Raw genomic sequence first — 144,179 nt, forward strand, 5'->3', positions numbered from 1 at the left:
TAAGCACTTAACACAAACGCACAAACTGTTTAAAGTTATTATTTCAACCTCGACACATTAAACGTCATTACATAAAGTCCCAGTTTTCAAGTCACACAGGTTTTAAGGCTTTATTTATGAAAATGAAAGTAAAGACGCGGGCGCACGCTACAATGCGCAAACGCAATGACAAGAAGGCTGTTATCACGAGAATCAAGTGGAATTAGGGTCGCCAAGGGGTTTGAAATTTTTTGGGACAGTCCTAGGCATATTCTATGAAATACTAAAATGTGACGTCACATCATAATGACGTACTCTTTTTAGTTAAATCGATAATTTAAAATGGCTATTACACTTAAAACTAACAAAGGACGTGGATTTTTAACCGACTTCAAAAAAAGGAGGAGGTTCTCAATTCGTCAGTTTTTTTTTAATGTATGTTACCGGATTACTCGAAGACGCCTGGACCGATTTTGAAAATTCTTTATTTGTTTGAAAGGGTATACTTCAAAGTTGGTCCCGTTTAAATTTGGTGAAGATCTGATGAACATCTTCGAAGATAGATAATGGATCTCCTCAACGGATAAAAGTACATTGCTCGCGACCAGTGTAATAGCTTAGTAAACAGTAGATTTTTAACCAGACATATGCATATTTTAATACCATGGGGCCACTAAAAATTGTGAAATTATTATTTTTTACAAAAAAAATAAAAACCGACTTCGATACACAAACACTAAAAATTGAAAAATAATTTAATTTATTACCGAATATATTTTATATACAAGAGTTAATATAGTTCCATTATAATATTTTTTGGGGTCGGTGCCAATGAGGTGCCATTGTGGAGTCTCATAAAAATATGAAGTCTAGACGATTCGCGCAGCTAAAGCTAATAAATTGGCACCGGCACCAAAAAGTATTATAATGTAACTATATTAACTCTTGTATACATAATATATTCGGTAATAAATTTAAGTATTTTTCAATTTTTTGTGTTTGTGTATCGAAGTCGGTTTTTATTTTATTTGTAATTTTTTTTACGTATTTTGGAAGATCCTCTATTTAATAATCAGTGAGAAATAATTTATTTTTGATGTAGTCAAATACCCAATTAAATTCTACGTGGTCGCCTTAGCGCAAGATGAGATGAATGAAAGCATGCAAGTGCTCATTCGACTTGCACGGCGGCGCGGCGGCGGAACCGCGTTTATAAATTAAACCTGTTGTCGGAACAGAACAAGACAACACATGATTTATGAAAGGTGTAATTGCTGGCCAAGGAAACCTCTCGGCATACGTGACCTCGGTATTACCATACATCATCATCATCATCATCAACCAATAGACGTCCACTGCTAGATATAGGTCTCTTGTAGGGACTTCCACACGCCACAGTCTTGCGCCGCCTGGATCCAGCGCGCAGCGGCTCCCTGCGACTCGTCTGATGTCGTCCGTCCACCTAGTGGTTTACCATACATACATAGCAGATCATAAGATCCCTAGATTCCCTAGGCTGTGGTAGTAGAAAATCTGAGTGATTCTGAGCATTCATATGAGGCTAATAGTAAGCGACCATGTTTCAGATCCATTTGTCATCACTCATCACTGGCAACATGCACTATTCGAAGAATGTCTTCAGCAACTGGAGAATTTTGGACAATCTAGAAGCTTTAGGGGATAAAGTGTTTTGACAAATTGCAGTTAAAAAGTTCATAACATACCCACCTGTATTGATTTGCGATTGTGGCTTAAAATCAACGAACATTATTGGTAGGGTGCCATGCTATCCAAATGGATTGGCAGTAGCTACAAATCTAGTACATAAGCTAGCTACGTGCTCTATTACAATTTACAAACAAACACAATTTTACATAAAACCAATGCGGTTATGTTAAGACGGAAATTATCTGGAAAACCATTGACTTATTTTTACGACCGAATAACTTTGTGTGAAAACCACAAATGGTGATGTTGAACATTAGTAATATACGGTGAAGTCACGAGATGTGATAAAATATAACATAGACTTTACATATTATACAGTCATAATACTACCTAAACACAATATCGTAAACATATTTCTATGTGTGTGGTCTATCATGTTATCAAAGTAAAGGAAATACTGAATTGAAAACTGGATATATCAAAGAAAAAGTTTTCCAAATCAGCTATACGTATTGCCAACTTCAAACCTTGTAATTAAAAGTAGGTGTAGGTACTTAAATAATACAGAGTTAACATTATTTTGAAGGCAAATCCTACGTAATAAGTATATACTCGTGAGATATTTATAAGTGTAGCCGAATATTCTTGCTTGGTTGAATTTGAATGAGATAAATCAAGAAATAAATTTAGTTAAATGTGTAGTACTTACGCCACAAAAAGACAGCCATAATAATAATGATAAATATATATATTTTAGAGGACAGTGTTAATTATTTGCTCCATGATTTAAAGTTTATTTTTGCTTATTTACAAACGATCACGTTTCTGTTAGTGGCTACATAAATCTTTTGTGCAAATAATTATGTTTTACAATAGGTACCTATATAAGGTACCTTAGTGACATGATAGATAATATGTTTTTTGCTATCGAAATAATATAATGATTGTAAGTAGAAAACAACAAAGCAACTCAAGTAAGTAGTTGGATTAACGAGTTTTAGTCTCCAAATACGATTTTCCCCTGAAAATAAAATTAAACAGCAATTCGTAAGATTAAAATAATCCAACATAGAAAAGCTGATAAAGGAAGATTGAACTGATTGAAGAAATGAACTTGACATTGATATCGCTTGAGATTTTGCTAAAAATTGACCAAAATAACTTTGATGAAAAGGTGTGATACACATAGATAACTTTATCTGTGGTGGTACACATTATCCTAAGCCTGCAAAACGTGGTGGGCATACTAGTTATATGCTACTACATGATGGTCCGCGACTTCGTTTGCGTGGATTTAGATTTAAAAAAAAACCCCATAGGAACTTTTTCATTTTCCACGACCTTAAAGTAGCCCTTCCAAGGGATGCCCGCCATCTCTGTACCTCGGTTAAATAGATTGGCCATGAAAAGCTAGCAGATAGACAGATAGACAGACACACTTTCGTATTTTATAATAAGTATTAGTGTCATGAAAAATCAAAGTGTTCCCACGCAATTTTTAAAAACCAAAATAACTAACTGATTTGACTAATATAAGAAATACCAAGTATTTCCAATATGTACTCACAACAACTTGGATTAAGTAACCAAGGTAATCATTTGGAAAAAAGATTAGGGTTTTAACAGTCTCTTTGCAAAACCCTTAGCGATTTTTTTTAAATTCGAAAGTTCTTATTATATAATATTTGACTGTTATCCAAGAAGTACAAAAGTAAAATAAAACAACATTAAATCAAAACTAAAATAAATTAAATTATAATAATATTAGTTGGATGATGTTATAGAACTTATAGATTTATCATTTAACCAATGCCGGGTCGACTGATTTGAATCTTTCTAGAGAACGGAAATGGGTCAGCTGAACGGGATTTCCGTAAACAACGTCCGCTATGATAAATTGGATTTAGATTACAAACACCTATGAACAAACACAAACAGATAAATTTAGTGTAAGCTTCGATTCTAGAGGAAATAAAATTGATCTTAATTTATCAGCGCTCTAATTTTTTTCAACTATTAATTAATTTTGATATAGTTACAGGGTGTAACTAGAACCACAGAATATGTAATCTAGAACGCTAGCAAAAACTTAGCGTTATTGTTATACTACCTAAACACAATCCAATACCAATAACCATTTGTCTAGTTTTGTACTTTTAGTGATTTAGTATTTTTCAAACCCGCAATGTATGGCAATATGAAACTGACAGCTTTTATAAAATAACCAAGGTCTGGCACGCGCTGTCTCTTTCTCTATTATGCGAACAAAGGATTCACTTTACATTATTGAAAATATTCTGCTTAGAGATGAATATGTGAGGGCAATAAACTTGTGTACAACTAGATTGCGTTGCTGATTTATATTTAATAAGTATTCAGTCTTATTCACGACCATTGTTAATTAAAACTCCTCCAAAATATAAATCTCGAAGTCACTCGTGTTCTTTATGGGTTCATTATTATTCTGCTAACAAAACAATGTTTAAAATATTATATTACAAAGAACATACCTACCTACTTACTTAGTATTTTTGTGAGTATTGATAGGTATATACCACCTATCAAAGTATTACAACTAAAACAATTGGATACCTATTATATTTTATCTAATTTATCTTAACTTGTTGCGTAAGTCAAACGCTTAATTATAATCATATGCAATTATAATCATTATAATAATATTATCGGGCTATGAAGAGAGAAATAAAGTATATTATTTAATCGCTTTGGAAGATGCAAATGCATTTGTTGACGCCTGTTGCAGGCGCTTCAGTTCATAGGTAGGTAGGTAGGAATATACCTATAATAATATCTGGTAAAATATCAATTCACCATCAGAAATTCCCAAATCCCCACGGCTTAGGAGTTCAGCAGCATCAGGATTGAGGAGTTGGTATCCGAAATTCAATGGTGTAGTCTATACTTGGCCCAAAAAAAAAATTGCATCATCCACAGTTCCTGAATCACTATAGTTTAAGAATGCTGTACCCTGTATCATCAGGGTTGAGAAGTTGGCACTTGAAGTCCAAGCATCGTCCAAGTCGTTCCTTGATACCTACAACATTAATTCACTATGAACACTTCCTGAATAATATAACCTAAGCGAGCAGTAACCCTGCAGCATCAGGATCGAGGAGTTGGATTCAGAAATTTTTATGGGACCACCACGGAAACATCTGTTGATTAGAAAAAAAATGCAAATCGGTCTAGACACCTAGAATAAATCGGTGTACATACATTAAAAAGGGCCGAATTGAGAACCACTTCCTTTTTGGAAGTCGGTTAAAAATGCGATCACCATAATTATTATTGTTTTGTACCTAAGTTTTTAAGGAAATACTTGAAAGTGAAATTAAACAGTTCACTTTAACGGAAGCATGTCTAAGTAATCCTGACGGCTGACCTAATTCCCTCGCTCTTCGCTTCGCGTCGCTTCTTCGTCCAATCCATTTCACCCAGATCCAATGCCCAGTCAATATGAACACTCCGGGTAAGTAGTTCCGAGCTAAATCCTTCTACAAATTTCCGTTGGAAAGCGACCGTCCATCAAATAAAAAACTTCACTCACTGAAAGTAAAAAGTAAAAGTTAGTGAAAAAGAAAAGGCAGTAGGTAAGTACGACACGTTTTTTTATTATTGAATGCGTCAATTTAAAAAATGCTGAAATAACTTTATTCGAGTCTCCATTAGACTAAATATGCCCGCGACTTCGTCCGCGAGGATTATGAATGCAAATTACATCTTTAAAGCAAAATTCATAAAAATCGGTGGAACGGATGTGCTTTTAAGAATCCCTGGGAAATCTTTTCCGCCACAAAAAGTAGGTAGCCTATGTCCGTCCCCGCGATGTAAGCTAACTCTGTACCTTTCATCAAAATCGGTTTTTTTTTAAAATTAATTTTACAGAGTTTCCTACATATCTATCTCGCCAATCTGGTAGGCCAGTTTGTTGGCGAGGTGGCGCTCTTAACACTATGTACATAACTTACTACTATATTTCCTTAACGCTATTCATACACCTATATCTATTCTTATAATAAAACTGTACTACATACTAATTTAAACCTACCTACTTCACTAAAAGATAAACTAACACAATTGAGTATACTAACAATTTTCTAATAAATAACCAAAGAAAACACAAAAACAAATTAATAATAAAGAAGAAGAAGGTTGAATGGATGGGCCGTGAAAAGGTAGCAGAGCAGCATTAATATGAATGAATGAAGCCACAAAGTGACCAGAGCCGGGGTAAATAAGTTAGTGTGAGTTAGTATAAGGTTAGTAATTAGTATAAAATATAAATAAATAACATATAAATGAGATAAGTACTGGGTTCAATTAATTTTGCAACGCCATGCTTGGCAGGATATGTGACTGATTACCTAATTTTTAAGACCCCCATGTAAATAATAAAGGTACATGTAATATTATTATATTACATTTATTTATTTAAAATAAAATATAAATGATTAAATAACCGGGAAAAAAGAGCTAAAATGCTTCTCATGGACACTGCTATAAAAATAAAGCAGGCGTTTTAGTCTTTTAGGATACACACAGGAAGTGCGTGCCCGGGATTGCGCCCAGGAATCCGTACATAGGAGGCCGAAGCCACTAGGTAAAAATACTACTAATATTTACTAACCTACCTATTAGCCGATTGAAAATAAATTCAAGACCCTTTGCAATTAAAAAGTGTTCACATCCAGGTCACCCCATAAACACCGGTGTGACCTTGACCTAACCTTTACCAATATTTATTTTGTGCAGTACTATTTACCTACCTATACTTAATAGGTAATTAGTTTATAGATTTTTTTATCACTTGTAAGATCTAAACTTATAGGTTTATATTATAGCTAGTGAGCTACTACACAATCTACACAACTGTGTCCAGTTTGTGTGATTTTGATTGGTTACCTACTAGCCTCGGCCGAAGCCTCTCATCAGGCTAGAACCAGCTGGCTAGTCAAGTAGGTATGACACAATGATAATGACAATAAAATGGGTAAGTAACAACCAGTGCAATAGTGCCTTCTTTTCTCTTATGATTAGAGATACTTACATAATGAGGTAACTAGTGGGTATACCTAGGCAGTAAAATTGACTAATATAAATAAAATAAATATACCATACCATATAAGAAGGTACCTACCAAGGTAATATTTATTTTATGACCAAAATTCTCATGTCAGGACTAATCCTGACACATTCCTTTTCGTATGGTACCCCCACTGATAATAATAACTTTCTAAGAACACAAACCTTTTCGAGGCTAACATACATAAATAATGTAAAAGCCTGTTAATAAAAGATATTAAAAAAGACCCTTTTCAAATTTCGCGAACCTGATAAAAAATAAAAAAACCGGCCAAGTGTGTGTCGGGCCACGCGCAGTGTAGGGTTCCGTAGCCACAATTATTTTAACCTCGTACCATGATAGTTTTCCATTAAAATTGATCATATATACCTACTACTGCTGAATTTTACCACTTGACTGATAAGGGGGGGGGGGGGACTCTAATAAAAATTAACACTTTAAAAAATGTAGGGGAGCTACCCTAAAACATATTTATCACAATTTTATTTCACCACTTTGTCGGCGTGATTAATATTTATACCCATGCCAAATTACAGATTTCTAGCACTAATAGTCTCTGAGATTAACCGAGGACGGACGGACGGACATGCCGAAACTATAAGGGTTCCTTGTTTACTACGGAACCCTAAAAAGCGGACAAACTATGACAAGCATCAAACAAGATTCGCGCATGCGTTCTTTGTCATTTCGAAACGTGCTGTCATCCGCGCAACCAGACATAACCTCAAAACTTAGTCAAATACAAAACAATACAGCATTTCCATGATTTATTTTCCAAGTTCATGACTGTAAAATCGAATCTCATCTACCTATTGGCCGACAATCGATTCCTAAATTGGTTCTACTTAAAACCATTTGAACCAATCAATAAAACATCGACTTCAGTGCGGTGTTGACATGTTTTATGTGTAAATAGTAGTGTAATTTTTATTGTAACTTACAGTTTATCGTGTAAAACGCGTGTTGTGGGCGTAAAGTTGTGTAAAATTGTGTATTTTTCGTGATTATGTGGTGCCGGAAAAATAACAGCTGTAGTTTGCAAATGTGCGTCGTGTAACAGGTTTTGTGAAAAGGAATCTTGTTGTCTCTTTCTTGTTTAACAAATTGTTGTGCGTTAGAGGAAGACGGAGAGAGGTTAGGGTGAGAAAATATTATGAAATTCACATAATTTTTAAATAAATTTTTAAAATTCTGCAATTATTAAAATTTACTTATAGGCAGTTAGGTAGGTATCTATCTATTAGTCATTTGAATAAAGATGATAAATTTTAAGCCCTTTAATATTTTTTTAGGGTTCCGTACCTCAAAATGAAAAACGGAACCCTAATAGGATCACTTTGTTGTTTGTCTGTTTGTCAAAAAAACCTACTGGGCACTTCCCGTTGACCTAGAATCATGAAATTTGGCAGGTATGTAGGTAGTTTTTTATAGCAGACATAAGGCGAAAAATCTGAAAACCGTGAATTTGTGGTTACATTACACAAAAAAATTGTGGTCATGAACTAATAATTAGTATTTTCAATTTTCAAAGTAAGATAACTATATCAAATGGGGTATCATATGAACGGGCTTCACCTGTGCATTCCAAAACAGATTTTTATTTATTTTTATGCGTCATAGTTTTCGATTTATCGTACAAAATGCAGAAAAAATACGACTGTAGCACGGAACCCTCGGTGCGCGGGCCTGACTCGCACTTGGCCGGATTTTATTTATTTATAAGTAGATATTTATTATAGTTCGCGGCAGGTCCTCTCGAGATGGCAAGCGGGGTTGGGACGCCCCGCACACCTGCACAGGGCTCGCGCTATCCCGCATCGGGTTAGCGTGGGGACTGTGCGGGTATGCGGCGCCTCCCCTACCCGCTTGCCATCCTGTCGCGTATGTAATAGGTAGGTACTAATTTGACGTGTTTTAAACCTTTTTAACTGACTTCAAAAAAAGGAGGAGGTTCTCAATTCGTGGGAATCTTTGTTTTTTTTTTTTTTTTTTATGTATGTTCCCCGATTACTCGAAGACGCCTGGACCGATTTTGAAAATTCTTTTTTTGTCTGAAAGGGTATACTTCAAAGTTGGTCCCATTTAAATTTGGTGAAGATCTGATGAACATCTTCGAAGATAGATACTGGAACTCCTCAACGGATAAGAGTAAATTGCTCGCGATCAGTGTAATAGCTTAGTAAACAGTAGATTTTTAACCAGTCATAGCATAATTCCATGGGGCCACTAAAAATTGTGAAATAAAATTTTTTTACAAAAAAAATAAAAACCGACTTCGATACAGAAACACTAAAAATTGAAAAATAATTTAATTTATTACCGAATATATTATGTATACAAGAGTTAATGTAGTTCCATAATAGTATTTTTTGGGGTCGGTGCCAATGAGGTGCCATTGTGGAGTCTCATAAAAATATGAAGTCTAGACGATTCGCGCAGCTAAAGCTAATTGGCACCGGCACCAAAAAGTATTATTATGGAACTAAATTAACTCTTGTATACATATATTCGGTAATAAATTAAATTATTTTTCAATTTTTAGTGTTTGTGTATCGAAGTCGGTTTTTATTTTTTTTGTAATTAGACCGCTAACAAGGCAAAGCTACTGAAAACCAAAACTACCACCCCTTTCTAGTAAGTGTATCCCTTTGTTGGTAGCACCCTTTGCGGGTTGAATGTGGCCCTTTGATGCCCTTGACCCCTCGCGTGCATTATATTCTTACCCTCCTAAATAATATATCATATGACGTGTGACATTAGACTTTGTCTCTTACCTACTTACTGACTATTCCCGCGACTTCGTCTGCGTGGACTACACAAACATACCCCTATTTTATCCCCTCGGTTGAATTTTCATAAATCGTTTCTTAGCGGATGTCTATGCCGATTTTTTATTAATTCCTTAATAGGCAAACGCTTGATTCTCGACCGCAATCACACCTGATGGAAAGTGATGATGGCCTAAGATAGGACGCGTTTACCTAGATGCCTATTATATTCACTCATGTTCTCTTGTTCGACTCGCACTTGAACGATTTTTTATTTAAGTTGGTCGGTCAAAGAACTCGCCACTGTAAGAGGTAGGTAGGTATTTATAGCAAGGCATTCACCTTAGATTTTTTCTCGACTCTTTTTATACTACTTCTTGCTGCTTGCTTAAATACCTACCCAATAAAGAAAACTTTTAAAATCGGTGTCAGAACACGTATAGGTAAGCTATAGGATCCATAGCCATGCCAGTCGCTAAAACTCAGGCGGTGTTCCCATTAGATTACAACATGGGGTTATTCAAGGGGCGGACCAACAAATTCCTAAAATGCCGGCATCGTATTGATGATTCCTCTGATACTGCAAATGTAATCGGCGGCGGTAATCACTTAACTTTAGGTGACCCCCCCGTCTCGTTTGCTTGCCATTTTTATTTAAAAAAAAAACTTTGGCGGTCATTATTTCTTACACGGTTTTTTTGATCGTGTAAGTCCAGTCCAGTAGTTTGAGCTGTGCGTTGATAGATCAGTCGGTCAGTCAGTCAGTCAGTCAGCTTTTCGTTTTATACATATATAATAGTAATTTTTGCTTAGAATAGATTATGTAGGTATACATCCTTCTTTCCTTCCAAGATAAACATAAGGCTCAGATGACTGTTATTCCATAACTCCTAAATAACTCCAAATCTAATTAAGTTCACAATACCTAGTACTTACCTAGTTGAAAAGAAAAGATGATTGAGACCTTTCGTATCATTACATTTTATGAACTTGCTAATGGCCCATCGAAGTCATTTTCAGATTCGTGTAGCGTTGGCATAAAAATATTTTCGAGAAAACTAATTATCAAACTACTTAATTTATGTTTTGAAAATGGTAGTGACGAGGGATTTAAGAATAATTCCCAAGCGTAACGGGAGGTAACAGAATATCTTCCGAGCGTAGCGAGGGTACTGCATCTAGAATCCTGAGTGAAGCCCTGGGTTTTTAGGGGCTTCCAAGATGAAGACAGCATTACACCTTGGTTGAATACTCTACTTCTCATACAGTGTCTATAATATTATTATAAATGCGTTAGTGTGTTGATTTGTCCTTCAATCACGCCACAACGTAGTAACGAATTAAGTGATTTTTTGCGTGGATATAGGCAATTAGTTTTTTTTTTTTTTTAAAGAATATTAGCCATGTTAAATGACTAATATTCCCCTTTCCCCTCCAACTAAGCGTAAAGCTTGTGCTAGGAGTAGGTACGACAATAGTGCAACGGGCGGGGTTTGAACCGTCGACCTTTCGGTTTTCAGTCCACTCCTTTACCTGTTGAGCTATTGAGGCTCAAGTTAAAGACCTGAGTGACTTAAACTACTTTTTATCCCAGAAAATCGGGGTTTGACGGGGGTTTTAAAGACTAATTTTTTTTTGAGTAATCAAATACGTAAGTAATTTAAAAAAGCTGATTGACACCTATTTGATTCTCGCTTTAAATTTCGAAGTGTTAATAAAAATATAAAACTTTATTTATATTGAGAAAAGAAAATTTTTCAACCACTGTGACTTGGCTTTCGACTCTGTAGGTAGGTACACTTTATTCGAACATTATTTTCAAGGAGCTAACGGTACTTGAAAATAGGTACCATGTTCGCTGTTCAGTGAATTCACGATCGAACTTGATAATTTATCTTCCACGGTTAGACTCCGCTCGCTTCAGAGTGGTTTTTGTAAAACGGCTCGCTGTGGTCTTATATCTCCACCATTTTAAAATTTATTCCGCACTCAGCTGGAACTGTGAATTTTATATTTTTTCAGTCTCTTTACAAGCCATTTTGATAAAAGCGTTGACTTTTACATCTATTTATGGTTTCGTATCTCCAGAGAAAAAAAGAAGGGGGAAAATCCGAAAACCGTAAATTTGTGGTTCCATCACAAAAAAAAAATGTGGTCATTAACTAATAATTAGTGTTTTCAATTTTCAAAGTGAGATGAAGTGACTATATCAAGTGGGATATCTGCATATGAAAGCGCTTAACTTGTGCATTCTAAAACAGATTTTTAGTTATTTTTATTCATCATAGTTTTTGATTTATCATGCAAAATGTCGAAAAAATACGACTGTAGTACGGAACCCTCGCTGGGTGAGTCTGACTCGCACTTGGCCGGTTTTTTTTTAAATTTCTCACTAATAATTGTTTAGTTACCTTAATCCCACTTCTGACACCAAAGCTAAGTAAGTAAATGTGTTAAAACTTAAAATGCTAATCCTTCAAAAACTAACAGTTAACATGCCTTGAAAAATATTACAGGGTTATTTTAATGGAAGTTATCTAATGGGACACAGACATTGACACTAACATAACATTAACGATACTTTAACAGAACAATTGAAAATTAATCCTATAAGTAATTAAAATCATATGTAGCGAACTGTCCCAATGTTAAATTTTACCGCATTCAAATTTTAATTTTACCTTATTTTCTTATCAAGTCTGTATACTGACGTAGCACGACCTACTTTTAGCTAGTTAGCCGAGTCATCCGTTAATTGTTCGCTAATTAAAAATCTATATGTAATGAATATTCCACGTGCTCTTGTAGGTGACTCGTCAGATTTTTCCGTGTATTAATTTATACAAGGTTCTCTATAATCAATCAATCAGCCATAGGCATTCCTGAGAATCGAGCGCGCCACCACACACGGGTCTCCGCCTATCTTATCTAACCATTCTACCTTCTTAATTCGTCAGTCCAGTAGGGTAAAGGTCGTCCTATCCTGCGCTTGCTGGTACGCGGACTCCAGAACATGTCTGCCTCAGCGGCCATCGCTTTTGCGACAGACATGCCCAGCCCATTGCCATTTCACTTTCTAATTCATTGAGATATGTTGATTTGGTTCTCCTACAGATTTTCTCGTTACGGATTTTGTCCCTACAGTATGTCATACAATTTTAGTTCCAGCTATACAGCGAGCTATGTTGGGTATCACTCTCAGGGATAAAACCTGGTAGGAGGAAATTCGCAGAAGAACAAAAGCGACCGACATAGCTCAAAGAATTGGCAAGCTGAACTGGCAATGGGCAGGTCATGTTTGTCGCAGAACCGACGGCCGATGGGGCAGACGTGTTCTGGAGTGGACGACCTCCAGCCCGCTGGACCGATGACCTGAAAAGGTGGTCGGAAGCGGATGGATGAAGGAAGGCGGAGGACCGTGTTTGGTGACGCGCTCTTGGAAAGGCCTATGTCTAGCAGTGTACGCAAACAAGCTGATGGATTGGATTGGATGTTAATTGTTGCAAGAAAGAGACAAATTGATTCCGTTATTTGATCCATTAATTTTCAATACCATAGAGGTTGATGTGCGTGTGACCGTGAACTTGGTGATTTAATCGAGACGTGCTGATTTATTTAATGTGCCTTGTACAAAGGACCAAGTGTACAAATTAGAAATTAACTACGTTTATATCTTATCGACTCAATGTGTCTGTGAATATCTCGGTACTATAAAAGTAAAAGACTGATAAAGCAATCGTGTAGCTACAACAATAATCAGGTATTAGAAAACAATGTATTGGTGACCAATAGTGATATAAAAAAGATTAGAATAGATATACGAGTGGCTTATTGTAAGGAGAAGTCTTCTGTGATACGGTTGTACATGATAATACCAACACTGTTGAAGTATTTAAGGTTATTAACATGTTGTCGAAGACAGATAACGTTGCAAACGGTGTATTGAATCCAGCTGAGCCTATTAATACTAAACTGTTATTATCAGATGAAGAAGTGTTTAAAAATGATGTGTCGGGAAGTGTTATGGATGCGCCGATCATTTCAGAAACGAACAGTGAAGGGTATACAGTGTACAAAGAACGTTGGTTGATGCTAGCATTCTTCGTGGTGTACTCGGCGTCGAACTCGTTACAATGGACGCAGTATACGATAATATCGGATGTTATAGTGAGGTATTATGGTGTGACCAGCAACGCTGTGTCTTGGACTTCGATGGTGTACATGGTGACTTATGTGCCTCTCATATTTCCGGCGAGCTGGCTGCTGGATAAAACTGTGAGTAGTATTTACACTTTTTTATTGCAAGATAGGGTCGTGTTTGACGACACTCATGCTTATTGAGAACCCAATGATGAGGTCAAGTTAGGAGCGCGCTTGCCTAGAAGATTCACCTTTGTCTATTAGGTATACTTAACTTATAAGTCAAGTTGTAATGGAAATACTTAGAGAACAGTGAGTAACCGGACGTATTTCCGGACCGTCTTAATAGATAGATATGACAGTCGATTTTTCTAATACATTTGTTTAGAGAATCTGCATGGATAACGCCCATGGCGAATTTTCTTATTGATTCAGAATTGCGGGCAAAGGTACGAGGTCCAGCGAAACAATTTGCTTCTGTATTAAGACCTTTTTGCGGCTGTGTCGCTACTATGTCCCTTTGTAGGTATTGTAAACTTGCCTTCATCTAAGTTTAGATTCTAAAGTAGGTTCATAATGTCAATGGGCTTATTTGTTCAAACAAAAATACATCAGAATTTTACTAACGGCTCTAGATATGAAAATTAAAAGCTCGTGGGTGTAACCCCCCGTTCCTACTTGTCGTTTGTCGAGCCCGGATTTAAATCGGGTGTTCCTATGGCAGGACATTTTATATGAAGCTATTCAAACATGTCGGAGACCGATTTTGTGTCAAAATGTACTGCCACTGAAACATCAAGCGACAAACGACAAACGACAAGTGGGAACGGGGGGTAACAGTTTCATAAATTTCAGATTAGAGCTGGTTTAAGGGGAAAGTACCAATTATTTCATCATTATTTATTATGATATCAACTAAGTTTCAGTAAAGATAATTCCAACGAATGTAATAATTATTTAGTAGGTATACTTGTAGATTGTCTATTATGATTAGAAGAATTTTTATTTTTACAGCTTTAGAGGTAGTTGGTATCATAAAAAAAGTCTAAATCTGGCTGACTTTCAATTGTGGCCTGCGACCCGGGATTTGGAAAGAAAGAAAGAAAAGAAGTTTATTCAGCAAACTCTGCCACTGTGATAACTATTTGGGGGAGTAGATAGTTTGCCAATGTGCGCTTTCCGGAGATTACCTTTCCAGCATCAAGGTGCTTTTGTTAGTTCTTTAAACTATAGTTCGCCCCATTTATTTTCACATTACAGATCAAATCGCTCATGATATATCAATAGATCAGTATCGTACATATCGACGACGGAATCGCTTGTAGTATTACTAATCTTAACACTATGACAGTATAAATTACTATCCTTATTCTGTGACACTATCTAATATACTCTATTTTTATCTAACCAGAATATCTAGTAACTATGCAAAAAAAAGTATCTATTCAAATAACACATTGTGTAGGTCCAATAGACTTTTTTTTATTCATTACTAGAGGATGCCCGCGACTTCGACCGCGTGAATTTAGGATTTTAAAAATTCCGTGGGAACTCTGATTTTCCGGGATAAAAAGTAGCCTATGTCCTTCCTCGGGATGCAAGCTATCTCTGTACCAAATTTTATCAATACGGTTGAATGGATGGGCCGTGAAAAGCTAGCAAACAGACAGACAGATAGACTGACAGACAAACACACTTTCGAATTTATAATATAAGTATGAATAGGCAAACGCTTGACCACAATCAAACTTGATGGAAAGTGATGATGTGGCCGATGGGACGTTTAGCGGATTTAGCGTTCCGGTACGATACCGTGTATAGAAAGCAAAGAGGTTAACTCGCTTCCTTCTTAGACTGCATCGTCACTTACCACCAAGTGAGATTGCCACCAGACCAGACCAGAAATTTAGAAATTATAAAATTCTAAACCCCTGCTGAGAATCAAACCCGGGACTTCCCACTAACAAGACCACAGCGCTTACCACTGCGCCAGGGAGGTAGTCAAAACTGTCGTGAACTGTGCCCATACTCAGGAACAAGAAGGCGATGGGTCGATCGTGATGATGAACTAATCTTTGGACCCTCCAACAGGTGTTACTAGACCAGAGATAAGGGATCATTCGATGATCGGACCAGCCGACGTTATCAGTTAAACCACTTTATCGGTGAGCATCATTTGATTTCTTATCTGCGTCAATTACAAGTTTACAACTTGATTGTCTGGTCTCCGAGAGGTATTGGTTACTAGTTTATCTTTTGTGTGGTCATGTGTGATCTTAGGCCCGGTATCCACCAAAGTGCACATGAGCGGAGACGCGTATAACAGACTAATCCCACTGTGTAAAAAGAAACTAGAGGCCTAGTTGCATTGTACATAACTAGCTGATGCCTGCGACTTCGTCCGCGTGGAATTAGGTTTTTTAAAAACTCCGCGGGAACTCTTTGATTTTCCGGGATAAAAAGTAGCCTATGTCCTTCCCTGGGATGCAAGCTATCGCTGTACCAAATTTCTTCAAAATCGGTGGAACGGATGGGCTATGAAAGGCTAGCAGACAGACAGACAGACAGACACACTTTTGTGTTGATAATATCAAGTATGGATGGTTTATAGGTACCTACCTATATTTGGTCACACGTTAGGTAATCTATATATATATATATATATATATATATATATATAAAAGGAAAAGGTGGCTGACTGACTGACTGACTGACTGATCTATCAACGCACAGCTCAAACTACTGGACAGATCGGGCTGAAATTCGGCATGCAGATAGCTATTATAACGTAGGCATCCGCTAAGAAAGGATTTTTGAAAATTCAACTCCTAAGGGGGTGAAATAGGGTAAGTCGCGAGCATAAGCTAGTGTAGTATATTTTTATTGTTATTTTTTTTACTTATCAGTTTAATTAGATATGTAGATTGATTTACTTGGCTTTTAGGTTTATTGTAGTGTCGAATAAAAGTTTTCTTTCTTTCTTTCTTTCTTTCTTATCCAAGAAAATAAAAATAAATCGTATCATACTTTCGGTTCCAAGTAGGTAGTTTACTCTCTTTCAAATAAAATTTCATTCAGCAAACATTTGATTGCCTAGATCGGAAATAGGATTCACAATAATGTTCCTATGTATGAAAGCACACCATCTTACTTTAAATTGGAAAATATGAAGACGGGAAATGTATTTCAACTTATTTGTAGTAAAAGGTTTGCCCAACGGAATTGTACCTAATAATAAACTGGATATTGGGTACTGCGATTTCGCCTGTAACTTCACAAAATAAATCTATTTTTAACCGACTTTCAAAAATGAGGAGGTTCTCAATTCGGTCCGTTTTTAGGGTTCCGTAGCCAAATGGCCGAAAAACGGAACCTTTATGGATTCGTCATGTCTATCTGTCTCTCCATCCGTATGTCACAGCCACTTTTTTCCGAAACTACAAGAACTATAGTGTTGAAACTTGGTAAATAGATGTATTCTGTGAACCGCATTCACACACAAAAATAGAAAAAAAACCATAAATCTTGGCGGTTCCCCATACTTAGAACTGAAACTCAAATTTTTTTTTCATCAAACCCATACGTGTGATCTATGGATAGGTCTTCAAAACTGATATTGAGGTTTCTAATATAATTTTTTTCTAAACTGAATAGTTTGCGCGAGAGATACTTTCAAAGTGGTAAAATGTGTGTTGTCCCCCCCCCCCCCCTTCTAAACTAACGTAACTTCTAAAATAAGAGAATGATAAAACTAAAAAAATATAATTTGATGTACATATCATAACCATGCAAACTTCCCCCGAAAATTGGTTTAAAAGAGATCTAATAAGTAGTTTTTAGGGTTTCGTAGCTAAAGGGCAAAAAACGGAAACTTTTATATTATGATGTTACTTGCTGCTACGGAACCTTTCATGGGCGAGTCTGACTCGTACTTGGCCGTTTATTTTTGTATGTACACCGATTTTTTCGAGGTTTCTGGACCGATTTGCAATTTTTTTTATCGACGGGTTATTTCTATATATAAATCGCACAACTATAATTCGGATAGTTATCTTCTTAGACTAATCACATTCACAGTTATGAAATTCGCACCTCTCTGGTTCCCAACGACTGAATCGTCAAGACGGCAATAAATCCTAATCAAATGCAAAGTGGTGGAAGCCGACAGATGTCGCCTGCCAGTTGTCAGTTGTCACCCTCTAAATCACGGAGAAATGGCGGAACATTTATTACCTATCGAGCTCAGAGTCACTCAGCGGGCGATGGAGAGAGCTATGCTTGGAGTTTCTCTACGTGATCAAGTCAGAAGTGAGGAGATCCGTAGGAGAACTAGAGTAACCGACATTGCTCAACGGGTTGCGAAGCTGAAGTGGCAATGGGCAGGGCACATAGTTCGTACAACCGATAGACGTTGAGGTCCCAAGGTGCTGGAATGGCGACCTCGCACCGGAAGACGCAGCGTTGGAAGACCCCCCACTGGGTGGACCACCCTGCGACTCGATTCAGGCAGCGTAAGACCGTGTCGTGTGGAAGTCCGACAAGAGACCTATGTCCAGCAGTGGACGTCTATCGGTTGATGATGATGATGATACCTAGAAATACAATAATTCAACGTCTCCTCACACTTGATAGGTAATTAACGTCTTGCAAGTGTCTACCGTATGCCCAAGAAACGCAATTAAACTTGCGAGAAGTGGGAACCAGCGTTTTCATAAATTATGAGGTCGTTAGCTGAAAGCTTGCCTGAACTTACGTCCCACTGAAATTACGTAATATTTATTATGTTGAATGTAATATGGGAGGGTAGGTACTTACAGGTAAAATGAGTGAGCCTATTAAGTAACTAATTAATAAGTGTTTGTATAGGATTAAAACTAATTTGCTAAAGATAGAAAATTATAATTAGTCCTTAAATTATTGGTGCAATATAAACTCTGGCGTGTGTTCAGTGTTCACACAAAAAGCTCGGGTGTGAACAATAAATCTAAATATTAAATATAAAAGGAAAAAGTGACTGACTGACTGACCTACTGACTGATCTACCAACACACAGCTGAAACTATTAGACGGATTGGACTGAAATTTGGCATGCAGATAGCTATTATAACGTAGGCATCCGCTAAGAAAGGATTTTTGAAAATTCAACCCCTAAGGGGGTGAAATAGGGGGTTGAAATTTGTGAAGTCTACGCGGGTGAAGTTGCGAGCATAAGTTAGTCTGTAAATATAAATTCACATACCTACTTATTTATTAACCAACAGATAAAAAATATACTGCCCGAATTTTTTTTTAAAGCTTTAAAGAGCGGCAACCTTGCAACATCCGCTAACAAACGATTTCTAAAAATTTAACCCCTCAGATAGGTGTTTTTTTACCCGTTGAGCTATTGAAAGTGTAATCCACGTGATGTCGCGGACATAAGCTATGGTAAAAAAAAACCCTTTATCCTCTCCAAACAAATCAGTGTCAATGGCAAGATCCCTTTTCCCGTTTGAAAAGCGGATTGGATCCAACAACGGCACTGTCCACCTGAATGTGATTAACGTCCGTATATTTTGGGGATTTCGGGATTCAAAGCGGGGAAATGTTTTTTAGGGTTCCGTACCTCAAAAGGAAAAATGGAACCCTTATCACGTTCTTGTCTGTCTGTCTATCTGTCAAGAAACCTAGAGGGTACTTCCCGTTGACCTAGAATCATGAAATTTGGCAGGTAAGTAGGTCTTATAGCACACTTTAGTGGAAAAATCCGAAAACCGTGAATTGGTGCCTACATCCTGAAAATAAAATTAAAATGCAGAGACAGAAAATCATGCCTGAGAAATAGAGAATGATGAGGTCTAGGTTGGAGCGCGTTTGCCTAAGATGCCTATTTACTCTTGCCTTGAAGGTATTTAAGTTACCTACATTTGGCAGTTGCGTACCTATTTGTTGGTGTGTGCGTTTGTTACCCGATTTGTCCTGAGTCCTGACACAACCGAAGGAGGTTAAAAACCTTCACTAAAACGGGTAGTTATTATAATGGCCCCACTGGGTGGCTGTGGCCACCGGGCGCCTAGAGCTGCCACGGTAGGCCATTTTATGTAATCACTAAGCACTAACATTACTAACATAACTATAAGGAAATATTGTTACTAACACACTAACTCTAGTAAATATATTATAGTTGTAAATTTAAATTTAAATATGGACTAAAACTGGTCTGAAATAAATGATTATTTATTTATTTTTATTTATTTGCAACTGTTGGAATAAAATGTAAAACCTGTTTACTGTTTAAGTACTTAACTAGACATATCAGCGCCTACGCAATTCAAATACCTGCATCCGCGGTAGACAAAATAATGTACAGAAGCCGGCAGGAAATATTGTACATCGACCTTTAGAAAGAGATTCCGGCTTCGTAGAGCGTTATCTCTGTCACTCTGTAACAAGATGTGAAAAAATTATGGGTAAAATAATTTTTGTGGAGATTAAAATATTTCCTAAAAATATGTTTTGGACAAATCCTGGTATTTTATATATGTATTGGGGAATTCGCGATTAAGTATACTTTTAAATTCATCCGCGTGGATTTAGGTTTTTTAAAAATCCCGTGGGAACTTTAATTTACATTTCTGTACCAAAATTCTTCAAAATTGGTTAAACTGTTGAGCCGTGAAAAGCTAGCATAGAGACAGACACGTTTCCCATTAGGAATATTAAGTATGGATATGGATTAGGCATAGATAGATAGATTATTGGGCACTAGAAGATGTCCGCGATTTCGTCCGTGTGGACTTAGGTGCTTAAAAATCCTGTAGGGACTCTGCAATTTTTCGGGATAAAAAGTAGCCTATGTCTTTCCCCGGGATGCAAGCTATCCCTGTACCAAAATTCGTCAAAATAGGTTGAACGGTTAATATGTGCTATATGTGCTATGTATATAAGCTAGCATACTAATATTATGGACTAGCGACCCGCCCCGGCTTCGCATGGGTGCCAATGTACTTATGTGGTGTCACTTCCATACTAATATTATAAATGCGACTAGGTACCCGCGCCGTCCGTCTCGTTTTTTGCGCGTAAAATTTGTTAATTTTCGATGGAAGCTTGATTTCTTCCGACATTTTGTTCAAATATCGTCATATTTCAACAAATTAAAACAAACCAATATTAAATTATACCTATCAACCTTTCTCTTGAATTACTCTATCTATTGGTGAAAACCGCATTAAAAAAGATCTACGCGTTCATACATAAAGACAGCGGGAAGCGACTTTATTTTATACTATGTAGAGATTATAATAGTAGGTACGGTCTAGTAGGATGGAATAGTATGAATTGTAATTTGTAATAGACATGCTGGTCTTCTGGGAACACGCGTAGGATCCTATGGAAATTATGGTAAGTGGCACGAAACAGGGACGCCGGAAGGGCGTCCAGCATCCCGCACGTGCGGTACATAAAAGAGATAATATATTTAAGTGTTTAACGACCCGTTAGTGTAATCATGATAAACGTCTGCCTTTTCCCGTGTTATTTTACACTAGCTGATGCCCGCTGGATTTAGATTTTTAAAATCCCGTGGGAACTTTTGATTTTCCAGGACAAAAAGTAGCCTATCCGTGGCAGCCCGTCCCCGAGATGCAATATATCTCAGTACAAAATTTCGTAAAATCATTTAAACGCACGATTCTTTAAAAATCCCGTGCCATCACCGTGACTTAAGAATGCGATTCCTTACAGCATCAGGAATGAGGAGTTGGGTCCTCGGGTTCAACGATAGTTTTCATTTGGTAAGTACCTCCAATATCAATTTAAAACCGACAGTTTCTAAATTCCATCAGCTTAGGCGATCAAGTCCCCTGTAGCATCAGGAATGAGGAGTTGGAATCCAATTTTTTTTTATGGAACAACTAGCTTATGCTCCCGACTTCGTCCGCGTGGACTACACAAATTTTAAACCCCTATTTCACCCCCTTAGGGGATGAATTTTCAAAAATCCTTTCTTAGCGGATGCCTACGTCATAATAACTATCTGCATGCCAAATTTCAGCCCGATCCGTCTAGTAGTTTGAGCTGTGCGTTGATAGATCAGTCAGTCAGTCAGTCAGTCACCTTTTCCTTTTATATATTAAGATGTTGCAAAGTTTCTCTATTCTTTATGTCAGTAATCTCCGAGATTTTGGTGTGCATAGGTAGAAAAATACAATTCCTCCTTTTTTGAAATAAAAGTCGGTTATAAAAGTTGCCTATGTTACTCCCTGGTTAATCCTCCACTTGTCTGTGAAAGTCCCGTCAAAATAGGTTCAGCCGTTTCGAAGATTAGCCCGTACACAGACAGACAGACAGACAAAAATTTTGAAAACGTGTGGTTCAGTTAAGGTACAGTTCAAACCATGCGAGCTTAATATGAGGTAGCTATTTCGAAATTACAGACAGACACATAAATTTTATTTATTAGTTTAATAAAATAATAAAATAACATTTTATTTGGGACCATAGCGCACAGTACAAAACAGAACAACACCAGACAAACGTACATAAACAAAACAAAAAAAAAACACAACAAAAAACAGAGCATGAAGACAAAAAGATCACAAATACTTAACTAATACGTACGGCTTTTTAGTTTAGATAGATTTTTGTCGGCAGAACCTTGCTGAAACCTTGTCACTCTCAGGCGACCTTTTAGCTAATCTTCAATTTCGTATTCTAATGTTATTGAGTAAGTAAGGATAGTATGCTAATATTGTAATACTGAGCCGTGCTAGCTAAGTGGTTAAGATGTCCGCCTCCTATTCGGCAGGTCGGTGGTTTCTGGGTCGGGCACGCAGCTCTAACTTTTTGGAGTTATGCGTGTTTTAATAAGCTATTAAATATCACATGCTTTAACATTGAAGGAAAAAAATGTGAGAAAACCTGTAGGTCGATTTCGTAAAACCTGCATCAATCATTATTGCCTACAATCTCAATTGTTCTGATTGGCTGAATTTGTGCGTTTCTTGTTGCAACAATGCATTGTAGCTAATAGTGAGCGAGCGTCAACCAATCAGAGGTAATTGCGATCGTGACATTGTAGCTGTCATTGTACCGCAATCGAACAGCAGCATGTTCTCAAGGATGTGTGAAGTCTGCCAAGCCACTTGGTCAGCGTGGTGGACTACTCATCAAGAGAAGACTCGTGCTCAGTAGTGAGACGGACATAGGCTATTTTTTAGGGTACCGTATCCCGTAAAGCAGCCAGAGGCTCTCTCCCACCAACCTCGCAAGTGAAAAAGTGTAATTAATTTTATTTGTATCTGACACTTAAATAATTTTATTGTTTGTTCAACTGGTGTTATTGATTTACATAATATTTATGAATTGAAGTAATTATGTGCGTACATTCAGAAGTTATGAGGCTCATCAGACAAATAACTAAATTAAAATAAATATTCCTAACGAGTCACACCCAGAGTAACATGTGACTCGTTGGGAATTACAATGGAAAAAACCGGCCAATTGCGAGTCAGGCTCGCGCAATGAGGGTTCCGTACTACAGTCGTATTTTTTCGACATTTTGCACGATAATTCAAAAACTATGATACATAAAAATAAATAAAAATGAGTTTTAGAATGTACAGATGAAGCCCTTTCATATGAAACCCCACTTGATATAGTTATCTTACTTCGAAAATTTATGACCACAATTTAATATTTTTTGTTTGATGTGACCACGAATTCACAATTTTCAGATTTTTCCCCTAATGCCAGCTATAAGACCTACCTTTCTGCCAAATTTCATGATTCTAGATCAACGGGAAGTACCCTGTAGGTTTCTTGACAGACCGACAAACAGACAGACAGACAGATAGACAGACAGACAGACAGAAAGACAACAAAGTGATCCTATAACGGTTCCGTTTTTCCTTTTGAGGTACGGAACCCTAAAAAAGTTGCCAAAAGTAACAGTGTGACTCGATGGGAGAAAAATTTCGATGAGCTCCCAACGAGTAACACTGTGACACGATTCAGTGTGACTCGTTGCAAACCCGTCCTCTGAGATGGAGACAGACGAATGGACGGACATACAGAGTACAGACAAACACAAATTCGCCGAAGTAAACTTGAAGGCCTCGCTTCGCTCGTTCAATTAATTAGCCTACTTACTCCCATTATTGGTAGTCAATTGAAACGCTACGTAATTATATTGTATTTATTAGTAATTAATGATTGACTAATTGGATACCTAATAATATTATGTTGACGTCAGAATATTATATCAAACTAGCTTATGCTCGCGACTTCGTCCGCGTGGACTAATCAAATTTCAAACCTCTGATATTCCGGGATAAAAGTAGCCTTTGTCCTTCCCTAGGATGCAAGCTATCTCTGTACCTTTCGTCAAAATCGGTTGAACGGACTTGCCGTGAAAGGCTAGCAGACGGACAGACAGACAAACTTTCGCATTTGTAATATTAGTATGGATAATTAATGGAAATGACACTCAGCAATAAAGAATCCGACGCACGACGCAGAGAGAGAGCGAGTTACTTAACATCTTTAAAAGGTAATGAAGATATTAATTAGTCTACTAGCTTAAGCATATTAGCAACTAGTTAATGACCGCGACTTCGTACGCGTGGATTTAGGTTTTTAACCATCCCGTGGGAACTCTAGGGTAGCCTATGTCACTCTCCAGGTCTTTAACTTTACCCATGCAAAAAATCACGTCAATCCGTTGCTCCGTTGCGACGTGGTTGAAGGACAAACCAACTATTCAACAAACAAACACACTTTCGCATTTGTAATAGGGTTAGTGACTAGATGATACCCGCGACTTTGACCGCATGCATTTAAATTTTTTTTAATCCCTTGGGAGTTCTTTGATTTCCCGTGATAAAAAGTGGACTATGTGCTTCAACGGGATACAAGCTATCTCTATACCAAATTTCATCAGAATCTGTTTAGCAGATGGGTATAGTCAAACCCATGCAAAAAATCACGTCAATCCGTTGCTCTGTTGCGACGTGATTGAAGGACAAACCAATAAACCAACAAACAAACACACTTTCGCATTAATAATAAGGGTACTGATGTTCTAGGAAGGGTGTATAGGGAAAATTCGCGCCTGAGCGTGGGCCGTGGAAACCGGAAAATAGATCAGATCAACTGTCCGCTGGAAAACAGACAACAGTCGTGAGCGGGAGGCCGCGCGTCTCGCTTGCCTTTGCCTGTTAAATCTAGCTCCGTGAAAAAAAAAAAAAAAGTTGAGCGCGCGGGAAAATTGACAATAACATTCGTAGCTTTACCACAGACAATAAACACAGAAAAAAAACTTTTAAATATAAATGATTTATTAATGAAAAAAAGATATATTTATTGTAGATTTTAATCGGAATTTATGTGCCATATAATAGGATAAACGTAGAGAAAATTTATTCTTCCGAACGACAATAATATTGTAGAGACTAGAGAGGTTATACGAACATTTTTACATTATGACGGATTCGAAAAATTTGGAGGCTGTGAGCGGGAGCGTGATGGATGGTATTGCTGAAAAGGGAGGGGTAGAATCCCCTACTAAAAAATGCCCGGTGGAATACAAAGTTTTTCCGATTAGATGGCTGGTTTTGGGCATATTCGTGCTGTACTCGGCCTCGAATTCGATGCAATGGATACAGTACACTATAATTCAGGACGCGATTGTCAAATACTATGGGGTTAGCAGCATCACTGTGTACTGGACGTCGATGATTTACATGATCTCGTACATCCCGCTGATCTTCCCTGGGAGTTACCTGTTGGATAAAACTGTAAGTTGACTTTGATCGTTGAGTTGGGTACTTGACTACTTTTGAATTTGATAAATATTATTACTTTATTATAAACTAGGATAAAAATAATGACGTACGCTGAAGTAAATATTAAAATCCAACAAAGATTTACAAAGTAACAGGCATTTTAATTTTGGAGTGGGAGCGGAGAGGGTTCTTCTATCCCTTTCTCGCAAAAAAAAAATTTGTATGAAACCGCACGAAGCTACTATGGCATTATAGAAAGGTGTGACGTCAAAATGCTATATCGCTATCTCTGGCTAATCAGAAATATTTGAATGCTTATAACTTTTTTGTTATTTGATCGATTTAAATAGTTTTTTTCAGTTTACGTCATTATTTTTATCCTAGTTTATAATAAAGTAATAAAAGAAATTAAGTCAAATACCCAATTAAAGTATAGAACGACTATTCCGAACAAAAATCGTTTAACTCAAAGCTGTCGAAGTAAACATAAACTACGGCCACACCTGCGTGTCACTAACTCAGGATGCGGGAGCGTCCACAAGGCGAATCTATACTTTATATTAAATAAAATTGACAGACAGACAAAAATTTCAAAAATGTGTGATTCAGTTATGGTACAGTTTCAATAACCAGCTTAATTTGAGGTAGTTATTTCGAAATTACAGACAGACACTTCAATTTTATTTATTAGCATAGAAATATAGATGTGCACTGTGCAGTATAGTGGTCGCGTGCACAGGTGTGCACAGCGCTATTAAATATCGTGGGACGCGAACGCCGCGCGGCTGACGTTCGTTTTTTTTTTTTTTTAGAATAGAATAGAATAATGTTTATTCGAGGTATATAGGTGGTACATGGTGTAGGCAATATCGTCCTGTACAGCAGTGCTTTCCGCTTCGTAATCGTTTTGGTCGCGCTGGTTTGGATGATGCTTTACACTGACCAGCCACAACTGGTTTTTTCGCAAAAACTTGCTTTGCATTAAGAATTCTAGGTCATCAGTACCCACATTATTATAAATGCGAAAGTGTGTTTGTTTGTTGGTTTGTCCTTCAATCACGTCGCTACGGTGCAACCGATTGACGTGATTTTTGGCATAGGTATACTTAAAGACCTGGAGAGTGACATAGGCTACTTTTATCCCGGAAAATCAAAGAGTTCCCACGGGATTTTTAAAAACCTAATTCCACGCGGACGAAGTCGCGGACAACAGCAGTCTTCGATAAAATTTTACATTTGTTTCGATTAAATCAGCCTAGTGCTAATTTTCAGTTGATTTGAGATACCTAGGATGAGATACATAGGAATTTGGTTTTTTTTAAATTCAGTGGGAACTCTTTGATTTTCTGGGATAAAAAGTAGCCTATGTCACTCTCCAGGTCTTAAACTATACCCTTGCAAAAAATCACGTCGACCCGTTGCTCCGTTGCGACGTGATTGAAAGACAAACCAATAAACCAACAAACAAACACACTTTCAAATTTATAATAGGGATAGTGATATTATAATAGGGGTGGTGATCGTTTGACTCTTCGTGAAAGACTAAAATAAAAATGTCTGTAACACCCGTATTTATGTGCTAGGTACCTATACGAATTGTTTAAAGATGGCGCTTCCTCGAAACACCGATCGAGCTGATTATCATAATAATATGTAATTATGTTAATGATAAATTAAAATGCATAAAATGTAACAATCAATTTAATTAAACTTACTTCATTACCGAAATAAGTATAATAAAGATGTAGGTAGGCATAAAAATTTAATATCTATATAATACTATAGCTGCCCCGGCGAACTTCGTACCGCCTAACAGTCGATTCCTTATCAGGATTTTTAAAAAAAAATTCTCTCCGTAAGAACCATCCTCGTACTTCAAGGAATATTATGAAAAAAGAATTAGCGAAATCGGTTCAGCTGTTCTCGAGATTTGCGATCCGCAACACATTTAGCGATTCATTTTTATACATAGTTTTATTTATTTTTAGGCATAATAGTTTTTGATTTATCGTGCAAAATGTCGATAAAATACGATTGTACTACGGAATCCTCAGTGCGCGAGTCTGATTCGCACTTGGCCGGTTTTTTATATATTTAGATTAACACGGACACAGTTGCACGATTCGAGAATTATTATGTCACACATAAAAACGATAACGGAGTGTATTTACCTTTGTACTTACCTTCATGTAAGTTGAAAAATAATTTCCGTAAAACAGTCGTCAATGGGCGGCCGCGCGCTCATCTTGCCTTTGCCTAGAACCAAAACATAGATCTGTAAAAAAGTTACAATAAAAAATTGTGAAAAAAAAAACAATAATATACCTACTGTACTTAAACGTCAAAATTTTGTTACAAATGACTTAAGAGCTGTTGAGACTACAAAAAAATGCAAAAATAAAAAAATTATAATAATAAAAAGTTGAGCTCGCTGGAAAATTGACTGTAGGTACAGTTTTTTTTTCGTGGTGAGCTCCGAACAAACATTTTTTTAAAACTTTTTTTAAATTTTATTTTATTTATTAACAATACGAGTAGAAGTAGGCTCTCATTTGCACAATAACCAATCAAATTCTATAATAATACCTAATCCTGGTTTTTTTTTGTTGGTCCTGTTATTTTATTTTATGCTGTTCCTGTTATTTTAATTTCTGTTGTTTCTGTTAGTTTAATTTTTTTTGTTGTCTCTGTTATTCTATCGTTTTTTGTTTCTGTTGTTTATTTTATTTTTTGTTGTTCCTGTTATTTTATTTTCTGTTGTTCCTGTTATTTTATTGTTTGTTTTTTTTTAAATATGCTAAAGATGAGAGAAATAAATAAATGAAAGATTCTGGAAAATAAAATTTGATTATTCTGGAAAACCACGTCTGTTGTTTTTCAGATTTCCGTTAAAATATTCAGTTCCTAAGTTACACGTCTCAATTTAATACAAATCTTTAAACCCGTGTAATTTTAAAACTAGTTGTTTTTACGGAAAATTGGAAAACCACAGACATCTAGGGTATTAGTTTATAGAAAGTGCCGACAAAATTACATCGAGTTTGATTGGTTAATATTCGAATGGCGCAAATGTCGGAGAGTCCCTTGTCTTTATTATAATCAATTTACTATCGCAGATTAATTAAAAAAAAATACTTACCTACTTTAAAATAATTATTTTTTTACGGAAAAAATACGTTGTGAAGAGATTATACCTACGGGTTACATTTTAAGAGGATGACGAATTTGAAAGTTTTTGAAGCGGTATACGGGAGCGCAATGGATGGCATTCCTGAAAAAGGAGGGATGGAATCTGTTACAAAGAAATGTCCTGTTGAATACAAAGTGTTTCGCATTAGATGGCTGGTTCTGTTCGTGTTTGTGTTCAGTTCAGCCTCGAGTTCCGTTCATTGGATGCAATACACTATAATTCAGGACGTGATAGTCAAATACTACGGTGTTAGCAGCATCACTGTGTACTGGACGTCTATGGCTTTCATGCTCGGGTACCTTCCGCTGATCTTCCTTGGGAGCTACCTGTTGGAAAAGACTGTAAGTTTCACCTGGCAATAGTTCTTTCTAGTGATTTCATCTTAAAGCATTTATGATTTTGTAAAGTGGTGATAATAAAAAGAATACCCGGCTGAGTTTGTTGTGGGCTCTTCTCAGACTTGAGCGCGTATGGAGCTTTAGTTTTAAGTTTGCGAAATAATTATCACCACTATATCTTACAAATGCAACAACTGACAATCGAAAAGAGTAATTCATTACCTATTTTGAATAAATCATTTGACTTTGACTTTGACTTTGCATCGGCACTGCCATCAGATGAGATCGTAGTTTAGCGCTGACTTTTCATTAAATAAACATCGGCGGTGTTCCCACTAGATTATAACCTGGGGTTATTCAAGGGGCGGACCAAAAAATTCCTAAAAGGCCGGCAATGCATCGGCGGCTCCTCTGGTGCTGCAAATGTTCATGGGCGGCGGTAATCACTTAACATCAGGTTAGGCCTGCTGGTTTGCTCGCTATGTCTATTAAAAAAAAAAAAAAAAAAAACCTGCAAGGTGACTTTCGCGATTTTAACAGTATGTAACTGCACCTATACCGAGTCCGCGACAGCTTAACATGGCAATCAGGGTGGCGACGCTCCGCACACTCGCACAGCCCCCGCGTTAACCCGGTGCGAGATAGCGCGGGTGACGTGCGGGTGTGCTGGGCGTCTCTCCGCCTCAAACCCCGATCACCATCTCGACCTGTCGCGTACTATACCACTATACATGCCGTGAGAGTAAATTAAAGTGAGGAAACTCTCGGTTTGATCCTGAATCGACGATACTATGTCAAATATTACGCTTTGGTGACCTGAAATCAAAAAGAAATAGGGCTACCTAGGGTGCCTGCCAGTGACGTCGAAGCCTCAACGTTTTTTAAGGATAGATTGGAGAACGCTCTTAAAAAGAGTCGCAGTTATAATAATACATAATACTGCACATTGTAGTTGGTACATCACAATCTAACGAGGAAAAAGGCTGACTTTCCTGCTTTCATAGCATTCGGTTTTGAAAAATTATTCTAACCGCGTAAGTAGGCCATCGATGTACTGACCTCATCGATACAAGGTTCTCCTATAGGCACTACTCGTATTGTACATCTTAGGCACTGCGGTCCGATTTTCCGGGACAAAAAGAAAAGTAGCCTATGTCAGTTTCCTGGTCTCACAGACCACCACCTGTAGACGCCTAATAGCCGGACACCCCCGATCGCCATCGCCCGTTTGAGTCCACCAATCACAACAAAGCATTCTCCCCTGTCGTCGCCCAAGCCAACATTTTCACGATTTTGTTTTCATGCTAAACCTTGTACATGCGAACTCTTGAGGTTGATTTATTTACCTGTGCCAGGTCTTTAACTATTCCTATACAAAAAATCACGTCAACCCGTTGCTCCGTTGCAACGTGAAACCAAAAAAAAAAACGACTTCAATAACCACCAACACTAAAAAGTAAAAAGTAATTTAATTTATTACCCAATATATTATGTATACAAGAGTTATTGTAGTTCTATAGTAATATTTTTTGGAGCCGGTGCCAATTAGCCGCACGAACCGTCTATCTACTCTTCATAGTGTTTTGCGACTCCACATTGCCACCGACTCCAAAAAATATTACTATAGAACTACAATAACTCTTGTATACATAATAATATATTGGGTAATAAATTAAATTATTTTTTACTTTTTAGTGTTGGTGGTTATTGAAGTCGATTTTTTTTTTTTAAATTATTTTTTTTCACAATTTTTAGTGGCCCCATCGTACTAAAATATGATATGCCTGGTTAAAAAACCTACTGTTTCAAAGAATCATTATAAATTGGTTCATATTTGGCAAAGAAATCGCGTAACAAACATACAAAAAGACATACATTCGAATTGAGAACCTCTTCCTTTTTTCACGTTGGTTAAAAATATGCTATGCCTTTTTAAAACCCTACTGTTTACATAGCTATTATACTGATCGCGAGCAATTTACTCTTATTAATTGAGGAGTTCCGTTCTCCATCTCCGAAGATATTCATCAGATCTTTACCAAATTAAAATGGGACCACCTCGGAAGTATGTCCTACAAAACAAAAAAAGAATCATCAAAATCGGTTCATAATTGACGGAGTAATTGCGTAACAAACATCCAAAAAAAAAAAAAAATTACATACAGTTGAATTGATAACCTCTTCCTTTTTTTGAGGTCGGTTTACAAACAAACACACTTTCGCATATGTATATATGGGTAATTTAAAATCCATGTAAACCACGAGCTTAATAGCAGAATAGGAACTTATGTAATTAGCGTAAAAACCTGACTTAATTAGTGCAGAAATGCGAAAAAGCTTCCAGCACATGGATAATTTTGACTTTAATTACTTAGTAGTAGGCTTAAAGTTATTTTTTTATTAAGCAATTTCTATTTTAACACGTTTTTATTAACTCGCTTTTTTGTCGGTCTGTTTGTTTTTGTCTTTCCGGAACAAATCTTGTAAGCGATTTTAAACTAACGGTGAGCTAGGAGGCATGAAATTTTAAACATAGGTGCAATGGATTGACGTGATTAAAGGACAAACCAACAAATAAACACAGTTTCGCATTTTAAATAATAAGGGTACTTAAGACACACACAATATGGCCGTAGCGCAGCCAGGAATTGATTTCGGGGAGGAGGGGGGTTTTATCTTTTCGAGTTTGTTTGTTGGTTTATTTATTTGTTGGTTTGTCATTCAATCACGCTGCAACGGAGCAGCGGATTGACCTGATTTATTGCATGGTTATAGTTGAAGACCTGGAGAGTGACATCATCATCATCATCATCATCATCAACCAATAGACGTCCACTGCTGGACATAGGTCTCTTGTAGGGACTTCCACACGCCACGGTCTTGCGCCGCGCGCGCCGCCATCCAGCGGCTCCCTGCGACTCGTCTGATGTCGTCCGTCCACCTAGTGGGGGGTCTTCCAACGCTGCGCAACGTCTTCCGGTGCGAGGTGGAGAGGGACATAGGCTACTTTTATCCCGGAAAATCAAAGAGTTCCCACGGTTTTTTTTTAAACCTGAATCCACGCGAAGTCGCGGGCATCACCTATTACCTTACATCTTTTTGTAGTCTTTATGCAAATGAATTAGCTGAAGCGTTGAAAATCACCAACTGTTGCCTTTTGTGTAGTGACATTGATCTGTACGTACCTACGCTTAGTATGAGATTTTATGTCTCACCAATAAATGACAAGATATGGTCAAGCGAACAAAATTTTTCACGGTATTGGAACCAAATAAATCAGCGCCACCTCTTAGATACTAATGAACTACCCGTTTGAAATCCAGACGTCACTGAGGTTGCATTGGTAAATTTTTCACGGTATTGGAACCAAATAAATCAGCGCCACCTCTTAGATACTAATGAACTACCCGTTTGAAATCCAGACGTCACTGAGGTTGCATTGGTGCTAAAGCACCACTGAGTCGGTGCCATTTTGTTCGTTCAATAGCCCTGTCCATACGTATGTATGAAGCGGTAGTAAGTCAATGGAAGTTTTCAGAAATATTTAGATGCCTGGCGCCTTTTTTAATTTTTTTTGTCTTAAAATTTTGTAACTATTTTGTAAGTAATTTTGAATTTTCGATAAAATTTTACTCGTGCTCCATAATAAATATAAGTAAATTGTAATTTTTTAGGCATATCTAATTAAGTTCATGGTTACCTTCTAATTAGCACAAAAAATTACATTGACTAAGTAATATTAATAGGTCTATAATTTCTATAAACGTAAATCCTGGTGAGATCATACTATGATCATCATAGTCAAGCGTGGATCTGTTTTCCACAAAAAGACGTCTGACCATTTATAGTGAGTACCTACATATACATTATGGTTGAAGGCTATGATAACAAAAAACTAAAGATTGTTGCAAAAATTGTGAAAATTATGCAAAAACATGTAAATGAAGATTGCCATTTTCCTGCTTTAGCTAAAGAATAAAGTTTTTAAACGCATTCAGCGTTTCATCAAACTCGAAATACAGATTTTTAGTTATTTTATTAGGTTACTTAGTTCGAATGTTGTCAATCCGTCGAATTTTTAATGCACCTACCATCCATATAAATGACAAGATATGGTCAAGCGAACAAAATTTTTCACGGTTTTGGAACCAAATAAATCAGCGCCACCTCTTAGATACTAATGAACGACCCGTTTGAAATCCAGACGTCATTGAGGTTGTATTGGTGCTAAAGCACCGCTGAGTCGGTGCCATTTTGTTTGTTCAATAGCCCTGTCCATACGTAATAATATTATAAGTCAATGGTACCTACCTAAGAAGTTCAGATTTGTCAGTTTTTTCTATAGATAGGTAGTTAGGTAGGTACTTACTCATACATAACTCAGACTCAATTCAATTATCAACTTTGTATTTAAATTCTCTTCAAACAAACATTCATTGCCTAGGTACTTGACATAGCAATAAGTAGGTACATCGATTTTAAAACGATAGATAAAAAACCATTTTTATCTATTCTATGATCATTTACCAGTGTATCTACCTACTTTACTATTCAATGAAAGATCTTGCTTGCAATTTTATATAGGACTATAGATTAAAGTAGGTACTTAGTACTTAGTATAGATACACAGTCTGTATCTATTTAATGATTAGGTAAGTACTAAGTACCTACTTTAATCTATAGTCCTGTAGAAAATTGCAAGCAAGATCTTTCATTGAATAGTAAAGTAGGTAGGTACACTGGTAAATGAGCATACTAGAATAGATAACACAATATCTAAGTTAGAATTATTAGTCTAATAAACTTAGCGATAGATTGTTACTTTGTAACTGTTTGTCTTTCATAATGATTCACTGTTTTGTACCTATCCTACCTATTCTAAATGCGTGTGTTTGGTTGTTCGTTAGTCGTTGTTCGACATGATTTTTAGGGTTCCGTACCTCTAAAGTAAAAAACGAACCTTTATAGGATCACTTCGTTGTCTGTCTGTCTGTGTGTCAAGAAACCTATGTATCATGAAATTTGGTAGATAGGTAGTTCTTATAGCACAAGTAAACGAAAAATCCGAAAACCGGAAATTTGTAGTTACATCACAAAACAAATAAAATTGACGACGACAGGGTCTTCTCCGGTTGGCCGAAAGCCAAGCGGGGGTACGGGCCTCGAGGCGTAGCCTCCTTACCCGGGCAAGGCGCGGGGTATTCAATTACTCCGGTGTTGGTCTTCTAGCCGGAATTTCACCGGCTAGGGCCCGCCATCATTGGCTTGGGGCCTCGTGGCTGGTTGTGTTCCCCGCGCTGAGGGCGATAGAGTCGCCGTCGCGCGCGGGGGTGGTGTCTGGTCCGGTGGAGATCTCCGCGTTGCGGAAGATAGGCGCGGAGATAGTGTCAAATCCGGTGGGTCTCGCGTCGTCATCATCATCGCTAGGATCGCCTGCGTGCCACGCTAGTGGTGGCGATCGTAGGAGTTCCCGAGGCAGAGGACGCCCGGTCGGTGGTCGAATGGTCAGCGGAGCGATGCCGTGAAGGTGTGTGTAAGGTCCGTAATCCGCGCGCGCAAACATGCGCCGCGCAAGTGTACGGACGTACTCCTCCACGGTGGGCGTCTTGAGGTCGCGATGAATGACATCATTCCTCACGTACCTCGGCGCTCCTACGATCATGCGTAGGCACTTGTTCTGCTGGATTTGTAAGCGGCTCTTCTGGTGTTCTGAACAGAGAGCATACCAGGCAGGAGCCGCGTACGTCAGACGTGAGCGGACATAGGCTCCGTAAATCCGGAGCTTGGTCTTCAGTGAGAGGCTTGAGGTGAGGATCTGGTACAGCATCGACGTGGCAGCCTTGGCATGATCCACGGCGTGGTTCACAGTGGGGATCATGCTCAGGTTATTGTCGATGCGACACCCCAAGTAGCACACCGAAGTCTGCCACTCTATGCCCTGCCCTCGCAGTTGGAGCTGACGTAAAGGCTTCCGGATGCCGAACAGGATCGCGGCAGTCTTCCCCACGTTGACTGCCATTTTCCACTTATCCAGCCAATCCGGAAGCAAATCCAGCAGACGTTGCATGCGATTGGTAGCGATGATCTGATGGTATGACGACGCGAGATACGCGCTGTCGTCAGCATAAAGCGACAACAGCACGTCTTCCTCCCCCTCGCGCAAATGTTCGGCGAGGGTAGGGATGTCGTCTGTGTACACCGCGTACAGACACGGGGACAAGCAGCTGCCTTGTGGTACTCCTGCTCGTATCGGGCGCGGCTGGGAGTCCGCACCTTCTACGGATACGTAGAAGGACCTGCCTTCCAGGAATGAGGCTACCAGCCGCACAATCGCGGGTGCTAGATTGGTGGAGAGGAGCTTCGCCAGGAGTCCAGCGTGCCACACTCGGTCGAAGGCCTTCTCTATGTCGAGAAAGACCCCGACAGTGCAGTAGCCTCTGTTTTTCTCACTGGCGATAAAGTTGAGTCCTCTCACCAGCTGGAGCGTCGTTGAGTGATTACTGCGAAAGCCAAACTGCTCGGCCCGTGGTTGTAAGTGCGGGGCGAGCCTTCGCAGTAATAGACGCTCGAACAGCTTGGCGATGTGCGGCAGAAGGGTTATAGGTCGGTAGCTTCCTGGAAGACGGCGGTCCTTTCCCGGTTTGGGGATGGTTATAACTTTCCCCAATTTCCAGGACTCCGGGAAGTGAGAAGTACGGAGTACCCCATTAAAAAGCCTCGTCAGTGCCACGAGAACTCTTTTAGGCAGTTGCTGTAGTGCGGCGATCTGGATCCCGTCGTCACCTGGCGCCTTCCTTTTAGGGAGTCGGAAGACGACCTTCCTCAGCTCAGACGGGGAGATGAATTGGTCTCCCCGGAGAGAAGGTATCTGGGCCGACAGGAAATCCTCAAGTTGTTGGTTGATCGCCGCATAGTGTCTGGTCGCGGTGTCGTTATTGGCCGGTGGGTTGGGGGTAAATTGTCTCTCCATGTATTCCGCCATAATCTCCGCTCGGTCTATGGGGGAGTATTTTCGTCTACCCTGACTGTCTAGAAGAGGGTAAACGGGCGAGTCTGATCCGGTTAGTGTCTTGCACAGGTGGTACAGCGTTGTTTCAGACTCAGACGCAGCGTCGATGGTTTTCTCCCATTCTTCATCTTCGCGTGCGACGAGCGCTTGCGACACTTCCTGTGCAAGACGGTTGAGGTCACGCTTGACTCTCGGACAGCGAGTACGCGCCCATAGTTTGCGTAGGGCACGCTTCTTCTCGAGCTTGTCCCGGAGCGAGCTCGGTAGCAGGTCCCGTCGCCCTGTATGAGGCATGATGGTGGTGGCCTCGTTTTTGGCCTGTTGAATGGCTGCCGTGATGGTGCAGGCGGCGCGGTCAACATCAGCTGGGTTGGAGATGGGTCCTGCGAGCTCGAACTTTGACAGCGCAACGGCGTATTTCTCCCAGTTTGTTTTAATTCTGGGAGGACGCGGTATGGTGAAGTCGCGCTGGAGATTGAGAGTGACCAGTATTGGTAGGTGCTCAGTGTCGAGCTCGTACATGGGCTCGACACTGATGGGGTGATCAAGCTGGTAGTGCAGCACGATGTCCAGGACGTCCGGCTGCTGGCGGTGGTCTGAGGGTATATTGGTCGGCGCTCCTGGACCCAATACACCGTAGTGGTGGCGTTCGCTGTCCTCGAGTAGCATCCTTCCAGCCGTGGTGTTGAGACGCGAGCCCCATGCTTGGTGCTTCGCGTTTAAGTCGCCCACGACAAGTGTGGGGATTTGCGACTCGAGGATTGTGTGGACATCGGTGCTGCAGAATGCCTCGTTTGGTGGTCTGTAGGCGGCATATAGATTGAGCTCCTTATCTCCAGCGTGAACACGCACTCCCTGCGTGCGTAGAGATCTATATGGTGCGTGTTCTAATTCTTCGTGTACTAAGTCTCTGCGGACCAGGGCTGCCGTTCCTCTATAGGCGTAGCCCCGGGGAGAGACTTCATCGCGCCAATACCCAATAAAATAAAAACCAATAAAATTGGTTTCACGAAAAAAATAATTTACTAAATCACATGTAGATGGCGCAGTCCGTCGTTAACTTGCAGTGCTATGGTTTGTTATTCAATCACGATGTAATACAGCAACAGATTGATGTCATTTTTGCGTGGATATACTTAAAAACCTGGAGAGCGTCTTGGGCTGCCTTTTGTCTCTGAAAATTAATAGTTCTTACGGGATTTCTATAAAACCTTAATCGTCTAGAATGAAGTCGCGGGCATCATCTAGTCCACAATATCTTCATCTCTCCTAGTGACTCGAACGTGATAACTCAATGAATGTAAGTAGGTGTCTAAGAGATTATTATAATCAGAAGTAATCGTTCTTATGGAGATTCACAGTGTTATTATATTTCACTGCTTGACCTACCCACTAGTGTCACTTCGATTATATATAAATTATTTATATTTATTGAAGTGATATTTGACGTCAAAGGCAATGTTTATAATAATTATGTACTTTACTAATAAACTTAGCATGTTATAAATTTATTACTGGCCGCTTGGATCCTATCCCGCTAGTGGTAGTGGGATCCATTTTGACATATTTTTAATTTTAATGGCTTTTTTTGTTTCTGTTACTTTATGTTTCTGTTGTTTCTGTTATTTTATATTTCTGTTGTTTATTTTATTTTATTTTTTGTTGTTCCTGTTACTTTAATTTTTTTGTTGTTTCCGTAATTTTGTTGTTTGTTATTTTTTTAAATAATATGATAAAAATGAGAGAAATAAATTTACTTTGTAGTGCTTTTGGAAATCTGTTTTTTAAATATTTTTTTTAACTTTTTAAATCATAGGCATACCTCTCTTCTTCATCCGCTCACAGGCTAGCTAGGTAGACGAGGTAGGTACTCTATTCAAAATTGATAATTTACCTCTAAAGATTTTTACTTTGCTTGAAATTTTGAAAAATAATGCATAAAACGGAACAGAAATATACCTTATCTATTTCTAACCCTCATAGGTAACTTTAGGTGTTTTCTTTAAAGACTGGTAAGTATTTTTTTAAAACCAAGAAATGAAAAATAAAATCTTTTCTTCTATTTTTTTGTTCGAGTCTTGAATTTAAATAAACTCATCTCTGGAGACGGTAGCAGGGGCCGAGTTAAGGTCTTCGCACATTACACAGACTCGACACCAATCCAACACCGTTCCAACTCCAACTTTCGGTTCATAATCAACAAGTTGTCGACTAGTCGATACCACAACGACAATACACAATACAATATTTTAAAAAGTATGTAGCTATAGAAGCAGTTGTTGCTTTGCAAAAATCCATGATATACCTACAATACATAATCATTTAAGTTTAATTTGCTATAAGAATAATACTCCGCCAATGCAGACGGGCAAAATGCCATTTTGCATTCGGTCTAATCTAAGGCTGAAATCTATAGAGCGCACTTTTACTTTGCTCAGACTTAAGATTGAGTTAAAACGAGACAGACTTATGTGAGAGAGCTAGCCTAAATCTCCTTAGTATGCTCTGTGTAATAAAACGTGAGTTATCACTGGGACGGTTAAGCTGCCATCCACTCGTTAACGTGTTACCGACGCGGGGCCGCGCTGATACGTAGACAGTACAGGTTTAACAAACGGCAAACGAGTCTGTATAATTAGTATAAGATTTTACGTCTCACCAGCGTCGCTAGAATTCGAGAGTCGAGATTTATTTCTAGATTGCGGGTTATTTTGCGCATTCCTTCCTCAGCCATTTTAAATGTCTCTTCCCATGTTGAACCATGAAAAAGGATGGCTGTGTCATCAGCAAAAGCAAATAAGTGACCGTTAGTAATTTCTAGTTTACATATATTATTTAGGTACGCTAATATGGGTTGGACCTAGAGTACTGCCCTGAGGGATTCCATGCTTTATGTTGTTATTTTTGCTGCTAACATCCCCAATTTTTACTGTTTGACTTATGTCCTTTAAGTAATCAGAGAACCAGTCTAGTGGAGTTCCTCGAATCCCTAACTCTTCCAGCTTAAAAAGTAGCAGTGGTATTGAAATTGTGTCCGAATGCCTTTTTTAGGTCCAAAAATACTCCAACACATTTCTTTCCCTGATCCATATAGGTTGTACATTACTTCAGATTTCATGCTTTGAGTTGAGTTGGAATAGATCGGTGTCGATTCTGCATAGTGTGCGAGGATCTTTAGCGGTAGAGATATACAAGGAATAACGCATATTCATTACTTCACATTTTCATGCTCGGAGTCGAGTCGGAGTGGATCCGGCGTCGAGTCTATGTAATGTGCGAAGACCTTTAGTGGCAGATATATGCAAGGTCAATAACGCGTATTCATTACTTCCACGCGAGTGTAAAGGGGGCAGCACTTGACATGGTGAAACGGAATCTTCTCTCACGAGATTCAAGAAGTAGGTATACCTACGAGATGAAGGCTATTTTAAATTCAATTTGTAGAAAGAATGAGATCTTTTTTAGGGTTCCGTACCCAAAGGGTAAAACGGGACCCTATTACTTAGACTCCGCTGTCCGTCCATCTATGTTGCGTCTTTGGCGACCTTTTAGTCAAATCAGCCTCAAATATTAATTTATGAAATGATAAACTAACAAAAGTAAACCTTATTAAATCAGTTTAAATTGTGAAGAATTTTGTATTTCTGACCGTAATAAAATTTTATTGCAGTCATTAGTCTAGATTAAGAACTGTGGAATTGTCTCGCAAGTGAGACATTAACTTTATGAACTTATATGATAAATGGCACTTGATTGTTGAAAATCTTGACGGTTTATTGTATTTGTTTTGGGCGTAACCTTATTCCTTGTATCAAATCAAATGTTTGCACATTTTCGGAAATAGATTGAGACGAAAATACCACCTTGAAGAACACTCTGACTTTGAATAGCGTTATATTCTCACGACCGAAATTAATTAAACAATTATTTATCTGTACCTATATAATATAAGTTAATAAGTATTAATATAAGTCCCGCAAATTGCTAATGCGTGTGGCCGCCACTTTAGTTACGTCAGCACAAGACTAAAGTTTCGAGCTGATGGTAGGTATAGTTTTACTTAAATATACGTCAAATGACGTCAAAATGATGTAATTTCGATGTTAATGAGACATGGTTCCAGCGCAATATCTATTTGCGATACTTATAGCAATGATTTACTTGTAAAAATTAGTTTTTACGCACAATAGTTTTTGATTTATCGTGCAAAATATCGAAAAAATATATTGTGATCTATCCACTCTATCGAAAGCTAGAGTAAAGTATTTCGTAGATAATTCAATTACAAACGAAATCATTTGCATCGCATTGTAAACATGTTTTTATCTTGAACGCAAAGGAAACGAGGAAGTTTGTAAAAACGCGACAATCAGGCCGCTCGAAACGATTTCATTATGTGTTTTGATTATACACAGTGGAGTGGAAGAAAAAAATTTAAGGAAGCGAAATATTAATTAAATTGTTGAAAAAAGATTAACTAATACGCTTGGTAGGGAAATACGTAGGGTTTTTAAGTCGGTAGTAGTAACTTTATGCTAAGCTACATCGATATAAATGACAAGATATGCCTATACTATTTGCAAACATTATTCTTAAAGTTTTTATTAGAGCCAAGGTAAGGTTTATGAATAGGGTTGTCACTTGTCAGGCGTTTAATTTCAAAAGCTGGACTCGGCGCTATAATAGGCCCTACAAATAGAAAGAGCCTCAATAGCTCAACCGGTAAAGGAGTGGACTGAAAACCGAAAGGTCGACGGTTCAAACCCCGCCCGTTGCACTATTTGTCGAACCTACTCCTAGCACAAGCCTGACGCTTAGTTGGAGAGGAAAGGAGAATATTAGTCATTTAACATAGCTAATAGTCTTTAAAAAAATCTCTTTTTCAATACCCAAATCTAAATGTATAAAAGGAAAAAGTGACTGACTGATTGACTGATTGATCTAGCAACGTACAGCTCAAACTACTGGACGGATCGGGCTGAAATTTGGCATGCATGCGACGCCTTTACATTACATATTTTCCAAAGCTGTGTTCGATAGCACAAAAAAAGTTTAAAAAGTATTATTATAGTATTATATATATAGTATTTATATATAGTTAAAAAGTATCACTAACGAGCCATATTATAAATGCGAAAAAGTGTTTGCTTGCTGCTTTGCCCTTCAATCACGTCGGAACTTAGCACGAATCGATGTGGTTTTTTGTACTGATATATTTAAAGATTTTTTGTTTTGTATAATAACTATCACAGTAACATGTAAGTACTTTATTTAATGTTCGATTTTTAACAAATTTTTAGTTCTATTTTCTTTCATTATAGTATAGGTATTGTTTAATAGTGAGTAGGGACACGTCCGTTACTTATATTATAACTGCTTTTGTACACACTTTTTTGGAGAGTGACTAGTTTTATAAGTCATGGCTTGTATTACTCAGTTATTATTATTGTCATAATCTGTTTTGTGTGTCCAATAAATAAAAATAAAAATAAGATGGTGTACAGTAAAACTCGACCGAGTTTATATTTACACCATAATCGTAATACCACTTGTAAGTATCTTTTTGTAAACAAATAAATAAATAAGAATAATAAAAAAAAGTTCTGGAGAGTGATACAGGCATTTTTATTCCGAAAAGGTCCCACAGGATTTTAAAAAACTTTAATCCGCGCGGACAAAGTTACTAGAATTAGCTAGTACTGATTAAAACTCAACTAAAACTGGTAAATATTTAGCCGGTTACGACTTTAAAAGGACCGTTGGAATTTCAAGGTGCTAGCATAACGACTTCGCATTGGAAAGCGTCGGCAGACCCCCAAAAGGAATAGACAACATCAAACAAGTTGCAACCCACAGACAGCCTCTGGATTGGGGTGGTGCAAGGTCGTGTCCTGGCGTGTAGTAGTCCCTACAAGAGACTTATGGCCAGCAGTGAACGCCTATCGGTTGACAATGATAAAGATGATGATGACCGTCAAAAATTAAGCATGTCCGTGGCCCTACCGCGGTTGTTTGACAGCTACAATGTCACGATCGCAATCATCTCTGATTGGTTAATGCTCGCTCTCTATTGGCCACAATTCATTGTTGCAACAAGAATCGCAGAAATTCAGCCAATCAGAACAATTGAGATTGTAATAATGATTGATGCAGGTTTTAGACAATCGCCCAACTGTGGCTCTACTGCGGTTGTTTGACAGGTACAATGTCACGATCGCAATCATCTCTGATTGGTTAATGCTCGCTCACTATTGGCCACAATGCATTGTTGCTCATTGTTGCAACAAGAATCGCACAAATTCAGCCAATCAGAACAATTGAGATTGTAATAATGATTGATGCAGGTTTTAGACAATCGCCCAAGGTTCAAGTCAGAAATCTGACAACCCTATTGTACCTACGAGAGACATTGGTAAATACTGTACGTACATGCGTTACGGAATTACCTTTCATCCTGATAATCTTTATTCTTTAGTATGTGTGTCAGTAATTCACTTAATTTCGTGGTATCTACGTCTTAATTTTTATTGGTGGATACAAGACAACGCAAAAACAAACATACGAATGGCTAAACGAGTTGCGAACTTGTGAAACTGAAGTGAATATGGGCGGAGCATCGCCTCGGAGAAAGCGAAGTGTCGTTGGTATATCCCCACAAGATAGACAGGCGATATCAAACGCAGTGGCGTGCAGCTGATAGAGGCATAAACGCACTGCTTACCCTGTTGTAATAAATCAATGCTTATTTTTCATTAAAACCTGCCGGAAAATAAGTGCATACCCAAATGCATACCCTGGCTTAAAATCCTGTGCACGCCACTGATCAAACGACTAGCGTCGGAAGCAAATCGCTTCGTACGTATTCTTGCAACTTTGATTAAGTACGGGTGCAGCTTGACGATGTTTTGCAGCTGGGATGTTACGGAAGTGATTATATCGGAACAAACATTGTTAAACGTGGTTATATAGAAACAACTTCGACAAGGAAGCTGACAGAAGAATTCAGCTGGGCTGGGCAGCATTTTCAAAGCTACGACAGGTCTTCGAATCGTCGATACCGCAAAGCCTTAAGACTAAGGTCTTCAATGAATGTGTCCTACCTGTGATGACGTATGGAGCGGAAACGTGAACACTGACAGTTGGCCTCGTCCACAAACTAAAAGTCGCTCAACGCGCTATGGAGCGAGTTATGTTGGGTAATCACTGTCAGGGATAAAATCCGGAACGAGGAATTTCGTAGAAAAACAAAAGCGACCGACATAGCTCAAAAGATTAGCGGGCTGAAGTGGCAATGGGCAGGTCATGTCTGTCGCAGAACCGACGGCCGATGGGGCAGACGTGTGAGTGGAGACCGCGTACCGGTAAGCGCAGTGTGGGACGATCTGCAACACGCTGGACTGATGACCTGAAGAAGGTGGTGGGGAGCGGATGGATGAGGAAGGCGGAGGACGGTGTTTGGTGGCGCACACTCGAAAAGGCCTATGTCCAGCAGTGGACGCAAACAGGCTGATGGATTGAATTCGATTGGTGAACACAAAAATAATTCATGTACTTACCGAATTCAAAAAGTAAACAAAAACAGTCAACTGAAAAAATATTTGTCAGTAAATTGTTAGAACAGAAGACAATGTAGGACAGAGTAAATTAATGAGTACACAGGTACCAACAGTCTACTGAAAAATCCATTGTCAGTAAATTGTTAGAACAGAAGGCAAAATGGAAAAGAGGAGAATAAATTGAGGAATATTGCATGAATATAAACACAAAAATAATTCATGTACCAAATTCAAAAAAGTTAAAACAGTCAACTGAAAAATCCTTTGTCAGTAAATTGTTAGAACCGAAGACAAAGTGGAAAAGAGGATAACATATTTTATGAAAAAGACTGCATGAGTGTGATACAAAAACATTCATGTGCGAAATTCGAAAAAGTAAAAACAGTCAACTGAAAAATCCTTTGTCAATAAAATTGTTAGAACAGAGAACAAAGTGGAACAGAGGACGGTAAATTGACGAGTACACAGGTAACTAGTAAATCCAAGTAACTTTGAACTGAAAGCAAAGTTAGTGAACAACAAATTGATGGCTAGTGCTTTCAGAGTAACTATGTATAACATAGGTGCTCCATATCTGAAGTTAGGTAACATGTAGTAGGTGAAGTTAGTTTGTCTTTCGTCATTGAAATTTCAGCTACATTTCTATGTAAATTGTACAATGTACATTGTATCGTATAGTGACAGGTATTCCAAGTTTAGTCGTTGTCTGTTTAGTATAAATATCATCCTCATTGGTTAAGTGGTTAGCATTGGTTTAACTGCGGATGACTAGTTTCTAGATTCGATTCTCGAGTCGGTTAGGTAATGGATTTTTCTGTCAAGAAATTCGTAGTACTGGGCTAGAGTTAGTTGGCGGTATTTCAACCATGTGCCTTGGAAAAAACGTATAATTCTTGAATAGCTACGACTGATATCTTGCCGGTGTACATTGTCTACGTTGGGATAACTTACTAGGCTGTAGATCATGAGATCCCGGTGTCACGGGTCGGCCCAAAAAGTTATTGGGTTTTTCTATCAAGAAACTTAGCACTTAAACGTTTCCGTCTGTTGTCGTATTATTATTAGAATTTCATTATCATCATCTTCATCATCATCTACCGACAGACGTCCAATGAGTTCTTCGAGGATAATATTAATACTATGGTATACTTTCTGATTTTGGTCGATATACTAACTTTTTTTATTTTTTTTGATAAATGAAATTTGACATTATAAAATTGTACCTAACTATTATTATGTATTTTGCTTGTAATTGTGTTTGACTATTAATTCAATTTTTTTTTTGTTCACTGACTATTAATTATTTTAAAAATTGTCACTCAAAAATATTTGCACACTATTAATTTAGTAGAATGTTATGGCCTCTGATTATAGTGTAATTTCCATCTTTCTTGTACAAACATTCTTGCAAATAAATGATTATTTATTTATTTATTTATTGCTGGATACCTATATGTTTCTTGTAGGGACTTCCACACGCTACGGTCTTGCGTCGCCTGAATCTAGCGGCTCATCATCATCATCATCATCAGCCTGTGGACGTCCACTGTTGGACATAGGCCTTCCCTAAAGAGCGCCACCACACCCGGTCCTCAGCCTTCCTCATCCAGCCACTTCCCGCCAGCCTCTTTATATCGTCGGTCCATCGTGCTGGAGGGCGTCCCACACTACGCTTGCTTAAACGCGGTCTCCACTCAAGCACTTTCCGGCTCCAACGGCCATCGCCTCTACGACAGGCATGACCTGCCCACTGCCACTTCAGCTTGCTAATAGTTTGGGCTATGTCAGTGACCTTGGTTCTGCTGCGGATCTCCTCATTTCGGATCTTGTCCCTCAAGGAAACTCCTAACATAGCCCTCTCCATAGCTCGCTGAGCGACTTTGAGTTTGTGGACAAGGCCGTTTGTTAGTGTCCACGTTTCAGCACCATAGGTGAGGACGGGAAGAACATACTGGTTAAAGACTTTCGTCTTGAGGCACTGAGGAATTATATAATCTAGCGGCTACCTATTATTTATTTTAATAAAATTTATAGCCCTATTATACCATTTGGTTTGAAAGGCTACAAGTTTTTATACATCGGAAACATAAAGCTCTACGTAGCAAAAAATATCACGTGCAGGATTTCCAGCAGAATTTTTGCAGGTAAAAAATTGTTAATTCATTTTATAGGTGCGGAGTCAGCCATGCAAACTAGAACACCAGTTAGGTAATCTTATCGTACTCGTGTACGCACGGGCATTCTCGGGATTACAGCTGAGCTGTTTCTCCCGCTACAACTTGCATTCGTAATCCTCTAAGGTATTGAGCCACGTTTAGGGCTAGCATTTTTTTTTTTATTCAGATACAAGTTAGCCCTTGACTGCAATCTCACCTGGTGGTAAGTGATGACGCAGTCTAAGATGATAGCGGGCTAACCTGGAAGGGGTATGGCAGTTTTTATTAAACCCATACCCCTTTGGTTTCTACACGGCATCGTACCGGAACGCTAAATCGCTTGCATATTAATATTATGTATGTTACGTAATTATGTAATGTAAAAAATTGTTTTTGATTATTTTTAAAACGCTATTATTTGATTTTTGATTCCGTGGTTGATAACATTGGTTTTTGCTGTCTCTTTCTCTGTACTCGACAGTGAATAAATCTATCCTCCTCATATTAATTTTTTCATATTAGCTGTAAGTTTTCCTGTTAAATAAAATAAAATAAAAATAAAATAAAATATTTTTTGCTTGATTCTGGCCTTTTAAAGCTAGCCAATTATTTTGTCTTACGAATTATAAATTTTCTCGTGTATTTGATTAAAAGAAAATCTTTCGACCGTATCCGAGACTATAGAGTGCTATAGTATAATATATTCTGTGATTATATACGTATATAACAATAATAATAACTAGGTAAAAATTTATCTTAATCGAATCTCGTACCTGCAGTCAAGTGTACATAATAATATCTACTACTAGCTTCTGCCCGCGGCTTCGCCCGCGTAGCCTACAGGAAACAAATGGCATTTTCTCATAGTAGTTTTTTAACTGACACCTCAAGAAAAAACCTACTTTCCAAATTTCGAGTTAATAATATCAATAATTAAAACTTTCCCATACAAACTTTCATCCCCTATTTTACCACCCTTATGGGCGAATTTTCCAAAAATCCTGAAACACGTATTTCTTTATTTGTGACAGAAAACCCAAATACCAATTTTCATGCAAATAACTTGAAAAATGACGGACTTTCATACAAACTTCCATCCCCCATTTAACCCACTTAGGGGTTGAATTTCGAAAAATCCTTTCTTAGTGGATACCTACTCTTTACAAAGAATAGACCCTCCATATTTCATGTCTTTAGGACAAGCGGTTTAGGCTGTACGTTGATATATATGTCAGTCAGTCAGTCAGTCAGGACTTTGAATTTTATATAGGTATATAGATACGCACGTGTAGGCACGGAGTTTCAAGGATTTTTTATCACTTTAGAATGTCTATTATACACTTTACTCCTGTTTTACGAAACCTGTTATCAATTTATCATATTGCAATTTGTTGTTATTACTAATTGAATTCATGGTAGAACTAGCTGATGCCTGCGGCTTCGTACGCGTGGATTTAGGTTTTGAAAAATCCCGTGGGAACTCTTTGATTTTCCGGGATAAAAAGCAGCCTATGTCACTCTCCAGGTCTTAAACTATACTCATGCAAAAAAACAGGTCGATCCGTTGCTCTAGTTGCGACGTGATTGAAGGACAAATCAACATACCAATACACCAATAAAATAACAAAAATACACACTTTCATATTTATAATATGGGTAGTGATCCAACTTTTGTTAAAGTTGCGCTTTTAAATTTGGAAAATCTACCGCACATACACCGAATATAAAAGTAATGACTGTGAAATTTTAATCTAACAATAAGCTATAAAATTATATAGTACCTAAATCAGAGGATAAGCGCAGCGAGCGCAAATGTTTTATTTTATTAAAAAATATATTTAAAGCCATAAACAAACGTTTGGAGCCCCTAAACTCCCCCTGGCTACTCAAAACTCTTTTATAATTAACTAGCTGATGCCCGCGACTTCGTCCGCGTGGAATTTGGTTTTTAAAAACACCGTGGGAACTCTTCGATTTTCCGGGATAAAAAGTAGCCTATGTCCTTCCCCGGGATGTAAGCTAACTCTGTACATTTTATCAATATCATAATAAAGCTAGCAGACAGACAGACAGACAGACAGACAGACAGACACACTTTCGCAATTATAATATTAAGTATGGATATAAAGACTGCTAGTCTCTAATGTTTCTCGGAACTACGGTACAGCATGGTAGAGCCCTTGCCACAGGGTAGATAACTAGTATTACCAGCAAAATAAAAATGTAAGTAAACTGTAAGGTTCAATAAAGCCTTATTGACAGTCGATGAGCATCCATTGACCGTCTATCAGGACCGTGCCGAATGTCGGTGATAACAAAAGGTACAATGTAAACTTACGACTACGTTTGAGTGACCATCTACGATGTTTTTCTCGGGAAATTAAGTTTATTTTAAATTGGTTCCATACCTCAAAAGGAGAAAAGGAACCCTTATAGGATCACTTCGTTGTCTGACTGTCTGTCTGTCAAGAAATCTATAGGGTAATTCCCGTTGTTAAAACCATAAAATTTGGCAGGTAGGTAGGTCTTACAGCACACGTAAGGGGAAAAATTAAAATATTTTCATGGTCAAATACTTAGTATTTTCAACTTTCAAAGATTAACATTTTAAAACAGATTTTTTATGCTAATAGCTTTTTGTTTTTGATTTATCGTGCAAAATGTCGAATAACTACAACTGTAGTATGGAACCCTCGGTGCTCTAGTCTGACTCGCACTTGGCCGGTTTTTCTAAAATGGTACGAACATGACCTTAATGGCCGCCATTAAAGACACCAAGATATTTTCTCCCATTTGATTAGAAATGACTTCATTATTAAAAAAACGTCAGTCCGCCCGCCAGCAATTTCCAACGCGACTAAAAATTGCTGGACAGTTCCATATTGGTTATGAAGTTCTTTAATCGCACACTAACATAATTTACTTAGGTATAACGCGTAAAATTTAACTCCTCACACGCCATTTTAACTTTTTGTGTCAAAATTCATGTCGAAAGTACGATTTCCGTCCTTATTTTAAAGATGAACCTTACTTTTGACATGACAGTTGACCATTCTGTGCAGACTATACTTTTTTTAAGGTTCACGATTTTATTATTTTAAATTCAGAATGCGAATGAAAATGAAAGTCAAGCGCGATTTAGGATTCTACTAGCGCCATCTAATAATAAATAAAGAATGTCCTTTTGTGTCCTGTTTTTTATTTTATTTGGCACAGCCTAACTCGTTTGCATGCTTGAGATAACTTATTGTTAACATGATATTTAACAACATTTTTATTGTCATGTAAATCTCGAGTGGCTGCAACGATTACGTTGCTCTAAACATTCTCATGTTATATTGTGTTGAGTGGTTATAAACTTTGTCAACAATGTACTAACTTGTAATTAATTGCTCTTACGGTAATAATACCCGTTTTTTTTTTTTTTTTTTTTTTTTTTTTTCTTTATTAAAGGGTTTGTTCAATCAGAACATGTCACCCTTGTAACAAATCACAATAGGTATGTATAATAATTATCTTCGTTTTAAAGTTAAATTAAATAGTTTATATAGCATTCTGGCCTCTCGCGATAATGGAGAGGCCAAAATGCTATTACAAACGCCAATATTCCTAATTTCTAAATTAAACATTATAAAAAAATTAAACCTTTCGACTTCATTGCGGGTACATTCCAAAAATATGTGATTTATATCTTCTCTCACTCCACATTCCGAGCAATTCGGGCTAGATGTCTTTTTCATTAGATAACCAAAAGTGTTTAGCGGAAGGTGTCCAGCACGAAGTCTTAAGGCAGTGACAATGTCACCCCTGCTCATATCAGCAGATTCAATCCACGAAACCCGTCCTATCGTTGGTTGGATAGTCCTGTACCATATCCCCTTACTCAAAGATATCTCATCGAAATGTTCCCTCCAAATGCCAAGGCAATGCCTTTTTACCACATGTAAAACATCCGACCAGTAAGGTGTACAATTAAAAGAAATACCCTCTTCTACAGCTTCTTTGGCCAACTTATCTACAATTTCATTTCCAATCAAGCCACGGAGTAACGGGTAAGTTGCTCTTACGGTAATAATACCCGTGATAGCCTAGTGGTTAGGACATCCACCTTCTATTCGGGAGATAGGGGACTCGATCCCGGGCAGGTGCTTCTAACTTTTCAGAGTTGTGCGTTTTAAGAAATTAAATATCACTCGTTTTAACGGTGAAGGAAAATATCGTTAGGAAACTCATCTGCACTTGGCCAGCGTGGTGGACTATGGCCGACCCTACTCATACAGAGAAAAGACTCGTGCTCTGTAGGGAGCCTGCCATGGGTTGATCATGATGATGATGCATAATAGCATCATTGAAAGTAAGAGTTTTGAATGTGTGAAAATGTGTTGACGAATTATTATCCATACTAATATAATAAATGCGAAAGTGTGTCTGTCTGTCTGTCTGCTAGCTTTTCACGGCCCAACAGTTTAACCGATTTGGATGAAATTTGGGAGTTAGCTTACATCACGGAAATTGACATAGTTTACTTTTAATCCCAGAAAAGCAAAGAGTTCCCATGGGATTTTTAAATAACCTAAATCGACGCGGATGAAGTCACGGGCATCATCTAGTTTTCTTCATAATTTTATGTAGTTATTACATCAATATGGTTTTTGCAAATATTAATCTTGACGCACATAAATTAACTGAAGTATGACGAATATTAATATTTACAGTTTTAATTTACTTAACTCACAAAAATAGAAACGATGTATACCTTTATACCTTTTTTTGTGAATTGAATAAAAGTTAAAGCAAAAATAGATATACCTACATATAGGTATGTATATATCACACACCGGCTTTACTGAGTGTTTATTCGACGCGACGACGTTAGCCCGACTAGTTTCGAACCCATCCGGGGTCCTTTTTCACAGGGACTCAGATCGCGTGAAAAAGGACCCCGGATGGGTTCGATACCAGTCGGGCTAACGTCGACTATACACGTGAGTAAAGCCGGTGTGTGATATTTGTATAATGAAAATCACTCACGATAGTTTAAACGCCAAAAATAGTTATTTTAGTAGGTAGGGTATATCAAAAATATAATATGAAGAATACATTAAAAATTAAAATTACTTAAATTTTAGAAACGCCGTATAACGATTCGAATGTTTTTTTGAGATTTAATTAAGTAGTAAAATACTTAATTATATTACACGATATAATAATTTGCGGTGAAGTATAATATAATAACTAATAACAAATCACAAGTAGTCAGGTGATTAAATCTGATGGATACAGGTTCTTGTAATGGCAGAGGGGTTTTACCGGCAACTTTATGTTATCAGCAATATTAGTGGTTTACTTCCATGAACCGTTTTATAAAACGCTTCAAGGAACCTAACCTAACGCTTAGGTATACCTAACTCATAAAAAATTAAAGATTAATTTATCATATTATCATCATCATGATCAATCTATCGCCTGTTCACTACTGAGCACGGGTCTCTCCTCAGAACGAGAACCACAGTTCAGGGTTTGGCCACACGAGTAGGTTTGGCCATAGTCTACCACGCTGACTAAATGCGGATTGGCGCTCATAAGACGTCGGCTTCCTGTTACAGCAGTACGGACGTAGACCCCGGGAGCGCACCTCTAGCTTTTCAGAGTTATGTGCGTTTTATACAAAAGAAGAATAATGGACTCTCATTCTGAAAGAAGACCCATTCTCAGTACTTGGCCGGTGATGCGTTTTGTTGATGATGATGGACGGTTGTACAATAGCCGACAAGAAATATTGTACATCGACCTTTAGAATGAGATTCCGGCTTTGTGGAGTCTCTGTCACTCATACCTGTGTGACGTTCACAACGACAGAGACAACGCTCTTCAAAACCGCTGTCTCTTTCTAAAGGCCGATGCACAATATTTTCTGCCGCGTACATTATGCTCGTCGTAAACTATTATTATGATTGATTTTGCTAAGATTAAGTAAGTCTTAAAATCGTATGTAATTAAATATCACTTGCTTTAACGGTGAAGGAAAACATCGTGAGGAAACCTGCATACTTGAGAGTTCTCCATAATGTTCTCAAAGGTGTGAAGTCTACCAATCCGCACATGGCCAGCGTGGTAGACTATGGTCAAAACCCTTCTCTCTGAGAGGAGACCCGTGTTCTGTAGTGAGCCAGCTATGGGTTGATCATGATGATGATGAAGTAAGTCTATATTTGGTTTCCAGGGACTCCGAGTGACAACTATCATCGGCTCGTTTGGGACATGCGCGGGCGCATGGCTGAAGGTGTTCTCCGTGCCCCAGGACATGTTCTGGCTGGGCTTCACCGGCCAGACCGTGGTGGCCATCTCTCAGGTCTTCATCCTGAACCTGCCACCACGCCTGGCTGCTGTCTGGTTCGGAGCTGACCAGGTCTCGTCTGCTTGCAGCATTGGCGTGTTTGGTAACCAGGTAAGCATATTTTAGCGTTTGAACTATCGTGAGTGATTTCCATATTATACATATCTTACACCCGGCTGTACTCACGTGTTTAGTCGACGTTAGCCCGACTAGTTTCGAACCCATCCGGGGTCCTTTTGAGTCTCAACCGCGACGCGTGCGCGACTCACTCGAAAAAGGACCCCGAATGGCTTCGAAATTAGTCGGGCTAACTTCGACTAAACACGTGACTACAGCCGGGTGTAAGATATGTATAACAGCTAAGCATAAATTCTACTTCTTCCTTTCTTCTTCTTCTGAGTCAATGACTCGTGGCTAATGATTTCTCTTTCACTCCTGCTTGTGCGATCCAGCGACTTCTGTTGGTGGCGTTACGTGCAATTGGTCTTATTAAAGAAATGAGAAATGTGTAAAATACAGCATGCTATCCCGCGGGGACTGTATATTTTTTCGGGACAAAAACTAGCTTCTGTCACTTTCCAGTTGTTGATATTATAAAACTTTTTTCTACATTTCGTAATAAGAAACATACATGTGTATATGTGCAAACCAGGCCACTTGAGCGATGTGAATTCGATTGTAAGCCCTCGTCTATATCTCGTATATATCCTAGTATTTAGTAGTATCATTGACTATTATAAGTCAATCAAAGTATCATTGACTATTGTAAGTCAATCAAAGTATCATTGACTATTATAAGTCAATAAAAGTATCATTGACTATTATAAGTCAATCAAAGTATCATTGACTATTATAAGTCAATCAAAGTATCATTGACTATTATAAGTCAATCAAAGTATCATTGAATATTATAAATCAATCAAAGTATCATTGACTATTATAAGTCTATCAAAGTATCATTGACTATAATAAGTCAATCAAAGTATCATTGACTATTATAAGTCAATCAAAGTATCATTGACTATTATAAGTCAATCAAAGTATCATTGACTATTATAAGTCAATCAAAGTATCATTGACTATTATAAGTCAATCAAAGTATCATTGAATATTATAAATCAATCAAAGTATCATTGACTATTATAAGTCTATCAAAGTATCATTGACTATAATAAGTCAATCAAAGTATCATTGACTATTATAAGTCAATCAAAGTATCATTGAATATTATAAGTCAATCAAAGTATCATTGAATATTATAAGCTAATCAAATCACTTGATTCCTCAGTAGGATAATTATTATGTCAGGCCCTAGTTGTTAGCATATTGTATATATTATATAATTTAACTTAGTATTGATTTAATTATAATATTCATTCTGTATTTTATAGCTTAGGTATTATTTTTCATGTTTAGGTTAGGTTATTTTAATGTACGACTTGTTCTATTTAATGCTCGTTGTAACGGTCCGTAATTAGAGTTACACGGGACCTGTAAAACTCGATAACATTTTGTATAATTTTGAGTGTGTAATTCTGTAGTGTTCTTGGACAAATAAAATAAAAATAAATACTAGGATATTCCGTCAAGTGGACATTATTATGACGAGTGAATCACAGCAATGTTTCAATAGTAACTGGGATCACATTGCACGATTGCAGCTAGGAAACGTTTATCCAATTGACTGTAGCACTCCGCCAGGGGTCTGGAGGGGTAAGTACCAATGTGACACGCTAATGGGCTGAGTTAGGTGTCGTGGTTTGTTCAAATGCATCGAAATATATACTACTAGACTAGACGATTATTAGGTTTATAGAAATCCTGTGGGAACTCTTTGATTTCTTCGTTTCCAGTGTGCAAGCTATCTGTGTGCCTACCAAGTAAACGATGCTCGCAACTTTGTCCATGCATTTAGGTTTTTAAACATCAAGTGGTGAATGATGATGATGATGACGATTCTTAGATAATCAGAACGACGCAAGGGATATAACATTGTATATTACAACCCTTTACTTCCTAACATAAACCAAATCAACAGTGACAATCTCAGGGATCAATTTTCGTTCATCCAAGGCTCGTTCAGTAATAACGAGACCTCAACCCTGTAGACTGAAACGAAACCAAGCAGCAAGAAGCTGCTTGATAGGACATGTCCAGGCAAGGAAGCTGAACCTCAAAGATCGTATGGTTAGTACAGTACGCGGCAAAAAATAATGTACACCTTTAAAAGGATATAGCGGATTTGTAGAAATGAAAATGAATGTAAGTAGAAAAACTTCTGTGAACTGCTGAATAGCAGAGGCAACGAAAAAATCTATTTGGTACTATATACCTCATTTGTCATGTTACATAATTTACCTAACACGCTGTATATAGTTTAAGACGTCTGTTGAGACAGACGGTTGAGCCCATGAGCCTAGTCTCAATGGCCACGTACCCTTAATTTTTTTTTTAAATGTCTACGGTTACGATTTAGACGTATCGTATTTTGTTGACAGCTAGGCGTGGCACTGGGTTTCTTCCTGCCCCCGATGCTGGTGCGAGCGCAGGGCACCATGGAAGAGATCGGCGCTGACCTGCAGGTTATGTTCTACCTGGTAGCCGGCCTCACCAGCGTGCTGTTCGTGTTCATTGTACTCTGTAAGTAATGAAATTAATATAATATGTTTCAGGAAGCTTCGAGATGTCTTCTTGTCCCAAATTCCTCAGTGCGTGAAGACCAAAGTCTTCGAACAGTGCCTGTTGCCAGTGATGACATATGGATCCGAGACATGGTCACTAACTGTCGGCCTCATAAGAAAACTCCGAGCATAGCTCTCTCCATCGCCCGCTGAGTGACTCTGAGCTTTCTTATGAAGCCCATAGTTAGCGACCATATTGTCTCGGATCCATATGTCATCACTGGCAACACGCACTGTTCGAAGACTTCGGTGTTCAAGCACTGAGGAGTTTTGGACAAGAAGACATCTCGAAGCTTCCTGAACGCTGCCCAACCGAGTTGGAAGAAACATCATGTGGAATAAACATGTTTCGATTTCTTCCAGTCTTCAAAGCAGCACCGCCAAGCCCTCCGTCTGCCGCGGCGGACATGGGCGCGGCCCTCGACTCCAACTTCCTGCTGTCCATCAAGAAGCTGCTCACCAACCGCAACTACATCCTGCTGCTCATCTCGTACGGCCTCAACGTGGGCGTGTTCTACGCCATCTCCACGCTGCTCAACGAACTCGTGCTTACTTATTACCCGGTATGATATACGAGTAACTCACCACACTATCTATCTGACCTTACATCTGCCTTTGTAAAACCTGCATCAATCATTATTACAATCTCAATTGTTCTGATTGGCTGAATTCGTGCGATTCTTGTTGCAACAATGCATTGTAGCCAACTACTTTCCGCAACGCCACAAGTTATTGACTTTGACCCGTACACTTCACTAGATTTAAGAAGAAGAAGCAGAAAGAAGAAGAAAAATGTTTATTTAAAGCTGTACCACACATTAGCATCTTTTATCATCATCTTTACCAAGTAGGTTATCCCGGCGCCTCTAATACTGTACGATTACGATTTAAAACTTAACCTGAGAAATTTGAGGGACAGAATCAATTTTCCCCATTAGTAAGATCAATAAAACTAAGCGGTTAGATTCGATTGTAAAAATTACGCTTGAGAGGGATTTGCATTTTGACTTTGACTTTGACATTTCATCATACCTCTCCGCTCAATCGAGCGATTAAAGAAAGTGGATTTAGTCTTCTGAAGCAATCACAATTTTCTTGTAGGACTCGTAGATTTCACAACAAAAGATTTGGATACTTAATACTTATAAAATGACTACATGATGTCCTAAACTTCGTCCACGTGGATTTATAATATTATGTCCATGTACCTACAGTAATTTATACCCTTGGACCTAGAAGCTTGTGGTTCTGCATGTAGATTATAACGCAGCCCCCTCTTTCGCCCCCCTCCCACACTGAAAAGTATTTTGAGTAATAAATTACCTATCTCACACAGTAAAAAGTTCCTGTCAGTCGGTGATTGACTCATCAATACTTTAATTGTGTTGATTCCAGGGTGCCAACGAAGACGCTGGTCGTATCGGCCTGGTGATAGTCGTGGCTGGTATGATCGGCTCAGTGGTGTGCGGCTTCATTCTGGACAAGACGCATCGCTTCAAGGAGACCACGCTGGCGGTGTACGCTGCCACGGTCGTGGGCATGATCATCTTCACCTTCACTTTGGACTGCGGATACATCGCTGTTGTCTACTTCAGCAGTATTTTCCTTGGGTATGTGTCTAACTTCACCTCAACCCATTGCTGGCCTACTCTCATGACGTTGTTCTTTCTTTTTATCATGCTTGGAGTTTCTGTACGTGATGAAATCAATCCTTATCCTTATCCTTAGGAGAACTAGAGTAACCGACATAGCTCAACGGGTTGCGAAGCTGAACTGGCAATGGGCAGGACACATAATATTTCGTAAAACCGATAGACGTTGGACGTCCCAAGGTGCTAGAATGGCGACCTCGCACCGGAAGACGCAGTGTTGGAAGACCCTCACTAGGTGGACGGACGACATCAGACGAGTCGTGGGGATCCGCTGGATTCAGGAGGCGCAAGACCTTGGTGCGGGGAAGTCCCTACAAGATACCTATGATTCTTGAACACCTCTAGTAACCGACTTCATAATATATTTTGTGGTTGTTTAAACAAAAAAAATTTTTTTTCAGTTTCTTCATGGCCGGCTATTTGCCCGTCGGGTTTGAGTTCGCGTCAGAAGTCACTTATCCTGAACCAGAAGGAACTACGTCTGGGCTTCTCAACGCTTGTGCACAGGTAATTTATATTTGAACTTATTGTATTATTTCATCATCATCATCATGATCAACCCATCGCCGGCTCACTACAGAGCACGTTTCTCCTTTCAGAGAGAAGGGTTTTTGGCCATAGTCCACCACGCTGGCCATTTGCGGATTGGTAGACTTCACACGTTCGGGCACGTCTCCCGGCGTGAGAGTGACTCCATTGAGCGTCTTGTCGTGCAGGGCAGGGTGGAGGGCACCAGAGGGCGAGGAAGGTCACCCATGCGATGGACCGACCAAATTAAGTCTGCTGTGGGCGGTCCTTTGCACGAGTGTACCAGGCTGTCAGCCAGCAGGGAGAAATGGCGAATGCTCGTGAGGCATATAACATCTGCCCTCAAAGACGTTGCCTCGTGATGACCACGACCGCTCTGCCAAGAGCGATACGACAAAGAAGAAGAAGACTTCACACACCTTTGAGAACATTATGTAGAACTCTCAGGCATGCAAGTTTCCTCACGATGTTTTTCCTTCGTTAAAGCAAGTGATATTTAATTACTTAAAACGCACATAACTCCGAAGTGCTTGCCCGGGACCATTTTTGGCAGAAGTGACGTACAAAAATTACTTCCGTCCGAAGATCCGAGGTTACTCTCAAGCACCTCAAGTCAAACTTAAAGTCGCTTGTTATACTTAAAAAAAGTACATACTATTGTAAGGTGTGGTAGCAGTGAAACTCGAGGGTTGACTTCAAAATCTGTATTCTCCACTTATACAGTATTACACAATACACGTAACCAAATAAACTTGGTGCATAATGACCTAATCTGGAGGCGGAAGAACGGACTGCTGGCGCTACCGCGTTCGTGGCCTCGACTGGGCTGCAGGGAGCTACCGCACTCCTTAACCCTACCAGTCTTAGAGGACTGCGTGGCTATCGCTCTAAGACCGGCCGCTAGGCTAAGTAATTTTCGGACTTTTTTTTGTGTGTTGTTTCGGATTGACTATGCTGCGTAGGCCCTATTGGCCGCTACAGCGTCACCGGGGGGGTTGGCGAGCGCGAAGCTCCGCCTGGGGGTGAGCCCTAGGGCTCGAAGAAATAATTCGAGAGGTCGGGGGGCAACGTCCTCCTAAGGGCGCCTCCTGTGAGGCTCGGACCACGGCTTAGGATGACGTTGGGATGGGTGGAGTTGTCGGTTTTGTTGGTTAGTCCGTACGCCCCCGAGGCCGTGGCGTGAGCCCACGTCCGGGTGACGTTAGAAATCGGGGACCTCGTCTTCGCCGGCGAAGACGCTGTGATGAGGTTGAATTGTGTATCCCTACGAGATAGGGTGCATTGTCGGTCATGATTTGATCGTCGGGGTCGTTAAGGACGTGCTTAGGGCGTCTTTTATCTGGGGGGTCGTTTCGGTCAGGGGTATACGTCGCTGCCTCAACTATTAGGGGGTTGGGGTGTCTAATGGCTTTCTCAAAATAATTTTTGGAAAGCTGTTTAAAGTAATGAGCTATTGTCGGGAGTTGGAGGTCTCTGTGGAGGTCCACGTTGCGCATGTACCACGGGGAGCCAGTGGCCGTACGCATAAACTTATTCTGTAGGACTTGGAGAGGTTTGAGAGAGGAGGGCGGCAGGTGTGCAAATGCAACACAGGCATAAGACATTATTGGGCGGATGCACGTTTTGTATAGCGTGACTTTATGTCGAAGTGACATTTTGCTCTTTGCGCAAATCATGGGGTAAAGACGGGAGAGCACATACGCTGCGTTCTTGCGGACTCTACGAATGTGCGCGGCGAAGCTCATCTTGTCATCAAAGGTTACACCCAAGTACTTGGTATTAGTTTGCCAGGGAATGGGGCGGTCGTAAAGAGTTATTTCAGTCTGTCGAAGTTTGTATTGTGATTTCCTTTTGGACTTTTGAAAGAGCACTGCTGCGCTTTTCTCCGGGTTAACCTCTATTCTCCAAAGGCGGAACCAGTGGCCTAGGCTACTGACTGCCTTTTGGAGTCGAGCTTTAACGTTCCGGTAGTTTAAGTCGGAGCTGTATAGAGCGGTGTCATCCGCGAACTGGGCTATATGATATTTTCGGACTGGCGGGCGCGCTCTTTTATACTCGCGGATCCCCGCTTCTTGCGTAGGCGGCTACTCGATGACGTGTTTGTAGAACAGTGCAGTTAGTAGTGTGCGAGTGGGAAAGCATTCGGCGGCCGCGCGGACGGATGGTTTGTTACACTATTTATATTCTTTCCTCTTTTGCAGATATTCGGAACAATTCTAACCCTGTTGTTCGAATGGATGCTGGGTACGGTAGGCGACAGATGGGCTGATCTCGCCATGTGCGGGGTGCTGGCGCTCGGCACTGCAGTCACCGCCGCCATCCGCTCCGACCTGCGGCGACAGGCCGCGCAAAACAAGGCCTAAACGCAATATACCTACGGCTTAAAATGCCATGCATGTAGGACTACCCATCGCACAGAGAAGTTCATCAAAAACGTAAGAATAGCGTTGCAACACTCAAATACGGTATTTGACAACTAGTCAAATCAGTACCTTTTTATCAAACGTCAAAACGCGCGCTTAGTATGCATAATTTTAGTCTATGAAATACTAAAATGTGACGTCACAATAATTTGACGTGCTTTTTTTAGTTTAATCGATAATTTAAAATGGTTATTACACTTAAAACTGACAATGGACGTGGATTTTACGTATTTTGGAAGACCCTTTATTTAATAATCTATGAGAAATAATTTATTTTTGATTTAGGTAGTCAAATACCCAATTTAGACTCTGTGTTGTTACTTTACGCAAAACAATGCCTAAATGCGATAAACCTACGGCTTAAAATGCCATGCATGTAAGACTACCCATCGCACAGAGGAGTTCATCAAAAACGTAAGAATAGCGTTGTAAGATAGCTCAAACATTCAAATTTAGACTCTGTGTTGTTATTTTAAGGTGATATTTCAATTGTATATTCTTTGATATTTTTTATTAGTGGTTCGCCCCAAAATAAAGACCTCCTTTCCTATATTAATTTAAGTTCGAAGTAGGTACTGCTAGTTATTATTATTGCATCCCGACGTATTAGCGCCATCTATCAACACAATTGCAAAGTTTTTGTGAAAAGATTTTGCAGCAAAAAATCAGACAGGCGTTCTTATTAGTGAATTTGATCTTTTGAAGTAGGTAGGTACCTAACGATGTGCAGTGACTCGGAAATTATGAGGCTCTGATGACAGACGGACGGACGTGAAGACGGATGGAAATTTACCCAAGTAGACTCGGAGACCTCGCGTCGCTTGATCAAATATGGCTATAGTACGCGACAGGTCGAGATGGCAATCGGGATATGAAGCGGGGGGACGCCCCGCACACCCGCACGTCACCCGCGCTCGCCCGCAACAGGTTTGCGCGAGGGCTGTGCGGGTGTGGAGGGCGTCCCCATCCCGATTGCCATCTCAATCTGTCGCGTACCTACTATAGGTAATGTGACTATGGAAGGAATAATAATTTAAAACATAATTTATTCTTATTTTTATTCAGATACGAGTTATCCCTTGACTGCAATCTCACCTGATGGTAAGTGATGATGCAGTCTAAGATAGAAGCGGGCTAACCTGGAAGGTGTATGACAGTTTTTTTTATTAAACCCATGCCCCTTTGGTTTCTACGTGGCATCGTACCGGTAGGGTGGTAACTAGCCACGGCCGAAGCCTCCCAGAACAAGGCTCGCAGCAGCAACGAAAGTTCTCGAAACTTGTTTCGACTTAAACCACTTTTTATTATCCTGCGTCTGACATCGAAAAAAGACATTAGCAAAAGAATTTTTAGGAATTTTACTAAGTAAATAAGAGGCCTAGAAAATTTTAAACGTACTATTATATTTGTTTAGTTTTAATAATAATAATAATAATATAATTAAGGACATATTTAAATATAAAATTTTAATATAACATGTGTTTTATAAACGTGACAATAAATGCGTGTCTGCGAAAATATAACGAAAAGAAAATATTTTACCTGATATTATATTATTATACCAAGGTATAGCCTTTAGGACTCGAAAAAAAATATATTTTGATGTCGTAGACTAGAAGTTTTTCATATAATGTTATACCCTAATACCAGTGTAGAATTTAGACAGAAGTTAAATATTGAAAAATTTACAAAAATGTTTTAGAGATAACCTTAAAAAAAATTAAAAGTGTACTAAAATAACTTACCTATATAAATCGTCGTCGATAAAGTTACAATACGGGCGATCTGAGTTGATCGGCCAGAAATTAGTTACGTGTAGCTGCATCTCTATCGACGCCACATACTTGCTGTCTCTATCTCAGTCACTCCTAGACACTCGTATTTTGTCCGGGGCGCAAGATTGCACGAGTTGTATACTAAACTGAAATTCAGAATATTATAATCCCTGTCAACTTTAGTAAGTAATTATAATTTTTTGTTGTCTACTGCTGCAGCGTATGACTATTTAGCAAATACTTAGTAGACTTCTATCTACTAGTTCGTCATAATTTTAATTTATTCGTTTTATTCAAGTTAAAATTAATTCGGTCCACAAAACCCATTTGCACCTATTTCCAAAAGCCAAGTGATTAATAGAGTTAAGCATTTATTAAATGTAAGAGGCATGAAATATAATATTAATTTTTATTTCTGTGATTTTGTGACGATTCGGGCTGAAACTAAATTATTCTATGTACAGGAAGATTTTTTTGGTTTTGCACAATTTTTTCTTGGTGGTTCTATATCGTTTATAGAACACATTTCCATTCATAATTTTGTACCTTTTTGAAAAAATTTTTTACCTTAAAATAAGCAAATCATGGTCATACTGTTCGTAAACAAAGCACGCTAGCTGACTCTGACGTTTTCCCTTTAAAAAAGTACCAAGTTCGCATCTTAGACGATATTAAAGCGCGCAGAGGTCAACGGCCGCGGCGCGCGTCATCGGGTGTGAGTGCGTGTATTTTAATCGACGACTGTAGTACGGACTCTTGGTGCGCGAATCTGACTCGCACTTGGCCGGTTTTTTACGCTCGAATCGAAGTGCTTAGAATAAAGTAATGACAATATTATATTGTATTGAAAGTGATAAATTATAATATAGCTTAATAAAATATGGCGTGCTCTTTCAATAAAGCTACTAGGTAGGTATTTACATAATCCTAATAAGAATGTACTAAGTAATCTTTTATATATATAAAAGGAAAAGGTGACTGACTGGTGAATGACTGATCTATCAACGCACAGGTCAAACTACTGGACGCATCGGGCTGAAATTCGGCATGCAGATAGCTATTATGACGTAGGCATCCGCTAAGAAAGGATTTTTGAAAATTCAACTCCTAAGGGGGTGAAATAGGGGTTTGAAATTTTGTAGTCCACGCGCACGAAGTCGCGAGCATAAGCTAGTATTATTATATTTTAACGTGTATCTTTAATGATCTAGCCAGATGTTAGAATAGAAATAGATACAGATCATAATAGATACAGGTATTATTTTTCATCTTTAGTGGTGGGGTTATTCAGCGCCATCTATGAAAATTTTATCGAACGTTGCCCTGAAACTTCCTCATTCCGATTATCATTTATTTATCTGTGATTCCGTTAATTATTAAACTTTTCATTTATCCGTAAAGAAAGGCTTGTGATTTAATGTTAAAATACCTAATATTATGATTTTGCAAGGACCCAGTATTATTCTATTTTAAGATATTGTTATAAATAATTAATACAGTACACGGCCAAAAGTAATGTACATCGACCGTTAGAAGGAGATAGCAATTTTTTTTAGTATAAGAATATTAGCCATTTTAAAGCCAACTAAGCGTCAGGCTTGTGCTAGGAGTAGGTACGACAATAGTGCAACGGGCGGGATTTGAACCGTCGACCTTTCGGTTTTCAGTCCACTCCTTTACCGGTTGAGCTAGATGAGGCTCTGTTTGTAGAGCACTGTCTCTGTCTTTGAGACCGACAAAACGTCATATAAGTATGAGTGACAGAAACGCTCTACAAAGCTGAAATGTCATTCTAAAGTAAAGGCTGATGTACATTACTTTCGGGCGCGTACTGTACCTTCTTAATAAGTTAATTTTTGAATACGTAGGCCTATTTTACGTGTTTTATTGGTTGTGTATGCTTTGATATTTTTCTGGTAGAACAATAATAATACTGTAATTAGGGACTTGATCATGTTTATAATAGTTTAAGTGGTATTTATAATTATTTATAAGGTTTTCTTAAAGATTTTTTTTTTAATTTTTCTTTTTTCACAATCATAAATAATCACTTCTTTATTGTTTAGAACTACCCACAATAATATGTTAACAAGAATCTAATATTCTGCATTTTATCGTACTTTTCTATGCAATCTTATATTTTTATTATTATAGTTTTCAATTAGTGACTTAGTCTAAGAATTAAAAAACTTGGTGTTAAAATATTGTTCAATAAAAGTTGTTGATGTGTAATTACATTTCTTTTATTTAAATACTAGACTTAGACTCGGGACGAATTCGAAAGGTAGGTCACCTTTCGAATTCGTCCTAAGTCCGGAATATTTTCAGGATAAAAAACAGCTTAGATTCTTCTCCAATATATAAGTTATATAGGTATATCTAACCAATTTTATCAAAATCGGTTTAGCCGACTGACTGGGAAAAATTAACAGACAGAAAGTATAATATTATATACCTACTCGCTGCCGACTTTTTTAATGCCCGTACGAATTTAAGTACGCGACAGGTCGAGGTGGAGATTGGGGTATCAGGCGAGGGGGGTAAGGGTGGGGGCGCACACTCGCACGCCACCTGTGCGGGTGTGCGAGGCAATCTCACCCCGATAGCCATCTCGACCTATCGCGTAGTACCTACTAATGTATTTTACTAAAGCTAAGTATGAGGATTTCATGTTTTACTACGAAACCCTAAAACTTGCAAAACCTCACTATATAAAATAACGAAGTTCTGGCCCTCACCGGCCCTCAGTCTGTTAGCATAGACATTGAACTTTATTGTCTCTGGTATTAAAGTAATCTTATCTTATTAAGAAGAAGACATGTTGTGCCGACCCCACGTAGCGTGGGATAAGGTAAGGAAGAAGAAGATCTATGTGTCGCCGTATAATTACCAATGCACTCTGTGGTCGCCGTTGCTATGGCAACAGTGTTTGTATATTTGTTAAAAATTCAATAATAATATTTGTGATTCATAACTGAAAAAGTTATGCGAAGAATATATTGTTGTGTCGTAAGTCCAAAAGCCTTGTTATGACATAGAAATAGAACCTAAGTAGGTTTAAAAGGCGATGACATATTTTTTTGGTAACCGAAAGTTCAAGTGCAACTGCAAATGATTAGGTACAATTTCAATGAATCTATCACAATTTGGCTGTTACCATGACGAATGATGGGAAGGAGAACATCAGGCATGTTACCTGCACCACCCATATTACTAGATCTGATAGGGGTAAGTCATCGTTAGACGTTCACTGCTAGACATGGGATATGACATGGCCATGCGCCGCCTGAATCCAGCGGCTCCCGGCAGCTCGTTTGATGTCCAAAACCATCGTCAAACTCATCGATTCTTAATAGATAGTTTCGAGAAATTTATTTTCCAAGTTCCAAGGGCGGGGGAGAAAGGGGAGAGTTATGGGACCCCTGGTTTCCACACAGATCTCCTTTCTCCTCCCTTCTCTTACCGTTGTCAGGTACAAAAGTACATATAAAAATGGACTCCCCCCCAAAAGCCAATAAAATTATTCTATGATCTTTATTTTGATTGAAATCTAAAATATCTATCTACAGATTTGTTCAGAGTATGCCCCTCTAAACTGAGCAAGCGTGACTTAGAAGACCTCTATTTTTCCTTGCTGGAGAGCAACAAGCAGCTCAAGAAGACAGTCAACGGGCAGCGGGACCAGATCAAGTTGCTAACGACGAAGGTCAATAGAATGACTGTCCAGAAGAGTGCGTTGGGTAATATGAACCAAAACTGCTGTGCCAGTACCAAGGCAGTTATTAACGAACAGAAAGAATCGTAAGTACTTAGAACTAAAATTTGGTATGAATTTTATATCACACTAGCTGATCCGCCCCGGCTTCGCTCAGGTGGAGTTTAGAAGATTGAGGGGGAGGTTGAATTAATTTTATCTCTTCGTAAGACCCATCCTCGTACTTCAAGGAATATTATAAATAAAGAATTAGCGAAATCGGTTCAGCTGTTCTCGAGATTTGCGATGAGCAACACATTTAGTGATTCATTTTTATATTATAGACTAGCTCATGTCCGCGACTTCGTCCGCATCAACAAACCCCCATTTTACCCCCTTAGGGGTTGAATTTTCAAAAATCCGTTCCTAACCGATGTCTACCTCATAATAGCTATCTGCATGGCTAACAACCGGATACGTTCAGTAGTTTGAGCTGTGCGTTGATAGATCAGTCGGTTAGTCAGTTTTTCCTTTTATAGGTAGGATTTTTCCCGCAGCAGCGTAGATTTAGGATTCTAAAAATCCCATTGGAATCCCTCAAAATACTTTCTTAATGTGAGTCTACGTTTTGAAGATAGCCTACATGCAAAATCTCAAGCTTCGAGATCTAGCCTCGCGGTTTATTGGAATGTCAGTTAGTCAGTATTTTAGTTTAAATTTATAGACCTCCCTCTCTCTCTGCGTCTTATTCCTCAAAGCCCTTGAGTAGCATGACCCTTCCATTAAATAATGGCATTATATTGAAGGTCTTCTTGCGATAATGGCTCCGAAATGCCTAAGAGGCAGAATCAATGTATGATTCTGACTCTTAGCCTGCAGCCCAGGTGGGAGGGGGTACGCCCTGCGGGGTGGCAAACGGGCGCGATGCCATACATTTCATGCCGCTCGGCACCCGCTCTCGATTAGGATACGTCTCGAGTAGGACGCGTCCGCGCGTTTCTTGACAAGTTCTTGTCGCTGGTCGCCCCGCAGGATGCACCCCGCTCTGGGTACCAGGCTTAGGCTTAGAAACGTATATCATATGTTGCTAATAACAACCTGGACCGACTGCTTTTCGAGGTACGCGAATAAGAGGCCATGCCCCTCAAAAATGAGGATGCCGTAAACAATAAAGGTAAGATATAAGAGATCCCAATTACAATTTCAGTATAGCCGACCTAAAGAACGCAAACGAAAGGCTTTCAGACAGGATCCGTCTCCTGAACATGAGACTATGTTCCGCCAAGCAGTTCCTCAGACGCAGCCCTGCCCAGTCTACAATGCGGTGTGCTAAATGCTGCCTCACGCCAAACCCATCGGTCAAGTAGGTTCACTCTATCTTTGTTGAGAGACTCCGATAGGATCCGCTCCTGAACCTGTTCCATCAAGCAGTTCCTTCGACGTAGACTTGTGTAGTCTACAGCGCGCTATACCAAATTCTGACTCACGCCAAACCCATCTGTGAAGTAGTTGACTCTATCTTTGTTGAGAGACTCCGATAAGATCTGCTCCTGAAACTGATCCATCAAGCAGTTCCTTCGACGTAGACTTGTGTAGTCTACAACGCGCTATACCTTTTGACTCACACCAAAACCCATCTGTCAAGTAGGTTTAATCAATCTTTATTGAGAAGCTCTCGGGATCGATTTCCTGAACATGAGTCTTATTCCATGCCTGGGCATTTCATACCTTAGTGGTACGAATCAAAATCGACGAAGCGGATAAGGCTTTAGGATAAGGATTCCGGATTTCAAGATTATTGTTAAAGTAATGAGGGGTTTCAAAAATCAACGCAAAAACATTGTCTGTTTTAGAAATTCATCAACGAGCGTTCTCAACACTAAGGGTAGTGGTCCAAATCTGCAAAGTCAAACTGAAGTTGGTTCATGTGAATTCCTTAATAAGTGAGTATTTCCTCAATAACTTTCTTTTCTTATTCTATAAGTCTTGGAATATCTGGGCTGAACGCCGTTTCCCGGTTTTTAATGAAGGTTTTTAAGACTTGAAGAAACTTGAAGGAAGACTTGAAGAGAAGGTAATTTTTAAAAATATCTTTAGAAAAGATAATAATAGGATAATAATAAATAATAAATACACTTTATTTGCACAACCACAAGAAGGATTACATTAAAGAATAAAAAACACAGACAGAAGGAAGATACAAAAGGCGGCCTTATCGCTAATTAGCGATCTCTACCAGGCAACCTTAAAGATAATGTTTCGAACGGTTCACTAATGAATAACAAAAAACGTATGACAAATTATCAGTTCACCAAAAACTTTTGAAAAACTAATCAAATCACAAACGTCGTATACCGCAAACATATCATTTTACAAAAGATCATTTGACAAATATTCTATTCACAAATGTTTTACTTTGCAGCTGAATGTTAAAATATCATTTAAAAATTTATTATTTCACCAAATAATTTGTTTTTCAAATTCGCGATTTTACAAAATAATAGATGATAAATTTATTTTGATAAAATAACTAATTAACAAAAAACACACAAAAAGTCTGTTTTGCATACATATGCAAACCCCTATGCAACGCAGCAATAATATCATGGGGCTCCTTTTTTCTGGGTGGTAAAAAAAGAAATAACCCACGAAGGGGATGGCGGGGTCTCAGACCCCGCCATCCCCTTCTAACCTAACCGTTCCGAGTCGGAGTGCCCCAAGTCCCGAGCTCGCTTCGCTCGCTCTTGATGGTGGGAGCGGGGGGGAGGAAAGAGACCTCCCACCATAGCGGTGGTCTCTTCTCAAACAATTCATTTTATCAAAAAAAAAGTGCGATATGTTGTTTTACTAATTAACACGATTAAAGAAATCAATTGTTTGTCAAATGATATTTTATGAAATAACAATTTGTCTGGTAATTTGTTTTATCAAGTGAATTATTTGTAGAAACATAAGTTTTATAACGATCATAAAACGATTCATAATTTTGCCAAAATTTGTTTGGGAAATGAAACTTTGTCATTTGTTTTTTGTCAATTGATCGGTCACCGTTTCGAACTATCTATCTTTTTACTATTTTAATTCCAGAGAAAGTTCAAGCATCAAAGCTGAAGAAATGGAAGCAATTCAAACTGAAATGTAAGTATGTATTACGAGAAACACACAATTAGGTACCTAATAAAGAACAAATAGAGAAGGAATAGAAAGTACACCTTTGTTTGTGTACATACCTACTTAGTACTTACAATTATATCGCCTGTATAGTTGTTAGTCTCCATTGAGGTCCATATATAATCCAATTCCTTGGCTATCATTGCCCAAAATATTGTAATAAGAATACCTACGGTTTATGTCATTTATATCGGCGTAAGCCCTATTATGAAACCTGTTCGGGATCATTCAGGTATCAGCTGAATGATGTTATCTTCCAAACCTTTTTATGAAAGTAACGATATTTCTTAAAGGAAAGATGAACCTTGCCAACAAAACAAATGTCGAACTGTTATGGATGAATTGAAACAGAAGATTGAGAACTTAGAAGAGGTAAGGAATATCTAACCCATTATAATACAGCTATTTACATACCTAGTTATACGTATTTAGATAAAAATGATTCACTGAATCTCTGCTTGAAGTTGTAAACCCTGCCTAAAAATGATTTTTATTTTCGTCTACTGATACAAGAAAATAATTATTAAGAGTTTGCTTTACCCCTTAACTTATGTATCTTAGATAATAATTTTGATATAGAGTTCGTCTGAGATTTGATGTAAGCTTTTGACAGGTTTACCAATGGGCTAACCCAATGTTTCAGGAATTATCTAAAACACATGAACAATATTCAGAGCGTATGCGTAAACTAGAGGAACAAATTAGTGAGTTGCGCGTTGAAAACACAAGAGCGAGAGCACTTCAAGCAGAGAGTGACCACAAATTAGAAGCAGGCGAGAAAAAAGCTGGAGAATTGTTGTATAAACTGCGTGATGCTGAAATGCAGTGTGGTAAGTCAATATTATTATTGCAGTGTTAGAAAGATACGGGAAAATAATGAGAGAAATTAAAATTTGATTTGTGCAAGGCATTTGATCGGGTGAAATATTATATGATTTTTTTAAAAATAATTATGGATTAATTTAGAGACACCTACTCTTTATAATTTAAAATAAATTTTATTGATATTTATAAAGTATTCTTATTAATTACTTAAAATATTGTTCTTATTCTCATGACAATGATATTGCAAGGTTTACCCTTAGGTACTAACTTGTTTTTAATATTTCATTTCAAAATGGCTTCATTTGGATTTCAATCATTGATTATGAAGAAATCTCAATAGGTACCCTGTCCTTTTCTAGTGTAAGGCAATTCGATTCTTTCATTTTTGGATCTTGACAGCTATTTTGACGTAGATCAAAAGGTTGATCATCAAAAAGTTCGTTGTACACTACTGCGCCACATTATATTTCTTACAGACAATCTAGCAACTGAGCTACAAATAGAAAGGAGCAAGGTATCCGAGCTGGAGACTCAGGTTAAAGCAGCTGATATATCGAGCCAGGTCGCTGAAGCACTAGAGAAACACTTGAAAAATAATATGGTGAATCCCTACTAAATATTCAATAATTTGCATTAAAAATGCCTTCTTAAAATCTAAAAGCTTGTTAATATTATTTTGTTGTAGACAAAGCGAAGGCCAAGTATAGGTCAAAACAAAACAGAGCTATCAGCGTTGGGTCTTTGTGATGCTGATTGGAATTATAGTTCTCCGGTAAATTCTTTGGCTATATTTGAAGAAGTACAAAACTTTCGAGGGTAACACAGGGGAAACTGTCATGTTTTTACTACCTTGAAAGATCACTTGATTTGTTTATTTGATTATATGTAAACTTTCCAAAACTAACATAATATTATGGTCAAGAAAATCTGTCATTTTTCTGAAGATGTTTTTGAGAAAAGAAAGACACTGCTTTTCGACTTGGTGTTAAAAATTTAAGATAATATTATGTTTACAACGATATTGGTTAATGGTGATTTGGTTCACTGGCTTAAAATTTTCTTTTTAGATAGCAGTCCCTAACAATTCGGAAATATCGAAATTTGCTGAACCAGACAAGGAAAAAGTAATAGTAAAGAGCTCGGATGATTCTGGGTATGCTGAGAAGTTTGATACTGATGACAAAAAGGTATCTATTTAAGTTTGTACCTATTCGTGATTTATAGAAACACCTGATTTTCCTGTTAGCATTAATATTCAGACTTATGAAATTCAAGTCTTTTTTAACACTTTTCATTTTAGGATGCTGCAAAAACTGATCAAACTATTCTGGATCAAATAGCTAGTCTTCAAGTTCAACTGAATAATCTGAAACTTTCTATGGTAAGTGAATAACTGTATCATTTGGTTCATGTAATTCCCAAACTATTGTATTTTTAAAATCTCTTCGATTTTCCCGATGTCCATTCCCGGGATGCAAGCTATCTCTGCACCAAATTTTATCAAAGCGGTGAAAATCTAACAGACAAACAGACACACTTTCGCATTTATAATATCAGTATGAAAATTTCTATTTTAATTTTCAGAAAGACAAAGACACGGGTGATAATTTGAAAAACATAAAAGTGGATCCCCTCAGAAAAAGCAAGTCGGAATCAAACGAAACGTACGCTACGATGGGCGTGAACTTTAGTCTTAGCGATGACATTTTCCATACTATGAGCGTCCCCATTGACCAGACAGACCAGTAAGTTTTTATTTTTAGTATGACGATCTTTCTACATACCTACAGTACGCGGCAGAAAATAATCTACATCGACCTTTAGAAATAGGTAGCGGTTTTGTAGAGCGTTGTCTCTGTCGTTGAGACCAACAAAACATCACATAGGTACGAGTGACAAAGGCAACGCTCTACAAAGCCGAAATGAATAGAATACAGAATTTTTATTTGATGTCATCTGAGCACATAATTTTTTCGTTTTAAAATATAGATTCCCATCCACTTCTCGATCACCTGATGTCATAATGTCACTGGAAGATATAAACAGAAGTCCTAAAACGATGACAGTCAAACCTCTAAATAAGTTCGATCCACACAGCAAATTCCAAATATCCTCTCCTGAAGATTTACCTAGAATACCGTATTTTGGACAAACTCGCAAAAACTCCAAAAGCTTAAATAGTCCTAAACACAGGGACAAGGAAATTGCCAGTAGAATTAGTTTTGAAAAACATTTAAATGAAAATGGTGACGTTGGAGGTGTGGAGAAAAAAAATAATGATATGGATATAGGCGACTATGATGTAAATGCAGATCTCGATACTAATGACGAAATTTTAAATGATCATGAAAAGGAAAGAAGACGTACAATTCTTAAGGGTCCTAATCGGGATCGATCTAAAGATTTATCGGTCAGCTATGACCAAAATAAAATTGTAGTAGGCTCTGCTGTAAACATAGAAAAAGAAAATGAAGAGAATGATAACGGGAAAATCCATGCATCGTTTCAAGAAGAAAGTGACTCCAGCACAGTAAAGAAAAAAAAATATTATAAAAAGGAAAACTTGGACATATCTGAAAAAGAATGTAGCGTGAATATAGATAACAATAAGAAAGAAGGGGTAAAGTTGGCAACTACGAATACAAAAGATAATATAGGTTATATTTATAGCGATGTACAAAATTCACAAGATATTGGTACGACTAAAAATGCTGGATCACCTGCTGGCACTAGTTCGGGTAATTCAACGTACACGCTTGAAGGTAAACCTTCTCAGAGCAAAGTGACCAGAGATGCTACCTATCAAATTGAGAATGAGAATAAGGATGCAAATATTCAGGTTCAAAATGAGAATAATCATCTGGGTGAGTTTGATTTCTTCACATATTTACATTAGATCTTTTGAACGTTCATTAATTTGGTTGCCTTTACTTCCATCACTAAATATACAAGAGTATTAATCAAGCTTTCTCCATAATACTCTCAGTAATTTTTTTTACACAAAATAATCAATTATTTTATTAGTACACAGCTGCAGTTTTGGTACTTCAAAATTCTTTTCATATCGCATTCACATTGAATTGCTTTTGTAGATCATTCTTCTTTGTTAAGTTACACTTATAATTTATCAGATATTTATTTTTCAATCGACGCTTTCTTGAAACAAGATGTTTGCCAAGGCCACGCCCGTATTTGCACGTGTCCGTATATTCCTCATCGTGACGTCTCCATGTTCCACACATGTACTGGCACTTTGAGGTTTAAAACCACTACAAGCACGCAAAATAAGTTCAGACAATGCCATCGGACGAGGAATTCCAAGACAGATATGCACACGGATTGTAGCCCAGGGCTTGTAGGTAAGATTTTCTTTGATTAGATTGATTTTAAGGTTCGAACCAGTGGTAGATCCACCTGATGATTCAAAAGCACTCATAAAGTTTGAATGAAAAATCATTCTTATTTATATTTTGATAGATATAATATCACAAAGGTTCATGTCCAAGTTGCAGGTTTCCTCTTGTTTCATTACTAGAAACATCTGATAAAACTATAGCGTCATCTCAACCTACCGTCGGATGGATACTAAGGATCCTGACCTCTCAGAATGAAAAGGGCCACCGCGCTAGCCAAATGTGGATTGGCAGACGTCACATACCTTTCAAAACACGTAGCATTAAAAATGTTTCTTATTGGATCAACCTAAATTTTGTAGCTTCAATCCAAATCTCGAAAACCTTGCATACAAAAGAACTACAAGTTCTTAACTAATTCCAGGAGAAAAATCATCAGTCAATTGCCTGCCAGTTAAACAGTCTGGGAAGCTACAGCCCATAGACACGTCTACCCCCAACCGCCAGAAGACCTACGACATTGAAGCATCAGCTGAAGTGACTCGTTCTAGCTCGCCTGATAACACGGATCACGAAATATCGTCTCTGACGGATTTGACCAACGAAGGTACGGATTAATTACTGACCTCTATGATTTTTAGGGTAGCCAAATGGCCAAAAACGGTACCCTTATGGATATGTCATGTCTGTCTGTCTGTCTGTCTGTCCGTTCGTATGTCACAGCCACTTTTTTCCGAAACTATAAGAACTATACTGTTGAAACTTGGTGTTATATGCAAAACCTCGAGTTTCCTAGCTCAGCAGCGTACTGATAACGGAAACTTTCCTATTCAGTGTCCAGTAGTTTTGAGCGGTACATTGATATGAAAGTCAAGTCAGTTTCTTCCTTTATGTCTACACTATTACTGATATAAAAGCGGGTTGGAGGTCGTCCCACACTGCGCTTACCGATACGCGGTCTCCACTCCAGAACACGTCTGCCCCAGCGGCCATCGGTTCTGCGGCAGACGTGGCCTGCCCACTGCCACTTCAGCTGGCTAATTCGTTGAGCTATGTCAGTCACTTTGGTTCTCCGACGGATTTCCTCGTTCCGGACTCCCTATGTATTTATGACTACAAACTAATAATTTCAGACAAAAGTCCTCGAGACTACATCTCCCCTGGTGAAGAGAAGCCCACATCGACGTTTTCTGACTCCTACGCTGCGGCTACCACCACGGATTATGGCTCTTTGAGTCTGGGAGAGGTGCCTATGACTGGAGGTATTCACTTTTGCTTAATATTGCATTTTCAATAAGTTTTTTACATCAAACTTATTGTGACGTTTAAAATAGTAGAGAGAGACCTAGCGTGTGCCAGACCTTCGTTATTTTATAAATGCTGAAAATTTATCTGGATGTTTGTTTGGATCAAGGTGGATTTTGGAGAAAACAGGTAATAAAGGTGAAAAAATCTAAGGTACGTACGTCAAAGTATAAAGTCAATTTTTCTATAGTTTCTTCGGAATAGTAGAAATCAGGTCATACATTACCAGACACTTAGTATCATGGCAAGCCCCTGCCAGACACCCTTATTAAGATTATTAGTAAGATTTTATACTTTGATGTCTCGCACGCGCTGACTCTTAGTCCATAGGTTATTGCCTCTATACCTTTTAGTAAAAAATATTAATAAAATATGCTTTATTTATTTTATTTTATCTTTTTATTTGTTTATTTTTCAGCTAAAAAGCTATCCGATATTCAAATAAGACATAAAACAACTGATTCGAATTAGTAAGTATTTCAATTGGTTGACTTTAATTTTTTTCAAAATTTCTATATAATAGATAAGTAGCAGACAGGTAGGTATTTGTGCTCAAACATATTTTGTACCTCTACAATAATATAGCGATAGGTTGATAATATGATTATTTTTTCAGTATATCAACGAAGCCCTACAAAATGGAGGAAGCTCTGCACGCTATAGGCGAAGAGCTGACGCGATGCCGAGAGTTACTGCAAGGACAATTGCCGGCCCCTGGTGATACCCGGCCTGCTCTCAGACTATAGGGCTGATAGATACTAGCGTAGGATAGATAGATGATGCTTAGATAGAAAAGAGTAAAGAACAAAATAAAAGTGTATTGTTGTTAACAGGTAGATAGGCGATAATAAGCTAGATAGATAGATGTACTAGCTATGATAGATAGATGATGCTTGGCAGATATTGATACTAGCTACTGCTGGATTGATATTAAACAGTTATCGTAAGAAAGATAGATGATGCTTAGATAGAAAAGTGTAAGGTACAGAAGAAGAGTGTTTTATTGTTGGCAGATAGAAAGCGAAAAGCTACTGGATATATACTAGTGTAGAATAGATAGATGATACTTAGATAGAAAAGCGTAAAGTACAGAAGAAGAGTGTATTGTTGTTGGCAGGTAGATAGGTGATAATAAGCTAGATAGATAGAGGTACTAGATGATAGATATATGATGCTTGGCAGATAGATAGGTAGTTATAAGCGATTGATACTAGCTACTGCTGGATTGATATGAAACAGTTAGCGTAAGATAGATAGATGATACTAAGAAAGAAAAGTGTAAGATACAGGAGAATAGTGTTTTATTGTTCGCAGATAGAGAGCGAAGAGCTACAGGGTAGATACTAGCGTAGAATAGATAGATGATACTTAGATAGAAAACCGTAAAGTACAGAAGAGTGTATTGTTGTTGGCAGATAGATAGGTATTATTAACGAAGAGCTACTGGATATATACCTACTAGCGTAGGCACACAGTATATAATAGGTGTAGGATAGATAGATGATACTTAGATAGAAAACCGTAAAGTACAGAAGAAGAGTGTATTGTTGTTGGTATTGAATTGAATTGAATATATAATAGGCGTAGGATAGATAGATGATGTTTGGATAAAAAAAGAGTGTATAGAAAAAGAATGTATTGTTGTTGGCAGATAGACAGGTAGACATTTTATCTGTGAATATTTGTGGGGTGCGAGTGAAATGTCATCTCGACCTGTCGCGTACTGTACTAACGCATGCATAAAAAAGATACTATTAAAATTTTGGTTGTGTTAAAGTTTTCCAGTATTTTGTATAATTAAGTATATTTTTGTTTTGTAATAATTGGTGAAAGTTCCTATATTATTATATTGCATAATGCATTTACTAAAATGTTAGTATAAAATGACTTATTATTGTATACGTTTTCTTATGTATCCTTTTGATTACAAAAAATATAATATAATTATGTTTTAATTCAAATATCAATAAGTATGGTTTTATTTTGATTCTGTATACCTACTGCTGACCACATATTTTCAAAATCAAAACTAGCTTACCAACCAGGTAGGTAGCGTACACCTACTGAGAAGAACCAGCAAGAAACTTATTTCAAGTACCATCAGCTGAGTCCTCGCCCTAGAATAATAAATACTATAGAACGCTGATGAAGTTACTTTTGTATGAAAACCGAGCGAGCCACTTCGCACACTATCTTAAAGAATCGCGTATTCAGCACACAGCCATCGCGACTCTACTATTGGTCAAAAAATTACAAGCAAAAATCGTCTGTATCTTCTTAGCGGTAGGGTTGATTTTGAAGTACCATTCAAGTATTGCATTGCCAGCTATGATAAAAATTTGCACAATAAATATTTTCAGTTCTTAATATCATGTTCCAAGCGTTGATAATTATTGTGCTTATTGTGCAAACATCTGAAAAACATGTTTCACTATATAAAGTACATGTCGCTCGAAGCAATCACTTTAAAAATAATTAATTCAATTATTGTGAAAATTTTTGTACGTCACTGGCAATACACAAGCCACTGACAAATAGTGATGTGTAACAATTGGAGGTCGATGTCGATAATATTTATCAATACGTCATAATTATTGGCTATCTTAAAGGGCAGTTAAAGATGGTATGGCATTGTTTAAATTTATTTACATACATGACGATTTCTAACTGACTTTCGATAAAAAGGTTCTCAACTCGACTTATATGTAGGTATGTTAAATATCAGTCTGTACCTACCTAAGTTACCAATCTTCTCACTTCAGCCGAGATCCTGTTCTTAAGATTTCAAATTCAATAATGGTACCGGAAATGTCTATAATTCAGTCATTCTGTAGAATACCTAGTCAATCCATGATATACCTGTCTTGTTTTGGCAAAGTATAAAATATGAAATCTATTGTTGTCCATCATTGTCATCATGATCAATCCATCGCCGGCTCTCTGCAGAGCACGGGTCTCTTCTCAGAGTGAGAAGGATTTGGTCGTAGTCTACCACGCTAGCCATGTGCGGATTGATAGACTTTATATAAGTATATTGATAGACTAGATAGTAAATAGATCAGTCTGTCAGTCAGGCCGGAGGAAGTCTTATTATATAAATAGATCTACTACTTTGTATTACTACCTACTAAAAATTATGCTATAGTACTTAAACTTTTTTATGACAATAGGTGTGGGTTACCTGAGCTTCAGGCGGTCACTGGTGAGTGGGATCTGCTCCTTGCTGATGATGATCTTTGGGATGACCTTCCGTTGCACTTAACTGCACTGATTTTAATTAAGGGGTTTCGATAGCAAGATTGTTTAGCGATAATATGTACACGTCATAGGTTAATTTTGCACTTTTTATAGGTACCTATTTTGCTTGACGGTTTGTTCAGATCACTTATTTTAGCGGATTAATTAGCGTTTATTTATTAGTTGCGGTTTTCACTTGATTTCGCGAGTTTACACACTTTTTGGAGCGGAGCGGGTGTTTTTAATTGCGTGGCACATTCGTTGTGCAAAACAGGAGCGGTTTTCAGCGTGCGTAAGCGCCAGAATGCGGAATCGGACTGAAGGGGGAATTTGAAAGGAAATGTCATTGCGTACATGTTTATGTGTGAGTTTGAATGTGCGTGTGTGTGTATTTATAATAGATTACTTGAAAATATAATAAATGGCGTAAACAACTCCCCCGGCCTAGAGGCAAGCCTCTAAACAGAACGAAAAGCGTGATAAAATTAAAGCGTTAAAAAAAAGAAAATTAAAAATTAAAATTAATTAATAGAGTTAGTAGAATTAATAGCAGCCTATTGAGAAGGTAGAGGGCATATCCGTACAACTGGTCTGATGTAGTTTCCGGAACGCGTTCTAACTTTGACTGCTCGAACTACACTGTCTTTCCCTGGATAGAGTTCTTCTATAACTCCTAAAGGCCAGCAAAGGGGATGAACGTTAGAATCTTTGATAACAACAACAGCTCCAAGACCTACAGGATTGGAGGGAGTATTCCATTTCTGTCTGTGTTGTAGAGAAGTTAAATATTCTTGGCTCCAACGTTTCCAGAAAGAACAAGTGATTTTAGTTAGTAATTGATAGCGCGATAAGCGGCTGTCGGGAATATCTGATAAATCCTCGACAGGTAAATACTTTGCGGGAGTGAGATTGAGAAAATGGTTAGGCGTTAGCGCGGAAAGATCTGACGGATCAGAACTTAGAGTACATAATGGTCTACTATTTAATAAGTTTTCAATTTGAACTAGAACTGTATTCAATTCTTCATAAGTAAGGATTTGTGTCCCTATAACTTTATACAAATGAGTTTTCACACAGCGAACGTTAATTTCGCTGAGGCCGTTGAAATGAGGGCCATAAGGTGGACTATGCTTAAACTGAATACGATGTTCTGCGAGACGATTCTCTATGAAATTTTTATGAGCATTGGACTGTATGAGAGTGTAAATTTCATTTAATTTGCGTTTAGCTCCAAAAAAGTTAGTAGCTCCATCGCTGTAAACCAGACTTACTGGGCCTTTGCGTGCGTTTAGTCTCAGAAAAGCAGCGAGAAATAAGTCTGAACTGAGGTCTGAGACTAATTCTAGGTGTACTGCCTTGGTAGTCATGCAAGTAAATATGCAGACGTACGCTTTATGACTTTTAATACCTCGACGGCGAATGTGAGTTACGAAAAAAGGTCCCATGTAGTCCACAGCGGTGTGAACAAAGGCTTTAACTTGCGCTACTCTAAAGGCGGGCAACTCTCCCATTTGTGGAAAAGTAGATTGAGGGTTTACGCGAAAACAAATATTGCATTTGTGTACACGTTGGCGAATCAAGTTTCTGGCTGCAATGATCCAGAACTTCTGTCTAAGTAACGCGAGTACTAACGCGGGCCCTGTATGCAAATTAGTGATATGATAATAATCTACTATCAGCTGAGTAATGCGGTCTTTAGAAGGTAATATTATTGGGTGCTTTTGCCCAAAATTTAATTGTGAGTTGCTTAAACGACCACCAACTCTGATGATGTCGTCTGTGAGAAACGGGTTAAGTTTTAACATTGATTTAGAGCAAAGTTTATTATTTTTAAGAGCGTGAATATCTTGAGAGAAATGTTTATTTTGAACATAGCGAATTACATACATTTCTGCAAAATCAAGATCTGAAACTGTAATAGAACCGCGTGATTTCAAGAGTTTAGAGAATCTTAATATGTAAACCATGGTGCGCAGTAATTTGGACCAGCTAGAAGAGCGTTCGGCCAAATTTTCAATGGGATGTTGAGCGTCAGAAACAGAGGTTTCAACTGCTAAAACAGTAGTTTTTGATTCTTCAAGATCTTCATTGTGAGCGTTTACTTGAAAAGGCGTAATGGGCCATTTCGATAAAGGATGCGTCGTCCATTGAGGAGAGTTAAACCAGAGTTTGCGTTCTAATAATTCTTTAGGCGTGATTGGACGAGATATTATGTCAGCGGGATTTTCGCATCCGTTGACGTGAAACCAATGTTCAGAAGGTAATTTTGAATTTATTTCTGTAATTCTATTAGCGACGAATGTGTGAAATTTATATGCGGGAGAATGAATCCATGTAAGAGTTACTGTTGAGTCCGAAAAAGCGTAAATATTATTTATTTTGCAGCGTTTACTAAGAGTTTCGCGTACCAAATTGATTAAATTGGCTAATAGAAGAGATGCGCAAAGCTCGAGGCGAGCGAGTGATGTCTTCTTAAGCGGTGCGACTCTAGATTTTGAAGCGAGTAAATGAACAGTTCCAGGCGAATGTTCATCTGGGCTCACACGTATGTATACGGTGGCTCCATAGCATTTTTCACTAGCGTCAGAAAAACCTATAAGCGTTACATGGGATTCAGAGTTCATACCAACATGGCGCGGAATTTTAATTTTTTCTAAATGCGGTAGTTCTTTACAGAATTGTTCAAATCGTTGAGCGATCGAGCTGGGTACTGGTGTATCCCAGGCGAGATTTAATTTCCAACATTCTTGGACGAGAAGTTTCATAAAAGCGGTAATGGAAAGAATTAAGCGCTTTGTATAATCGCGGGGACTCTCATTTGCGTTGATTTTAAAAGTGAAAGTATCGAGTTTAGGATGCCACTGCATACCTACTATTTTCGTAACATCTTGAGCATCTGAATCAAAATTAATTGCTTGCGGATTTTTATGAGAGCTAGGAATTTCACTGAGAAGTTTGGTGTCATTGGAGATCCATTTAGTTAAATTGAAACCACCTGCGTTGAACATATTAACCATTTCATGATAGGTTTCTTTGGCTTTCTCAAAAGCATCGATTGAGTTTATGTAATCGTCCATATACATGTGATTAGTGGCTTCATTAGCTGCTAGCGGGTACCTGTCAATGCTATCTTCAGCTAGCTGACGCACTACTCTCATGGCGAGATAGGGTGAGCTAGATACTCCAAATGAGACGACAGTGAAATTATAAGTGTCAATAGATTGATCAGTGTCAAATCTAAAAAGAATCCTTTGAAAAGAGTGCTGCTCGGGCGTTAAATTCAATTGGAAATAATGTTTTTCAATATCTGCGGTTAGTGCAATTGAGAATAATCGTAGATTTATTAAGAGTTCAAATATATTATTCTGTAAGTTAGGACCTACATATAATAAATCATTAAGCGATTTTCCGGATGTAGTCCGACTGGAAGCGTTAAGAACAATGCGAGTCTTAGAAGTCTGCTTATCAGGGCGATAAACAGCTCTGTGCGGAATATAATAACAATTTATATCGCGTGAAGGATTATCTACTTTTGTGAGATAACCTTTGTCAATGTATGACTGAATGGTTGCGTTATAATCTTTTCGAAGAGCGGGATTAGCGTTTAATTTCTTCTCTAATTGAAGAAGGCGGTGTTTGGCAATCGAGTACGAGTCGCCAAGTTTAGCGGGGTCATCTTTAAAGGGTAAATGAACAGTATATCGACCTGTTTCATCGCGTGAGTAAGTATCTTTAAAGATGCGTTCACATGCCTCATCGTCTGGGCTTATGTGAATTTTATTAGGTACGTTTTCTAATGACCAAAAGCGTTCAGTAATTTCTTCGAGTGAAGGAGCGTCTACATTACATAAAAATGTTTTATCAGCGTTAGATTGATGAGTTGAGTGACGAGGTTCACAATCCGCTTTCCCCATGAGAATGTAACCTAGCGTGCTTTGAATTGCAACAACAGAAGAATTAGGTGAGACTACTTTGTCACATCCAATTAAAAATGGAAACAATTCGTTGCCTATCAGGCAATCGATTGGTCCAGGAGTGTGATAACTATCGTCAGCCATTGGTAATGAATGCAAAAATTTCAACTGGGAGACATCGATGTGAGCGTTAGGTAAGTGGTCGGTAATTGTGTCTATTACCCTAGCGGTAATAGTATAAAAACAGCGTGGATCAAAGCGAGAATAAATTTTAAAAGTTACAAATCCCAGTGATGTACTTTCTGTTTGACCAATGCCTTTTACAACTGACGGAGCGAATTTAATTTTTAAATTTAAACGTTGGCAACATTCTTTTGATATAAAATTAGTCATTGAACCTGTATCTAAAAATAAGCGGATAGGGTATTGCGTATTGTTACTATATACATGCACTGTGGCGGTAGGTAAAAGTACGGTCGTATTTTTTAAATAATTGCCCGAGGACGTGGTCACCGACAGTGCTAATTCGGTAGGACTAGTTGTTTGAGTGTGAGACGCGGGGGGCGGTGCTGTAATTTTTGTTAAATCACTAGATCTCTCGTTCTGCGGTAGCGGCGGCATCGGAGCGCTGCTATTATTCGCACCATAGCGGTTCTGTGAGTAAGAGGGGGCTTGCGACTGTGAGGTCCCAGGTTCGTACCTAGGTCTAGAAAAAGAGTTACATAAAAGGCTGTGATGTGAGCTAGATGCACAATTTCCACACCTTCCCTGGCTTTTACAGCGGAATTTTAAGTGAAAACCTAGGCAGAATTCACAAAATCTATTTTTCCTCACTATATCTAGTCTAGTTTTTGCGTCTTGGCTTTTAAAAACCTCACACTTATAGAGCGGATGAGCGTTTTGATTTTTGCATATAATGCAAGTGCGTTGAATATTTTGCGAATTTAAATTATAATTGTTGTTGCCGACTGTACTTGTATACGTTTGAGTTTGCGATTTAGGTTTGTAAGAAATAGGTTTTTTATTGGGAGTTTGATGAACTTGAGTGCTTCGCAAAGTTTGAATCTTTAGTTGTTCTTTTAAAAATGTATTTAAATCAGAAAAAGTAGGAATTTCGATGTGTTTATGCGTCTGTTCAAACAATGAAACAGTTTCCTTACTTAATTTCGAGAGTGCGATATGCGTTATCATAAAATCTGACAAATTCTTTATAGGTAGACGTGTCAAAGCTGCTTGCGCAGAGCAGAATTGATCAACAAAAGATTCGAGCGGTTGATTTTGTTTACAATTTAATATTGTATCAATATATTGAGCTGCCTGTACCCTCGTGTCTTGATATTTTTCTAATAATGCGTTCCATATAATAAGATAGTTTTCAGATGTAGGCGGGATTCCTGAACAGACTAAGAGCGCCTTATCAGTTAAACAACTAATCAAGTATTGAACCTTCTGTATGTCAGAGAGTCTGTTGTTATTATGAATAAGATTCACAAAATTTTCATAAAAAATTGTCCATTTTGAAGGGTTGCCATCAAAACTCTTCAAATCTATCGGAGGTAACTTTTTGTTTAACAAACTGTATTGATTATCACACTGAGACAAAGTGGTGGACTCGGTCTTAATCTCATTAAACGTATATTGTATTTGACAGTATAAAGTATCAAACGCGCCAAGAGCGGAGTAGTTCGGAACATACTTAGGGTCAGAGTTTAAATAGGCTGAAATTAATTCATCTAAATTCGTAGTAAAATCTAGACGTAATTTCTCCAAAGATTGAATGCGGGACATGAAAGTCGTTCTGTGTGCGTGGTCACTCACCTTAAGTGACAAATCATAAATTTGCTGAACTGATTGAAATAAAAATTCCTTTTTTGCTTCCAATTTAACGATTTCTACATTAGTCGATTCCTTTGTCTTAGCCATTTTGACTTTTGATATACGATAGTAAGCGTTATTTCAAGCGAATAAGGTCGATTATAATTATGGATCAAAGAATAATTTATCGAACGGAATGCAGGTAGAATTAAAAAAAAACTTAAAACCTAAAATACTGAGAAATACATGTAAATAATTATATATAATGCGTTAATATAATATAATGCGATGATCTGAACACAAATATGCGTAAATATACAAAATTTTTGTATATTTTTTAATAAATTCGGTACTCGATGTATGAAGCGTGATTCGATTCTTACCTATGAAATAAGTATTGGAATATATAAATAGCGTTTTCAGTGTTTTGTTGTAAGTGTTTTTTGAGGGAATATGGAAGGTTTAAAGGTCAAACGGGATAGTTAGGGAACAGATTGGATCCAGGACGATGGGAACAAAAGGATCGGATCCCGGTCGATGGAACAAAAGGATTAAATCCGGTCGATGGAACCACAAGGATTGTGGGTTACCTGAGCTTCAGGCGGTCACTGGTGAGTGGGATCTGCTCCTTGCTGATGATGATCTTTGGGATGACCTTCCGTTGCACTTAACTGCACTGATTTTAATTAAGGGGTTTCGATAGCAAGATTGTTTAGCGATAATATGTACACGTCATAGGTTAATTTTGCACTTTTTATAGGTACCTATTTTGCTTGACGGTTTGTTCAGATCACTTATTTTAGCGGATTAATTAGCGTTTATTTATTAGTTGCGGTTTTCACTTGATTTCGCGAGTTTACACACTTTTTGGAGCGGAGCGGGTGTTTTTAATTGCGTGGCACATTCGTTGTGCAAAACAGGAGCGGTTTTCAGCGTGCGTAAGCGCCAGAATGCGGAATCGGACTGAAGGGGGAATTTGAAAGGAAATGTCATTGCGTACATGTTTATGTGTGAGTTTGAATGTGCGTGTGTGTGTATTTATAATAGATTACTTGAAAATATAATAAATGGCGTAAACAATAGGTGCTACAAGATGTTTAGCCTTTATTAACAAAAATACATTATCGATAAAATTATCGACACACGCAAGCCCAAAATTAAGAGCGTTGACGCGTGGGACCACTTCACAAGTTCTTTGTTTGTTTGAAAATGAAGGAAATTTTTATATGAATTTGTTTTGTTTGCTGGCCATCTTTTTTTCCCGACCGCAGCGATAATCCTTGAAGATACTTAGTGTATATCCCCTTATAGCAATAGCTTCTAATCTGCCCACAAGAATAGGAACAGAGACGGTATTGGTAAACCTTGGTGAGATCAATAATCACGCCTACTACTTTGTTCTTAGCTTCTATACGATTAACAATTTGATCAGTTAGAAGGTTGATGGCATCTTCTGTAGACTTTCCCTTCCGGAAACCAAACTGATTCTCAGATAATATTATGTTATGTCTATTCAAGAAGCTGGCTGGCTGGTTGTTCAGAATTTTCTGGATGACATTTGAAAGCATTGTTAGCACTGAGATAGGTCTATAATTTGTAATTAAGGTACTCCGATAAATTTTGTACAATTGTGACTTTAAGGATTTTTTTCTGAAAGAAAACCTTCAAGCTCTGTGCACATGCAAAGTGTCAAAAAAGAGTTCCATACAAAAATGTTCTAGGGAGCCTTTTGAAAATCAAAAATAAATTTTGTATGGATGTGAAGTTCTTTTTCACTGGTTCACAAATCACCAGTGACCCAAGGTGTCGAACATTTTTTGTTTCGTAACCATCTGTCTGATAGTTTTCAAGAGCCTTAAGGGCTAGTCAGTTTTTCACGTCTGGCTATTTTTATAATCTTGTTGCCCTAGAGTTTTCACTTTTACGCACACGGAAAGTTTGCTCTGCTTGACCACGATACGTGATCATCATTAGCTATGATTGGAAGACTTGACATTGGCACAGCTACAGGGAGTAGACAATTTCGTAGCTGGGCCAATTTCAAAAGTAGCCTGTGATTTAGTAGGATTTACTAAAAGACCATGCATAACAGCTGTACAGTTCTTTTTTTGTTTTGATATTTCTAGGTCATCTGGTAATCAGTCATTGGTTTTTTTATGAGTGTGTCAAGAGTTGGGAGATGGTCATTCCATCGAAAAACTCTTCTCATAAGGCTTTCGGTGGCTTTAGTGCCCACAAGACAGTTCTTATATTCTTCTAAGTGACACTGTCAGACTATTCGTATGGACGTATTCGTATGAATAGCTTGGCCTTATGTTTCTTAGCATTGCTATGTATATCTTCTCTTATTGTAGTGTAGGCATTACGAGATACTCGTGTGTTTCCGATGTTTTAGTAAACCACTAAAACAAACGGGGCTTTGAGTATTTACTGTGTGAAAGACTAACTTTTGATATCACTGTAGTTTTTGTATGTTAGAAATAAATGTCTTTGTTAGAAATAACCAGAGAATGTTTTGTTTTTTAAAAGAATAAGGATTTGATAGGAATATTATTTTTCAATAAAATTAATAATTCATTAGCAATAGATCTTTAAAAAACACTTGTTCTTAAATATTTCAACCTTTTTATTCGTTATTACTCCTAATATCTGTAGCACTTCGCACATGAATAATTCCTAAAAAATCGGTAATTGTGTATGAACGCTCTTAACATTGTCAACCGATATAATTTTTCGAGATTATGCCTCGATCTACAAATATTTTAGTAGGTTTTTATCTTAAGGACGAAAGAAATTCCTTTATTTACCCGGACTCACATTTTTATTTCGCATACGACTTATAATTACAGTAAAACTCGGCATCTTTTCGAGTTTTGTACGGCAGCTCTAATCACGGTGACAATTGGGCAAAAATGGCCCATAGTAATGTGCTCAAAAGACTTTGATATGAGCGTTTGCTCATATCCGCGGCTCGCCTGCCCCGCCCACATGCTTCATCAAGTAGAGGGGGATTCCAACATCAATGGTCCTCGCCTATCAAATCTAAATATATAAAATGAAAAGGTGACTGACTGACTGACTGACTGATCTGTCAACGCACAGCTCAAACTACTGGACGGATCGGGCTGCAATTTGGCATGCAGATAGTTGTTACGACGTAGGCATCCGCTAAGAAAGGATTTTTGAAAATTCAACCCCTAAAGGGGTGAAATAGGGGGTTGAAATTTGTGTAGTCCACGCGGACAAAGTCGCGAGCATAAGCTAGTATACTTATAAAAAATTAGGGTCATAGACCTTGTATCATCTATCTATTTTTAAAATGAGTAAAATAGTTACAAAACAATTCGCCTAAAACTTGGCAGAAGCGGACCATCCCACTTAGATAATTGTAGATTGAGTTTATTGGTTTATTTCGAGCAGTTGATGTCAATGTCGCATCTTTCACGGTTACCTGTCGTACAGTCGGACAATATAATATGGCATTATTACCTAATTTGAGCACACGCCACACCTAAAGTTTAGAGTATTCGCATCCTCTTCTTACTAATGTATTTTGAAAAGGACAGACACAGTTTGACAGTTTTAAATTCAATTTAGAGCTGTCATACCTCGTGACTTTAGCTTTATGTAGGGTACCATAATAATATGGCGATTCTACCTGCATCACAACATGACGCCGTAGTAATCAATTGACAGGTTCCATCAACACATACTCGATCTTCGTTCATATGCCAAGTTCTTTTAGAGTATATTTTTAAAAATGCTAAAATGGGACAGAACTTGAACTTTACATTTGAAGACTATAAATTTTAGTGCACGCTACAAATTTAAACAGTAGGCTCGCGACTGTGCGCTAAAATCACGGGTTTACCATCTAAAAATCAAATTTAAAACTGTCAAACTACGTCTGTCCTTTTCATATTACATTAGTAAGAAGAGGATGCGAATACCTACTCTAAAATTAGGTTGTGCTCAAAATCAGTACCTCATGTGCCGATTCTCTCGTCTTTCTCTAAACTAAATTTAAAGTATCTGCATCTTTTTCTTTTTAATATTGCTAAAAAAGGACGGAACATGAATAATTTTACATTTAAAGACTCAAAATTTAAGTGCACGCTACAAACAATAGGCTCGCAACAGTACCCGTAGTATAAGATTTTACGTCACACCAAACGTTGCTAGAATTCGAGAGTCGAAACACAATAACATCAAAGTAAAATGGACCTAAAAAGCTAAAAATAATCTCCTATCTAGCAGCTACTTCCAGCTGTCAGCTTGTCTTATTCAAATTATTAAGTAACTTAAAATACAACGAGTAAGCAGGCATAATAAATAGAAGTGCAAAATTATTTTTCCAGAATGAGATAATATGAAAAAAAAATTACCTTTCTGTTCTTCTCTACGCTTCCAATGTCCAGTAGATGAACTAATTTTAAGCGATTTCCTTGAGTTCCTGATGATGCAGTCCAACGTGGACTGGTGGTGGGACCTTTGACTTATAAGACCGCTGCACTCACCATCGAAAGTGATTACGCTTTGTCTATTATGTTTTTATATTGCGGTTGTTGTTGACAACAGATTTGCCTACCTGTTTAAGATTGATTCGTTATCATAATTTCATCTGCATGTTACCATCTCATTTACTTAGTCTCTATCGTTCACTTTTGAGTAATTGGCTGGAGCTGCTAAGAAGAAACTCTTCAGCACCCTTTCAGCATCATTAATGTCTCCATTCGTCACCATATTATACTCAATCTATGACACGAGATCAATATTATGATCTTTAAGCATAATACTAAACTAGACATTCTTTATTTGACATAGGCTTTCTCCAAAAAAACACCACTCCTTATCCTACCTTATCCAGCCGTTTCCCACTGATCGCTATTATATGGGCTGCCGCCGCCTTTCCTGCTAGAAGGCATGCTTTTTTGTGCTGCCGTCCTTTTTCTAAAAAGCGGTTAACACACTATTTTCGTATATGCGACTACGATATTAGAACTTTTGTTAATCTTCCTTTAACGTTACAAATGTGGAGTCTAATTGCCAATTATTGGAAAGAGTTGGGATATCGTCAAACAACAAATAGAAATGGAAGACACAGAAAAGTCTCAAGATATGTTTTTGAAATCCCTGTCAAAATCAAAACAAGAAGAAACCATAACGGAGCATCAAAGCTTCTGAAACGTCTGAACATGAGCGCTGAAAGTTAAACTAATCAATCTAACGTAACAATCATCATACGTTCAGTTGTAGATACATCAGTCAGTCATAGTGGTGTGACGGCGGGCGACGGACGCGGCCGCTCGCGACCGAAATACTCTACGATCGGCGATCGAACCGTTTCGTAATACTATAGTTTATACCCGTACTTCCTCTCAGTTGACCCACCCCGTCCTCACATGTGCCATTGTTTACATACATCGCGAGTGACCAAAAAATACCTACAACATAAATACGAACTATAATATAATGCTGATTGTAAAGAGCTAAGTTATAATAAAGATGATGAAATGTGTAAATAAATAAACGATGAATTAAAATCAATCATCAATTCATCAGAGAATCAATTGTTTTACAACGTTTTACGTTGGTTCATTGTATATCATGGACTTCCGCAAAGTAACGCCTGCTTCTATACAACAAATAAATTGTTGTAAATGCAGTAAATATTAAAAAAAAAGTTATAAGAAACAAAAAGATAGTGAAATAGAAGTAGAAAAAGGTATTTTGAAGCCAAATGCTCCACCGTTCACTAAAAGTTTTCGTAGAATAATAAGTTTATGTTTTAAAATCTTACTTGTAATGACTGTTATGAGTAAACAACTTTTAGATACAAATATAAAAAGCTAGATGACAGTATTTTTCTCAAGAATACTGTTATTCTGATCTATTGCATTTCACTTCTTGTGACCAAAACTTGCAATTATTCTGATCAAATACTGGAATTAGCTTATCAATAATAATTTGTAAGCCCATATAGACCTAGTAATTATTAAAATTATTACGTTAATGTCCGTCACATCTGCTGCTTATAGTGTTGAATAACGTCACTAAAATATTGTCTTTTTGGACAAAATGGTGTGATTTGCCAATAGACAGTTTTTGAAAAAAAAAATTCAGTATCAGAAATACTTTCTTTAAAGACTGCTATTAAAGCCACAGCGCTATCTTAGGAAACCAAAGATTCAAAGCCTAGAGCTTTCAAATGTTGAGCTCGTAGATGCCGTAGTCTAGTCACAGCTCAGATTAATCGGTCAATCAATCTGCCTACATCGGCGCCAGCGTCCTTGCCCCAGTGCCGTGCCAAGACGCGGACGCATTTAGCCCGCCCTATCCGCTATGGGACATAAAAACTTTCTCTCCGCATACTTTCAGTCAGTATATTAAAAAATCAGTCTTTAATCATCAAACTTTCATAGAATAGAATAGACTTTTTCTTTTTTTTTTCTTTTTTTTTCTTCTGCATTGTTGAACAATATGTTGAAAATGAAAGTAGTTAGTTATTAGAGATTTGTAACACAAATTTATTCAACCTTAGTAAAATAGCATAATATTATGTGTATTTGAAATAGTTTTCAAAATGATCTAGGTATTTTATTCAAGGATGAAGTCACGGGAATTAAAATAGTCTTAAACATTTTTAATCTAGTGAAGCTAACGTTCAACATGTTCAAAGGATTATAGATTTTAACATCATGGATTAAGTCTGAAAACAACTCCACAGCTACAAAACGTATTGTAAAATTTCTTCTTAGCATTCATGCATTGACATTTAGATAGAGTTTTTTGGTTGTTATTTTAGTGTCGTTACAACTGCTAGTTTCTATTGTGATTCATCGCATCTAATTTGTAGCATTTCTTTGTCGACAGTAGTATGTTTTATTAAACAGTGATTAAAATAGATTGATATTACTCACGAGTATCTACGTCTTCTACCTCGAGTACAAGCTTTTGAGTAAAACAACTCTTTACTGAAGTTGGCAGTAAACAATAATTTGTTTGGCAAACCAGAACTTTTACTTCATTAAACTTTAGAAATGTTCTTAGATATTTTGACTAAGTACCTACCTATTTGATGTGACTAATTTTTTCAAAACTATGTACACGTTGTTAGGTATATCATAACATTTTGCATGCAGAATAGGCAGAATTTGCCTGTACCTTTTTGTTTTTGTAACATTTCCACTGTTTACCCAGATTCGTAATAAAGAAATTTGTAATTGTATTTGTATAATATTTATCACTTTCTCTAGTGAGAGAGTTTCCTTTATGCAAAACATCCTAAAACCTGTCAAAATGTTTTAAAGTTAGATGGGCTGAAAACTATTAGATCTCGAAATGATCAACTGCAGAAGGTCGAATATACATATTTTCTAAACTAAACTTTCATTCCCGACTAAAACAAAATTTGTTTGAGTAAATCTCAATGAAATCGTATTTAAAGCCCACTAGGGGTTTTTCATATTTCTTACTAGATTTAAAAAAAGTGTTTTAAATCATTCATCAATATTTTTCATTGTGAAGGCAGATATTTTTAGTGGTGGTGCTAAAACTAAAGTTACTGTGTTTTAGTATCAAGTGTTCCGGTTAAATGTACGCCCAAAGTTCAGAGCAGTTCGTCTCTGTATTACAACAGTAAACAGACATTACGTTCCTCATAATATAACGGATATTGCTCACTAATCTATTTCTGAATTCCATTCAACTGCTCGAGAATCGAAACTGAAATGTTCGGAACTGACGTACCTTGACTAGTGTTTTCATAAAGTTTGTTTCTCCTCTCCTCTTCTGTTTTTAACTACTTCAATTTAGTTATTCTGTGTCGTTTCTGGAGCCTTTCCGTGGTACTCAGAGTCGCTAGTCGTTACTTAAGATTGAGTTAAAAGGAGACAGATTTATGTGAGAGATATAGCCCTGTCTCGTTTTAACTAAACTTAAGTAACGATTAAGCTACTCTGAGTACGGTCGTTTGTCTATTACTTATACAGGGTATACGTCTTTAACTCATAATTTTCTATGCAGTTTAATATCTCTCTCTTCCTTTGTATATATAGTTTTAAGTTACAGAAGCCGGCAAGAAATATTGTATCGATCTTTAGAGTGAGAATTCGGCTTTGTAGAGCGTTGTCTCTGTCACTCATATCTATGTACAGCGCTCTACTAAACCGCTATCTCTTTCTAAAGTTCGATGTACAATATTTTCTGCAGCGTACTGTAGCTATATTTCATGTACTCTCTCTTTTGTGTGCAATGAAGGATCTATCTATCTCTTTTAATAATTTACTGACTAATAAAAAATTGTCAGATTATCCTTTCTCTTTCTCTTCTATAATAATATTATCGTTTGATATTCTATTCATTTTAACGCCATGATTGTTTGTCGTTTCAATAATTTTGTTTACAGTGTGTTATTTCAGTGTATTATTTGCGTAGTGATTCACGCGCGATTTATTCTAAGCCAAGAATCGTTTGACATTTCCGCCTGTACGCGACCACTGAGTGATAGAGATTAGTGGGTCCAATGCAGCGGATGTCTCGCGTGCTTTCAAATCTTTAGCATATAGAGAGTCTTGTTTATCTGGGACAAGCTTATGCTCGCGATTTCGTCCGCATGGTCTACACAAATTTCGAACTCCTTTTTTACCCCTTTAGGGGTTAAATTTTCAAAAAAATCCTTTTTTAGCCGATATTTACATCATAACAGCTATCTGCATGCCAAATTTCAGCCCGATCCGTTTAGTAGTTTAAGCTGTGCGTTGATAGATCAGTCAGTCAGTCACCTTTTCCTTTTATATATTTAGACAATAGAGATTACCGAATCAAAGTAATCTCCTTTGGTCTGAATGACCTCTCTCGTTGGTGATCTCTAGTCTTTTCGAGAATAGATCTCTCGTCTTTCTTTATCTCTTTTAATCATATTATTCTAAGTGCCTATTTTATCAGGTAGGTAACCTAAGTAAGTTTTTATATCAGTAGGTGAATGTTTCTCTTCCAGTTTCGATTGAAAAGTTTTTGTAGGTAATTTAGTCTCGGTGGCTTTCAGCTGTTGACCAAGGTCTGATGATGGAGAAGGAAGTTTTCCATAGGAACGCATAGGATTCATTCGATGTATTAAGCGTATTGAGTATGCACACGTTGAATTTGTTTTAAGAAGTTAAAAATGTAGGCAAATATTGATTAAAGCTCATGTTGGAGCAGGAAGGTTGTAATCGGGTTATATTTCACTTGACTGGGTTGATTTAAATTTTAATTTAATTTTTATCATCTAAGATTGTAACTGTGTAAGTTTGAGCAATAATACAGGAGCCATTCTGCTAGTAAATAAATTGCATTCAGTTTCAATATAATTAAATTAGATTCGATCGACGTAAACAGGATGCCACTACCGTCCAGTGTCGTCAGTCTTCAGACATCAATCCTGTTGCAGAGACCTTGATATTATTTTAGATTATTACGGTCAACCGCTCGCGATATTTCAGTCTGTAACAGAAAAGCTTTCGTGACCTAACAATTTTACTTACAGTGCGACAAGGCTATCATGGCGCGTGGCGAAAATAGGAACTAACGTTGCCGTCAAGTGTCCCCTTTGTTCTTGTTTGAATATTCAAAGCCTTTGTTCTCCAACAGCGCCCCCCTGTCAATGTCATTCAAGTGCCAAGAGAGCCTTGCCGTACTGTAGACGTTTGATCGCAGACAACAATGAAGAATTTTCATATTACTTAAGTATGTCGCGAGTTCTTCGCTAGGGTTGTATTTTTAAAAGCTGTTTAAGTATTTTTAGCCGACTTCAAAAAAAGGAGGAGGTTCTTAATTCGACTGTATGTTTTTAGGGTTCCGTACCTCAAAAGGAAAAACGGAACCCTTATAGGATCACTTTGTGGTCTGTCTGTCTGTCTGTCTGTCAAGAAACCTACAGGGTACTTCCCGTTGACCTAGAATCATGAAATTTGGTAGGTAGGTGGGTCTTATAGCTGGTGTTAGGGGAAACATCTGAAAACCGTGAATTTGTGGTTACATCACACAAAAAAAAATTAAATTGTGGTCATAAACTAATAATTAGTATTTTCAATTTTCGTAGTAAGATAACTATTTGAAAGGTCTTCACCTGTGCATTCTAAAACAGATTTTTATTTATTTTTATGCATCATAGTTTTTGAATTATCGCGCAAAATGTCGAAAAAATAAGACTGCAGTACGGAACCCTCATTGCGCGAGCCTGACTCGCACTTAGCCGGTTTTTTCTTGTATGTTTGCGCGATTACTCCGTCAATTATGAACAGATTTTGATGATTCTTGTTTTGTTTCACTCCAAAAAAGCTTTTACATTTACATTGATTTCTTTTTTACGTTCAATTATTTTTTCACAGAGATTGTTTTCTATAGTTTCATGTACTTATAGGCTTTTTTTTCTCATATTTTGTCCTAAATCTTTTTCATATTAATATGTCCTGAATCCGTGAATGTCTCACAATTTCTTTTTTTAATGAATCCGTGAATGTCTCACAATTTCTTTTTTTAATGGTCACTAATATAGAGCTGGTTGTTGTACAAAAATCAGTCGGGTCGGATAGGGATGATTATGTAAGTTCTTTGTTGGTCTTCGAGAATAAAAAATTCCATTTCTATTTTAGAGTGACCGGGATAGAGATGTATCTCAATGTCATTGAGAAAATTCTTTCTGTAGAATGTCCGAGTCGGACGAATTGTCTCACTATCATTGACAAATTGTTTCGAGAGCAGTCATCATATCGTCTTAAATAATTTATCTATGTTCCACATTTATGTCATTCTGTTTTTATATACTTAATTTGGTGTGTACATGGATGTAGGTACTAAGTAATAATTCTTATTACATCTCATTCCTAATTCCATGGATGGGTGTGTATAATAAAGTTGCTTTATTATATTTTAAGTGACACAATTATTTTTTCGACTTGGTACACTAATTTCTTTTTAGCATCGAAGTTGAGTTGATTATCATTAGCGAATTTTCGCACAAATCATTCATTGATCAAAATAAATCAAATCTTCCTGTCTTGGGTCAAAAATAACACCTCGTTAATTGTTAAGATTTATTAATGAATGTTCGAAGATAGAGTTTCAGTTTCATGTACAGCGGATAGTTTGGCATGATTCACTTGGCAGTTAGATGGACGACGCATTCTTATGGCAAATACTAACACACGTGCTATTAAATAATTCTCTCTCCCAACTATTTACGTGCAGGTGCTGAATTTACGTTTTGGCAAGGATTTACCCAGCTGATCTTTTTGTTCAGTTATTAAAAGATTCTTACTATTTCTAAAAAGTTAAAATTAGAATTCTAAATTTACATATATTTCGATCTTGACACTTTTTTTCTAAAAGAAGCGAAGGCAATTCAAGAAATTTTTTAATTCAAACTTGTTTCGAACATTGTCTGAATTTATTGTAAGTAGGTATTTCTAAATCATTTGTAAGTTCTAAACTAAAAATACACAGTAGGTACGGGTCCCAACTCCAACTGAAAATTTATAGTAAAATTCCAGACCATATCAAAAAATTTAGAATAATATAGCGTTCATCGATGCATTAAAAAAATTCCTAACCGAAGAAGCCTATTACAAAATAATGACTATCTACTTGACAATTAATAAGCGCCGTTTCCCTACTAAAATTGCTGTGCCCCAACGGGATTTCAATATTGTAATTGTAAAAATATTTGTTTGTTTGTATTTTAGGAATAAAAACTAAAAAGTAAATGTTAAAAAAATAAAAAAAATAAAATAAATTAACAAACAATTAAAAACCAATTAACTGTACATAGTGAAGTGACTGTGATGTGATTATAAATAAGTGATTAAAAATATAAAAATCAAACAAACAAAAACAAAACGATAACACTTAACACTAACTATGAGTTCAAAAGACACAAAACACAATACATTTAACACGATGTGCAAAGAAGCCATAGGTCAGTGCTCTAAAGTTATAGAAACGCATAACGTAGTTCAAATAAAAATAGAGCTAACCGCTTTATACAAGAACTAAGTATCTATTTTTGTAGTGTTCATTTGTAGTTAGATAAGCTTCACACATCTTTGATTTTTTTTAACTTAAAGGTTAACAATATGTACCGCAAGTAGTTCTTATTAATATAATGTAGAGCTTACAGCTTTTTAATTTATACAAAACAAAAATAAACATCTTTTCTTTTTATAGTTTTCATTTGTTCCTTTTTTATTAATAGAATAATGTAGAAAACAATCAATTTACGTGCTAGCCAACCGCACAATCTTGCATTGCTTAGACACCTATATGATTTGAATACAAAAATAATAATTCTTTATAAATAGTTTAATATATTATGTACCTATATCTAGTATGTTTTTTTAATGTGGATGCTTCCAAAGTTAGCAGTGTTTGACCAAGCTTTTGTAGTATAAGTAACTGTTTACGCATAAAGTAGTTTAATTCATGTTCAGACTTCAAAAAAAGTCTGGCGATCGTCTAATTTGTCGTGTTGATATTATGCTCGCCCAACGCGCAGAGACATTTGAAGTCAATTTTTCAATTTTTTACGTAGATTATCACCTTTTCTAGTAGCTGCTTTGTTTTTAATTTTTTAAATCTTAATGATATTTATTTTGTTATTTTTCCACATTTTCAATTATTTAGACAACTTTTGTAGTAAGTAGTTGCAAACTGCCTCTTCTACTTTGTCGTTTAAATTGATAGCGCCTGCCGCCATATAAATAATATTGTCTTGAATGCGTTATAAATTAAAATCATGCGTAGTAAATACTAATGTAGTTGACTTAATAAATTGCCCATGCTAACGAAATATATGTTGTAGAGCTTGTCTGCACACACATTTGTATCACTAGCAACATAGTATACCTACATTTACAACACTAAACATATACTTCGACGAAAATTAATCCGTACACACTACACTAATAACAATAATTAATACAATATAAATCCAACGAAATGACTAATAATATAACGCTTCAGTAGAGTAGATGTGTTTAAAATAGCCATATTTATCTAAATATTATATATTTACACAGAATACAATATCCTATCCAGTATCCGAATTTCCATTTATTTAACTGTTACTTTGATTAATAAATATAATATCCTTATCCCCAATATGTGGTTTATTAACGTTAACATTATAGTTTATAGGAATCAGTTGCCTTTTCAATTATCATCTTAATCAGTGGTTCATTAAAATGGCAACATCATATCTCAGGTTCATTTTCCATATTCTCTTCTTCATTATCTGTACTTGATCTTAATTTTTTGCCTCTTCCATATTTTAATAAACATTACATTCGTTTTAACTTTCGCTCCAGTTCTATGATGATGCATAATTCTATTATGCTTACACTTACATTAACAAATTCAATTTTATCTATATAATCATAGCTTGAACATTAACTCAATTTACTCAAGGGTGTTTTATATGTCATCAACGCGATACTAATTAATTAGTATCAACTTAAGTTAAAGTAACTTTGGCTTTAATGCTACACTTCTTATAACCCCATCTCCTACGCTTTATCTCACCAAGTCCAAATACTTGTATACTTTTAATTTTACTTTCATCTTCGCCTTTGTTCACTTAATTTACGATTTTGATTTAACAGCTTGGTACTTCCACTTTGATTTCATACTAATTTCCATCTTCATTAAAATATAAACTCAAATCAACATAATCCATATCATTATCACTATTGCTATCATCCTTAACGCTTCACTTTTAAATCTAACTTAATCGCCAGCCTTGTATTTGCACCACAAATTTAATTTCATGCTAATTATTTCCATCGTTGTAATACGCACTCCAATTTACGCAATCCATAATATCATAATCGCTTTCCTTAACGCTTCACTTTAGTGTAACTGCATCAGCAGTCTCCTAACTGGAGTTAGTGTAAAGTGCGTGAAGTGAAGTGTGGTGTTGCGCAGAGTTCGGCGAGTGGGTGAGCCGGTTTGCAGTGCCGGCTCTGCTGCGGCGACAGCGGCGACTCAGCGAAAGGAGAGCCAGGGCGTTGACGCTGCGCTGCAATATGGAGGTAAGTGTTACAACCAGTGATGTTTTTTAAATTCCAATACTGACGGCGGCATGTCAATGTCAAAAGTGGTATAACCGGTAGGGCGATTGTCTAAAACCTGTCGAATAATAAGTCTAAGGGAAGTTCCTATTATTCCTGCTCAAATTCCAAAAATAAAATATAAAGTTCCAATATCTTTATGATTAGTAGAAAAGAATCATTTTCGCTTAAAATAGTAGAAATGGCTGAGGTTAAAAAGCGATAAATTGTAAATTTATTAACGAGAAATTTCTCTTTTACTAGGCCTTATAGTCATTATTTTGATATAAAATTGCAAATTTTATGGGCATCAATCATTATTACAATCTCAATTGTTATAATTGGCTGAATTTGTGCGATTCTTGTTGCAACAATGCATTGTAGCCAATAGTGAGCGAGCGTCAACCAATCAGAGGTGATTGCGATCGTGGCATTGTAGATGTCATTCTATCGCAGTGATATTTTTAAATTCCAATATCATAATACTGACAGCGGCATGTCAATGTCAAAAGTGGTATGGCACTTGTCATGGATTCCGTGAAAAGGAGTCTTGGATTTTGAATGCGATCTCACTGGTGGTATGAGTCCCGCAAATTGCTATTGCAGGAACCATGTCTCATTAACATCGAAATGACGTCATTGTGACGTCAGCTGAAAAGCTAGTTAGATATATTATTATGCACATGCACAAATTAGGCGATGGCGTAAGTTCAGCTTCATCGCATTTTACAGCAAAGACCGGGCTCAAACTGAAACTATTTACGGATTTATTTATAGGCAGCAGATGCCAATGCCTTTGCCAGCAAAAAATAAGAATATCCACGAATAATATGCCTAATGGTCCGGCGGGTCAAGTCCTTATACGGTTTGCATGAGCACAACTAGTAATTACTTTCTATACCATCACCAGCCATATCCATATCATGTAATTTTTGGTAACGATCACGTATCTTTCAGGCGCCATAAATACTTATGTCAACCACTCAGGGCCGGCAGAGTGGCATATTTGTCTTCAGAAAGTTGCCCTTAACCCTCTGAACCCAACAAAATCCATATCGGTGATGGTTACCAAATTTGTTGTGACCCACTAATCTATAAGAAATACCTACCTACAATTTTTCAAATTTTTCCAATTTCTCTTTCCTTCCCCCGGATGTGCTATCTAGCTTGCATCCGGGGCAAGGACGCATTTTCAATGTAACTTAATTTATTACTACTATGTAAGTACCTAACTATAATTTCGGTAGCTACCTACCTACATGAAAAATAAAAATAAATAAATAAAATAAGGACATATAGGCTTTTAATTCTGGAAAATCAAAGAGTTCCCACTGGATTTTTAAAAACCTTAATGTCTATCCGACGTCGGTCGACGACAACGAATTATTGAATTACAGTAGGTACGAAAGGAATTGTCTGTTTTTGCGATTTGTTTTTCAACATCGCACAAATATTATTCTTCACTCTCATAACATAATTCATTTTGTAATTCTCTGTCTATGATGCACGACGATTGCCAAATAATTTATCAACAACCTATCTCTAGATATTTTTAGTTTTCTGCCATTTTGCGCTGTTAATTATAGTCGCCATTAACATTTCTATAACAGCGCCATCTAGCGATCGTGTCGGTAAGCAGATCCTCGTGAAACAGTCGCTGAAACGAGTTCGACCCACTGAAACTGAATTTCAGACAACCGACGAGTTATTTTAGAGATGCGAGAGTTCGCACTTTAGGATCGACGTAGTTTAAAAGAATTTATGCAGATGGCGCTATTATGGCGACGAGATTTATTTTGTGTAATCGATAACTTAGCGATTCTATTTTTAACCCCCGACATAAAAAGAGGGATGTTAAAGTTTGACGAGTGTATCTGTGTGTTTGTGTTTGTATGTTTGTGAATCTGTTTGTGGCATCGTACCTACCTCCTAAACGAATAAAACATTATTTTTTACTTTTTAGAGGTTTTTGTGTCGGGGGTTTTTAAATTTTTAATTGTTTTTTTTAAAGATAAATACATTGTGGTGATTAATCTCGGTATTGAAAAAATAAAAACCGGCCAAGTGACAATATAGTCTGCAGATATGTATGCCCTGGAAAATAAGGTTGTTTAAGACCTACAAATGGCCCGTTAAATTTCGCACGTTCATGTATTGGACTATTAAGGTCTTCAAACACCTACAGACTTGAAGATTTTAGAGTGAGGGAATAGAGAGTGGGCCAATGTTTGCGCAAACACTTGTCCTGTAATACTCCCTGCGTAGTTGGCTAGTCTCCGTTGACGAAAACTAATTACCGGCTACTTTTCTCTAGACTTTCGTCTATTTCGACTGCATCCGATTTCCTCCCACCGAGTTCTATTTCCATTGTCTTTATTTCTGTCTGTCTGTGTGCTATTTGAGCAAATTTCCCCGAATCCTGCACGCTAATTGCGCCGCTGTGACTAAGTAATTAGGCGCATATTTGCGTAATCAGTTTCAGCGAGCGGAGTTTTTTGATCTACGCCAAAATTGACGAATGAGCTTCTGAAAAAATTGAATTATGAGTTTTCGTTTTTTGTAACTCTTTCCTAAAGAAAGGGTAGGATATTTAACTCATCATTTTCAGAGCATTGTACTTAAGAAACGTCTTTGTCCATACCTAATATTAGAAACCTAAGAATCTAAATCTCGTTCTCTTAGTATAAAAATCGAAATCTTGAAAGTTGTATGTGGAAGGATCTGGGATCCACCGCATTATTATCCCAAGAGAACTCCTGCCATTATGTGATTTATGGAAAGAAGTTATGACCCTCAACAATGAGGAATACGCCTTATAAAGAAAGAATATTATTAGGAATGCGAAAGTGTACCTATCTGTTTGTACGTCACCTTTTCAGCCCATCCCATCAATTTTGACGGAAACAGAGGCGCTAGGTAGCCTATGAATAGCCTATTTTTCTTTGATTTCCTGTCACCCATATTATCGTCGATTAGGATCAAACCGAGAGTTTCCTCACTATTTCTAACTAAATCATGGACCCGCTGAACCGATGACCTGAAGAAGGTGGTGGGGACCGGGCGGATGAGGGGAACCGTGTTTGGTGGCACGCCATTAGAAAGACCTTTGTCCAGCTAGTGGATGTAAACAAGCTGATGGAATGGAAAAACTAAACCATAATATTATAAGTATTTCGTTTAGCATATAGGTACGTTACATTACATAATGTCCCCATGGGCACTAGGCCCAGTGTCACCCAGTGTATCTAATGAGTGTGTACGGGAGCGGTGTGTCTGTCACCAGGTGCGTAACGCCGGCGCTCGCGCATGTTATAACATACGAAGGTACAATGACGTTTTGTCTACAAAAGGTTGAAGGTACAATGACTAAATAACTAAGTATAGTTGTTAGTTAGTAATTTTTTTATGTTTCCGTGTATTTTATTAGTTATGTTTAATTATCATTAGTTTAGCTATCATTAGTTTAGTTATCATTAGTTTATGATTCCGTGGCGTCACCCGGTTCAGGGTACCAGCTGAAAATCAGCGCTGTATGTTCTTGTGCAACAAGGCATACAGCATAATGCTGAGCTGGGACCCTTTTTTCGGGTTGTGCCACACAATATGACAGTTTGTTCCGGCGCTTCTTTTGCTTGTTCTCAGGTGGAAGAAGCGCCGGAATAACCAGCTCTTAGCTTTAAGTTGTAATGTGTGGCACAATTGCATAAATAAAAGTCTTTTCTTTCTTTCTTTCTTCTTTCTTTTGTCTAGTTACTTATATAATTACAAAGTAAAATACATGACGTGATTGTTGTTGTAATCTTTTATATCTAGTACTGTATTTTTATATAATTATACTAGCTTATGCTCGCGACTTCATTGGACTAATAAATCAAACTTTTATTTCACCCTCTTAGGGGTTGAATTTCCAAAAATCCTTTTTAGCGGATGCCTACGTCATAATAGCTATCTGCATGCCAAATTTCAGCCCGATCCGTCCAATAGTTTGAGCTGTGCGTTGATAGATCAGTCAGTCAGTCTGTCAGTCGGTCGCCTTTTCCTTTTTTATATTTAGATATATATAGATGGCTATAGTGACGTGAATTCATAGAAAAATAGGGCTACCTACCTGCGTCAAATGTACTAACATTTGACGCCTGCCAGTGACGTCAAAGCCTCAACGTTTTGTTAGCGTGTTAGTTAGAAGTTCCCTAATTGTTGTGAAATGTGGCAATGGGCTAAAACAGGATAATATATTCGAGTTGTTCTTGATACTGAAGTCAAGGAAAAATTATACGTCACTGCCATTATCTCCTAAACATCAAAAAACATCTCAACATACGCCCGCAGCTGTTGCAATATTATTCCTCCGCATCTTATAAACCGATGCGCTCTCTCAAAACAAACAGACATACATCTCGATACTTGATTTTCCGTAAAATTCTGTACAGCTACATATGTCGGTATGCGATTTGGCGTTGCTGTAAGCATACCGAGGATATTGTTTAATAAATCAATAAATCAATAAATCTCCACCAATTATACTTTCCAAACCACCCACTGCCTGATCGAGAAATTTCCAGCAGCTTCCAATCTTGTCTGTATCTTTAGTAGGTAAGTAGCAAGCGAATCGATCGCTCGATCGATCCCGGGCACGCACTTCTAACTTTTAGGAGTTATGAGCGTTTTAAGTAATTAAATATCACTTGCTTTAACGGTGAAGGAAAACTTCGTGCGGAAACCTGCATGCCTAAGAGTTCTTCATAATGTTCTTAAAGGTGTGAGATGTCTAACCAATCCGCACATGGCAGGCGTGGTAGACTATGGCCAAAACCCTTCTCACTCTGAGAGGAGACCCATGCTATGTAGTGAGCCGGCTATGGGTTGATCATGATGATGATGATGATAGAGTAGGTGCCTATAGTTATAGGTAACAAGGTAAACACTTGGTTTCCCAGAAACCGGTGTACTATTTCTGCGGCGAGTCGCTGCGGCCCTGAACCAGTTAAACTAATCCTAATAATAAACTCGGGCTCGAAATACTGCTGTTTTGTAACTTATTGACCTTTGTGCAGACTCTGTTGTGTCTGATCTCCACGGAGATTTTCAGACAATCCAGAATCTGTCAAGAAGTCAGCATGGCACTAAGAGACGTTTTGGTATCTGACACCTCATAATCATCAATCATCATCGTAATTTCTAAGTATACTTACGAAAACCCCTCACTAGGTGGACGGACGACATCAGACGATTCGCAGGGTGCCGCTGGATACAGGTAGCGCAAGACCGTGGCGTGTGGAAGTCCATACAAGAGACCTATGTCCAGGACGTCTATCGGTTGATGATGATGATGATGGTGGATAAAACTTGAACAAAAACAGATGGAAACTGGAGTGCATCAAACGTTGTGTCGCCGCCATATTGTCCACAAAACAAAATATGTAGGGCGATCCATAAATCCATAAACAAATTAAGAGGAATGAAGCCGCGAGTTTTTTACGCGCCATAATTTACATCTGTCACATTAAAATATTCGTCCTAAAATACGATTTGACAGTCCAAAGTGAAGTTCAGTTTATTTTGGTGGCGTTCTTTGAAATCGCACACCTGAGGGATGTATCGGCTTGCAGTATTGTGACCTTGATTCCTGTGTTTATTTGAAGTTGAATAAATCTTGTTTTGTTTGTGTATCACTGATTTACATATATAAAGTCTGTTCGCTTAGGTCGCCTTTGTATCGTGCCGCGTCTTGTAAAATCGTCTGCAGGCTAGCAAATTGGCAGACTTCACACACCTTAGAGGAGACATTTTGGAGAACTCTCATAATTTCTCTTTCTCAAGTTTCCTCATGATGTTCAAGGTTAACATGTCCTGACTTGCCAAACTCATTTTGCCTATATCAACGGTCAAAATTTTACCGTAACTATAATGATGAAAATTTAAATATTTGCCATACAACTTTTATGTAGATCCAGAAAATAAAAGTTGCCATTTCTCGTCCTGGCGTTTTGTCCGCTCTAATATTATGAGTGTTTGCTAACAGACCTAAACTACGTCATCATGACACTGAAAGAATTTATAGCGAAGCGTTATCAATAAAATAAACTGTGAGATATAAATGCCATTCTCATTACTATGTAAGTATTTAATATAATAGTTCAATAGTATTAAAGTGATGCATCGAAGGGTACTGCATTGGATTGATTCCAAACTAATTATATGACCGTAAATCCATTAGAGAGCACACCGCTCTTGGGCGTTGGAGCAATAATTCAGCGGTGACGGGAGAAGGAGAAATGTGACAAAACTGACTTATGTGACATGGTCGCTGTTCGCGCGTGACGATGTCCTGTCCACGGTTTACGACCACATAAGTATTGACGGTACATGTTTGTGACTCAAACTTAGCGTAAGGTAGTGGCCTAGCCTGGGGTGGAAATTGCTGAGACTGGTGACAAAACTGACTTAATATGTGACATGGTTGCTGTTAGCGTATGACGCCATGTCTTGTCCACGGTTTACGACCACATAAGTATTGACAGTGCATGTTTCTGTGACGCAAACTTGGCGTGAGTTAGTGGCGTAGCCTGGGGTGGAAATTGCTGAGACTGGTGACAAAACTGACTTAATATGTGACATGGTTGCTGTTAGCGTATGACGCCATGTCTTGTCCACGGTTTACGACCACATTAGTATTGACAGTGCATGTTTCTGTGACACAAACTTGGCGTGAGTTAGTGGCGTAGCCTGGGGCGGAAATTGCTGAGACTGGTGACAAAACTGACTTAATATGTGACATGGTTGCTGTTAGCGTATGACGCCATGTCTTGTCCACGGTTTACGACCACATAAGTATTGACAGTGCATGTTTCTGTGACGCAAACTTGGCGTGAGTTAGTGGCGTAGCCTGGGGTGGAAATTGCTGAGACTGGTGACAAAACTGACTTAATATGTGACATGGTTGCTGTTAGCGTATGACGCCATGTCTTCTCCACGGTTTACGACCACATAAGTATTGACGATGTATGTTTCTGTGACGCAAACTTGGCTTACCTATATAGTTAGGTAGGTATATAATTGGAGCCTGTGAGAGCCAGATTTTCGTTACTTTATAAAAGCTGAAAGTTTCTCTGCGCATTGTCCTCAACACAGGCAGACGATCAGCGACTATGAAGTTTGGATAGGTAACAAAAACTTATAAAATCTTTCGTCAAAGTATAAAGTCTAGAGCTACTTATACGTTGATAGATCAGTCAGTCAAGGATATATTTAGATACAAATTATTATAAAACAAAGAGCTTAACGCTTACGCAACAATGTTTATTTTTCTAGTATTCAATAAAAAAGTAGGTAACCGACTTTCTTTTATAAAACTTCCACTTTTTAGAAAGCTCCAATTTATCTCGCAATGTCTAAACAAAAACCACATTTTATGTGAACAAATACCTCATAAATAGTACCTAATCTTTTCATGTCACTTTATCTAGGAAACCATATTATGAATGTATTCGTGAAAAATATATCCCAACGACAAGTTTGCAAAGTAAATGTACAAACACATTGAAAGAGATAATGTAGCTGAGTTCTAGGAAACCACTAAATGGGCGAACCTACTAGATTTAAATCCGTCCGTCTGTCCGATAGTTTGTATTTAGGCCTGATGCTTTTGAAACACATCGAAACGTTTATATATCAATCAAGTAGGACTTAGAACTGCTTAAGAACGCATTTTAAGGCATCGTCTGTTCTTGCATGGTTTAATAATAATTTATTTAATTAAAAATTATATTTAATATTTATTTTATTTTAAAACTACCTACCTACATTTGTTCATAATAGTTAAACATACCTACCTAGAATATTAGACTAAGTATTATCTACAGAGGAATGTGCAGTGCTCAGACAAGCCGCCAAGCGCTTACGAGCACGAAGAAACCAATATTGTAAGTGTTTTTTCTTTTGTGTAGCAAAAAAAAAAAAAAAAAAAATAGGGTGTGGTGTAAACCATTGAATTAAATTAGTACCTACGGTAGTTATTTCAAACGAAAAGTGTTCAAAATCAAAAAAAAAATTTCACGCGAGCCTGACTCGCACTTGGCCGGTTTTTCTGAATAATATAGTTTAGGACTTAACGCACACATATAAAGTGAAATGGAGGCGAGTCTTTTTCATAACTACCTTAATCAGACTTTAGACTCACACCGCGCATTGGCATGCTTTGGTTCTGCACGCCGTCTTTATCTCAAAGTAGATAAATAAAGTTAAGTTTGAGCTATTTTATCAAGCCGCCTTGCTCGGCTCTGCCGGTGTGCGTTGCACCTTAAAGGTCACTAAACTATGCGTCAAGGATGGAGGATAAAGGACTTCAACATAACAGGAATAGTCATTCATACGTCTTATGAAGTTTATTTTGAAACATTGAAAACTAAAAGAAAGCTTTTTGTCAAGTGGATTTTGGCCGAGTTTTCTTTCATCTCGTATTTGACTGAGCGGTCAGGTTTAGCAATTTATTGTGAACTAGCTTATCTAAACTATCTATCTAGACTTCAAAAAAGAAGAAGTTCTCAATTCGACTGGATATTTTTATTTGTATTTTTATTTAACTATTTTGGACTTACCTTTGCACAAGTTTAAAAAATTTATTAATAATAATATGCTCCTGAAAAAAGCATATTACACAATTGAAGATTATCTAAATGATAAAAGAGCGTGGATTTGACCTGCAGCTCGTTCCAGCAACGCACAAGACTGCAAATACTATTTTATACATGGCATAATCTTGTACCTATATCAAATATTTGAAAAGAGCAACCGCCGAGTTTCTTGCTGGTTCTTCTCGGCAGGAAAGGCATTCCGAACCAGTGGTAGATGCATCCGACTATTCGTAAGCACTTGTAAAAGTTTATACGAATAAAAAAGATTTTCATTTCATTTCAGATTTTCATTTAATTTCATTTCATTTCATTTCGTATGTTTGTTACGCGATTTCTCCGCCAAATATGAACCAATTTTGATGATCCTTTTTTTATTTAGAAGGATATATCTACTTCAGAAGTAGTTTTATTTTAGTTTCTTTAAGATCTGATGAATGTCTTCGGAGATTGACGGCTAGGACGAATCCTTAAAATATAAGAAACTAGCTGATGCCCGTGACTTCGTCCGCGTGGAATTAGGTTTTAAAAAATCCCGTAGGAACTCTTTGATTTTCCGGAATAAAAAGTAGCCTATGTCACTCTCCAGGTCTTAAACTATACCCATGCAAAATACCACGTCGATCCGCTGCTCCGTTGCGACGTGATTGAAGGACAAACCAACAAACGAACAAACAAACACACTTTCGCATTTATAATAAGGGTAGGTACCTATTGTACTGATAAGGGTACTTATGGCTCATACGTTAGGGTGATAGTAATGAACATCGTATTGTTCAAAGTTTCTCTGAACCTAATCGATATAGTTCAAGTGTTGAGGAAAATCTATTTCGGTGGCGGTTGTTTTCACATTCACCTGTGCGCTGCGCGTGCGCCGAGAAAGTTCTCCTCCGCGGAATTAGAACAAAAACCAGGTGTTTATCCTACATATATTATCTAGATACTTACAACGGTTTTATTTAGATAGGTGCACAAACTTGTCTATTCCTTTTGACTATTATCCAAAATTATCCAACATCCCCAGTCCGATCCGTCCAGTTGTATGAGCTGTGCGTTGATAGATTAGTCAGTCAGTCAGCTTTCCCTTTTATATTTATTAAGTAATATATAATAATTAATACATAGATAATTTGTAATCATTTTATAGCTAATTTAGATTTTTTTAATATATTCAATAATCGAAGTGTGTTTGTTTGTTGATTTGTTGGTTTGTCCTTCAATCACGTCGCAACGGTGCAACGGATTGACGTGATTTTTTGCATGGATAAAGATAAAGACCTGGAGAGTGACATATAGGCTACTTTTTATCCCGGGAAATTAAAGAGTTCCCACGGGATTTTTAAAAAACCTAAATCCATGCGAACGAAGTCGGCGGCATCAGCTAGTAGATAATAATATTATTTGTATTGTGGTAAAAGGTAGAATTGACCAAAATGCAAAGAGAAACATCCCCTGCTATGAATAGAACCCGTGACCTTCCACTTATAAGACCACAGTGCTTACCACTGCGCCAGGGAGGTCATCAAAGATTTTCAATATTGTTTTGCTTTTCCTTATCGTTCACATGTTCTATGAAAACAAAATACATGTGTCACGCATCACGATCGAAATAATGTCGCAGAGAAATGATCCCACATTTTCCGCGCATTTGACCACTCATTTTCTTTTAGATGAACTCATAAAACGCTTTCGCGAAAATATTTTGCGCCATTTCTCTTGAAGCCGCTGAAAAAAAGACAATAAATCATGTTGTGCCTACTTGTGTTGACCATTTTGTAGGGTTCCGTATCTCCAAAAAAAGAAAGAAGAACAAAGAAAAGAAAGAAAAACGTTTATTCCTGGAAAGTTGTGCCACACATCAACAGTTGTACCTACCTACCTAAAAGGGTTTGGTTATCCCGGCGCCTCTAACATTTGAGTAAGAAGAACCGCCGGTGGCACTACTCGAAATAAAGAAATTAAAAAAAACTGACTTCAATAACCGCTAACATTTAGAAGTAAAAAAATATTTAATTTAATACTGAATATATTATGTGTACAGGAGCTTTTGGAATCTGTGCCAATTAGCCCCACGAACCGTCTATCTACTCTTTGTTTTGTGCCGACTGCAAAAAATATTATTATAGAACTACAATAACTCTTGGTTACAAAATATAGTGTATATTGATCCATTGCTCCGTTGTGACGTGATTGAAGGACAAACCAACAAACAAACACTAATACAAAACATGTAAAAGTGCCAAATGCGTTTGCATAAACAGATCAAAGCATATCAGTTTAACCTGCATAAGGATGATACCCTGAACATAAGGATGAAAATTAATACTGAGTTGTGAAAAACGTGTAGCAAACGCTACGACATTCGTAGCACTACGGATAAATAAAGTTGGTTAAATATGTTACTTATAATCATCATGATCAACCCATCAACGGCTCACTACTGAGCACGGGTCTCCTCTCAGAAGGAGAAGGGTTTAGCCAGTCTACCATGCTGGCCATTTGCGGATTGCCAGACTTCACACACCTTTGAGAACATTATGGAGGACTCACGCATGGTGTTACGCTTATTTCTTCACCGTTAAAAACCAAGTGATATAAAATTGCTTGAAATGAACTTGGTATAACATTGACTCCCAGATCCTTCCGTATTATAATCCTTCCGCATTCTATACTTGCAGTTTATAAATAAGGCGTTATTTTCATAATTTTATTACGCACTTTATTTGGCAAGATTAAATCAGACTAGTTAATACCTCTTTATTTATAGCTATTGTTCACCTTTGTGTATGAGAATTATATTTGTATGCAATTTTCCAAACAAAGACAATGTAGGTACCTATTGTACGCGACAGGTTGAGATGGCAATCGGAGTGGGGACGAGCCGCACACCCGCACAGGCCCTTCGCTAAGGGGGCGTCCATAAATTACGTGAGGTGTTTTTTTGAATTTTCTGTACCGCCCTCCCACCCTGGTGGGATGTCGTGAGATTTTATTCAACCCCCTCCCCCATCCCCCAATCTCACGTGAGATGTTTCAAAATGTGGGTTTCTTACATAAACGCGTTGGATTGTTATTGTAAAAAGAAGAAGAAATATTGGAACCTACATTGTCCATGCTTAAGATTAAAAGATTAAATCTTAAGCATGTACAATCTGGATTAAATGGACCAAAATAGTTTTTTTTTTTTTGTTTCAATCAGTAATAAAATTGCGTGATATTTGCCGAGACCCCCCTCTCTCCAACGTAAGATTAGATGAGATTTGACTCGACCCCCTCCCCCCCCTTAAAAATCTCACGTAATTTATGGACGCCCCCTAACCCGGCGCGAGGTAGCGCAGATGACGTGCGGGTGTGCGGGACGTCTCCCCGCCTCATACCCCGATTGCTATCTCAACCTGTCGCGTCCTTATACGTGAACTTTATTAATTGCACTATTTGAGCAAACATAGTTTAAAAAAGTGCGAGTCAGACTGTATTACAGTCGTATGTTTCCGACATTTTGCACGATAAATCAAAAACTATGATGCATAAAAATAAACAAAAATCTGTTTTAGAATGTGCAAGTAGGGCCCTTTCATAATTATGCTACCCCACTTGGTATCTTACTGAATACTTACCTGACTTACTGGTTATCTAACTTTGAAAATTGAAAATAGGTACTAATATTTGGTTATGAACAAATTTTAGTTTTTTTAGGGTTCCGTACCTCATAAGGAAAAACGGAACCCTTATAGGATCACTTTGTTGTCTGTCTGTCTGTCAAGAAACCTACAGGGTGGTACAAGAAACCTAGAACCATGAAATTTGGCAGGTAGGTAGATCTTATAGCTGACATTTGGGGAAAAATCTGAAAACCGTGAATTTAGGGTTAGATCACACAAAAAAAATTAAATTGTGGTCATGAACTAATAATTAGTATTTTCAATTTCGAAGTAAGATAACTATATCAAGTGGGGTATCATATGAAAGGTCTTCATCTGTGCATTCTAAAACAGATTTTTATTTATTTTTATGCATCATAGCTTTTGAATTATCGTGCAAAATGTCGCAAAATACGACTGTACTACGGAACCCTCAGTGCGCGAGTCTGACTCGCACTTGGCTGGTTTTTTCTGTGATGTAACCACAAATTCACAGTTTTCGGATTTACAACGGGAAGTACCCTATAGGTTTTTTTTGACAGACACGACGAACAGACGAGCAGACAGACATTGTTGTGACAGTTGTTGTAATTCTGAAATATGTGTAAGTCGTATTAAAACAAGATCATAAGTTTATGTTTTAGTTTCCTCTCTTTTTAAAATTGTATGGTAGACTGTATACATTAATTATTTCCATTTATAAATCCCCCCTTTACAATCACATGTACAAAGTCTTCAAATACACGAATTCAATTTCGTGAAGATATTTTCGAGTAACGTTTGCACATAAATATTTACATTTCCAAAATACACCGAACACTTCGATTTCATAGTATATTGCTTTCATATCGTTTTTCCACGACTAGGTAATTCACTTTTTTTTATTCCATTATATTATAATATAGGTAGCCCTTGACTGCAATCTCACCAGGTGGTAAGTGGTAAAGGTATGACAGTTTTGTTAAACCTTTTTAGACTCTACAAGGCATCGTTTCGGAACGGCTTTGTTGGTAGGGTGGCTAGTGGCCACGGCCGATACCTCCCACCAGACCAGGCCAGAGACAATTTAGAAATTATAAATTTTCAAATTGCCCCTGCCTGGAATCGAACCTGGGACCTCCCACGTATAATACCACAGTGATCACCACCGCGCCAGGGAGGTCATCTTTTGAGGGAAAAACTGTAAATTCACGTCTTTGTTGTTTTCATCTTAAAATCGTGTCACATATTCAGCGTATACGTCGCTCTTTATGATTATAAATAACTCGTAACCGGAACAGATATACGGCACACCGTTGCGGAGGTGCGAACCGACGAAGTTAAGCTCTGAGCTTAGACCAAACTCCCGCAGTCGCTTCATAAGCTCCGCAATCGACGCACGCGCACCTTCCGCGAATAAATCGATATTATATTCAAACGTTCGCGTATTAAGCCGGCTTCACTTGAGTTTGTAAACAAATACTATGAATACGTGATCGACCGCGATGTCTTTCTGTAGAATAACCGGCCGCAGTCGAGGCTTGCCCAAGCCCAACTATTTCCCGCTTCTTGCGCCGATATCCCCAGCAGACGCGAAACGATGCTGCAGGATCACGGGGAAATCCTACGGATTACCGTCTCACCACTACATTCCAGTGCTGCTTACCGCTCGTTCGGGTAAAGCAAACAAATGTAAGATAACCAACGTGTCAGGCGAACTAGGACCGCATCATTATTCGCCGGAAATCAACTATGGAAACAGGAAACATGAAATGCTTGCAGGATATAGGTACATATTCCCAGTCTTAGACGGCTCTACTGACGCTCAACGTGGATTGATGGAAGTGCTTCTAACGAAACAAGTGGCAGATGACAAACGCTACGTGTACACGGTTCAAGAGAGGAGATGCAGCTTAGTTTTCTCAGCTCGAATGGAAGCAGCAGTGAGGGATGGTGATGTTAGAGATGTTATGCTTGCCAAAGACTCAGACACTTTACTTATCAAAACAAAACAAGGTCGCAGCGTTTCAATGGACTTTAAGGATTTCACTGAGGAAGCGGAAATATTTGAAGGAGAGGGACCGAACGCAGAGGTTTTAAAACAGAGGGAGTTAGAGGAACTCGAAGACCGTAAGAAAAAAAGGAAACGTGCTGCAGGTCTTTCGTCTATGAAAAAAATATTTGAAAACAAGGAAAAATTAGCGGAAGTACAGGAAATAGAAGAAGAAAAAATGCGTCAAGAACGTGTGGCAAAGAAAGCTAAACTAGAAGTAACTAAGCATGAAAAACATGATATTAAAAGTTTTTCGTGTAATAATTTTGACCTTCATCATATGCGATCGAAATCGAGTATGGTTATGTGCAGCGGTGACTGGAGAGATCAAATACATCCACTGCTTGAAACATGGGACTGGGATTTGTTTGAAAAGGAAGTAAACAATGAATTCTTTACACCTAAAGTGACTGCACTCCCGTCACCTCTAAATATAACGCCCTATCATTGTGATACCGAAGTACATGAAGTGGACCGCAATATAGGTGAAGTTTCGGTTCCTCTTGAAAATGTGCCTTGTGTGAATCCTTTAAAAGTAATAAAGTCACGGCCCTCGGAAGCAGTGTTAAGTGCCGTTGCAGAACTTTCCGAAGAGCGCTTAATAGAAACGTCCAATATAACAGAAAAGTTACTCAACTCTGATAAACTTGATATGCTTCCTACGCTAGAAAATTTGACGGAAGTTGTTAAAAATATCAAAAAAGGAAAAAGAGAAAAAATTGCAAAAATATCAGGTCTAACTTTAGACATAAATAAAGCAAAGAAGTTTATTCCCGGTCAACATATAAATACACCTCAGGGCCCCGTTTTTGTACCCGGTCAAACAGTGGAAACACCCTCTGGGCCTGTGTTTGTTCCTGGTCTTAGTGTGAATACTCCTGCAGGACCAGGCCTGATACCCGGACATATTATTAATAATGAAAATACTAATGAGCCATTTTTCCTTGCTGGACAAGTTTTACAAACAGAAAATGGAGATGAGTTTGTTTGCGGGCAAACAATTAAAAATAAAGATGAGAAATATCGCTTTACTGAAGGACATACTGTTTTGTCTGAAGAAGGTCTTAAATTCGTTCCTGGAAAGGTGATAAATAATGGATCAGAAGAGGTGTTTGTTCCGGGCCAAACAATAATGACTCCAGATGGAGTTAAATTCGTACCAGGACAAACAGTAACGGAGAATGGCAATATTGTTTTCACACCTGGACAAAATGCAAAAATAAACAATGACTGGCAGTTTGTGCCTGGACAAGTGATACATCATGAAGATGAATTACAATTTGTTCCGGGAGCTACACTGGCTACACCGAATGGACTTAAATTTGTACCTGGTCAAACAGTTACTACAAATGGTGAAACAGTCTTTGTTCCTGGTATTACAAAGATAGGTGACAATGGCCTAGAGTTTGTTCCTGGAACAACCGTTGATACAATCGATGGGCCAAAATTCATTGAAGGGCAAGTTGTTCACACAGATTGCGGTGAAAAGTTCGTCCCTGGTAAAACTATTGTTCAAGCTAACGGCAACGTAGAGTTTTCAGTTGCCAAGACAATAGAAGATATAACTTTTACTGAAAACACGCCTGTTGGGTTACCGATTGACATTAAAACATGCTCTTTATCTGAGGAATCCTTATATGTATTCGGTCATATGGTACAATCAACCAAAGGCATAGAATTTTATCCAGGACCTAAAGCTCCGGCGTTGGATGGTAAAGTAGTTCCAGGGCGTCTTGTAAAAAATGAAGCAAATCAATCTCGTTTCGTTCCAGGAATGATGATAGAAGGAGTGTTTGTGCCAGGACAAATAGTCTTCACAGAAAATGGAGAACAATTTGTACCCGGTCAAGTAGTCGATACAACTGATGGACCTAAATTCGTTCCTGGACAAGTAGTAAATACAAAAAGTGGGCCTAAATTTGTTCCAGGACAAACTATACATACAATTGATGGCCCACGATTTGTACCTGGACAAATTATTGAAACAAAAGCTGGCCCAACCTTCATTCCTGGACAAGTTATATCAACAGAAGATGAAGGTTCCAGATTCGTCCCCGGTCAAGTGGTTGACACTGATGAAGGTCCAAGATTTGTTCCTGGTAGAGTAATTGAAAACGATGATCAAGGAGTGACTTTTGTCCCTGGCCAAATTGTTCAGACGCCTGAAGGTCTCAAATTTGTAGCTCCTGATCTTACTGAAGGTGAAGAAGGTCTCGAATTTTCTGTACAAAGTTTTGTTGTCACTCCAGAAGAACTAAAACTGTTAAAAGTTAAAACTAACCCAAATGACACTTCCTCTACAAAAGGAGAGTTGACTATCGACAGAAAAATGCTAAGGCAATTGTCAGAAGCAGGAATGTCAATTGGGAGGCAAGTTCCTACTGATTTACCTGCTATTAATATTATATTGAATCATACAAAGAATGCCGAAGTCTTGAAAGCTTTTGTTACAGATTTTGGATTAAAAGATGATGTAGCAAATCAGCTAATGGAAGTAATTACATCCATAATAGAAATGAGTACCCACTTGAAATCTGAAATCTATAAAAATCATAAAAATAACGGATTGATCAAAGAAAGTAAAAGAGGCAGAGGTAATAAAAAAAGGTTAGATGTTCAAGATCATGATGATTTTAATGGAGATAAAGAGCAGCATGCTCACCAGGAAAAAGTGAAAAATTCAATTGCAGCTGCTGTATTGGCTGCTTTAGTCACAGCAGAGCAATTTGAAGAAATTAATAATAACAATGGAAAAGAAAAATATCAGCATATATTGAAATCAATTGATACAATTCTGGGAAAAACTATTGATGAAGACTTCGTATCTGCCATGTATAAAATTCTTCAAACAGAAGAAAATAAAGAAGTTCTATGCGAAGAAATACTTGAAAATTCCACAAATTCAAAAGTAGAATTAATCAAAATTGCAATCAATAGTGCATTGGATAAACATTCCTATACTGAAGAAGAGATAATTGACAAATTTAGTGACTTTCTTAGCAGTGAAAATCAAGTGCTTGGACCTGCTTTTAAAAATATTTCAAAAAATGATACAAACTTACTACACCATGTTTTGAGCCGCATATCAGACTCCATTTCATTTATAAAAACGGATCATGAGGCTGTTGAAACTTTACAAAAAGCTATCGTATCTGCTGTACAAGAGACTAGTAGCAAAACATTGGAAACAATTTTCGAAGACTCCAATAAAGAAATGATGAAAGAAGTAATTATTCAGGCAGTGGGTCTTGCAAAAGTTCTTGGATTGAGTGATGTAGCCAAAAGTTTGCTCTGCATTTTAAGGGATGATCACAGTTTAGCAAAAATAGAAAATGATGAGATGTGTATGAGTATCCTCAAAAGACTCACAGTTATGAGAAAACTCGCGGAACAGACTCCTAGTTTACATTCTGCACTTCGTAAACTAGAAGCAGATCCAGAGCTAGCTCGCACAGATCCTAAAGTTAGGGATTTGGTGCGAGAGAGTGCTGCACTAATGATAGTTCCGGAAGAAGCTCCTCTAATGACATCTGATGATATTCCTTTGAGCTTGCTTCATCCTGAAAATAGCTTAGCAATGGAAGATTTCCTATTTCAGCGTAAAAAGCTTCCTGGTGCCTTATTAATAATGAAGAAAGGTTTGCAAGCCGTTGTTCCTCGGGAAGCCAGTCGCGCTGTTCTTACTGGTCAGGTGGCTTATACAGTATTAGATGAAAATGGTATAAGACATTTCGAACCTTTACATGTTTTCTCAGCCCTGAATCTCAGTCAGCCCACAGCACATCGCTTCAGTATGTACAGTTGTCCAGTACTTGATGACAATGATGAAGACCTTCAAACGTTTACGGGATATTGCAATATAAGTAACAGTCAAAGAATCTCAAAATATACAAATGGTGGTTATAGTAGAAAACATAATGGCGTGCGGCTAGATAGAGAGTACACTAGATCAAGAATAAACAGTTATGATAACACACCTAACTACAGAAGATATCATTCCCCATCCTTGTCGAGTACAAGGTCTAGATCTACGTGTAGCAGAAGTCCGTCTAAGGTAATGGGCAAAATCTTTCAAATCTTAACATAGCTTATAATTTTTATATGTGCTGGTAGGCATCTACTACTACTAACTAAATGTAGTTATTTTTGTGACCTCTACAGCGGTCATCAGCTACAATTATTATTTTCTATACTGCCACTTCAACTTTTTTCAAGGTATTAACTGAGTCTTATGTCTTGTTACAGGTGGACGACATCGTGGTAGCGACATCAGACTACACGGCATCAGCTGATGATGAAGTATCCCTAAAAGCGGGAGATATTGTCGAAGTTCTCGATACGAAGGCCGCTCTCGGATTAAAGTGAGTTATGCCTTTGTACTCTTCTTATGTGTGTGGACTTTTCTTTAATTCGAGTAGCCTTGAGTGTAAGTTTTTGTGGGAACAGGCTTGTCACTGGAGTTAGTCTTTTTGGGCTATGATCCCATACCTACTATGTTAATAAATGAGTATGTAGATTTTCGTTACTAATTTTTTTACGTTATTAATTTAAATCCCGAACTAAAAAATCACTAAGAAGAACTTTTCACGTTTCGCAAATTTCTTTTTAAAGTACAGAAACATAATGCTTTAGAAAAGCAGAAATATGTAGAATTATTGAAATGTGAATATGCTAGCTTTGGCGATATGGACACAGATATTATTAAAAACAGTGAATCGCCGAATATATTAATGATTCGTCCAAATATGGCTTTCGCAATTATTAACATTTCTTACCAGTTCCAATGACGAGTATTCCTTTAAAAAACTTACACTCGAGGCGCTAGTAAATATCTTCAACGACAGTAAGTACCTTACGCATGAGCCTTGCACAACGGTGCCCTATTTGATGTAGTACATAAATGTATATTTAACTCAAACGGACGTACGTTGTGAAACTGGAGTTACTTGCGCTTTTTAACAGCACACCGAGAATAATTAATCACTTCGCACTGCTACATTTCACAAGTAAATCACTCTAATACAAATTCACAATATATTATCCTGGCTACACATTCACATCAAGTTTACAACTTTTTTAACGACCTTTAGTACACAAGTACTTATTTTTACCTAAACAAAAAGTTTGAAATAATCAACCACAAGTGTTTTTAACTATAATAATTTCTTGTAACTTAATTCACATAAATATGCCGTAAAATCTACAGGATTCTTTATCTTTCTGTCTTTACTTACTTTAAGTTCACATACCTAATTTATTTATTTATTTTGGATTTCTGATTAATTACCTATCTTCTTCTCATCGTTAGCAACTTTAATTTTTTAATGATTTGTCATAATAATATAAAAACCATAACCATATTAATAGTTTAAACGCTAAAATATAGAAACCATACAAAAAATAGCATCCTTGCTAAGTAACTCATCTAGATTACAGATAGATTGATTATTAATTTCGGCCGTAAACTTAATTGACAGATCCTTTAGTATCTTTTTTCGAAAGGAAACAATTACGAAACAAATAGCAACTTTAGACTCTGTTAGTTTAGTTTAGACATTGTGTATTACAGAAATAGCCTCATTGTCGTTTAAATTTTTTTTGCATCAGCCGTTCCAATATATATTTTTTAAAGTTCTACAAGATGCGAGTCTGTAAAAATCTAAACTGAAATTATTTTTGATTGCACAACGCGGGGTGTTGCGTGTTTTCTTAGCTTTTGATTTACGCGTTACCTTGTTTTGACAAGCTCGTAAATTACAACTGAATGCGTAAAGCGGTCAATCATAACTGAACAAGCCGAGGTGAATGTTTTACAGAATTAATTACAAGCAAGGCCTTTAAACCTACTTATGTATATTTAGTTCTCAGGAACTTCACAAACTTATTTCTCCTTCGCCATTCTACCATAAAAAAGTTAGAAACCGTGAACGTTGGCAACCTTTAGTCGACATTCAATCTACTCCCATGAAACGTTTTTATTAAACGTTTCTGAATTTTCTGATACGAACCGCTAAGGTGTGGAATATGGCCCTTTCAGCGTCCGCGTTTTCTGCCAAATACATTCAAAGCATCTTCTACGCAACTACGCTCGTTAAATTCTTAAGTTAAATCCTCGTTTAATGTTTAATTTTTTTCCTTTACCTACGCTTCAAAAACTTTAAATATATTGCAATTATTGACAATCAAAAGTGTACAATCTTACTCATTTTGGATAAATGGCTTTGACTTTGACTGACTTGTAATTGACCAAATCGATCAATATTTATCAGGTGAGGTACCTTCCTTTTGACCTTAAATTGAGGCCCAGAGCTTGCTCTGAGCTCTCTTACATGCGCACGAGCGATAAGAATCAAAGAAAAACTTTTTACTCTCATTTCTCCATCAGATAAACTTTGCCTTTTCCCTGGATACAAATAGAATTTGTTAGGCATGCATTTTGATAAATAAAACACCAATGCGCTGGACAGCGATACGTGTGTATATTTATCCCGGGGTCGATGCACTCTGTTGCGTAAGTTTCGCGTCATCCTCTAAACATAACTCTCTATTTCTACCAAGTTTGCTTCGTGGTCGTTTTTGCGGGTTCACCCAACGTTGCCAATATTGAACGACCCTTCGCTTGCACCAAATCTAGTGATATTTGCATTGTGATTATCGAAATCGTTCTTATTGACTAGCTTTATAGTCTCTTACGCTACTACTTTACTATATTTATTCGTTTTAAGCTAGAAGAGTAGAATCAGTACCCATAATATTATAAATGCGAGAGTGTTTGTTTGTTGGTTTGTTCTTCCATCACGTCGCAACGGAGCAACCGATTGACGTGATTTTTTGCATGGGTATAGTTAAAGACCTGGAGAGTGACATGTGCTACTTTTTATCCCGGAAAATCAAAGAGTTCCAAGGTTCATTTTTAAAAACCTACTTCCACGCGTAAGAAGTCGCGGGCATCAGCTAGTCTGCTATCTGCTATCTGCTATATTTTATAACTAGCTGATGTCCACGACTTCTTTCACGCAGATTTTGATTTTTTTAAAATCATGTGGAAACTCTTTGGTTTTCCGGGATAAAAAGTAGCCACTCTCCAGGTCTTTAACCCATGCAAAAAATCACGGCGATCCGTTGTTCCGTTGCGACGTGATTGAAGGACAAACCAATAAACCAACAAACAAACACACTAGACACGCTTTCAACTTTTCTAGTAGCGATTCTAGTTCTGATATCTATGAGTAGTTAGTAATAACTTTAGTTTGGTAGCCTATTTTAAACTTCCTTAAAAGCAGTCTAAATAAATCATTACTTAACAAAACTAAATCATCACCATCAAACAATAACGAATCATCATTACCAACAGTATCATCATTTCATTTTCATCATTATCTCACCAGACTAGTTGATGTAATGAGTGAATTGTTGGTACAGGTACAGAGGCCGCGTGTATACATACGACAATCATTTCTTCCAGTCCAGGGGTGGTTCGTTGGACTATGTGTTCAGTGTACCCACATACAAAATGTACTATTACTGATCACTGTTATTGTATAAGAGGAATCAAAGAAGAAAGAAGAGCCATGGCTTAGAGTAATAACGCATAGAGAGAAAAAGTGAGATCAGAAATACCAAGTCAAGAATGATTAGTTTTATTTTCAGTATCAGTCCGCTAAAAATTTGCGAAGAGTGGTGAGCAAAAAAATCGACCAATATTATGTTCTCTCCTTTTTCCTATCTTGTATGAAGATATGAAAATGGATCGTTCTTATTGGTTGGTTTATTTCAAAATAAATGCTAATCTTTCTCCCAAATGTATGATGGACTGTCGGTCTTAGTTTTCGCGAAAATAACTCCAGCACTTTCGAAGGGATTTGCACCACTTTAAATATAAGAAATATATGAGGCAACTAATATTTTTGATAATTAATATTTATTATTGGAATGAAAGATAATAATACGATAGTTATGCGTTGTTATTCTAAGACTCATGCAATCATTGTATATAAGCTTTGGCATCAAATATGTTCGATTTATGTTGTATTTCATCATTATAAGTGTTGTGATTCAATATTTACCATTATGTGATAACTTACCATGTTGTTTTTCATTAAGATGTTATAATTTCGACATGCTTTATCAATGTTTTCAAACTTTGTATGATTATTATCTTTTATAACAGGTTGCAAAGCAATTGTATCTAATAAAGACAATTAAAATTTTGGCGTTTCTTTTTTCTGTTTATTAATTAGGATTATTGAAAGAAATTTAGGAGGTTAAAATTGTGATTTAGTAATATCACGTCATTGATATTAGGTACCTAGGTTCCATGCAAGATTTCAATTGACCACTTACCTAGAACTAAACTTAATAGCTATTTTTTAGGGTTCCGTACCTCAAAAGGAAAAAAGAAACATTTATAGGATCACTTTGTTGTCTGTCTGTCAGTCAGTCTGTCCATCTGTCGTGTCTGTCAAGAAAACCTATAGGGTAGGTACTTTCCGTTGACCTAGAATCATGAAATTAGGCAGGTAGGTAGGTCTTATAGCAAACGTCAGAGAAAAATCCGAAAACCGTGAATTTGTGGTTGGATCACAAAAAAAAAATTAAAATGTGTTCATGAAAAAAAAATTACCTAGTATTTTTAATTTTCAAAGTAAGATAATCATAGCGAATGAGGTATCATAAATGTAAGGGCTTTACCTGTAGGTACATTGTAAAACTGTTTAAAAAAAAAATTTTACAAAAAAAATAAAAACCGACTTCGATACACAAACACTAAAAATTGAAAAATAATTTAATTTATTACCGAATATATTATGTATACAAGAGTTAATATAGTTCCATAATAATACTTTTTGGTGCCGGTGCCAATTAGCTTTAGTAGCTGCGCGAATCGTCTAGACTTCATATTTTTATGAGACTCCACAATGGCACCTCATTGGCACCGACCCCAAAAAATATTATTATGGAACTATATTAACTCTTGTATACATAATATATTCGGTAATAAATTAAATTATTTTTCAATTTTTAGTGTTTGTGTATCGAAGTCGGTTTTTATTTTTTTTGTAATTTTTTTTTATTTCACAATTTTTAGTGGCCCCATGGAATTATGCTATGACTGGTTAAAAATCTACTGTTTACTAAGCTATTACACTGATCGCGAGCAATTTACTCTTATCCGTTGAGGAGTTCCAGCATCTATCTTCGAAGATGTTCATCAGATCTTCACCAAATTTAAATGGGACCAACTTTGAAGTATACCCTTTCAAACAAAAAAAGAATTTTCAAAATCGGTCTAGGCGTCTTCGAGTAATCAGGGAACATACATTTAAAAAAAAAAAAAAAAAAAAAAAAAAAAAAAAGATTCCGACGAATTGAGAACCTCCTCCTTTTTTTGAAGTCGGTTAAAAATAGAAATAGTTTTAATTTATCGTGAAAAATGTCGAAAAAAATACCCCAGTACGGAACCCTCAGTGCACAAGTCTGACTCGACTTTTGTTCTGAAACACCTGCTATTGAAACTATTTTTATAGAAATAAAAAGTTTTCTAAAGTATACATCTCTATGAATCAACTAACTGTATAAATTCCCATAAAATCTGTGATTTAGTTTTGTTTCTTCAAATCTGTGGCTGAAATTCAGAATCAAAATAGAAATTCGATCTAAGATTTTCTTGTAAACTGCCAGTCTGGCACAATATCAGTCCTCGTGTTGAAACCAAGAAAAATATTTCAATAAATTATTTTAGGAAATTATTGTGTTATTTTTGGAAAGCTTCTATATAGGTTAAATATAAAAACAGTGTGGAATATTAAAATATTGCCCTAAAACTTTATCCGTTCAGACGGCGGACTGAAACCTGAAAGGTGTTACTCTTAATAGATTACTAGATGATACAGCGACTTGCTGCGAAAGCTGTGATAGCCTAGTGGTTAGGACGTCCGCCTTCCAATCGGTGGTCGGGGGTTCGATCCCGGGTACGCACCTCTAACTTTTCGGAGTTACGTGCGTTTTAATTAATTAAATTTCACTTGCTTTAACGGTGAACGAAAACATCGTGAGGAAACCTGCATGCCTGAGAGTTCTCCATAATGTTCTCAAATTCAAATTCAAATTCAAATTCAAATTTCTTTATTGCGAATCTGGGTAAACAGTGGAGATGTTACAAAACAAAAAGGTACAGCCAAATTCTGCCTATTAGCATGCAATATGATATTCCTAACAAACGTGTACATAGTTTTGATAGAATTTGCCAAATTTAATACTTAGTCACAAAAGAATAAAAAAACAAGATAGTACTTAATACAAAATATGTCAAAAGGTAACCAAATACACACTAAAGGAAAAAATGACATCTTAGATATTCGTCAACACTATAAAAAATGTTTTTAATTAAATATTCGAATAACTTCTTTTTAAGGCTTTCTATTTTATTTATATTTACAAGTTCTCTTATTTCCAAAGGTAGTTTGTTAACAATTTTTACTGCCATAACGTTAAAACTATTATTGATGAGAGCGGTTTTATGTGATGGGAATTTTAATTTATGTTTTTGTCTTTTGTTAAGTTCTGTAAACATATTTTTATTATTAGCAACAAACAAAATGGTTTCATAGATATATAATGAAGGTACTGTTAATAAACGAAGTTTTTGGAAGTAAGGTACGCAGCTATCTCGCTGGGACAACCTAGAAATGACTCTCACGCATCTTTTTTGGGCCAGTAACACGCTTTTTATGTTAGAACCGTTGCCCCAAAATATTATACCATATCTTAATACAGAGGCTAGGTGGTGTGTGAAGTCTACCAATCCGCACATGGCCAGCGTGGTAGACTATGGCCAAAACCCTTCACACTCTAAGAGGAGACCCGTGCTCTGTAGTGAGCCGGCGATGGGTTGATTGTGATGATGATGTGGAAGCGACTTCGTCCGCTTTTTGAAAATCCCGTGGGAACTCTTTATAATTTTCCGGGCCATGAAAAGGTAATAGAAACAGATAGATGTCGCATTTATAATATTCATATCGATATGGATGTAGCCAGTAGGAAATGGAGTGATATGAGCATGAGTGTAGATATTGATTCGCGAAATTGTACCAAGTGGCCAGACTTGGCTGGCAGCTGGCTTGACGCCAGATCAGTAAGGTACACTTCTGAGAAACATAATGTTAGATGACTACTCAGGTGCTCCGCATAATATGATAATTTAGATATCTCCATCTCCATCCTGTATTATACCTAATCTATTTTGTGGTGAGAAGACATTAGTCTAAATATATAAAAGGAAAAGGTGACTGACTCACTGAATGATCTATCAACGCACAGCTCAAACTACTGGACGGATCGGGCTGAAATTTAGCATGCAGATATCTATTATAACGTAGGCATCCGCTAAGAAAGGGTTTTCGAAAATTCAACCCCTAAAGGGGTGGAATAGGGGTTTTAAATTTGTGTAGGTAGTCCACGCGGACGAAGTTGCAGGCATAAGATAGTCATTAAAATATAAAAGGTTAAAAAAAACGGCCAAGTGCGAATCAGATTCGCCGCCGAGGGTTCCGTACTCGGGTATTTTTTCGATATTTTGCACGATAAATCAAAAACTATTATGAATAAAAATTAAAAAAAATTACCTGTTTTGGAATGTACAGGTAAAGCCGTTTGTTTCATAAGATACCCTACTTGATATAGTTATCTTACTTTCAAAATTGAATATACTAATTATTTGTTTATGAACACATTTTAATTTTTTTTGTGATGTAACCACAAATTCACGGTTTTCGGATTTATTCCTTTATGTCTGCTACCTACCTACCTGCCAAATTTCATGATTCAACGGGAAGTACCCTATAGGCTTTCTTGACAGACGCGACAGACGGATAGGCAGACAACGAAGTGATCCTATAAGGGTTCATTTTATTTTTGAGGTACGGAACCCTAAAAACGCTTTTTCATCACGCCACAGGCAGAAACTTTTCATGACATTCTCATGTTTCGATGTATGTAAAAGATCGACATAGTGACATATCGTTATGGCGGGTGTCCGGGTGTCCACGTGTCCGGGGTGGGGAAGTGTGTCGGCGTTGACGTCACGTGGTTTCTGGGCCAGCCTGAAATAGCGCGCGTTTACTGAAACCCGCTGTAAGCTGCGATGTTTAGTGTCGAGAGGGTTACTTACTTTGTACCTAACTGATATTTTAGCGAAGCAATTAATTTCTTAAGATTTTTAAGGGCTCCGTACCTTAAAAGAAAAAACGGAACCCTCATAGGATCACTTTGTCGTCTGTCTGTCAAGAAACTTACGGGGTACTTTCCGTTGACCTAGAATCATGAAATTTGGCAGGTAGATAGGTCTTATAGCAGACATTCGGGGGAAAATCTGAAAACCGTGAATTTATGGTTACATCACACAAAAAAAATGAAATTGTAGTCATGAACTAATAATTAGTATTTTCAATTTTCGAAGTAAGATAACTATATAAAGTCGGGTATCATATGAAAGGGCTTTACCTGTGCATTCTAAAACAGATTTTTATTTATTTTTATGCATCATAGTTTTTGATTTATCGTGCAAAATGTTGATAAAAACGATTCTAGTACGGAACCCTCAGTGCGCGAGCCTGACTCGCACTTGGCCGGTTTTTTTACATGGGTATAGTTGAAAACCTGGGGAGTGACATAGGCTGAATTTGAAAATTAATTACCATCGCTTACACCAGTAGGACGATTGTCTAATACCTGCATCAATTATCAATCATTATTACAATCTCAATTGTTCTGATTGGCTGAATTTGTGCGACTCTTGTTGCAACAATGCATTGTAGCCAATAGTGAGCGAGCGTTAACCAATCAGAGATGATTGCAATCGTGACTTTGTAGCTGTCATTCTCCCGCATTCGCGCAGCCGCTAGCCGCTAGCCGGTTTCAACAAAAAAGTTGTGGCATCTCTCTTAATAAAATTTACCAACAGAGTGAGCCATGGAGCCATCGTCAAAAGAAATTCGACCCTGGCATATAAAAAAACCTGCTCAAACCCAACCTACGTTAAACGATGGCAGTCATCACTTTTTTTGTCAAAAAGTTAATTTTTGCAAGATTGCCAAGTGCAGATTTCTGACAATTTTAAAATAATGTGAAAAACGAGGAAACAAGCGTCGTGCCTGCCTCCCAGATGAAATATTACATTTTGTGAAATTTGTTTTCTATGATCAGATTGTTTGGATCAGAAGTAAATACCTAAAGGTCGCTATAAGTCCCTCAAATTGCTAATGCGCGTGACCGCCATTTAGTGACGTCAGCACTAGACTGAAGTTTCGAGCTGATGGTAACATCGACATAGGAATACATCTACGAAGTAGTACTTAGAAATTCTTTGGATGGTATATTTTATTTCGGCTGAAGTCAAAATCACGTCATTTAAATAAATAAATAAATAAAAGTTTATTCAGCTCACAAAACAAAAAAAGACAAAAAAAGCAAAACATACAAACCAAATGTTACAAATTAAAAAATTTAAACTAGGTAAGCTTAAAACTACGAGCTCGACAGTACAAAAAAGAAAAATGATGTCTTGTTTGAGCTGGAAAGGCTACTGCCTCAGCATGATGCTTTCGATGTTAATGAGACATGGTTCCAGCGCAATAGCAATTTGCGGGACTTATAGCCAATAACATTATACCATAGACAGCTATGAACTTCATGCTACGTATTTTACAGAAAAGAGGACAGATTTTTGGTTTGTGATCGATATATTCCAGAACTGCTGAACCGATTTTAATAATTATTTCACTTTCTATTAGTAAACTACTTTATCCAGAAGTACATGACGTGTATGTATAAAAACCGGCCAAGTGCGAGTCAGGCCCGCGCAATGAGGGTTCCGTACTGCAGTCGTATTTTTTCGACATTTTGCACGATAATTCAAAAACTATGATGCATAAAAATAAATAAAAATCTGTTTTAGAATGTACAGGTGAAGACCTTTCATATGATACCCCACTTGATATAGTCGCTCACTTCGAAAGTTGAAAATACTAATTATTAGTTCATGACCACAATTTAATTTTTTTTGTGTGATCTAACCCTAAATTCACGGTTTTCAGATTTTTTCCCAAATGCCAGCTATAAGATCTACCTACCTGCCAAATTTCATGATTCTAGGTCAACGGGAAGTACCCTGTAGGTTTCTTGACAGACAGACAGACAGACAGACAACAAAGTGATCCTATAAGGGTTCCGTTTTTCCTTTTGAGGTACGGAACCCTAAAAATTACGTAATATGTAGGTAAACACTACTCCTATGCGCTCCACAATTACTAATGTGACCCAAGTAGTGTATTCACTTTCGATACCTACTTATGGGGGTGAGCCCTAGGGCTCGAAGAAATATTTCAGAGGTCGAGGGGCAACATCCTGTCCTAAGGGCGCCTCCTGTGAGGCTCGGACCACGGCTTAGGATGACGTTGGGATGGGTGGAGTTGTTGGACTACTGGTTAGTCCGTACGCCCCCGAGGCCGTGCCGTGAGTCCACGTCCGGGTGACGTTAGAAATCGGGGACCTCGTCTTCGCCGGCGAAGACGCTGTAAAGAGGTTGACTTGTGTAGCCCTACGTGATAGGGATTAGGGAGAGTGGCGGTTGCCACAGTAGAAACTAGATGGCGCTGTTCAATCGATGACGTAGTCCCGAACAAATGTACGAGTGTTCTGCAATCTGGACTATACATAGAAATACAAGATACAACCGCTGGCCGAGCTGGCGCTACCGAGCACAACCAACCGCTCGGTGGGAGATCTCCCTTTGGTACGGTCGAGCCTGCACACCGCTCCCGTATAGGAGCATTGTCGATCATGATCGTCGGAATCGTTAAGGACGTGCTTAGGCCGTCTTTTATCGGGGAGGTCGTTTCAGTCAGGGATTATAGAGCCTCGATAGCTCAACGGTTAAGGGAGGGGACTGAAAACCGAAAGGCCACCGGTTCAAACCCCACCCGTTGCACTATTGTCGTACCTACTCCTAGCACAAGCTTTACGCTTAATTGGAGGGGAAAGGGGAATATTAGTCAGAATGATAAACTTGCTTTATATTGTTTGAAAAAAAAAATTCGGCGCAAACTGCATATTCAGAGTAGTTTTATATCGAACGAATGACCGTGAGCTCTTCCCGCTATAACAGTGTTGCCAATATATTGAGGAAGTTACCTTTGCCTTGTATTTGATACTGTTGAGTTTGGTCAACAATGTTGCCCGTACGGAAATATCACAAAAACATTATTTTACTTACATTGTTGTATCTGAATAAAAAAAAAAAAAAAAAAAATTGCGCGAGTTATAGCGGCAATAGAAATACAGCAAGCGGCCAAAAGTGATGAACATCGATCTTTAGAAGAAGACAGCAGATTTGTAGTGCACTATCTCGGTCGTTCGACAAAGCGTCATATGGGTATGAGTGACAGAGACAACGCTCTACAAAGGTGAAATGTCATTCTAAAGGCCGATGTTCATCACTTTCGGCCGCGTACTGTACACATTCTGTGAAAATTTCAACTCTCTACATACTTATTACAGTGCCCGGCAGGAAATATTGTACATCGACGATTAGAAAGAGATAGCGGTTTCGTAGAGCGTGGTCTCTGTCGTTGGGACCGACAAAACGTCACATAGGTATGAGTGATAGAGACAACGCTCTACAAAGCTGATATCTCATTCTAAAGGTTGATGCACAATAATTTCTTGAGGATACAGCCCGCTGACAGACAGACGGACGGACGGGTCGGGCGGATGTATTGACCGCGGAGGCTTAGTAATAGGATCTCGTAGGCACCCTTCGGGTTTGTACACGGTGTTTGCGCGTGCGCAAGTGTGGCTCTACACTCTACTATCGGCGATTTTATCTCTCAAGAAACGCACAATAAATGTACATTCCGTGTAAACGAAAGAAATGCGTATATCAAAAGTTGCTCTCTGACTATTCACACTGCCGGCGACGACTCGCTTTACTAGTTATGTCGCTGAGCGACGAGCTTTCAAAAATGAACTCGATCAGCGATATTCGTTCAGCGATGCTCGCTCGCAAAGCTGCATGAATCATAATAAACTCGTGATCTTTGAAATTTGATGCCGGCAGACCCTGACATTGAGGCGTCACTCCAAGTGGACGCGTCAACGTGATTGATGCTGGGGTAATATCACAAACAGTCAGGGTGTCCTCACACATAGTCGGTCACATTCGGTTCTCTCTATCTCTATTGATATTATGAATCCGGTGGTATTTCTTGTCCGTAAACACGTAGGCAGATAAACCTCAATAGCTACGCTTAAAAGGTTAATTGAAGTCCAAGAAAAACATCCTTTAAGTAACGAAAAATTGAATAGAATATAGAATATATTTTTATTCAAGTAGACTTATTATAAGTGCATTTGAATCGTTAACTAGTTTAATAGGCTAGTTGACAGTTTTTTTAAGTTGGTCTTAAATGGTTGATATTAATTGTCCTATTAGATCAAAAAAATTAACACTATATTTTTTTGCGCCCTAAAAACCGTAAAACTTTAATTTAAAAATATATTTTTCTTAGACAGGTGAAAACACTGTCGGCCATGTTTGGCCGATAGATTATCTGTGCTCTGACGTCATGCATTTGTAAACAACAGCATAACTTCCCAAAGTTTAATAAACATGACTTCTATACTAGTTTACATGGAAAATATAGTAATTATCGTTATTGTATCATCCGAGAATGTAAAAACGCATCGATAAAGACCACAGGAAAGTTGTGGATTAGAGTGCCCAATGAAATAAATATACGTAACACGATCCTATATGACTAACGACTTCAACCCAAATTTATTTTTGCAAAGATCACTTCGTTGTAAGTCTTACTTAATAACTTATTCAATTTATAAAGAGAAAACGATATTTTTTTACGTTTACTATGAGTTTTTAGAAATATATAAAAACTAGCTTATGCTCGTGACTTCACCCGCGTGGACTTCATAAATTTCAAACCCCCATTTAACCCACTCAGGGGTGGAATTTCAAAAAATCCTTTCCTAGTGGACACCTTCTCTTTACCTACAAAGAACACACCCACCAAATTTCATGTATCTAGGACCAGCTGTTTAGATGTTTAGGCTGTGCGTTGATATATAAGTTAGTCAGGACTTGAAATTTTATATATATGGATACTACGTTAGTCCCCGCGTGACATAGGGATGACATTTCTTTGTTTACATATTTAATGACGTCACATTATGGCTGACAGCGTTTTCTGCGTTTCAAATAAAAATAAAAACTGTATTTTTTTAAATTGGATTTATATATCCATCCTGCGTTTTTAATAATTGTTATTGATATATTTCGTTGTCTTAAGCAAAATACTATAATAAATAATCATTTATTGGACGAAATTAGATATGAGTCAAGTAGCCTATTTACCACTGGTTCGGAATGCCGTTCCTACCGAGAAGAACCAGCAAGAAACTCTCAGCAAGAAACAGAAATAATGCTTTTTTCCTTAATCAATAATCATGCTTCTAGCAACAAGTCCGCTGCAAATAGAGTCGAAAGCTGCATGAACCATAATAAACTAGTGATCTTTGAAACCTGTTGCCTGGCAGACCCTGACATTGAGGCGTCACTCCAAGTGGACGTGTCGACGTGATTGATGTCGGAATTATATCACAAACCATCACAAACACTCAGGGTGACTTGACACATATCCGCGCCACTATTTAAAATCTCTTGATATTAACCGGGCGCTGGGCAGTATTTCTAACCATAAACATAGTATTGTAGTAGTAGTACCTAGTATTAAGACATTAAAGGATATAAAGTATATACCTAGCCAAAGCTTTACGCCTATTTGGAGATAAATAACTAAATTAGTTAAACATGAATTATGTATCATGACCGTATCATTAGTTTTTAACATGGCTAATTTGTTTAATGGTAGATCGCGCCATTTGTTCATTAGATATGTTAGTAGATGTCATGTCATTAGACACGAAATTACATAATTATCAAGGTATGACAAGGTAAGGCATGCAGGACTTTTTGTTTTCTAAGAGGATTTATGCTTCGCCCTGAGCTTCCGAATGATTCCGAATACGTGTGAAGGCACCCTCGTATCTACACAATCCAATCTATTTATATTAATATCTACGTTTTAAAATAAATTAGGTTTTAGCTCTTCACAAATCTGGGGCTCGAATCTTATTTATGATGGAGTTGAAGAGTGGGAAGTTTGTTTGATCAGTTTTGAACTGTAATATTTTTGAGTTATAAAAACATTAAAATTTTTAATGAACAAAAAAATATTGAAACTTACTGCTACTGTAACCATCTATTATTATCTTCTTCTTCTTCTTCTCTTAACATAATATGGCTTTTTCCAGTGCCATGTCAGCACAATGCACATCTATTATTATCATCCAAACCTTACATGTCTGCAAAATTTCAACTCAATGAGACAATTGGAAATGGCTGAAAAATCATACGATTTACGAGGCTAAAAATCAATCGCATAAATGCTTAATTAAAATTATTATTTACGCAAATGGAACTTTTTTCTACAGCATGGATTTGATTAACCGCTTCAACCCTTATAACCAAAACACATTTTATCGTTTGTTTTAATTTAAATTAATTGTTATTAATTGATAGTACGGTTTCTCTACGTGATCAAATCAGAAATGAGGAGATCCGTAGGAGAACTAGAGTAACCGACATATCCCAATGGGTTGCGAAGCTGAAGTGGCAATGGGCAGGGCACATAGTTCGTAAAACCGATAGACGTTGGGGTCCCAAGGTGCTCAAATGGTGACCTCGCACCGAAAGACGCTGCGTTGGAAGACCCCCCACTAGGTGGACGTACGACATCAGACGAGTCGCAGGGAGCCGCTGGGTGCAGGCGGTGCAAGACCGTGGCGTGTGGACGTCCCTACAAGAGATCTATGTCCAGCGGTGGACGTCTGTCGGTTGTTGATGGTGATGATGATGATGATAGTACAATACGGTACACACAAGTTACAAGATTATTTTTGTACCCACATATTTTTGATATAATATTGAAGACCTAAAGGTATAACGACCTAAAGGCTTTAGGTCGTTCTACATTTTCGTTTTCTTACATGAGTATGCCATCTTAAAGAAAGTCATAATATTAATAATTATTTATTGTAACTACCCACTAAACAAGTTACAACATTTTTTCTTCATTAAACTTTTATACATTGAAGAAAATGCATTTTTTAGCTCCCTATACATTTTCGTTCTCCTTACATGAGTATGCAACCTTAAAGAAACTCATAATGTGTAACTACCTAGTTGCTAGTTTCTAGTAGACCCCCTCATCTGTGGATTAACACAGTCCCATCCCCCAGGAACCCTCAAACCGACTCCGAGCTGGATGTGGAGGCTGTACTGCTGGACACGACAGCCGCCAAGCACAAGCTGGCTGTTAGACCCAAGAAAAAGCATGCCAGCAAGCTGGTCAAACGATGCATCACTAGCAACGAAAGGTAGGTTACTTATAGGGCGTCCAATACCCGGTATTACCCAATATTTAATGTTATATTTGTCGGCAGAGAGCTCTAGAATCGTCGTATTACCTTCTATTGGGCGTTTATCTACAGGGTTATTATGTTGGCTTAATAGGAACGCGGGATACGATTCTACACAAGTACACAAGTCGTTTCTCTTACCATCTTCAAACCATATTGTTTTTCTTACGTGTCCATGGTAACCCAGATTGTGCATAATGCGTAGACTCGATCAACGACACTAGACAACGTTTGCGTCCCGATTACTGCCGAGTATCTCCGACATATTTAATGTTTTGTATTTTTTTTTTTTTGTAATCTCTAGCAAATATGTAGTTATATTTAGACTTTAATCAATTATGTGTCAAGTTTCATTGCTCCAGGGATGGGCGATAGAATTGCGACGCAGTGTCTCACTAATGCAGTTCTATCGATTGTGTTGTTTTTGTTTACACATATTATTTTACTGATTATTAATTGTTATAGTGGTTTTGTAAATTAATTGATTGTGTACCAAGTGGTTAATAAACAAATTCTAAATTCTAAATTCTAAAATACCGTTATCCCGAACTTTTTTCGTCTTTTCAATACCGGTATTGAAATGTTTAATACCAGAATACCGGTATTGAAGATAGTATAAACTACAGTCACAGGTCCTCATTATATTGAATATTTTTTTGTGAGTGCCTAAAACTAGAAACTATAGAAACCAGAAACTATAAATAAGAAACTGACACTAGAAACGGAAAGCCAGAACAGAAGCGAGAAGCGAGAAGTTAGAAGCGAGAAGCCAGAAACGAGAAGCGAGAAGACAATCATACTCATAACGCCATCTTACTGGTCTTAGGTAGTTGTCCGACCACCGACGATTAGCGAGAAACGAGTTGAGCTACAAACTAGAAACAAGTAAGCCGCCCAATCCAACTCGGCTGGCCAGCGTTCGAGATGTCTTCTCGTCCAAAAGTCTTAAGTGCTTGAAGACCAAAGTCTTCAAACAGTGCATGTTGGCAGTGATAGCATATTATGGATCCGAGACATAGTCGCTAACTATCATAAGAAAACACAGAGAATTCAACCTCAAGAGTACGTAAACACAATGTTTTGCATGAAAACAAAATCGTAAAATATTGGCGGGGGACAGGGGAGAATGCTTTGTTGTGATTGGTGGACTCACAACAAAGCATTCTCCCTTTTTTTTAAATTATTAATTACTCATATACTGGACTGAAATTTTTTAGGCAACCCATATGCAATATATTTATTGACATATTAAATTGAATATAAAATACGTTTCATCCATTAACCAGCTCGGTGAAGGTCGTTCTATAGCGGGATTCTATACTATCTCGAGTGTTAGACATAGCCGTTTTGATCACGATGTATGCCACACATTAGTCCAAGTCATGTTAATTTGCTGACCACTTACGCAATGTGATTTGATTCGGATATAGGTGACCCTGTTTGTGATTTTAGTGTTACATATCTGTTTTATTAATGACTGATTTGCGCTTGAACCACGATCTCATTTGTGGAATTAAATTCTAATTTATCTTTATAAAAGCTTTTAACATTCTCTTAAGCAGTTAGATAAGGTTAGCTTTAAGTTTTATTGTAATAACTAGCTTATGCTCGCGACTTCGTCCGAGTGGACTACACAAATTTCAAACCCCTATTTCACCCCATTAGGGGTTGAATTTTCAAAAATCCTTTCTTAACGGATGGTTACGGCATAATAACTATCTGCGTGCCAAATTTCAGCCCGATCCGTTTAGTAGTTTAAGCTGTGCGTTGATAGATTAGTCAGTCAGCTTTTCGTTTTACATATTTAGATAGAAGATAATATTTCCATTGCTTTTTTGCTGCGAATTTTAAATAGAGAAAATAATTCGCTGACCAAGATTTATGTATCGTAATAGTCTAAAGAAAGTTGCGCAATATTTTGCTGTCGATTTTTTAGGTGACCCAGTATACAAAAAAAAAACTATAAATCCTGTCAGCTGATACTTCATTTTTTTTCGAAAAAAAAATAGGTTAAAACACGACCATTTCAAAGTACAGATTACATAAAATTTTGGGTTACTCAGCGGGGTATGTCTGCGCTAGTTTTCAAACAGAAAACACCGATAATGAATGTTGATAAACTCACCAATTTCTCAAAACTGTCCCACGCGTTACATTAGCTATTCATTTAATTCGCGAAAAAAGTGTAATCCCTGTCCAATAAATTGTCATGATGATTAACATCTCTACTATTATACATCCATACTAATATTATAAATGCGAAAGTTTGTCTGTCAGTCTGTCTGCTAGCTTTTCACGGCCCAACAGTTTAACCGATTTGGATGAAACTTGGTACAGAGTTAGCTTACATGACGAGTACAGTGCGCGGCGGAATGTAATGTAAATCGGCCTTTAGAATGACATTTCTGCTTTGTAGAGCGTTGTCTCTTTCACTTTTTTTTTTTATGCTGATACAAGTTAGCCCTTGACTGCATTCTCACCTGGTGGTAAGTGATGATGCAGTCTAAGATGATAGCGGGCTAACCTGGAAGGGGTATGGCAGTTTTTATTAAACCCATACCCCTTTGGTTTCTACACGGCATCGTACCGGAACGCTAAATCGCTTGGCGGCACGGCTTTGCTGGTAGGGTGGTAACTAGCTACGGCCGAAGCCTCCCACCAGACCAGACCAGAAATTTAGAAATTATAAAATTCCAAACCCCTGCCAGGAATCGAACTCGGGACCTCCCACTATTAAGACCACAGCGCTCACCACTGCGCCAGGGAGGTCGTCACTCATAGTTATATGACGTTTTGTCGGTCTCAACGACAAAGACAATGCTCTACAAATCCGCTATCTCCTTCTAAAGGTTACATTATTTTCTGCCGTGTGTGCAATAGCAGCAGCGTGCAGACGAACAGACAGACAGACAACAAAGTGATTATATAAAGGTTCCTTTATTCCTTTTGAGGTACGGAACCCTAAAAAAACAAAACACCAAGAGAAGCCCAGCCGGATCCGAATTTCACACTAGTTAAAAAGAAAGTTTGCTAATAAAATGAATATAGTTTCGCTGTAAATTCGCATAGACTGTTCGTATGTCTGTTTCCGCTATTTTGCTATTTTATTGCTGCTCCGATTCCAATTTCAGTATTGGCCAATATATTTTCCATACTAGAATGTTATGTGTAGATTTTTTTGCATTATAATAAATTCCTTTGATCTGGGTTTCGAGAAATTATGATATTATTAGGACTGATTCTGAGCATAACCTAATTTTAGAGTATTCGCATCCTCTTCTTAGTAACTAATATACTATGAAAAGGACAAGCGCAATTTGACAGTTTTAAATTTAATTTTTTAGATGGCAAAACCTGTGATTTTAGCGCACAGTCGCGTTGGTTTGTTGGTTTGTCCTTCAATCACGTCGCAACGGCGCAACGGATTGACGTGATTTTTTGCATGGGTATAGATAAAGACATGGAGAGTGACATAGGCTACTTTTTATCAAAGACAATCGAAAAGTTCGCACGGGATTGTTAAAAACCTAATACCGAGCGGACTTAATCGCGGGCGTCAGCTAGTTTATTATAATTGTTCTTTTTGATCTATTAATAAAACAAATTAATACAGACAAATTTTTATTTTCGTTGCCATTTTCATCAAAACTATCGAATATTCGGGGAAATTTATTATTCAATTGTTCGTATGATAAAAATTATTCAAACGTTTAATTTGATAAATCAACGGCAAGCGTTGGTGGAAACAAAATTAATTGGTCGTATAAATTTTCTCTTATAATGTTGAATTCTTAAAATTGCAGGCATTAGGTACAGGTCCGTAGAACTCGTAAATTGTAAAAGCGAGAGTTTTGAAAACTGTAGAGTTTTTTTTTTTTTTAAAAGAACATTAGCCATGTTAAATGACTAATATTCCCCTTTTTCCTCTCCAACTAAGCGTGAAGCTTGTGCTAGGAGTAGGTACGACAATAGTGCAACGGGCGGGGTTTGAACCGTCGACCTTTCGGTTTTCAGTCCACTCCTTTACCAGTTGAGCTATTGAGGCTCTTAGGTTAGAAGTGCCGTGATAGTGTAGAATGAATTTCAGTACGCCGCCGAAAGTGATGAACATTGGCCTTTAGAGTGACATTTCATCTTTGTAGAGCGTTGTCTCTGTCACTCATACCCATATGACACTTTGTCGTTCTCAACGAGCGAGACAGTGCTCTACAAAATATTTGCTGTCTCTTTCTAAAGATCGATGTTCATCACTTTTGGCCGCGTCGAATCTTTCTGTAAACTAATATATTCTGTCTGTGGTTTACCAGATTTCCGTAAAAATAATTAATTAGGGTTCCGTACCTCAAAAGGAAAAACGGAACCCTTATAGGATCACTTTGTTGTCTATCTGTCTGTTTGTCTGTCTGTCGGCCTGTCAAGAAACCTACAGGGTACTTCCCGTGGACCTCGAATCATAAAATTTGGCAGGTAGGTAGGTCTTATAGCAGACATTAGGGGAAAAATCTGAAAACCGTGAATTTGTAGTTAAGTACAACACAAAAAATTAAATTGGGGTCATGAACTAAAAATTTCTATTTCCAATTTTCGAAGTTAGATAACAGCTATATCAATTGGTGTATAATATGAAAGGGCTTTATCGGTGCATTCTAAAACAGATATAATAATTTAATTTATTTTATATTTTTTTTTTACAAAAATCTTTAAGATCTAAAAATCTAAAAGATCTTTATTAATTTTATGCATAATACATAGTTTAGTTCTTTCTTTCGGTAGGTACGCTTCCAGTGTGTAACAAAGGTTATACTTATTATTATTTCAAACACTTTGACAGGAATTTTGTGAATAATATGAAATATTAACAAAGAGCACATATTTTTAATACTCCAGCCATTTTATTATCCAAATATTATGGGAGTATAGTCACTGGTATAGTATTGAGAGTCTCTTAAATATTTGGATGGTGTTCTACAAAAGTGTCTGACTGCTAGCTAAGTACATTACCTATAATAGTATAATAGTACATTATGGTACAAGTGTGTAATGTTGGTGATTACCGCTGAGGCGGAAATCGGAACCCTTATAGAATCACTTTGTTGTCTGTCTGTCCTTAGAAACCTACAGGGTACCTCACGTTGACCTAGAATCATAAAATTTGGCATGTAGGTAGGTCTTATAGCTGAAATTAGGGGAAAAATCTGAAAACTGTGAATTTATGATTACATCACACAAAAAAAATTAAATTGTGGTTATGAACTAATAATTAGTATTTTCAATTTTCTAAGTAAGATAACTATATGAAGTGGGGTATCATATGAAAGGGCTTCACTTGTGGATTCTAAAACAGATTTTTATTTATTTTTATGAATCATAGTTTTTGATTTATCGTACAAAATGTTGAAAAATACCACTGTACTACGGAACCCTCGGTGCGCGAGCCTGACTCGCACTTGGCCAGTTTTTTATTTTGTAGTGGTTTTGGAAGTCGGTTTTTTAACATATTTTTTTGATTTTACGTTATTCGTACGAAATTCGTTAACATAACACGAAATTATTTGCCTTGTTCAACACCGTCCATTAATAAGTCGTAAAGATTTATGGATTATTTAGTAGCGAGGTCTGTTAGTGATAAAAATAGTGTTTATAGTGGCTCCAGCTAGTGGTGCTGGCAGGTCATTAACTTGGCGAGTTATTTCAATTTGATATCAGGTGTTAACCTAAATCTTGGTGTGATAAGTACTTGATTTTATGATTGTGATAGTATTGAGTTATACAGGGTTTCAAGTTTATTCAAAAAAGGTTTTCAATTCGTCAGAATCTTTTTTTATGTATGCTATTGCCCCCGCGCTAACCCGGTGCGGGCCAGCGCAGGTGACGTGCGGGTGTGCGGGGCTTCCCCCCACCTCATACCCCGATTACCATCACCATCTGTCATCTGTCATACATACAAAATGTCAAGTTTCTAGACCCAGCGGTTTCCAATGTACGTTGATTATGTCAGTCACTAACTTAATCATCATGATCATGATCAACCCATCACTGGCTAACTACAGAGCACGGGTCTCCTATCAGAGTGAGAAGGGTTTTGGCCATAGTCTACCACGCTGGCCATGTGCGGATTGGTAGACTTCACACAACTTTGAGAACATTATGGATAACTCTCAGGCATGCAGGTTTCCTCACGATGTTTTTCTTCACCGTTAAATCAAGTGATATTTTAATTAATTAAAACGCACATAACTCCGAAAAGTTTGAGATGCGTGCCCGGGATCGAACCCCCGACCTCCGATTAGAAGGCGGACATCCTAACCACTAGGCTATCACTGCTTCACTAACTTAATCCTTTAATATTTAGGTAGATTGACAAGTAGGTATCTAAGTATGGAAAATTTAAAATGGAAAATCATTGATGTAGATGGAAATTTTGGTTTTTACAAAGCATTTGCTTTGTTTACAAAAAATATCATTACGATACGTAAATCCCCATATTCCTTGACCTTCCTATCAAATGTATAATTCTTTGTTAAATGCAAACAAACAAACTTTCAGCGAGGCATTTAATATAAAACGCGGAAAATGTTGTAAAGACGCCCACGAATATTATCATTGCTTGTAGATCCGGTACCACTATACAGGGTGTAACCAGAATGCTAGCAAAAACTTAGCGTCCAATCCAATCCAATTAAGTTTAAAATAATTTTTTAAGGGTATAAGGGTATTTATTTAATAGGAAGATACAAAAAACAAAAATACCAAACTTATTCTAGAACATAAAAATTACAAATCGAAAATATCATCTAAACCACCGCACCGAGGCAGGGTGCTGGGAACGCTGGCAGCGTTACCTCGTTGAATGGCCAGACTAATATGCTGACCGAGGTAACTGCCAGCCCTCCGGTCCCCCGTGGATTCCGCGAGACGGGATGAAAGGTCCTTAAAAAAGGATCTAGCATCCTCGCCCCACGAACCCATTTTTTAATGTATATTAAGTTTAAAATAACCGACATTTAGCTCAATGTTGTTAGTTTATATTGTTAAGTAATTGTTAGTTAGCTGTTAAGTATTAAGTATACCAATAAATTAATGTGTTACGTGTAGGTACCTATCGACTGTCGACGGCACTGGTGTACGGAAAAACTTATTTAAAGTTTATGAATGCACCAAACTTATTAAATTGTAAATATTCATCTTTAATAAAAAAAAAAAAAAAAAAAACAATCAATCAATCAGCCTGTCACCACGCCACCACACACGATCCTCCGCCTTCCTCATCCACCCATTTCCCGGTATCTTTTTAAAGTCGTCAGTCCAGCGGGTTGGAGGTCGTCTCACACTGCGCTTGCTGATACGCGGTCTCCACTCCAGAACACGTCTGCCCCAGCGGCCATCGGTTCTGCGGCAGACGTGGCCTGCCCACTGCCACTTCAGCTGGCTAATTCGTTGGGCTATGTCGGTCACTCTAGTTCTCCTACGGATTTTCTCGTTACGGATTTTGTCCCTCAGAGAGATACCCAATAACCATTTACAATCCAATACCAATAACCATTTGCCTCCTTTTGTAGTTTTAGTGATTTCAAATCTGAAATGTATGGCGTGCAAAACTCGGGTCAATACTCCACCTAGGACGCGGCATTGACTCTGAATAGCTTACTTACGCAACGTTCGTTGACATCTAGCGTCAGTCAGATGTTTTATCTGCAATATATCGTGAACTTGTCTAAAACGTTACCTGGCATTGACATATTTCATAACTCAGCTATTGCTTTCAGAAAAAAACTCACCCATAATTTTTCGGTGAGTTCGTCTCAAGAGTAACTTGTTATTTGTTTGCTCAGACCTAAAAAATATTTTTATTGTACAACTGGATTAAAAGAGAATTTAACATAACTTAATTATGTGTTGATTAATTAATTTAATACTTGTGTTTATATAGTTTTATTGTGTTTGCTATACATCTTCATATTAAGTTTACTCGGCGCAAAAATCGCAAATATTGTGTTCACTTGTCATCGATATATGTAGAATATGTATATTGTAAGTGTTTCTTATTAAATAAATAAATAAAAGTAATCATCAGTAGGTACTTCGTTTTTGCCAGCGTTCTGGTTACACCCTGTAGACATTAGACACACTTTAAAATTATAATGGGAGTTTTATTTTTAAATTCTTTTTTTTCTGCAACCATTATGAAAAGTGTATACAAAAATCAGTACCCTTATTATAAATGCGAAAGTGTGTATGTTTGTTGGTTTGTTGGTTTGTCCTTCAATCACGTTGCAACGGTGCAACGGATTGACGTGATTTTTTGCATGGGTATAGTTAAAGACCTGGAGAGTGACATAGGCTTAGTACTTTTATACTGGAAAATCAAAGAGTTTCCACGGGATTTTTAAAAACCTAATTCCACGCTAGTACCAGTAATAAAAGTAACCAGTTTCTGGCCCCAAATCACACACTCTAGTTCGAGTTCATGGCACAGGGTTAACCAAACTGCGTGCGGTTCCTCTAACCAACATAAAATCGTATATAGAACGGAAAGTAGGCGAGACACTTTTAGAATTATCGAGTGAGAGCGGCAAAGAAATTGGGGCGCCTTTCAATTTTTTTTTCGTCATTGATGACAGCTTTTACGTGAAACTAATTACGGCCAGCTGTGATAGCTTAGTGGATAGGACGTCCGTCTTCTAATCGATCCCGGGCACGCAACTCTAACAACTCTAACTTTTCGGAGTTATGTGCGTTTTAAGTTTTTTTTTTTAAGAATATTAGCCATTTTAAGCTTATTTCGTGGTTTAACGACATATTTAATGTTATATACATTACCGGGTACATACCACGATTAAATAATCATTAAAATATTAGCCATGTTAAATGACTAATATTCCCCTTTCCTCTCCAACTAAGCGCCAAGCTTGTGTTTGGAGTAGGTATGACAATAGTGCAACGGGCGGGGTTTGAACCGTCGACCTTTCGGTTTTCAGTCCACTCGACCTTTACCTGTTTAGCTATTCAGGCTCGAATTTTTCGGAGTTATGTGGGTTTTAATTAATTAAATATCACTTGCTTTAACGGCGAAGGAAAACATCGTGAGGAAACCTGCTTGAGAGTTCTCCATAATGTTCGCAAAGGTGTGTGAAGTCTGCCAATCCGCACATGGCCGGCGTGATAGACTATGGGCAAAACCCTCTATACTCTCACTCTGAGAGGAGACTGTTTAATATATTATCTTTGTGTTAGACGGATAAAAACTAGGTGATTGTATTATCTGTGGTGTGCTCTGAGGAGTAGCGAATCTATGGGAAACGTCACTCTAAAATGGCGCGTAGAGAGAGGTGTTTGCCCTTGTGTTGATATAAATAATAATTACTATGTGAACAGTGAATAAAAGCCTTCTAAAGTATATCAAAGGGGTTTTCATTCTAATACTACCTCCTCCTCTCCCTTCCAACTAAGCGTCAGGCTTGTGCTTGGAGTACTTACCTACTAGAAATTAAGTCATTGGCTGCATGTCCATTAAAGTTTGTTAATTAAATATAATCTTGGTTTTCATTCGGACCTGTTGAAAGTTAAGATTAAAAAAGTAAACCAAAAGAGATGACTCAAAAAAACGATGCCATAGATTTAAATCAGGACATTAATTAAGTCTTCCCCGCATAATTAGAGTGTAAAGGCGTATTTTGGTGCGCAGTAAACTCCGCATCAGGAAGTGTGTCACATCGGGCAGTCTGTTGACGCGCGTGTCACACGCCGGAGTTATGAACTCGCAGGATTAACAGTCTTCCGACAGACGGCCGACAGTCGTGGTCTATTAGTTTGTACAGTCAGCAACAATATTTTGGAGCGAAGGTTTCAGCCAGATGGCCCAGAGAGTAGTTAAATCTAAATATATAAAAGAGAAATACCACTCTCACTCACTCACTGACTGACTAATCACGAAATCTCAGGAACCATAAAGCCTGCAAACTTGAAATTTGGAAAGTAGGTTCTTTCTAGGACGTAGGTGTCAGCTAAAAAACGGTTTTGACAAATTCCCCCCCTAAGGGTGTGAAAAGGGGGGTTGAAAAGTTGTATGAAAGTCCTATGTTTTTTAAGTTAGAGACATGAAAATCGACATTTAGGTTATTAGCTTTAAATAATAAAAATCTGTATAGTCAATTTGGAAAATTTCTCCCTTAAGGGTGGTAAAATAGGGGGATTTTTTTTTATATAATTTTTTTAACTGTTGTTATTTTTACCTGAAATTTGAAACGTAGGTTCTTTCTAGGGGGTAGGTATCAGATAAGAAAGAATCTAACTCAATTCCCCCCCTAAGGGGGTGAAATGGGGGTTGAAAAATTGTATGAAAGTCCTATGTTTTTGAAGTTAGAGACATGAAAATCGACATTTAGGTTATTAGCTGTAAATAATAAAAATGTGTATAGTCTTTTTGGAAAATTTCTCCCTTAAGGGTGGTAAAATAGGGGGAATTTTTTTTATATAATTTTTTTAACTGTTGTTATTTTTACCTGAAATTTGAAACGTAGGTTCTTTCTAGGGGGTAGGTATCAGATAAGAAAGGAGCTAACTAAATTCTCCCCCTAAGGGGGTGAAATGGAGGTTTAAAAGTTATCTGAAAATCCTGTTTTTGAAGTTAGAAATGAAAATTGGCATTTAGGTATTCTGGGTTCCGTGCCTTAAGGTGAGACTGAGTGAGTAGGTAAGTGCGGCATTTTGCAGCGGGAAAATTTCAGATCTCCTGAGAAACCAGAAATTTTACGCGGACGAAGCGCGGGCAACTGCTATTTTATATGGCTACCTTTTAATTCAGACGTTTCCTGAGCTATGCGGTGCGGGAGGGGTATCGGTTGACATAAAGAAAACTCTCATATGCAGGCAAGTTTACTCACGATATTTTTCCCTCACCGTTAAAGCAAGTGATATTTAAATTGCTTGAAACGCACATAATTCCAAAAAGTTAGAGCTGCATGCCCGGAATCAAACCCCCGACCTTCCGAATAGCAGGCCGACGCTAACTGCCGGTGTTTTAAAAATTAAAGAATTTTTCTCTAGAAATATCGGAGGCCGACTGTCCCCGTGTCAGTGTCATTCAGTTTTTTGGACCGAAGTCTCGCACAATAGACGTCAGTTGTAGTCAACATTTGGCGCAGAGTCTATAAAAATACATTCGTCTATTTACAAAATAGAATGGGAGAAGATTTTCCATATTTTCACGGAATTTTACAGAAAAACCTCATCAACATCAACAAAAGAAAAGCTAATGTTTATAGGATAGAGTACCTACATGCTGAGTTTTCGATTGGTTTCGCACGAAATTGCTTTCCGGACGGATAGATTCACAAAAAATAATAAAAAATAGGCTTAGGCTACTTGAAAAAAAAAGTTACTTATATTTTTTACCTACCCGTTTTCGACGAATTACTTTGCATAAATAAATAAATGAAATAAATCGTTTATTTCTCAAAAGTATTGGTACAAGTACATATAAGTATTAATTACAATTACAGATTACAAGTGGTGATAATAATATGTAACTAAGTGTAGGTATATTATACTTGCTTGCACATTTCATAAACTTTTACCAGTGCATGAAATTTTATTTTTTCTTTATTTTCCCGGCTGGAAAATTGGAGCATGTATTTCCAAAGTGGCGATTCAATCACCGCGACCGTTCCAATCCACTGCCAATTTACAAAAATATTCCACCTACATTACCTTCTTTTGATGTCGTCCAAAATGCATTGATTCATCGTGCCCTATTCTTTGTTACAACTGTCTACCTACAATGAATCACTAATTATTACATTTTATCCTTGCTAATATTATAAATGCGAAAGTGTGTCTGTCTGTCTGCTATCTTTTCACGGCCCTACAGTTTAACCGATATCGACAAAATTTGGTACATAGATAACTTGCACAGGAACGGAAATAGGTTACTTTTGTCTCGGAAAATCAAACAGGATTTGTAAAAAACCTAAATCAATAGACAACAAAGTGAGATTACGTGTCTATTTATTCCGCGACCTGGTTCCACTCCGCATCTGTCTTCCGTCATCGCGACCATGTGTAGCGTTTAGACTGCGCTAATCTCAGAGATTAGCGCAGACATACTCCTATGCGTACATTTTGAGAACGTACTTACCTTCACCTTTTTTCCCCGCAAAATCTGTGAACTATAAAAAAAAAAATAGAACTAGATAGAAGCGCGCGCACTTCGGAATTAATTCCGCACCGGATTTTGATAGATTTAAATTCAAATTTACGGATTTTAAAACGCACCTCAACTCACCGCAATGTGGTGCGTGCTAGGTCTTAGGGTGAGACCTATAGAGCGCACTCTGACTTTGCTGAGACTTGATTGAGTTAAAACGAAACAGGTTTATGTGAGAGATATAGCTCTGTCTTGTTTTAACTCTGTCTTTAGTCTAAGAGTGCGCTCTATAGATCTCAGATGAGTTCTTAACCTAAGTGTAAGGTAAAGCCTTGGCTAATCTGTGTAAAGCCAGAAGAACAAAAAAAAAAGGTAAAGCCTTGGTAAACAGAACGGTTCTCAAAATGTATGCATTATACACAGACTGTAGCGATGGCCTAGTATATAAAAAAAAAATTGACATTCAGATCAAAAACCTTAATTTGAACTCTGATCCAAAATGGGTGTAAGAAAGAGCCGTTATAGCTTACTGGTCTTAGCTATGATGTCACTCATGTCAGCCTCCTATTGCGAAAGTTCAGAATTCGATCTTCGGAGCTTTTTGCGTTTTAAGCAATTGTGCGCTGAAGGAAAAATCATGAGGAAAGCATGCCTGAGAGTTCTTACAGCTACGTGAAGTCTGCCAATACTCACTTAGCCAGCGTTTTGGACTATGGCCTAAACCATTTCTATTCTAAGTGGAAATCCATGCTCAGTTGTGGACAAGCGATGGGTTGAAAAAATTATGATGATGATAGGGATTTACGTACAGTTTAATTAAATTTGACATTTTGCCGTAGAGATTATTTAATAACAAAAGGGAATTTAATTTTGAAAAACGCGAAAATATTTCTGTCCAATCGCAGAAGCTTTTAACCCAAATGTTGCCGTAATTGTATCAACATGTTGTATCAAGATGAAAACAAGTGTATTTTCCATTTAATCGTGTTTCCGTGTCACCTTCAATTTGGTTCGTTATGAGACAAGAGCCGAAAAAAGTATCTCAGTTTATTATTTTCCTACAAAACATTAGGTGGGCACTAGATACTTAGGGGTATTTATTATTATTCTTTACTCTATGGGCCACCGACCATAAAAAAAAGTTCTAAAAAAGCGGAAAAACTGCATCAATCACATAGAGGGGTAATTATTCATCCAAAGTCAATCATTACTTATAACGGGCTTATAACAATCGCGTTTAAAAAAATATAGAATACTGATTAATAAAATTCGTTGATTCCTACATTTCACAAAACTTGATGACTCTTTTTAAGATAGGTAGTAGACATCGAAGCAAGTAGATACCAAGATAAGATATAAGTAACTAATTACTGACAGACAGACACTCTTTCGCATTTATTATACCTACGTTAATATTTAGTAAGTATGAATGAATAAGGTTTTTAAAAAATCCCGTGGGAACTCTTTAATTTTCCGGGATAAAAAATAGCCTATGTCAGGTCTTTATCGATACCCATGCAAAAAGTCACGTCAATCCGTTGCACTGTTGCGACGTGATTGAAGGACAAACCAACAATCCAATAAACCAACAAAGAAACACACTTTCCCAAAATAATAAGGGTACTGATTAAGTATGAATAGTATGGAAGTTAGATTAATATTTTTATGGTCTTTACTCGTAAAATAGACATATTTCTGTCGTCAACGAAGCTA

General features: G+C 37.5%; 3 protein-coding genes and 1 pseudogene across 10 annotated transcripts in view; 3 read left to right on the plus strand and 1 right to left on the minus strand.

The window, feature by feature from the left end:
- The window catches only part of M7BP (Myosin-7a binding protein), a 148,291-nt gene extending 148,142 nt beyond the window's left edge, over positions 1-149 (minus strand). For all 3 annotated transcript variants that reach the window (XR_011238144.1, XM_069506887.1, XM_069506917.1), the window contains exon 1: positions 1-149. This exon is cut by the window's left edge and continues 16 nt beyond it. The gene's annotated coding sequence lies outside the window, so the exon portion shown is untranslated.
- Positions 150-13,035: 12,886 nt separating this feature from the next.
- HisT (Histamine transporter) lies at positions 13,036-59,236 on the plus strand. 6 transcript variants are annotated; one of them, XM_069507373.1, is made up of 8 exons: positions 27,625-27,892; positions 28,541-28,955; positions 51,897-52,121; positions 54,509-54,650; positions 55,055-55,254; positions 56,087-56,301; positions 56,745-56,850; positions 59,073-59,236. In XM_069507373.1, exons 2-8 carry the CDS (start codon positions 28,641-28,643, stop codon positions 59,232-59,234), a joined length of 1,365 nt encoding a protein of 454 aa, XP_069363474.1. In that variant the 5' UTR covers positions 27,625-27,892; positions 28,541-28,640; the 3' UTR covers positions 59,235-59,236. The 6 variants fall into 6 exon arrangements, with proteins under 6 accessions (XP_034833360.1, XP_034833367.1, XP_069363474.1 ...); XM_069507375.1 differs by having other exon boundaries at positions 27,625-27,869; XM_069507381.1 differs by having other exon boundaries at positions 27,625-27,869; positions 28,610-28,955.
- A 4,444-nt stretch (positions 59,237-63,680) lies between these two features.
- LOC117990504 (myb-like protein X) lies at positions 63,681-75,351 on the plus strand (annotated as a pseudogene).
- A 34,700-nt stretch (positions 75,352-110,051) lies between these two features.
- The window catches only part of LOC138404017 (uncharacterized), a 42,089-nt gene continuing 7,961 nt past the window's right edge, over positions 110,052-144,179 (plus strand). The window contains exons 1-3 of the mRNA XM_069506754.1: positions 110,052-114,824; positions 115,016-115,131; positions 130,142-130,279. Of these exons, the coding sequence (XP_069362855.1) occupies positions 110,223-114,824; positions 115,016-115,131; positions 130,142-130,279 (4,856 nt within the window). The 5' untranslated portion in view covers positions 110,052-110,222. The remainder of the gene's footprint in view (positions 114,825-115,015; positions 115,132-130,141; positions 130,280-144,179) is intronic.

The sequence above is a fragment of the Maniola hyperantus genome, chromosome 2 (assembly GCF_902806685.2).
Source record: "Maniola hyperantus chromosome 2, iAphHyp1.2, whole genome shotgun sequence".
Classification (NCBI taxonomy): domain Eukaryota; kingdom Metazoa; phylum Arthropoda; class Insecta; order Lepidoptera; family Nymphalidae; genus Maniola; species Maniola hyperantus.

Bases quoted from the DNA above. Each gene is read 5' to 3' on its own strand.
- HisT (XM_034977469.2), top strand. From the start codon at position 13,426: ATGTTGTCGAAGACAGATAACGTTGCAAACGGTGTATTGAATCCAGCT. The intron at 54,651-55,054 runs GTAAGTAATGAA...GATTTCTTCCAG, and splicing joins GTTCGTGTTCATTGTACTCT to TCTTCAAAGCAGCACCGCCA. The intron at 55,255-56,086 runs GTATGATATACG...TGTTGATTCCAG, and splicing joins TCGTGCTTACTTATTACCCG to GGTGCCAACGAAGACGCTGG.